Source organism: Mauremys mutica, chromosome 1, assembly GCF_020497125.1.
Source record: "Mauremys mutica isolate MM-2020 ecotype Southern chromosome 1, ASM2049712v1, whole genome shotgun sequence".
Lineage (NCBI taxonomy): Eukaryota > Metazoa > Chordata > Testudines > Geoemydidae > Mauremys > Mauremys mutica.
The window spans coordinates 344,981,404-345,125,582 of record NC_059072.1 but is presented as its reverse complement, the minus strand read 5'-3'; the positions used below and the strand labels follow the sequence as shown (position 1 = coordinate 345,125,582).

The following is a 144,179-nucleotide window of genomic DNA, read 5'->3' as shown; positions in this document are numbered from 1 at the left end:
AGAGGCAACACTTCCCCATCCACAAGCACTGAGTCTGGGTGTAAAAAAAGAAACTTTTAATAAAAAGGAGGCTGGTAACCCAGCATTAACTTGGGAAAATGCTGCAAGCAGAATTCATAAGCATAACACCATGATAAAAACTCCCACCCCAGAGTATGTTAGGCAGGGTCTTTTTGCCTCAGGGTCTTAAGTCCAATGACCAAAAGTTCTTTTAACATGCCCTTCCCTTCTCCCTCTAGTGGAGCAGCGGAATTGCTGGCGGAGCGGTGAGTGGCTGGTGCAACAAGTGGAGTGGCCAGAGGAGCAAGCAAGGTGCCTTCTCCTTCCCCTCCCTCAGGTGAGAAGTGAACTCATGCAAATGCACCTCTGAACTCGGGGTCTGCCACGTGTTGTCAGCAGCAAAGGGGCCAGGTTCATTTATCTAGGGGTCATCCTGAAAACTTAACAACCAACATCGAGTTGGGCCCCAACCCAGGAGCCTGGTACAACTGAATATCCGCTGGGCGCCTTTGGTGGGTGATACTCTCCCCTCGTAGCACTGACTCCATTGTACGAAATAATGGGAACTACTGGCAGTGGGGGAGAAGAGACACAATAAACTTGGGAAAGCCTGTAATTATAAATCAGCAAGATCTGTATATTAAGTAAAACTCCCAGCCCCTCGGGGACCTTGGCAATAGGCTTAAACTCAGTCCTCCACTCGCGGGGTGAGTGACCAATGAGACATTGTTCCTGCAATAGCTGCTTCCATCCCCAGCTGCGCTGCCACGCAATGTTTGTTGCCTGGGATTGGCAGAATCCAGAGTTCAGGCAGGTCAGTCTCATAAGGGAAGTGCTGCCTGGTCAGCTCTGGGGGATCTATCACCTAACTCAGCTGTAGTGATGTCATCTTTATTAACAGCTGGACGGGGGGTCCCTCACCGCTCACCAGAGTTCCTCAGCTGGGCTGCTGCCTTCTGCAGCTTCAGCAATATCCATCTCTGCGCCATCACCTGCCTCGAAGCCTCCCCTGCACCAGCTCAGGAAGTCGCCTCTTTGCAAAGTCTTCAGAGAGGAAGCATTGGCAGGTAGGACCCTGAACAGAGTCCTTGCCACGTAGGAGGCTCTTCCACCAAAAGGCAGGAACCCCTTTCCTCTCTCTTTTCCTCTGGTTTTGTCTAAGCTCTGCTACCCAGTCGTGCCAGCAGCTCTGGGCAACTCTTCTCCCTGTTCTCCAACAGGTGTCAATAACGAGCTCCTTTCTCTCTAGGGCTTCAGGCCACAGGGATTATGCTTCAGTTGGCAGCCCTGCTGGTATCTCTGTTGAGACTGTGGAAGACTGAAGGGGCAAGTTATCCACTAATCCCTGCGGAGCGAGAGGTCTTTTCAAATAAGAGCTGTAGGAACTTCCCCTTCTGCTGACTAGGAGGCTCCTGCTCTGGGGAGAGATGGGGATCTTCAGTCTCCAGTGCTGTCAGTCTGACAGCAAAGTCACACAACGGGGAAATCAAAGGATTAAAATTAAAGAAGTAATTTATTAAATGCTAAGCACGTGGTTTCCAGATTTTCTTGGCTTACACGTGAAGGATCTTTGATATATTCACTTTAACTTGCATTTTAGACAACTGTCATTTTTCTACAGTGAGATGCAGAGAGGACTTTTCATTGCCTCAAGCAATCACTTATGTTTCCTGGCTACATAGCAGAATTGATTGTACAAGATGAATTTCATAGCTTTCTCACTGCACCGCTTAGCTGGTAGAGCACCGAACGGGGACTCAGGAGACCTGGGTTGTAGGCGCTGTCCTTGGGCAAATCATTGCATGTCAGTTTCCCTACCTGTGAAATGGGGCTAATGGCACTGACTTCCTTTGTAGAGTGCTTTGAGATCTACCAATGGATAGTGCTAGATAGCTAGATATTATTATTACCAACATCTTTTTAGGATTTTATCCTGAACCATTGAATTCAATGGCAGTTTTGCCATTGACTCCTATCAAGGCAGGATTTGGTCCTGAATGATTATAAATAAGGCAGTATTTATTAAAGTCAAAGAAGATAACTTAGGTTCCTGCACATAGCACTCCTTTCATTTCACAGTTTACCCCATGAAGGTGGCACAAATAGGCAGTCAGAAAGTGCATGTGTGTGTTTCTACAAAGCACACACTGAAATGTATCCCATCTCATCCATTTCAATAAATGTACAGATCAATGCTGTATTGGAAAGCTGCAGCTATAACTTAGATCCAGAATGAATCTATCAATACAACAAAAAAAAGAGAGAGATTACTTTCCAAATCAGATACCGTTACATCCAGCAGTCAGAAAGGTTCTATTGTCTCCACAAAAACACGTTGTATCCATCCTCATGGGACCTCTGGAAATGGCACTGTAAGATGGAATGTGGATTTCAAAATGCTGAAACCATTCAATGTAATAGGGCAGGGGAGAGGTCCTAATATACAGATAAAGTCATTTTAATTTACTGAAACAAATATGGATGAAGGAGATTTTCAACAGCACATGTGGAAGTAAGGTGTCCATGTGCCCTCCAAGGTGTTCCCAGAAAACAGGACAAACCCTGCCAGAAAAGTTTGGGTACCTATTTCAAGAAGGGTAGGGGTTTTACCAATAGATCTCAGAGAGTTTTTAAAAAGGGGTAAGTATTATCCCCATTATAAAGACAGAAAATCTGAGGCACAGAGAAGTGAGGTGACTTGCCCAAAGTCTCCCAGCAAGCAGATCTTATTCACCAAATATCATTTGAGCATCTATAGTAATGGCTAAATTTGCAAACTATTTATTTGAAGAAAAATGCCAAAATTGGACAGAGAAATTATTTACAATAAACAAATCAACCAACTCTAATATTTTATTGAATGTTTACTTCTCTTCATTGGACCAGCTCCTCAGTTAATATAGACTGAAGTTAGTCAAACTACATCAGTTTCCACCAGCTGAGGAGCCGAATCCATCTTTGTTAATCTGATTACTTTTACAGTAGTAATCCATTTGTCACTTTCACATTTTTTAATTAGCATAAACTATTTGATTGTGTACGTTGTAGCTGTACCCGAACTCTGCGGGGCAGAGGGGGGAGAAATAAATGTATTAAAAAGTTAAGAAAATGAGGGGGGAAACATTTTTAATTAAAAAAATTAAAGTTAAAAAAAAACCAATATTTTCCTTTCTACTGGAGTTCAGTCTGATTTTTATTGTTGTTGTTCACTGCACTTGTTCTAGTAGCATTCAATCACTTGGTATGCTAGTTTTAGGTGCTTACAGTCAGGCTCTTAAACCCATATTTAAAGGACTCAAATAAAAGTTTTGCCCTGATTTTCAAGGTTCTGAATGCTTTCAGCTCCCTAAGGGATGACAATGTCTGAAATTCACAGAAATGTAGAGCTGGAAGGGATCTCGAGAAGACTTATAATCTAGCCCCCTGCACTGAGGTTAGACCAAGTACACCTAGACAATCCCTGATGGATGTTTGTCTAACCTGTACTTGAAAACCGCCAATGACAAAGATTCTGCAGCCTCCCTTAGAAGCCTATTCCAGTGCTTAACTCTCCTTATAGTTAGAAAGCTTTTCCTAGTAATGTCTAACCTAAAACTCCCTTGCTGCAAATAAGGCCATTCCTTCTCATCCTACCTTCAGTGGACATAAAGAACAATAAATCACCATCCTCTTTATAACAGCTTGTGACAGGGCCCTGGTTAGTATCTCCCTCTTCACTGAGCTTACTGCAGCACTGGGAAGAGTGCTGGCTTAACTGAAGCCAATTAGTCCATTTCTGCTGGGGATTACTGACACTTGGGTGGCAATTGCTGGGCCAATGGGGCAATTGGCTCAGTGACTGGGAGGATATACGTGGAAGGAACGGGAAGCAGAGGGAGCCTGGGTGGAGGAGTGTAGGCTGTGTGGAAGTGTCCTCTTGCTGAAAGCCTGCAGTACACAGTCAGGCTTTGTAAGGAAAGAATAAATACACTTGTGATGAAAAGGTAACTGCCTGGGGTGAGTTGGTGACTCAGAGACCACAGGAACCAGTAGAAACTGTGGTGCCCTATGACACAGCTTGTAACATATTTGAATACTATTATCAGGTCCTTCCTCAGCCTTCTTTTCTCAAGTCAAAACATGCCAAGTGTTGTTTTTTAAGCTTTCCCTCAGTGGCCCTGTTTTCTAAACCTTTCATCATTTTTGTTGCTCTCCTCTGGACTCTCTTTAAATTGTCCACATCTTGCTAATAGTGTGGTGCCCAGAACTTCACACACTACTCCAGCTGAGGCCTCACCAGGGCTGACTAGAGTGAGTCAATTACCTCCTGTATCTTATGTACAACACCCCAGAATGATATTAACCCTCTTTCACAACTGCATCACAATGTTGATTCATATTCAATTTGTGATCCACTATAACCCTCCAGATCTTTTTGCAGTACTACTGCCTAGATAGTTATCCCCCATTTTGTAGTTGTGCATTTGATTTTTCCTTCTTGCGTATAGTACTTTGCACTTGTCTTAACTAAATTCATCTTATTGGTTTTAGACCAATTCTCCAATTTATCAATTCTAATCCTGGCCTCTAAAATGTTTGCAACCCCTCTCAGCGTGGTGTCATCCACAAATGTTATAAGCATGTTCCTTCATGCCGTTATCCAAGTAATTAATGAAAATATTGACTAGAACAAGACCTAGAACATACCCTTATAAGACCCCACTAGATAGTATCAGAGGGGTAGCTGTGTTAGGCCTGGTCTACACTAAGGGCGGGGGTCGAACTAGGGTACGCAAGTTCAGCTACGCGAATAGCGTAGCTGAACTCGAAGTACCCTAGTTCGAACTACTTACCCGTCCAGACGCCGCGGGATCGAAGTCTGCGGCTCCAAGGTCAACTCCGCCACTGCCGTTTGCAGTGGTGGAGTTCCGGAGTCGACCAGAGCGCGCGGGGAGTTTGAACTATCGCGTCTAGATTAGACGCGATAGTTCGAACTCCGAGAAGTCGAACTCACCGCGTCAACCCGCACAGTAAGTGTAGACATACCCTTAGTCTGGATCTGTAAAAGCAGCAAAGAGTCCTGTGGCACCTTATAGACTAACAGACGTATTGGAGCATGAGCTTTCGTGGGTGAATACCCACTTCGTCGGATGCCAAGTGGGTATTCACCCATGAAAGCTCATGCTCCAATACGTCTGTTAGTCTATAAGGTGCCACAGGACTCTTTCCCACTAGATAGACACTCCCACTTTGATGGTGAACCATTGATAACTACTCTTTGAGTAAGTCTAATTTCATCTAGACCACAGTTTCCTAGTTTGCCTATGAAAATGACATGGTGGACTGTGTCAAAAGCCTTACTAAAATCAACATATATCACACTGACAGCTCCTCCCCTACCCACTAGGCCAGTAGCCCTAACAAAGAAGGAAATTAAGTTGGTTTGGCAGGATTTGTTCTTGACATATATTATTATTGACTATATTACGTATAGCCCTATTATCCTCTAGGTGCTGGCACAATGATTGTTTAATACTTTCTTCAAGTACCTTTCCAGGTATTAAAGTTAGGCTGACTGGTCAATAATTCCCCACGTTCTCTTTGTTCCCCTTTTTAAAGAGAAAATCTGAGCTCATGTTTGGATGCCTGTAACCGGGCCTCTCCAAACAAAGCATCAGATCCTTTCCCTGTCCCAGGGCCTCCTGCAGCTCTCCCCATTAAGTGAGCTGCTTGTTGGCCCTTTATCTCACAACCCCGCGGGGAGCTGATTAGTCACAGATGTAAGCTAAGCCCAGCTCCCTTAGAGGGCCATTCCACCCTGTGACAGTCCCTAAATATGGACTAAGGAGATGAACCGTAGGAACCCACATTTGCAGATGTTGACCATAAAGCCTAAATTTTTTTATTAGTCCCAAAACGTGACTGGAATGTCTATCTTTGAGGGAGTGGAGATGAAATCTGGGTATAAGGTGACAGATATTTCCTGTAATAGAGGATGGCGTCCATGTTGTTAAATTATCCATTGCAATGATTCTCCTTTGCATTTTTAATATTTTGATTTTGATATGCTATGTGAGCTGAGACATTTGATGGTTTGCAGTTATGCTGGCTTCTGATCTCTCCAGCGACTTTTTTATTTTATTTTATTTTGGTGCCAAGCAACCTCGCAAAATTACACTAATAGGCTCTGACATATGTTGTGTCAATTCTGTCTGGGCCAGCTGGGTCCGCCCCTCTGCCCTACATTTGCTGTTTCAACCTTGAATGCAGATCTACATGACAGTCATCCCAGGAGTATGTCACAGTGCCTTTTGCATGAAGTTTTCAGTAATCCCTTTTCTCCTGATAACACCAGCCTTGGAAGCAAAAGCATTTAGAATCATATGAAGAATAGTTTGTTACAAGCAGACTGATATTTATTACTGAGTGTAATGCATTTAGAAGTAAGGTGCACCATCCTGATAGGGTTATCTTAATGGCCAGATTCTGCTCTTAGGTATGCCAGTTAGGTACACTGGTTCACATTAAAAGTGAGGCTACATCTACACTACTTCATTTACAGTGGTGCAGCTGCACCGATGCAGCTGCGCAGAAGCCTGACGGAAGAGATCTCTCCCATCGGCTTAATAACTCCTGTCTCCATGAGAGGCAGTAGCTATGTCAGTGGGAGAAGCTCTCCCGCCAATATAGCACTGTGTACACCTGCACTTAGGTCGGTATAACTTAAGTCGCTCAGGGGTGTGGACTATTCACACCCCTGAGAGACATAAATTATACTGAAGTATTTTTTAGTGTAGACATAGCCTAAATTCCAGTAGATTTAGACTCATATAAATGAGATCAAAATCTGGACCTAAATCTGATTACTTTTGGCTGAGGCATCATGCAAAGATCATCTGTTTTCTCAGCCATTAGCCTGGGGAAAGATTTGTTGTAGGTGGTAAGATTCTGCTTCAAACTAAGCCTTCTTAGGACTCATGTTGCTCAGCATATCATGTATTTTACATCCGGAAGATCACGCAGCACATCAGATGGATGTAAATTACAAGCTCACTGGCGGAGTTCTTAATACAGAGACAAGGAATGTGCAGTTACAGCATAAACACCACTTGCAGCAGCAGCCTTGAGGGTGGTAAATTCTGCAGCAGTTTAAGAGACATTTCAATTCCTGTTTTATGCTAAGAGCCCAATTCTTCCTCCGTGGTGTCATGCAACTCGCAGTGGCAATTGCACCCATGCAACTGAGATACAATTGGACCTTGAGGTTCATAGAATCATAGAATCATAGAATCTCAGGGTTGGAAGGGACCTCAGGAGGTCATCTAGTCCACCCCCTGCTCAAAGCAGGACCAAACCCAACTAAATCATCCCAGCCAGGGCTTTGTCAAGCCTGACCTTAAAAACCTCTAAGGAAGGAGATTCCACTACCTCCCTAGGTAACCCATTCCAGTTCTTCACCACCCTACTAGTGAAAAAGTTTTTCCTAATATCCAACCTAAACCTCCCCCTCTGCAACTTGAGACCATTACTCCTTGTTCTATCATCTTCTACCACTGAGAACAGTCTAGATCCATCCTCTTTGGAACCCCCTTTCAGGTAGTTGAAAGCAGCTATCAAATCCCCCCTCATTCTTCTCTTCTGCAGACTAAACAATCCCAGTTCCCTCAGCCTCTCCTCATAAGTCATGTGCTCCAGCCCCCTAATCATTTTTGTTGCCCTCCGCTGGACTCTCTCCAATTTATCCACATCCTTCTTGTAGTGTGGGGCCCAAAACTGGACACAGTACTCCAAATGAGGCCTCACCAGTGCTGAGTAGAGGGGGATGATCACATCCCTTGATCTGCTGGAAATGCCCCTACTTATACAACCCAAAATGCCATTAGCCTTCTTGGCAACAAGGGCGCACTGTTGACTCATATTCAGCTTTTCGTCCACCGTAACCCCTAGGTCCTTTTCTGCAGAACTGCTACCCAGCCATTCGGTCCCTAGTCTGTAGCAGTGCATGGGATTCTTCCGTCCTAAGTGCAGGACTCTGCACTTGTCCTTGTTGAACCTCATCATATTTCTTTTGGCCCAATCCTCTAATTTGTCTAGGTCCCTCTGTATCCTATCCCTACCCTCCAGTGTATCAACAACTCCTCCCAGTTTAGTGTCATCTGCAAACTTGCTAAGGGTGCAGTCCACACCATCCTCCAGATCGTTAATGAAGATATTGAACAAAACCGGCCCCAGCACCGACCCTTGGGGCACTCCACTTGATACCGGCTGCCATCTAGACATGGAACCATTGATCACTACCCGTTGAGCCCGACCATCTAGCCAGTTTTCTATCCACCTTACCGTCCATTCATCCAGCCCAGACTTCTTTAACTTGCTGGCAAGAATACTGTGGGAGACTGTATCAAAAGCTTTGCTAAAATCCAGAAATAGTACATCCACTGCTTTCCCCTCATCCACAGAGCCGGTTATCTCGTCATAGAAGGCAATTAGGTTAGTCAGGCATGACTTGCCCTTGGTGAATCCATGCTGACTGTTCCTGATCACTTTCCCCTCCTTTAAGTGGTTCAGGATTGATTCCTTGAGGACCTGTTCCATGATTTTTCCAGGGACTGAGGTGAGACTGACTGGCCTGTAGTTCCCTGGATCTTCCTTCTTCCCTTTTTTAAAGATGGGCACTACATTAGCTTTTTTCCAGTCATCCGGGACCTCCCCCGATCGCCATGATTTTTCAAAGATAATGGCCAATGGCTCTGCAATCTCATCGGCCAACTCCTTTAGCACCCTCGGATGCAGCGCATCCGGCCCCATGGACTTGTGCTCGTCCAGCTTTCCTAAATAGCCCCGAACTACTTCTTTCTCCACAGAGAGCTGGTCACCTCCTCCCCATACCGTGCTGCAGAGTGCAGCTGTCTGGGAGCTGACCTTGTCTGTGAAGACAGAGGCAAAAAAAGCATTGAGTACACTAGCTTTCTCCACATCCTCTGTCACTAGGTTCCCTCCCTCATTCAGCAAGGGGCCCACACTTTCCTTGACTTTCTTCCTGTTGCTAACATACCTAAAGAAACCCTTCTTGTTACTCCTAACATCTCCGGCTAGCTGCAACTCCAAGTGTGATTTGGCCTTCCTGATTTCACACCTGCATGCCTGAACAATACTTTTATACTCCTCCCTGGTTATTTGTCCAATCTTCCACTTCTTGTAAGCTGTTCTTTTGTGTTTAAGACGAGCAAGGATTTCACTGTTAAGCCAAGCTGGTCGCCTGCCATATTTACTTCTCTTCCTACACATCGGGATGGTTTGTTCCTGCAACCTCAATAAGGTTTCTTTGAAATACAGCCAGCTTTCCTCGACTCCTTTCCCCGTCATGTTATTCTCCCAGGGGACCTTGCCCATCAGTTCCCTGAGGGAGTCAAAGTCTGCTTTTCTGAAGTCCAGGGTCTCTGTTCTACTGCTTTCCCTTTTTCCTTGTGTCAGGATCCTGAACTCGACCATCTCATGGTCACTGCCCCCCAGGTTCCCATCCACTATTGCTTCCTCTACTATTTCTTCCCTGTTTGTGAGCAGCAGGTCAAGAAGAGCTTTTCTCCTAGTTGGTTCCTCCAGCACTTGCACCAGGAAATTGTCCCCTACACTTTCCAGAAACTTCCTGGATTGCCTGTGCACTGCTGTATTGCTCTCCCAGCAGATATCAGGGTGATTAAAGTCACCCATGAGAACCAGGGCCTGTGATCTAGCAACTTCTGTTAGTTGCTGGAAGAAAGCCTCGTCCACCTCATCCCCCTGGTCCGGTGGTCTGTAGCAGACTCCCACCACGACATTACCCTTGTTGTTCATACTTCTAAATTTAATCCAGAGACACTCAGGTTTTTCTGCAGTTTCATACTGGAGCTCTGAGCAGTCATACTGCTCTCTTACGTACAACGCAACTCCCCCACCTTTTCTGCCCTGCCTATGCTTCCTGAACAGTTTATATCCATCCATGACAGTACTCCAATCATGTGAGTTATCCCACCAAGTCTCTGTTATTCCAATTACATCATAATTCCCTGACTGTGCCAGGACTTCTAGTTCTCCCTGCTTGTTCCCCAGGCTTCTTGCATTAGTGTATAGGCATTTAAGATAACCCGCTGATTGTCCCGCTTTCTTGGTCTGAGACAGGAGTCCTCCCCTCTTGTAATCTCCTGCTTGTGCTTCCTCCCGGTATCCCACATCCCCACTTACCTCGGGGCTTTGGTCTCCTTCCCCCGGTGAACCTAGTTTAAAGCCCTCCTCACTAGGTTAGCCAGCCTGCTTGCAAAGATGCTCTTCCCTCTCTTCGTGAGGTGGAGCCCGTCTCTGCCTAGCAATCCTTCTTCTTGGAAGACCATCCCATTGTCAAAGAATCCAAACCCTTCTCTCCGACACCATCTGCGAGCCATTCGTTGATTTCCACGATTCGACGGTCTCTACCCTGGCCTTTTCCTGCCACAGGGAGGATAGATGAGAACACCACTTGCGCCTCAAACTCCTTTATCCTTCTTCCCAGAGCCACGTAGTCTGCAGTGATACGCTCAAGGTCATTCTTGGCAGTATCATTTGTGCCCACGTGGAGAAGCAGGAAGGGGTAGCGATCCGAGGGCTGGATGAGTCTCGGCAGTCTCTCCGTCACATCGTGAATCCTAGCCCCTGGCAAGCAGCACACCTCTCGGTTCTCCCGGTCAGGGCGGCAGATAGATGACTCAGTCCCCCTGAGGAGAGAGTCCCCGACCACCACCACCCTCCTCCTCCTCTTGGGAGTGGTGGTCGTGGAACCCCCATCCCTAGGAAGGTGCATCTCATGCCTTCCAATCAGTGGAGTCTCCTTTTGCTCTGTTCCCTCAGGTGCATCATCCACTCCACTCTCTGCACTAATACCTGTGGAGAGAACATGAAAACGGTTGCTCACCTGTATCTGTGTTTCTGGTACATGGATGTTTCTGGTACTCTTTCCCCTTCTGGAAGTCACATGCCGCCACTTATCCTCGCTGGCCTTCTGTCCCCGCTGCGTAGCCTGCTCTGAATCTTCAGAAAGTTGTGCCCGCTGCAGCTGATCCTGACGTCTATCCAGGAAATCCTCATTTTCTTTTATGGAATGCAGGGTTGTTATTCGTTTCTCCAGACCTTGAATCTTCTCTTCCAAGATGGAGATCAGCTTGCACTTGGTACAGACAAAGTCGCTCCTATCCTGTGGAAGGAAGACGAACATGGCGCATCCTGTGCAGGTCACAACGGCGGATTGCTCAGCATCCATGGTCTCTTCCTTCTAAGAGCTCTCTCCAGGCGAACTCCTTCTGTTTGCCTCTCTGCTGTTCGCTGCTCAGCTGGTTCGCAGCTGACTGCCTTTTTATAACAGTCAGGCTCAGGTTGTGCAAGCAGGGGGTGCAAAGACAGTAACTCTCCCCTTAGGCATCGGACCTGTGGAAAAGTATATAAGAAACCCAACAAAGCTGCCTAGTTAGCCTAGCAGCCTAGCCTAGTTAGCCTAGCCTAGAACAACAAAGCCCAGTTCTTCTGAACGCATAGCCATAGTCCTGTGAAGAAGTGACAGAGTACATCAGTGATGAAGCCCAGATGCAGTACACAACCCCTTGGCAGAAGATGGGCAGAAATCTTCATTTGCCAGCCTAACAGGATTTCTGTGTGATCCACTACTAGACCAGAAACACAAGCTGTCGCACAGAGAAGTGGTGTGCAGTGTAAAGGAGGAGGAAGATGTAGAGCAAGCAAGATTAAAATTACTTCTCACTGTGTCCAAAGGAAACAAGTGTGGATTTGAATAGGACAGCCAGTGATAAGATAACGATGAGTTGATAATGCAGGGAGAGAGAGATAGGAGACAATATGACTGCTCACAGAGCTGGGGTTGAGTTGTAAGTCCACTGATGGAAGCACAGTCACCATAACTAAGAGTTAACGGTCAGTGAATGCGTATTTGGTGCCCCTACCACTTTCCAAATTTTGACACCCTTTCTGAAGTGAGGAAACTGGAACTGGACATAGTATTCAGTAATGAGCTCACTAATTCTGTATACAGAGGTATTACCACCTCCCTATTCCTCCTTGATTTTACCTCCCAGGGTCACGTTTGCCCTGTTACTGTGAGCTCATGTTCAGCTGGTTATACAGCAGTATCCCTTTAAGTCCTTTTCAATACCACTGCATTGCAGGATACTGTCTCACATTATCTACAGTCTTTCTTCCAAATGCAGGACCTTGCATTTGGCTGTATTAAAATGCATGTTGTTCACATAAGCCCTCCAGACCAGGACATCCAGATGAGTCTGCACAACTAACTGACTTATCCCCATCATTATTTACCACAGCATCACTTGTGTCATCCTCAAACTTTACCAGCAATGACTTCCATTTTCTTTCAGATCAAAGATATTGATTAGCTTTGGACCAAGAACCCTTCCCTGTGGAAGAATCCCGCAATAAACACCCTGATCAGAAGATGATTCTCTGTTTTCAATTGTGTTTTGAATTCTGTCCATTTAGGTCCTTAGCGCACAGAGCAGAACTGCTTGGGCCGGTCCCCACATTCAAAAACTAGTGCTCCATGTCAGAAAGAGACTGCAGCAACAAGAGCAAAGCACTAGTAATAAATGCAGCAGGTCTCGAGTACCAAAGAGGAGGATGCAGAAAGCAAGGAAGTAGCAGAACACATTACCCACTGTGGTCCACAAAACCATACAACTGTCCTTAGGATTGTATACAGATTTCCATACACAAGATCATCTGCACAGTTCCAGGCCTCCTTGGGGATCCCATAAATATAAATTAAGACAAGACAGCAGTGGGTGAGAAGTGCCCATATCATGAAAAATCCTGAGATCCAGAACATAAGCAATCCCGCTCAACAGTGCAAACAATAAGACACAGCAAAAATGTACAAATCACTCATGAAATTTGACCTTACTCCTTGCCCGACTACTACCACAATAGCACCAATAAAGGAAAAGCCGCCACTCAGTTAAAGCCTAAGGGCAGGTCTACACTAAGGGCGGGGGTCGAACTAGGGTACGCAAGTTCAGCTACGTGAATAGTGTAGCTGAACTTGAAGTACCCTAGTTCGAACTACTTACCCGTCCAGATGCCGCGGGATCGAAGTCCGCGGCTCCAAGGTCGACTCCGCCACCGCCTTTTGCAGTGGTGGAGTACCGGAGTCGACCGCGGCGCTTCCGGAGTTCGAACTATCGCGTCTAGATCAGACGCGATAGTTCGAACTCCGAGAAGTCGAACTCACCGCGTCGACCCGGACGGTAAGTGTAGACTAGCCCTAAGGGTGACTCTCACACAGGAAGCTAAGCTGGGAACCAGGCATTCATGGTGGATAATTGAGGGAATATGATGAGTGCAGTCTGGTCTACTTGGTGGATCTATCTGTAATTAATTTATTTACAATCAGGGCCAGCTCTAACTTTTTTGCCCCCCAAGCAAAAAAGAAGAGCGCTGCCCTGCCATGGGGGGAGGGATAGCTCAGTGGTTTGAGCATTGGCCTGCTAAACCCAGGGTTGTGAGTTCAATCCTTGAGGAGGCTACTTAGGGATCTGGGGCAAAAATTGGTCCTGCTAGTGAAGGCAAGGGGCTGGACTCAATGACCTTTCAAGGTCCCTTCAAGTTCTAGGAGATTGGTATATCTCCAATTATTACCCCCCACCCATGAGCACCACACTGCCAAAACAAAAAAAAACCCCTCCAGCACTGCCCTGATGAACCAAAAAAAAAAACTGAGCACCATTCTGCCCCAATCATGTGCTTGGTCAACTGGTTCCTGGAGCCAGCCCTGCTTACAATCACAGAATTGTAGGACTGGAAGGGACCTTGAGAGGTCATTGAGTCCAGTCCCCTGCACTCATGGCAGGACTAAGTATTATCTAGACCATCCCTGACAAGTGTTTGTCTAACTTGCTCTTAAAAATCTTCAATGATAGAGATTCCACAACCTCCCTGGGCAATTTATTCCAGTGCTTAACCTCCTCAGAGGTTAAGGAGAGCAATTTTTCCCCTTCTCCTTGTAACAAGCTTTTATGTACTTGAAAACTATTATCATGTCCCCTCTCAGGCTTCTCTTCTCTAGAATAAACAAAATCAGTTTTTTCAGTCTTCCCTCATGGGTCATGTTTTCTAAACCTTTAATCATTTTTGTTGCTTTTCTCTGGACTTCCTCCAATTTGTCCACATTTTTCCTGAAATGTGGCATGCAGAAATGGATACAATACTTCAGTTGAGGCCTAATCAGCACAGAATAGAGCGGAAGAATTACATCTCGTGTCTTGCTTACACCACTCCTGCTAATACATCCCAGAATGATGATTGTTTTTTTGGCAACAGTGTTGACTCATCTTTCACTTGTGATCCACTATGACCTTCAGATCTCTTTCTGCAGTAGTCCTTCCTAAGCAGTCATATCCCATTTTGTATGCGTGCAACGGATTGTTCCTTCCTCAGTGGAGTACTTTGCATTTGTCCTTATTGAATTTCATCCTATTCACTTCAGACCATTTCTTCAGTTTGTCCAGATCATTTTGAATTTTAATCCTATTCTCCAAAGCACTTGCAACCCCTCCCAATTTAGGGTATGTCTACACTACGGGATTATTCCAATTTTACAGAAACCGTTTTTTAAAAACAGATTGTATAAAGTCGAGTGCACGTGGCACATTAATTCAGTGGTGTGCGTCCATGTACCGAGGCTAGTGTCGATTTCCGGAGTGTTGCATTGTGGGTAGCTATCCCATAGCTATCCCATAGTTCCCGCAGTCTCCCCCGCCCACTGAAATTCTGGGTTGAGATCCCAGTGCCTGATGGGGCAAAAAACATTGTCACGGGTGGTTCTGGGTACAGCCTTACCCCTCCCTCCATGCAAGTAGCAGACAACTGTTTCACGCCTTTTTTCCTGGGTGAACTGTGCAGACGCCATTCCACGGCAAGCATGGAGCCTGCTCAGCTCAAGACAGCAATCATGGACGTTGTAAACACCTCGTGCATTCTTGTGCAGTCTATGTTGAACCAGGACCTGCAAAACCAGGCGAGGAGAAGGCAGCTACGGCAGCACGGCGACAAGAGTGATGAGGGCATGGGCACAGAATTCTCTCAAACCGCGGGCCCCTGCGCTTTGGAGATCATGCTGGTAATGGGGCAGGTTCCAGCCATTGAATGCTGATTTTGGGCCCGGGAAACAAGCACAGACTGGTGGGACTGCATAGTGTTGCAGGTGTGGGACGATTCCCAGTGGCTGCGAAACTTTCGCATGCGTAAGGGCACTTTCATGGAACTTTGTGACTTGCTTTCCCCTGCCCTGAAACGCCAGAATACCAAGATGAGAGCAGCCCTCACAGTTGAGAAGTGAGTGGCGAAAGCCCTCTGGAAGCTAGCAACGCCAGACAGCTACCGGTCAGTCGGGAATCAGTTTGGAGTGGGCAAATCTACTGTGGGGGCTGCTGGATGCAAGTAGCCAAAGCAATCATTAAGCTGCTGCTACGAAAGGTAGTGACTCTAGGAAATGTGTAGGTCATAGTGGATGGCTTTGCTACAATGGGATTCCCTAACTGTGGGGGGGGCGATAGATGGAACCCATATCCCTATCTTGGCACCGGAGCACCAGGGCACCCACTACATAAACTGAAAGAGGTACTTTTCCATGGTGCTGCAAGCACTGGTGGATCACAAGGGACGTTTCACCAACATCCACGTGGGATGGCCGGGAAGGGTTCATGATGCTCGCGTCTTCAGGAACACTACTCTGTTTAAACGGCTGCAGCAAGGGAATTACTTCCCAGACCAGAAAATAACAGTTGGGGATGTTGAAATGCCTGTAGTTATCCTGGGGGACCCAGCCTACCCCTTGATGCCATGGCTCATGAAGCCATACACAGGCAGCCTGGACAGTAGTCAGGAGTTGTTCAACTACAGCCTGAGCAAGTGCAGAATGGTGGTAGAATGTGCATTTGGCTGTTTAAAGGCATGCTGGCGCACATTACTGACTCGCTCAGACCTCAGCCAAACCAATGTCCCCTTTGTTATTGCTGCTTGCTGTGTGCTCCACAATCTCTGTGAGAGTAAGGGGGAGACCTTTATGGCGGGGTGGGAGGCTGAGGCAAATCACCTGGCCGCTGATTACGTGCAGCCAGACACCAGGGCAATTAGAAGAGCACACCAGGAAGCGGTACGCATCAGAGAAGCTTTGAAAACCAATTTCATCATGGGCCAGGGTATGGTGTGACTGTTATGTTTGTTTCTCCTTGATGAAACACCCCCCTTGATTGACTCATTCCCTGTAAGCCACCCACCCTCCCCCTTCGATTACCGCTTGCTTTCTAAGGAAATAAAGTCACTCTCATTTAAAAATCATGTAGTCTTTATTACTTAATTATAAAAAGAGGGAGAGAACTGACAAGGTAGCCCGGGTGGGGTTTGGGAGGAAGATAGGAGGGAAGGAAAAGGCCACTAAAAAAATTTCAAAATAATGACAGCCTTTTGGTTGGGCTGTCCACTGGGGTGGAGTGGGTGGGTGCACAGAGCCTCCCCCCCACGAGTTCTTACTCGTCTGGTGGGTGAGGAGGCTAAGGAACATGGTGATGGGGGAGGGTGGTTATACAGGGGCTGCAGCAGCACTCTGTGATCCTGCTGCCATTCCTGAAGCTCCACCAGACGCCGGAGCATGTCAGTTTGATCACGCAGCAGCCCCAGAGTTGCATCCCGCCACCGCTGATCTTCCTGCCGACACCTCTGATCTTCCTGCTGCCACCTCTCATCTCGAGCATCTCTCCTCTCCTCACGTTCATCCCTCCTGTCCTCACAGTCACTGGCATCTTTCCTGTACTTTGATACCACGTCCTTCCACTCATTCAGATGAGCTCTTTCATTGCGGGTCACTTCCATGATTTCCGAGAACATTTCATCTCGCGTCTTTTTTTTCCACCGCCTTATCTGAGATAGCCTTCGGAACGGAGGAGGGAAAAATTTGCAGCTGCAGAAGGGAGGGAAAAATGGGAGAGAAGTATTTAAAAAGATACATTTTACAGAACAATGGTTATACTCTTTCACGGTGAACAACACTATTCACATTACATAGCACATGTGATCTCAGTACAAGGTCGCATTTTGCATCTTAATATTGAGTGCCTGTGGCTTTGGTGTTAGAGATCACAGATGCAGGTCCGGGCAGCAGAATTCGGCTTGCATGCGGCCATGGTAAGCCATTGTCTTTCGGCTTCTGCAGCCTTCATATATCCAGCGCCCTCCTTTCCCAAATAGCAAGCAAAGCCCGTTGAGTGCCGCTTCTTTCCTGTTAACATGCAGCACCAGAACTGCCCCCATCCAATTCTCTGGGATGATCGCTTTACCCCTCCCCCCACCGCGTGGCTGGTATCATGGAAGATCGCTGCTAGCCACCCTCCCCCTCACCGCGTGGCTGGTAGCAGGGAAGATCCCAGCTAGCCAAATGCGAAAAAGCTCAGCACCAATCACCCACCCCCCTCCGCCCACTGCTTGGCTAACTGCAGGGAAGGATTTATTTTAAGCCACAGGCAAACAGCCCAACCATCTCTGTCCCCTTAATTAAATTCCTGTATTTCAACCAGGTTACCATGAACGATATCACTCTCCTGAGGATAACACAGCGAGATAAAGAATGGATGTTGCTTGAATGCCAGCAAAACCCGGACCATACGCAGCCAGGCTTTGTCATGCAATGATACCAGATTACTTGCTACATGCATGGCGTGGTCAAGTGTCCTACCATGGAGGACGGAATAAGGCTGCCCTGCCCAGAAATCTTCTGCAAAGGCTTTTGGAGTACCTCCAGGAGAACTTCATGGAAATGTCCCTGGAGGATTTCCGCTCCATCCCCAGACATGTTAACAGACTTTTCCAGTAACTGTACTGGCCGCGAATGCATCCCAAGTCCTCAGGGCAAATTAATCATTAGAAAATGCTTGCTTTTAAACCATGTTTTATATTTACAAAGGTACACTCACCCTTCCATGGATGGTCCCTTCCATGGCTTCATTGTCTGGGATAGTGGCTTGGGAGGGCTGGGAGGGTACTTCTGTCAGGCTGAGAAAAAGCTCCTGGCTGTTGGGGAGAATGGAGTGCTGTGTGCTCTCTGCAAGCTCGTCCTCCTCTTCCTCCTCCTTATCTTCCCCGTCTGCAGAATCCTCAGGCACGGCTAAGATTACCCCCACCTCTGAATCCACGGACAGGGGTGGGGTAGTGGTGGCGGACCCCCTTAGAATTGCATGCAGCTCAGCGCAGAAGCGGCATGTTTGCGGCCCTGCCCTGGACCTTCCGTTTGCTTCTTTAGTTTTCTGGTAGGCTTGTCTGAGCTCCTTAACTTTCACACAGCACTGTACTGAGTCCCTGGTGTGGCCTCTTTCCATCATGGCCTTGGAAATTTTTTCAAATGTTTTTTCATTTCGTCTTTTGGAACGGAGTTCTGTTAGCACGGAATCCTCTCCCCATACAGCGATCAAATCCAGTACCTCCTGTGCGGTCCATGCTGGAGCTCTTTTTCGATTCTCAGACTGCATAGTTACCTGTGCTGATGAGCTCTGCGTGGTCACCTGTGCTGTTCAGCTCTCCACACTGGGCAAACAGGAAATGAAATTCAAAAGTTCGCAGGGCTTTTCCTTCTACCTGGCCAGTGCATCCGACTCCAGATTGCTGTCCAGAGCGGTCACAATGGTGCACTCTGGGATTGCTCCCGGAGGCCAATACCGTCAAATTGCGGCCACACTAACCCTAATCCGAAATGGCAATATCAATTTGAGCACTACTCCCCTTGTCGGGGAGGAGTACAGATATCGATATTAAGAGCCCTTTATATTGAAATAAAGGGCTTCGTTGTGTGGACGGGAGCAGGGTTAATTCGGTTTAACACTGCTAAATTCGGTATAAATGCGTAGTGTAGACCAGGCCTTAGTATCGTTAGCAAACTTTATAAGTGTACTCTCTATGCCATTATCTAAATCATTGATTAAGATATTGAACAGAACTGGACCCAGAACCAATCCCTGCGGGACCCTTCTCGATATGCCCTTCCAGTTTAATGACTCTTATACTTGCTCCATCTAATTTGTATTTCCCTAGTTTATTCATGAGAAAGTCATAAAAGACACTATCAAAAGCCTTACTAAAGTCAAGATATATCACATCTATGGCTTCCCTCCCCCATCCACAAAGCTTGTTCCCTGTCAAAGAAAGCTATTCATTTGGTTTAACACGATTTGTTCTTGACAAATCCATGCTGAGTGTTACTTATTACTTTATTCTCTTCTAGGTGTTTACAACTTGATTGCTAAATTATTTGCTTCATTATCTTTCCAGGTACTGAAGTTAAGCTGACTGGTCTGTAATTCCTCGGGTTGTCCGTATTTCCCTTTTTATAGATGGACACTATATTTGCCCTTTTCAGTCCTCTGGAATCTCTCCAATTTTTATTTGATTTTTTTTTACTTTTCGAAGATAATCGCTAATGGCTCAGATATCTCCTCAGTCAGCTCCTTGAGTATCCTAGGATGTATTTCATCAGGCCCTGACTGAAGACATCTAATTTGTCTAAGTAATTTTTAACTTGTTCTTTCCCTATTTTAGCTTCTGATTCTACCTCATTTTCACTGGCATTCATTAAATTAGATGTCCAATTGCTACAAAACTTTTTGGTGAAAACTGAAACAAAAAAGTCATTTAGCACTTCTGCCATTTCCACATTTCTGCTGTTGTTTTTCCCTCTTCATCGGGTAACAGGCCTACCCTGTCCTTGGTCTTCCCCTTGCTTCTAATATATTTGTAGAATGTTTTCTTGTTACCCTTTATGTCTCTAGCTAGGTTAATCTCATTTTGTGCTTTGGCCTTTCTAATTTTGTCCCTACATACGTGTGTTATTTATTTATATTCATCCTTTGTAATTTGACCTAGTTTTCACTTTTTGTAGGACTCTTTTTCTGCATTTCAGATCCTTAAAGATCTCCTGGTTAAGCCCAGGTGGTCTCTTGCCATACTTCCTATCTTTCCTGCGCAGTGGGATAGTTTGCACTACAATTGCAGAGTTGAGACCCACGTGTCCTACAACAAATTAACCAAACATAAATAACTAAGAGTCAATAGCTAAAAGGAAAGGGGACAGGAGGAAGAATTATTCTGAATGGTCAAACGGAGTGCGGGAATGCATCTAGAAAGGATGGAACAGCCTTAAAAATTGGATATATTTTTTCTCAAACATTCTAAAAAGAAAGGCCAGCAATACAGAATTGTTATTCTCTAGTAAACTACTAACCCCGAAAGCCAAAGTTTCCCCAGCTAGTAATGAAGTCAAGGGGAGTACAGGTGCTCAGCATTTCACAGGATTGGACCCACACATAGGCACAACTTGGCTCCAGAAATGTAATAGCATGACTGTTTCATGGGTAGGCAATGCTTCCAAATCTGAACCCCTAATCCCATGAACGTTCTTATTTACATGCAGTATCACTTGAGAATTGATTTTTGCCACAGTCTGTAGACACTGACATATTTTTTTAAAAAATTACTAAGGATCACTGTCCCATGATGCAGTTTTCTCCATCTCATAATTCCAAAGGCTTCCAGCTGCATTTCGTGCCATTTTTCAACTGCCCCTGTAAAATGTGTGCCCGCCATCTCTACCTGAAAACATGGATCTTACACTGCTCACCTGTCTTGTGATGAGTGTTATGAACACAACGCAGCTGATCCTGCAGTATTTCACAAGCTGCAAATCTGAACAGGAATCTGTGCTGCCTGCCCTGCTGTGTGTCATGGAAAGAAGCAATTCATGATGGATGTTGACATTCACGGAGCAGCTACACACAGTGGACCGTTGCTATTGGGCTCGGGAAACAAGCACCAAGTGGTGGGATCGGATTGTGATGCAGGTATGGGATGATGAGCAGTGACTGCAGAACTTTTGGAGGCACAAAGCCACCTTCCTTGAACTCTGTGTGGAGCTTGCCCCTGCATTGCAGCACAATGACACCAAAATGAGAGCTACCCTAACGGTGGAAAAGTGAGTGGAAATCACTGTGCGGAATCTCGCATCTCCAAACTGCTACCGCTCAGTTGCAAATCAGTTTGGAGTTGGGAAGTCCACAGTGGCAGTTGCGTTCATGCAAGCCCGCAGAGCCATTAATCACCTTCCGCTACGAAGGGCTGTCACTCTGGGCAATGTGTGGGAAATAGTGGATGGCTTTGCAGCAATGGGATTCCCTAACTGTGGCAGGGTGATAGATGGCACCCATGTCCCAATTTTGGGCCCAGACCATCTTGCGATGGAGTACATCAACAGAAATGGCTACTTCTCTATAGTATTGCAGGTGCTGGCAGATCACCAGCTAAGTTCCCTCTAAGCTGCATGGCCGCGCAGCAGGCTTCAAGGACCATGCAGGCAGGGAGAGGTGCCTCTCCCTCGGCCCCCGCCCTGGAGCTCCCACAGCGAGAAAGGACTGTGGGGGTCCTCTCTTTCCGCTGCAGCCCTGGGACAGCCTGCACCTCAAACCCCTCATCCCCAGCCCCACCCCAGAGCCCGCACCCCCAACCAGAGTCCTCACCCCCCACACCCCAACCCTCTGCCCCAGCCCTGAGCTCCCTCCCACACGCTGAACCCCTCGGTCCCACCCTCACCACACATCACCGCCATATCGGTGCACATAACAACATTCATTCCGTACATGGATGTAAAAAATTAGAGGGACTATTGATCACCAGGGTCATTGCATGACACACACATCTTCAGGAACCCTGGCCTGTCTAGAAAGCTGTATGCAGGGACTTTCTTTCCAGACCAGAAGATTCCAATAGGGGATGTGGAAATGCCCACATTGATTCCGGGAGACCCATTCTACCCCTTACTCCGTTGGCTTATGAAGCCATACACTGGAAATCTTGACAGCAGCATGGAGAACTTCAATAACAGGCTCAGCAGATGCAGCATGACTGTAGAATGTGCATTTGGCAGATTAAAGGGTTGTGGTGCTGCCTTTTTGGCAGGTTATACCTCAGTGAGGAAAATATTCCCCTGGTCATAGCAGCCTGCTGTGCTCTGCATAACGTATGTGAAGCCAAGTGAGAAAAGTTTCCCCAGGGATGGAGCGTTGAGGTGAATCACCTGGCAGCTGATTTTAAGCAGCCAGACACCAGGGCTATTTGAGGGGCTCAACAGGGGGCTATTTGAAACAGGGAGGCTTTGAAGCAACGTTTTGACAATGAGCCCCAGTGACATGTCTTTCTGTAATGAACTGAGCCAGGCATTATTTACTTGCCACCCTGAATGACCCCTGTAATGATCCCTGCTTGAGCGGTAATTGTAGTCTGTAAATGTGGTGATTGCCATGGTGTTTGAATTACTGGTGCAACCACCGGGACTTGACAGTGAGCAGCATTCACTGAAGTGAGGATCTCACAGCTACATGTAAGTCCAGCTGTCATTATGAAAAACGTCCCAAGGGGTGGAGTGCAAGGGGTACTGTGACGGGCCGGGAACATGAGAGGAATTGGCGGGGGGAGTTTGGGGACGGCAAGGAAGGCATTTCTGTATGGGCTACAGGGAGAGTCAAGCACACATGTTCCACCTGCAGCCCAATCAGGAACCTCAGCATCTCTGTTGGGTCCTCCATGAGCTTTATTATCCGCTCCTGACCCTGCCTTCTCTCCTAGCTGTCCATTTTTAGTTTCTTGTTTATTGTCTCTCTTCACGCTCTGTGCTTGCTGTCGGCCTGATCTCACAATTGCAGCAATTCCCAAAACATGTCCTCCTTACTCCGCCTTGTTCGCCTCCTTATCTGACAGAGGCACTACACCAGTGTGTAAGGGCACATCTGCAGAAGCAAAAGAGTCAGTATTGTGTGTGCACTCGCAGTCTTAAATCATAAAAGTTATATACACCTCTTTCTCACTTTCCCTTGGCAAGCATGCAGCATGGCCAGAAGACTAAACATGATGAATTCAGCCCAGGGAGCGGGTGCAAGATGAGACAGGATCTCGGTGGTTTAAAAAAGGGCTCCATATAAGTGCCTAGGGATATTACTCTGAATATTGGCACAGTTTTCCACAGGCAGGGGTGATTGAAGCTGAAATCACACTACCGAGGGTAACTGAAGAAGCAAGGGTGCATCTCCTGCATGCATGTGGCTTCAGACTGGGTCCCTATGCTGCTCGTCTGTGTGCTGCTTTGGTTCGTCCAGAAGTAATTGCCGATTGGCATGGCAAAGTTTCCTACAGTGGAGGAAGAAACAAAGCAGCTCTGCCAAGGAAGCTTTGGCAGAGGATTGAGAAGTATCTGCAGGAAAGTTTCCTAGAGATCTCTATGGCGCATTCCTGGAAGATCTTGGATGTGCATTAACAAACTTTTTTGCAAGGTCCCCACTGCATAGCTGCACAGGGGAATGCAAAAAAGATGCAAGTTAATTTTGATCCCTTCTCCCGCATGCACCGTGTAACAAAATAAAGGACCCCTCTACCTGATGTAAGCAGCATGTTTTCAGCACCACACCAGAGCAATGATTGGCCTACCTTGCTTTCTAGTATGCCTGCCTCAGCTCCTTGATCTTAGCACGGCATTTCTGAGTGTCCCTTTCTTGCCCCTTGTCATCCATGCTACAAGCAATCTGCTCATAGGTGTCAAAGTTCATGCAGCTGGATCGGAGCTGCAGCTGCACAGCCTCCTCCCCCACAGACCCAGCAGCTCTGGAGTATTCCATGCGAGAATTGGTTTGCTGCAGAAAGCCGGCATGGTCAGCTGGGTAGGTGTGATGTGAGCTGTCCATGCTGAGCAAACAGGAAGTGGAATTTCAAAAATTCCTGGGGCTTTAAAAGGGGAGGGGTGCATGCCTGTGTACCTGGCTGCAGGGCAGCAGAGTAGAAACTGCTTACCAAAGCGGTCATGATGGGCATTGTGGGACACCTCCTGGAGGCCACGTATGGCAACATAAACAAGTGCCCTGTCTACACTGAGGCTGCATCGCTCTAACTTTGTCACGAAAAGCTCTATGCCAGTCTTTGAGGTGGTTTTATTATGTCGCCATAGCAGGAGAGTTAAATCAGTGGGAGGAGCATTGTTGTGTGTACACCTCCACTATTTTGTCAACGAAACCTGATTTTGTTGACAAAACTATGTAGTGTAGACAAGACCTAAGTTTCAACTTCTAGCCAGGAAAGAGACAACTGAAATATTTCCCTCTAAACAGGATGACACCTCACTTTTTTAATTCAATAATTCAACAGAAACTGAGCAGCAAAGAATGAATGCATCTCCACATACTTGAAGATTTGGCTGCACATACTTGAAGCTTGGTGGGGAAGGGATAGCTCAGTGTTTTGCACACTGGCCTGCTAAACCCAGGGTTGAAGGGGCCACTTAGGGATCTGGGGCAAAATCAGTACTTGGTCCTGCTCATGAAAGCAGGGGGCTGGACTTGATGACCTTCCAGTTCTATGAGATAGGTATATCTCCATTTATTTGTATTTACTTCATGAAATCACTTTGGAGGCAGATCCTCAGCTGGTGTAGATCAGCATAGCTCCATTGAAATCCATTGAGTTACACCAATTTACACCAGCTACACCTCAGGCACTAGTTATTTCTATCTTCATACCACAAATTGGACACAATTTTTTTGAACATCTCATAGCAAAGGTTATTGAAGTTTAAACCCATCCAAATCAAAGAATCATACTGTGTGCTTTTGTAATCTGTTTCTCGGTAATATTAAATAACCCAGAAGGTTCTAAAAGCAGCTCTGAGGCCTCTGGAGCCATGGCTTTTTGATAGGATTTTTGTCAGCCTTGTTAAAAGCTTTCAGTATGACAATTATGCAAGGCTTTAATGCTCCAAGGCAGCTCTGAGATTATCTCAGCAAAAAAATTGGGTGGCTGACCCATCTTCTCTCCCAACACACAGGATTTCTGTAGCAATGTAATAGGTACAAATCTGTGCTACTAACATAATTGTACAGAATATCAATCGCACTCAGGCAAATCTTCAAACTAGTGTTTGTCCTCAACCACAAAGGTTACTGCCTAAGGTCTCCTCAGAGACAATAGTCTTGTGATTAAAATGATACAGCACTGGTCACGAGAGAGTCATCCTTTATTCACAGGCAGAGACTTTTTTGCATAGTAGTATCTCAAACAGTGCAGGAGAAAACATGTCAGATAGGTTTTTATTTAGTCCAAACACTGCTCAGTTATTCAGGACATTATTAAAATAGGAAACAAGATTCACACAGAAAAATATATTTTAATTTTTAAACAGGGAGCAATTTAAACTGAACTTATTTGGCTGGAAGGCGCCATTCCAGTATGGGTTTCTAGCATCAGAATGATCAGAGAGGTACATGTCTTCAAACCCACTGAAGAAAACAGTGGGGATCTAAACGGTGTCTGGTATCAAACCACATCCCTGAATGTGGACGGGGGGAAGAGGCGAGGGGAAGATCCTTAAATAGTTTATTTCATTTTTATTAATTATTGAGAGATTTCTGTGAGCACAATTAACAAGTAAATATTCAACATGGTACAGATTCCCCCACTGCAGCACTCATTCAATATAGGAAATACTTCCAAAAGGGCTATACCAAGGTCTTGGCTTCATTTCCAGTGACCACTGCAATCTGAAAAACTAACTAAGCTAGATCTTCTGCTGTCATTGAGGCACATTTGGAGCAGCTCACAAGGGAGGAGGGCAAAGGTGGCTCTGATTCACGGTGATATTCAAATGAGCCTGGAGCCTGGTCCCCAGCGCAACTTCCAGCAGATTTAGGGTTGCTCAAAATGAAGCTTCTCAGCCCACAAACCCAAGTCTAGAAGCAGGGGACGGCCCCAATCACCGCCCCCTTCTTCCAGAAATGCTCTGTATGCCAGGGGCTGAGAAGGGAGAGCATAGAACTGCTGTCTACGCTGCCCAGAAATCCCCTTCGCACCAGGAGATCTTCAGAGATCCACTTAAGCATGTTTTCTGGCTGCTTTGGGGCTTAGAGCAGCCAGAGCAGACCTTAAAAATCATCCCTGATATATTTAAAGCTAGGTCTGGAGTGAGTGCAAGATACTCAGCCTTCCTAGTGTGTCTTCTTTGTTTCTGTGCCAGGCTGAAAATTTGGGGGCCTGATCCCTCAAAGCCGTACTCACACAATACTCACATGAGTAATAAAGCGTCACTGACCCTCCAAACCCACAGCACTCAACAAAGACAGAGAAACCCAAACCATTCAGCTTGAGACTAATAGGAGAAAAGGCTTTTTTCAGTGCTGGTTCCTGACCAGTGGAACAATCAGACTGGAGGAGCTCAGAATGTGGTCTACAGCCTATCCTGTATCCACTGAGGACAATGGCAAAATCTCTATTAGCTTCAATGGGGGCAGAAGCGAGCTACTAATCTGTCCGCTTTTGAAGACCCATCCAAAACCCACCATTATAGAAAAGAGAAGCCAAGAATATGTCATGCAAGAAATATTTGGAATGTTTTTCCCTCATCCCTACTGTATTTCATATAAACATTTTTGCAAGTGTAAACCTGACTGAACAGTGGATAAAATTTGAATAAATTTGCCCTCTCACAAGCCTGCAATGCCTGATAAAAGTCTGGACATTTCAAGCTTCTTTCAAAATGCATCCCGGTACTAGTCCATGCACTGAATAGCCAAAGAAGTAAAAGGCTACCAACGTGTATTTCAAGCCAGTTTTAAAGCCTTGTTTCTTATAACAATTGCACTAGGAAAAGTTAAAAGACCTGCCTATTTCTTGCTGAGGAGTATGTGCTGCTATCTGTTTGCCTGTGGAGCTACAATTACTGTTAATGAGAGTTATGTTCACTCACTGATGGGAGAATATAAACCAGGATTTTTTTATTTAAGAACAGAAGTGTTGCATATGAGGACTTTAGCTTAGGGCTCAGAGGAAGTGAAGGAGTTCTTCAAGTGTAAAGAAAGAGATCAGTTATGTCCTAATGGGAGATTTCAAAGACAGGGTTTGAAATCTGTCTCTGATGGGGATGATGGTCTGCATATATCAGAAGGAGAGGTGAAGAAATACATGGATCAGATTGAGGTTACAATTCTATTTAAGTCAAAGATGTGATGCCATGAACCCTGCCTATGTCAGAGTCAGGGATAGAAATTTGGCTGTGTGATATATAAGAGTGGAAGTCTGCTTTATTGAAGACAGACCAGTGGGTGAGGCAATATCTTTTATTGGACCAACTTCTGTTGGTGAGGGAGACACCCTCCAGTCATAGGGAGGAAAGGAATGGGTGGGAGGAGCAGCTGGGAGACGGGGGGGATTGTTATGGGTTATAGATCGGTGTAATAAGCCATAAATTCTCTTTAGTCCATGATTTTTAGGGTCTAGCTAAGGGCATGTCTACACTGGCACAGTTACAGCACCGCTCAGAGAGCACTGAAGGGAAACCACTGTCGTATGTTCACACTGTCAGCTGCCTGCGCAATAGCGTGTTCACACTTGCAGCACTTGCAGCGCTATTCAGAGCGGTGCACTCTGGGCAGCTATCCCACAGAGCACCTCTTTCTCTTCTCCCACTAAGAGTTGTGGGAAGGTGGAGGGGGTCGCTGGGCATCCTGGGTCCTGTCCCAATGACCCGTGATGTATTGCTTTGCACCCCAGCAATCCCTGTGCTTTCAACAGTTTGTGTACTGCGCACCCTGCCTCTTCGGGCTGCAGGAATGGATCCTGAACTGTTGATCAGTATGCTGCTTGCTCTGACCAACACGTTGTGACATTGCACTCTATATGATTTTATGAAACTATGCTGATGAGTGTGAATATAATGTAACTAAAATATGCTTCATGCAAAAGGTCTCTTGTAAGGTATCATTACAAAGCTTATAATCTACTGAGTGCAGTCATCCTATTTGTATGGATGTAACACTCTTGTTTCTGAAACTCAAAATATGAAATATAACTCTGAGGGCCTATTGCAATTATGCAAAGTGTGGGCCATTAATGGTGGTTTGGAATCTTGATGGCTCCCATCAACCAGGACAATTGACTGTAGATGGCTCTGTTTTACTTGTAAGTCTTCCTGTATACCTGTGTGCTGGCAAGTGGGTAATGAAGTCTTACAGTGACATGTGATCATGTCACCTGAACTGGAATCCATCTTTAACCTGGTGTTTTTCCATTGAGAAGGAGGGATGGGAACCCAGAGGGACAAAGGATTCCCACCTTAAGCAAAAATATATAAGTGGGTGGAACAGAACAAATGGGGCGGCCCTCATGAGAAATCTCCTAGCTACAATTGCTCCAAGCCGGGGCTCGCCTGGTGCGTGGAGCAGGCCTGGCCACCGGGAAAGATGCGCTGAGACCACTGCACACATCACCGAGAAAACAGAAAGGGGACTTTCAAAATTCCAAAAGAATTTACGAGGTGGGGATGACGCTTGGTCACCTGAGGGTAGGGCAGTAGAATTCAAACCGATGACCAGAGACATGAGAACAGGCATTGTGGGACACCTCCTGGAGGCCAATTGCAGCACTGTATTCAAGCAGGGTGTCTACATTGGCACCGTGGCGCTGTAACCCCGGCACAGAAAGGTGTACGCCTCTCGTTGCGGTGGGGTTTTTTACAGCACTACAACTACGCAGTTTCTGTGCACTAAGTGGCTTGGCCGTGTGTACACCTCGGGAGTTACAGCACAGAAAGCTGCTTTACTGAGCAGAATCTTGCCTGTGTAGACAGGGCCTAAGTGATGAATGGCTCATCTTTTGAAAGTGTTGTGCACGTTTCCTTTGAGAATGAGGACTGATAGGTCAGACATCAGTATTGCCAACTCCAAATATTCAAAAATCATGAGTCAATCTCCCTAAAAATCATGAGATTGGCTTTAGATTATGAGATTATGTAAAAATAATACTTTTGGTGGGGGGGGTTGCCGTCTGTTTTTTGAGTTTTAGGGTGCACTGGAATCACATTTTGAAGCTTTCTCTGCAGTCATGAGGGCTATAAACTTACTTTATCTTTAAGAATGTAGGCTGAAATAATCACATATCCACTTGACTCCAGGAGCTGGGGCTTTAAGGAAAATAATAATAATCATGAGACTCATGACAAAATCATGAGAGTTGGCAACACTGAAAGTGATTACTTTGTGAAAAGTGATCACCCACAGGTGATAGCGTGTTTTTGTCTTTTATCATTGTCCTGTGTGAGTTCATTCGAGAGTGTAGGATTGTCTTGTTTCAACCATATAATTGCTACTGGGGCATTTACTGCACTGGATGAGATACACCATATGTTGTGATAGGCATGTGTAGGACCCATAAAAACAAGCCTGGGAGCTGGATTACTTTGCAAGTTGCATTGTTCCTTAGGTCAGAGAAGGATCCCTCCTCTCATTTGCATCAGTATAAATTAGGAGTAATTCTATTCAAATCACTGGAATTAGTCTAGTAGGAGTCAGTCCTAATTTATACCTGTGCAAGTGAAAGTGAAGAGTCCTTAATTTACTTTTCAATCAAAACAAAGAGAAGCATTTTTGTTTATAATTAATAATAGAGAGTTTGATTGATCTGATATTAAAAACTATGTCTATGTTCAGAAATTTGTTATCAAATTTACATGCTGTTTAAGTCTTGGATGAATACAATTTCTACAGTTAGGATAGAAGGTCATCAAGGCTAAAAAAACCCACAGTTATTAGCACATTGCTTTCACCTAGGAACAGAAAAAAAAAGTTTTTTCTAATAAGATATAATCTATTTCAGACATACACAATTCAAATATCAGGTTTCAGAGTAGTAGCTGTGTTAGTCTGTATCCACAAAAAGAATAGGAATACTTGTGGCACCTTAGAGACTAACAAATTTATTGTAGCAGCTTATGCTACAATAAATTTGTTAGTCTCTAAGGTGCCACAAGTACTCCTGCTCTTTTTACAATTCAAATATGTAAATCAAGTCATTCTGAAAACCAAGTTAAAAGTACTAGAAAGTCATTTCAGCAGACTGATACGATGACTGAAAATTTAGTGCAAGAGCCTCATAACACACCCAGCACCTAAACAAATACAGTAGGAATGAAAAGAGTTCTTGCAGGAAAAATCTTACATGATTTTTTTCCTTTATTGAAGGTCACAGAAGCTGTGGGAAATGGTGAATGATGTCTTAGGTAGAGGTGTGTAGAATTGTTCAAAGCCCGATTTTCAAATGCTGATGTCTAAGCTAGGAGGTCTCGTTTTGCATCTGGGTTTTCAAATTAGCACTTAGGAATTTGAAAAATATATTAAGTCCCTCAGTATTTCATGCACTGAGGAATAAATGAAAAGGGCAAAAAGAATGTAAGACATCCAAAGAAACAAGTTTGAGAATAGGACTCCTAGCCTCCAAACAGAGTGAAATCCAGTTGCATGGCTATTTTTGTGTCTGTGAATTGACCGCACTTGGCATAGTACAGCTAGAGACAGTGAAAGTTTCTCCACAGTATCCTCCAAAACATATAAATCTTTACTATTCTAATCCTGGACCTTCCCTTTCTTCAGCACAGACTGCCAGTCACATCAATTTATGTGCTGTTGTGATGCAACTAAAAAACCCTCTATGTTTGTCAGCAGGTGTAAGAAATACAAGTATAAAATATAATCAGTCACATAGTCTTGCTCATACCTGCCCTACCCTGGATTGCAATCCACTCTTTGAGGAGCTGAATTTGTATCTCTGGTCTGCACAAAGATGGGGTTATTGCTATACAGTCAATAGACCACTCTGTTGGTGGCTAAATGGGACATCGTGACTGTCTGTTGTCCACAACTATCAATACAACAGTTCCTACATCCCCTCTTCATACAGCATCCTCACTCGCTACTCTGGCATACAGATGACCTGCAATGGACGAAATGTCCAGAGGAGGTTGGGGTCAGAGAGGCAGGAAAAAAGACTTATTTGGTACCTGGCTCCCTACCGTGGAACTCATTTCCACAGATCCAAGTGACAGCGAAACTCACGACCTTCAGGACCAATTGAAAAAACTCAATTCTTCCATTTAGAGTTCCCATAACTAGAAAAAGAAGAAGGTCAGAGAAAGAGAGGAGGGGAAAAAGGAGAAGTAGGTGTATTTAAAGTCACTCTCTCCTGGAAGAAGGGAAGGATTTAAGTTAGACCACATCATTCTTCATAACCTTTCTAAATTTTGTTAGGCAGTCAGATGAAGAGCATGGTGTAAATTCACTCACACACACACTCAAATAAATCTATCTTAAGAAATCATCCAAGGGACCAAACACAAATATTTTGTCTCTTAAAGATGGCTTCAACTATAGGTCAAAAAGAAATATATTGGAATTCTTGTGAATACTTTAATGAGTTTACTTAAAGACAGATGCTTGTCTATTAGAAGTAGCCTTGATTGTGTGTATATATAATTAATTGCTAAACACTTTCAGAACATGATGTGCTTCTGTTTGAAGTCAAGATTTATTCTAAGTCTTTGATATCTTTTCTTCTTTCCAAGCCCTTTCTCCCTTTGCTGAGGTAAGTAAACACCTTCAACAAAGGCCTCATCTAAAACAGGATGCTGTTTATAATTAGTTGTGACATGGCATGAGCTGCCTCAGAAGAGTTCAGATACATTATCTCCAAACACAACAGCATGCCTCCAAACTCGGCAAGTCTACCAGGAATGGGCAAAACATGAGCAATCCATAGTTTAGGTTCAGATTTGATAACTGTCCAAAAATTGAGATGTTTATCTGAACCTACCTCTTGAGTCTGCAAATCCTTATTAAAACAGGGACACCCAAGTTATCTCATCTAGCAGTGACAGTGTCAAGCAAGCACACAGCAAATTGCCTCAAGATCAGAGGCCTTGGTATAACCACAGACAATTTAGGAAGCTGATCTGTGGGCTGTCTGTCCATGAAATTCACTTCTTCACCCATGTGCATTTCTTTGTTCCTTCTTGCTCCATATTCTTCATAAGGAACTCAGAGAGTAAAGTGATGGGTCAAAGATAGGTCTTGTAACAATAAGCATGGGGATTACAAACAGCCAGATGACTGAACATCACGCTAATTCTCAAGTGCTGGAACCCATACGCAGCACAGAACACTATGAAACCTTCCAGTGCCATCTCTGCTTCACGGTATCAGCAGAAATATGCAGCATTAATACACCTCAAAGGCTAAGACAATGGTCATTTATCAGCCTGGTGGCAACTTACAACATCAGACTGAAGTGGTGTTTTACACCATGTGTGAGCCAAGCAATCACTATTCTTATATGCATAATGGTGTCTAAATAAATAACATGCACTCAAGCACAGATTTTGCTCTGGCAGCAGGTGTGGTATTGGGGACTGCACCTTTAAGGGCTGAGCTCCCCAGACAGAGAGTCTATGCAGAGCACCACAACGCTCTTGTTGTTAGGCACAGCCAACCACACAGAATAAAGTAGAGCTCTTGCAAGCACCTTAAGTACTGAGTGATCGCGGAGCACCATATGTAATCCAAAACTAAAAGAGATTAAGAAAATCCCGAGTGGAAGAATGGAGCCGTGCTGAAACTCTCTGGAAATGTGAAAGACTGGAGAAAGGTTACACAGCACTTCACTCTGCAATCAGTTGGTGCCAGGAAAAAGAAAGACATTCACAAGAGAGACTTACTAAAAGATTTTTAAAAATTATTAAAGCTAATGTTAAAAAAGAATAGAATACACAGGTTAAGAAATGAGGGTCTGTACATCTGGGTATAGTGCTTAGATTATCCACAAATACAAAGTTTGTTTTAAAAGTCATCCGGTACATATAGTACATAATCAGCAATAACCTAAATTTAGGTGAATAAATTTAACAATACAGTTCAGACATTAGCATCCACTTATTCGGGTACATTACTCATGAAAAGTTATACACAGAGTTGGTTGTGGAAAGCAAATATATGAATGAGTGAAGGTTGTCCCGCAGTAACTGAGAATTTAGGGTAGATTGTCTGTTAGAAAATACACTCCATGAGGGAAGTATTTCAGTGACTTTCCCGAATGCGCTTCTCATTGTCAATCCAGCTCATCCCTCCTGGTATTGCCAATGTCTGGTGATGTGTTCTAGGTAGATGTCCCTCGACCACCTGATGGCATCCGACACCATGAGTTGCTGCATCAGCCGAGCGTAACGTTGACTGATTCCACATTATCTCAACAGTCGCTTGTTACTGGGGTCCCATGCGCCTACTACACCTAAACAGATAGGTGATTGCACATGTCAATTCTCTTTTTGCTAGACATGGCATTCCTGACATAGTAACCTCTAACGATTGGCCACAGTTCAGTAGGCATGTGTTTAAAGAGTTTGCAGTGAAGTGCAGGTTTAGACATGTAACAGCCAGTCTCTATTATCCTGAATCCAACAGGTTGGGGGGAAAGTGTGTCAAAATAATAACACCCCTTCTGAAAAAGCCTCCAGAGTCACACTCCAAATTTACCATGGTTATATTACAGAATGGCACCAATGAAACACGGGATGTCCCCTGCTGATGGTTTCTTCAGCAGAAAACTGAAAACAAGAAATGTCAGAGTCACTGGGGACTTGCACATGTATAAAGAGACAGATCAGGCAAAACAAAACAAGAAACCAGTCTGATTTGGAGTCCCAGGAACTCCCATCACTTCATGAAAATGATGCAGTGGGTCTCTATTATGGGAACTAAGGGTCATGAACAGCACTGATGTCACTAGGGGCTGCTCCATGATAGTATGAGCTTGTAGTACAGCTGGACATCTACTACTGAGGAGAAGGCAATGCCTCCTCCAGGCCCCAGAGGAAGGGAGATAAGGGGAATTGATTCTGCAGCTTAGCCCAAGGAAGTCTTAGACAGGCAACAGCCACCACAAGTTGAGACAACAGAGTCCCAGAACATGGAACAACCAGAAGTGGACTTGCCACCTCCTGACACCAGTAGTGCTGATGTTTGGGGAGCCTGCAGGTCCAAGCAACAATCCAGGGCACCTTAAAGAATAACTGAACACTGTTAGCAAGTTTAGTTATCAGGTTGGTTATAAGTATTTGTAACTGTGTATTAGTTAATTGTATTTTTAAGTGTTACTGTTATTAAATGTTGGCTTAGAAGGGTGATATTGGGGACTGTGACTTTAAGGGCTGAGCTTCCCAGACACAGTCTGCTCTTGTTATGCACAGCCAGTTTGGAACAAGATACAGAATCAACCAGATCTCCTGAAAGCACCTTAAGCAGTGAGTGACCATTAAACACCACAGCAGGAGTGACTGGATGTCCTAATAAAAAGGTCTTTTCCATCCCTAACATGTGTGATTCAATGACCCATGCTTTGCACACTGCTTGAACTTGTTTAATAATGAATTCCTTCAGAGTAAACTTACTATTGAAAATGTTACTATGGCAATATTTTCCATTAAAAATTAGATTTCCTGGGAGATAGAGTTAGATAAGTGCCTTGCAGGGAAAATCAGAGAATCTCATTTGGAATTCAGATGGTGGAAAGGTCCTAGATGAATAAATTCTTAGAGAAATTCAACTTGTACTATTGACTTGACTTATGTTAGCTCCTATTTAAAATGCTATAACAAGGGTTGCTCTTGGTATCAATATATATTTTGCTGTTATACTGAAAGGGCATTATAGTCACGTGTGTCAGCATCATTTAACATCTGGACTTAGAACAGCCTAAGCGATGCACATTCTGCCAGAGGCCAATTTTTCTTTCTTCTTTTTACGTTTGTGTGCAAGAAGTCATGCTGGGTGGTATTATATTAAAGCTAGCTCTTTCTTCCCACCATTGTGGTTAGACACTGGTTCACTCAGGACTGTAGCTACTCAGTGATGTTTAAACTGCAGTTATATTTAGAGCCCTGCGTGGATACAAAAATGTGAATCCGCATCCAATCTGCATTCGCCATGCTCCACTATCTGTCTTTTACCTGTATCCGCATCCGCACCCGCATCAGCAAGCCGTCTCACAGCGACGGGGGGAGGGAAGGGAGCGAGTGGGGGCGGGGTCTTGCAGGAAAGAGGCAGCGCAAGGGTGGGGACTGGTGCAAGGGGTAGAGCGGGGGTGAGGTCTCGAGCCAAAGAGGAAGTGTGGAGGCGGGGCTGAGGGGAAGAGGCATCACATTGAGGGCTTGCTCCCAGGGCTCGTGAGCAACGGCACACGGCAGCAGCAATGCATGTTGCATCACAGTGGGGCGGAGGGGTGGGGCACCGGAGCCGTGCCCACTCTAATCTCCGTGGCCAGGGGTGGGCCCTGCTGTCCAGGAGCCGGTGGGCCAGGCCCAGGACTGGGAGCGCGGCCAGCGCTGCTGGGCCAGGCCTCAGTGGTGATGCTGGCGCTGGCCGAGGAGCCCGAGCTGCTGGACAGAATGCAGCCTGGCAAGCGGTTGCTGAACAGCCCCGAACACGACCTACTGCCCAGCCCCAGCCACTGGCTGCTGCTGCTGGCCCCGAGCACACTGCGCCCCCCAGCTGCCTAAACCAGACCCTGCGGGGCCAGGCGCCACTGGTGAGTAGAGCCCTGCGCAATTGTATCTGCATCCGATCCACTACCCAAAAAAATGGTGCGTGGATTTGCAGGGCTCTCGTTATATTGTGTTTGCATTCATCTCTTCTGGAGAAGAGCACCGTCGCTGTTTAACATAATACTTCAATGCTACACAGCAGTCTCAGGCAAGAAGAATACTATAGCCAGTAGAGTATGCAAATTAGATCAGCAAAAGGTAATCGTTCAAGTTGGAATTTGTCCAAGACAATGATCAAACTTCCATATGCTGAATTAAAATGCCCTGGAGACTTCGACTACAAAGGGTCAAAGACTTTAGTTTTAAATCTGATCCAAAAAGAGCACACTCCAGCAGCTAATTTGATTCCAAAATCTGGGGCAGTACTGACTCAAAAGAAAGCGTCATCTCCTGTATCTTTCGAGGTCTCTCACCTAAACATTGGCCAAACTCAGCCCTGCATAACGTGTAAGTTAAAGGAGGCCTGGCTATCAGTCTGCACATCCAGCTGGGAAAAAATACTAATAGAACTAAAGAAGACACTACTGCAATCACAGTGATATAAACCAGTTCTCAATGAGGGTCTGCAGCCCCCGAGGGGGCCACAAGCTGGTTCAGGGGGGTCTGTGAAGCAGGGCCAGCGTTAGACTGGCTGTGCCCCAGGGCAGAAGCCCCCCCACACACACACCCCACAAGGCTAAAGCCACACGAAGCAGAGGCTCTGAGCCCCACTACCCAGAGCCTTCTTCCTCACCTTCCGCTGGGTCCTGGAGTTTTTATAGCCTGTTGGAGGGGAGGTCTTACAGAGTAAAAGTTGGAGAACTCCTGGTGTAGATTATGGTTTCCCAGCAACCAAAACTATACCCTGTGGTATATCAATAGCTCAGTGGTTTGAGCACTGGCCTCCTAAACCCAGGGTTGTGAGTTCAATCCTTGAGAAGGCCACTCAGGAATCTGAGCCAAAAATTGGTTCTGTTAGTGAAAGCAGGGGACTGGACTTGATGACCTTTCGAGGTCCCTTCCAGTTCTAGGAGATTGGTATATCTCCAATTATTACCTTATATCAAACCAAAAACACTCAGAAACTATGTTCATGAAGGAAGTGTATTGAGTTCTCTGTGCCAATCCACAGAGGCCATGAGTTGTTACAGCCCTCAGCAACAGAGCCTTGGTTCTTTATCTCGAGCTACAGCTGCTCATGCTTCCAGCTCTGGATGTCCCCGATTCATCCCTGGTGTGTCGGCCAAGAGGGCAGCTTTGGGGGGTTATTTTCCTGAGCCATTAGTTTAGAGCCTCCTGAGCGGTGTCTTCTTCCAATCCAATTCAAAGCAATGGAAACAAAGAAGAAAGTTTAACACCTGTTAAGCTAAAGCTACACAAATTCACACAAGGAAAAAAAATTGCACTAATGTTTTAAACAGTGAGCGTAATCAACCATTCAAACAATTTACTAGGGATGTGGTGGATTCTCCAGCATTAGATGTCTTTAAATCAAGAGTGGATATTTTTCTAAAAGCTATGTGCTATCTCAACCAGAATTTGTGTGGTAGATGCAGGAATTACTTAATGAAAGTTTATGGCCGGTATTACACAGGTCAGACTAGATCAGCATTTCTCAACCAGGGGTCCGCAAAGCAGAGTTGGCATTAGACTGGCTGGGGCCCAGGGCAGAAATCTCAGAGTCCGAAGCCCCAGTGCCCTGCAGGATAGAAGCCACGAGTCCCCCCACCCCCGCAGGGCTAAAGCCCCAAGCATTGAGCCCCAGCATCCCAAAGGGCAGAAGACCTAAATCCTCCTCTACCCGTGGGGCTAAAGCCTGCCACTCCGCAGGGCAGAAGCCCCGAGCCCCCGCCTGGCAGCTGAAGCAAGGAGTCCTAAGCCCACCCACCCCCCAGCTGAAGGGTAGGATTAAAATTCAAAATGGTCTGGACAAGCTGGAGAAATGGTCTGAAAAAAATAGGATGAAATTCAATAAGAACAAATGCAAATCACTCCACTTAGGAAGGAACAATCCGTTTTGCTCATACAAAATGGGAAATGACTACCTAGGAAGGAGCACTGCAGAAAGGGATCTGGGGGTTGTAGAGGATCACAAGCTAAAGAGGAGTCAATAGTGTAACACTGTTGCAAAATAAGCAAACATCATTCTGGGATGTATTAGCAGGAGTGTTGTAAGCAAGACACGAGAAGTAATTCTTCTGCTCTACTCCATGCTGATTAGGCCTCAGCTGGAGTATTGTGTCCAGTTCTGGGCACCATCTTTCAGGAAAGATGTGGACAAATTGGAGAAAGTGCAGAGAAGAGCAACAAAAATGATTAAAGGGAACTAACCTATACCGACTTGTCCTGAGGGGATAGGAGAGCTGTTAGTACACCCAGATCATAGAACTCCAGTTTCAGGCCCTAAAAGCAGAGTCCGCAGTGTGTATTTAACCCCAACCTCCTCCCTGAGGTTCTTCCCCAATCCCAACCTCTCATTATATGCATTGTGTATCCCACTGGAAGGTTTCCAAACACAAATCCTAGAACAGAGTGGTCTGGCCTAGGAAGAGTCCCCTGACAAGTCGTAGTGAGCTAGTATGCCTCTTTACACATACTCTGTAAACTTCAGCTCTTAACCAAAGGTGAAGTTTAGAAAGTAAGGAGCCTTTAAGGAAACCAGAATTATCTGCAGTCCACTGCATCTCAATGGACAGCCCAACACTGCATGTCTCCCTCTAGCAAATAAACCATGCCAAAGACTGGGTATTCAAAATATTTCACAATCAGCTGCTGTGATCTGACAGAGCTCCACTCAGAGATCAGAATCTTCAGCCTTACCATTAGATAGAGAATGACCAGGTGAGGCTTGACCCTGAAGTTTTGCTTCATTGGTAGAAACACTTTCAAAGCAGTCTTCAAACGCTGTTGCAAAGGTACAGGTGAGTACTTGGTCTGTTACCCAGGGTTTTCAGAGCAGTGGTAACTTAACCGTTTCATTCCAGGCGGTGTCAATGGGAACACAGAAATTCTGTCTGATGAAAGATTAATACAAGTAAGCGTGCTCTTATCTAAAAACAACAATTTATTAGATTTAAGCACACAGAGACATAATCAATAGGTTTAGTAGCAGAGGGGTAGCCGTGTTAGTCTGTATCCACAAAAACAACGAGGGGTCTAGTCACTTAAAGACTAACAGATTTATTTGGGCATAAACTTTCGTGGCTTATGCCCAAATATATCTGTTAATCTTTAAGGTGCCACTGGACTCCTCGTTGTTTCAATAGGTTTAGAACATCTCAAATAATTACCTAGAATCTGGAATGGTATTGAGCAATTTACAGCAGGCCCATGATGGCCTGTCACTTCCACGCTGGGGCGTAAGGTGTCAGGAAAAAGATCTCTCAGGATAGCTTCAGAGGACTGCTCCAAATTACACTCTATCTAGTCTTTTTATTACACTTGACTAATAGGAAAATTACATTAAATAGGCCAGATGAATGGCTGGACCTTCAGTCCTATACTGTAGAAGATGATGGGCTGAGGTTATTTTCTTTTCTGGGAGATACATCTCTATATACACACTGTATATATGAAACACACAGTAAGTTTACATTTAATGAGGGGGAAGTACTGGGTTTTTAACTCACGGTAGCAGAATCCGGGATGTCACCAAGAATCAGCCTCTCTGATTTCAGTGGCTGTCTTTGCATCATTTTGGTCAATGCCCTTAAAAAATGACACCCTCCTTACCTGCATCATTAAGAAAACTTCACCAAAATAACAGGCACATGCAAAAAAGTTCTTGACCTTCCATGCAAATGTAAAATATAGCATCACAGAGTGAAAAATGTGCTGATCTGCCTACTATTAAGCAGAGTGAAAGAAAGCACAGGGCACATCTCTGCATAGTCTAGAAATACCTTTAGAAGATATAGGGCCAAATGCAGCACTGGCCTGTACGTTCCCACTAAAGTTGATGGAGTTGTGCCTCCATACTTACACGTGCTCCATAGATCATAACAATAGATTATGTTCCTTTACGTTTTTGGCTATCAGACTGGAAAGATAATTACATACAGCTGGCTCTAGTGCTGACTGGCCAGCAGTAAACTGAGATAAATTCATATTATATTATGGTATTAGTGCTTCCCTTTTTCTGTAGATGGAAAAGAACTATGGCCATTTAAGACTTCTTTGATATATTCCCGTCTTCCTTTTAGTTATCCTGAAGATATAAGGCCAGATTCTCTCCTACAATTAGCCCCTTTTGTGCCACTCAGGTGACATGAAGCAACCAGATTCTGGCTATATTTGACCAGCTGATCATTCTCCTTACAGGGGAAGATCTCAGATAGCATAAAGTCGGCATAGACAGTGCCTATGGCACACCTTCCCCCACTGCCAATCACAATGTAGGAGGCATCAGTGGGAGAGATGTGGCCAGAGCACTAATGCTGTCTGTCACTTCTTAGCTGATAGATCATCCCTTGAGGATTTCTGGCAGCTGGCAGGAGTCAGAGCGGACCACGAGGCTGTTTTAAATTATGCCGGGGCTAGAGTTTGAGCTGTGGAAGGTGGAGAATAAGGGAGCTAGAGCCAGTTTCGATAGCCCTCCCTCCCACTTCTCCTGCACTGAACAGATATCAGCATGAGAGAAATTAGCCCATCATTCTGATTAGGTATTTCCTGAAAGTACTATTTATTTGCCCAATTAAAACTGGATGCATTTGAATGAATACTTTGCCTAAGCGAGTCCAACAGTAAAAATGTGAAGGCTCTCAGATATTAGGACGATGAGTATGGTATAAACAGACAAATAGTATTCTATTGATGCAGAGGACCTGCATTTACCACTATCTCAGTTACTAGCAACCAAAATCAAGAAAAGAGATGAAGAAAGTAAAAGTTTTTAAAATATATAATAATAGATCTTCATACATACAATGTAATTACTGTTGTACTTTTCAATGTCATTCCAGGACTCTCTTCTGTTTAAAAAAATAGATTCCAGTAAACTTTAAAAACAGTGAACAAACTCATAGCAATATAAAGAGATTGCGGGAAGCATTCTAGCACTCCTTGAGTTGGGCAATTTTTTTTCCTTGCAAATTCTCATTGTGGACACCAATTGACTCATGGGTCCCTTTCAAGCCAAGATTTCCAGGCGTGACTAGCAACTGGGGATGACTCAATTTCTGGGTGTGCAGCCAGAGACTAGGTTTCAGATTGGGCCACTACACAGGGGTACAATACACTGGTACCTCTCTGCAGCAGCTATCATGTTCTCCAGAACCACAGTTTTCATGTTAAATGGAAAAAAGTCTCTAGCTATTATGGTTGTGAAGAAAATTTCAGAAATGTGAACTGATGTAATCGATGCAACCATGTCTACAGGCGTCTGCAGAGTGCCTGGAACAAACAGCTCTGAGAACTGTGAACTACTTCATTCTTCTCAGTCAGGGGCTAACTCGGATGCCTAGTGATTAGATTTTAAATGTCATCATGGTTAACTATTGCATTCCTCATGTTAGAAAGGAAAAGGAAGATCACAGATCCGCACACAACTTTCTGTGAACAGCATCTTGTTTTGGTGCCACAGGAGGGTGGCATTTAGAAGATAACACCATTTTCCCCCTCAATCAAGCAGACAATGCCACAGTGCCTGGCAGACCTTGAGTCCAGCAGAGCTCAGAAAGCACACCTCATCATACTTTGAACATCTGCACAATCTACCTTGAGCAGTGTCTCATTTTAGTGACTTGCTTATTTTGTGGGCGGAGCTTAGAAAAGTACCACCACCTTCCTTGTCCCCTCTCTCAGTTTGACTTCTGCTTGAAAGACCTTAAAGACAAAAGATTTTCAAAGGGTGAGTGATCAGCATTTTCTAAAACTTAGGCCCCTTTACGATGCTACAGGTTGGGCAGCCAAAACTTCCTAGTCACTTTTGAAAATCTTTGTTATGACTTTTCAAAGTCCTTTGAAGACAAAAATATTTAGCATTTATAACAGTTTTTATATTACACCTCATGCCTTTATTTCCAGGCCAGGAGCCACAGAGAAAAGGGATTCTCCATTGCATAAAAGCAAAAGCACAAATTCTAATTCCAGTTCACAAAGTAGTAAACCAACCAACTAGATTCATATTTATGATTGGAACTGGAGTTTCTCTCCCATTGTGGCATATCTGAGCAATCACAATCCTGACTTATACAGAAGTCTGACTAACTTCCACTGGAGGTTTGCTCAAGTCCTCCAGGACTGGCTTGATAATAATAGTAAACAGACCTCCCAGCCCTACAATTCATTGCATGCAGGCAGACTGCTGCACCTACATAGAATATCAGGGTTGGAAGGGACCTCAGGAGGTCATCTAGTCCAACCCCCTGCTCAAAGCAGGACCAATCCCCAGACAGATTTTTGCCCTGTTCCCTAAGTGGCCCCCTCAAGGATGGCACTCACAACCCTGCGTTTAGCAGGCTAATGCTCAAACCACTGAGCTATCCCTCCCCCTATAAAGTAAAGTGGAATAGTTTCAACAGGCAAACTAGATGGAGCTTCCTCTTCAAAGAGTAACTCAGCACTCATGGGACAGCCACACTACTAGGAACACAAGGTGGGATTTGAACCAGCTTTGTAAACACCCCAGGCCAACACCCAAGCCACCAGGCTAGAAAGGCACTTATGAAAGGCCCAAGGAAGGGAGATAGGCTTTGCAGCACCTCAGGGCTTGTTCCCTGCCTTATTCTGTCCTCCCTGCAGGTGCTGAGGAGCCAGAGAGACTGGGCTGGGGTGACAAGCTGGAGTCCAAACTTGATGCCTGAATTCTGGTGAAAAGCCTCGTCAGCGTCCAGAAGTTAGGGGAGTCCTACTGAAGTCAACGGGGCTCTGCGCAGGTGCAATGAATTACAGATCAGGATCATATGAAGTAAATTTGGTTTGAGGAGCTGCCAACGCTCGACAAAACATAAAGAGCCTGTTGCAAAGTCCACTGAAGTCCATGAGTGTCTTTCCATTGACGTTAATGGGCTTTGGATCAGGCCATAACTGAAGAAAGAAATGGAACTGTGTTAAGAACATTGATTACATGCTGAAGTGATACATTGCAAAGAGAGAAATACTGGACCCCATCCTCCAGTCCTTCTACAAACCACTTTCTCACAAACTTCAGTGGGAGTAAGAAGAGGAGGAGGAGAAGGGAGGGAGCCTTTTGTATACAGCAAACAGGTTAAAATGAAAATGATCAATAGCCGCCTAATGTCCAGTACTATACTGAGTGCCTCCTGCTAGGTGTGGAACACCTTCTGTTCCTATTGAATTCAGTGGGAATAAATAGGGGTTATGGGTGCCCAGAACCTTGCAAGATTAGGCCCATTGACAGTGTAACTCAAGAGAAACAAGTGTTAAGTACATTCAGCAGAATACTAAACAGAAAAGAATAGCTGGAGCTTCCTCATTATGAACCATTTACAAATTCATTTGTTCTACCGATTTTATAAACTGAACCACAGAATGACATTTCTGAATGTTTAAGACTGAGAGAAGGATGTATATAAATATATTTCACAGACATAAAAAATACCCCCCACACGGGGATTTCAGGTCTTCCCAGGACAAGTAAAACAAATTAAACTATATATTTCAAGTATCAGGTTTCTTTCTCTTTCCCAGCAGCTCTTCGCTATCTCCTGTTAAACATGCCTATTTGGATTAGCTTAGACATTACTAGAAATTGAAAGGCAAAGGCCAGGCATCCTACTGTGTTACTTGAAACCAATGTTGAAGGCCTCAAGCTGTGATATAAAGTGAACTGTCTAGCTCCTAAATATCCCATAAATTCTCCCAACCATTGAACCTGGGATGGGAGATTATCTATTTTTCTGCTTGAAATCATTCCTTCACTTTTCCCTCTTTATGCTGGATAGCTCAGCTAGTTTGATAACAATAGGAGTTCCAGCTCTCTCTTTTCCCCAGTATTATAAGCACAACTCTGGTCATTATTTGTCAAAATAACAGGGCTTCCCATCCATCTTGCCATTTCTTCCATGCAAATTCTCTGGCTTCTTCAATGTACACACTTTTCTCAAAGAAAAACTATTTAAGGGAGTAGGGAAAGGGGGTTGTAACAATGTTCACACTTCTGGGGATGCTGCATGGATGTAACCTCTAGAAACGCCAAACTGAATGTTGCAATGGCCTCTTCCGAGGAAGCATTCAGAAAGCGTTCAAGGGTCACAAGTGAGACATCAATTCGTTTGTCACAGCTTTGTTTTACAATAATCGTATTGATTTGTAAAAATGCCCATAAATTCGTGATTAAGAACATTTGATATTGGAAAAACTGTCATGGCCTTTCAAACTACATGGTAACCCCATAATCGCCCTCCTCAGACACGAACCTAAGAGAAAAGATGGGCCTCATTCCATACCCTGAAGGCTACTCTAGTTCTTCAAGACCAGTGTGGGAGGCAAGGTCCAGAGCCAAGGGCTGTCTCTAGAGAATACCCAGGCTCCTGCCCCACTCTTACAGATCCAGAGACTAGATCTGCCCTGGTGGCATACAGAAAAAGATGAAGTCTTTCCAGTAGCCAGGATCCCAGGCACAGATCAGCCATCACTTTGAATCTGAGCCAGAAGGAAACGGCAAGCCAAGGTACTTTGGAGAATTGCAATAGGCTCCTTGTAGTTCATTTACAAAGCCAGTCACATTCTACACTAATTTCTGAGTAACCTTCAAGGTTAGCCCCATGCAGAGCACATTGTGATGCTCTAAACTGGAAGTAACAAAGGACCATATGAGACAGCAATGATTGTAATTGTCTTATAAAGCACAGATGTTCGACTCATCCCTAAGCCTGGATGATCAGGCTGCGTCAGTGGGGAAAAAAGCCTTTGGCCATCTGCAGCTTGTTAGGAAACTCTGTCCCTTCCTCCCAGCTGAGGATCGTGCCGTGCATTCATCAGCTCTAGGACAAGATCACTGTACGTTGGTATGTGGATGCAATTGGGGCTTTAGGACTTTTACAGAAGAGAAGTGCAACTGAACCCGCTCAGTAGTCAACTGAGACTTGAGCCTCACACCACACCCTCTGTAGGCTTCCCTCGGTGTCACCTCTGACTTGAGCTTCAGCTAATTCACCCTCAGTCAAGTCCCAACCTCAGCCACACCCTGTCCCCTGTCTATAATCCTGTGACAGACAAAATAACCAGCTAGAGCCATCAGCCTCGATGGTTCTAAAAAAGGGAACTGATTTAAGGAGGAAAACAGAAAGTAGAAATAAAACCATTATGACCAGGCTGCCTGACCGCTCTGCAAGTGTGCAAGGGGCCAGGGGGAGAAATCTCACTATTCTCACGGCCGGGCACAATTGCAATCCTTGTACTTCCCTGTGTTGTAACTATTGGTAAAATAGCAGCAATGTTTGGTTAAAAGTAACTGGAGCAGACTAAACCCTTTCCTTTTCCTATCAGAGAAACTAAACTGATTCCCCTAATCCCACCTCAATCATAGAAATGAGAAGCAGCCCTGCATCTCACACACGTCCCTTCTGTCTCCGCAAAGTAAGGCCAACTTCCATTAATGTTGCTAGGATAATTTATATCCCCTTCTGTTGTGATGTGTATACAATAGTTATGATATTTCTGGTCCCTAATACAGGACCCCTATGGGCTTTTGATTGCGGACATATGCTAATCCATTAACTTTGGTATCTTCCAAGACTATTGGCTTTCCACCCCACCCATACTTCAAAAGGCTTTGACAGCATACAGTTCCCATGGCGTCACTGATAGGAACACGCACACACCCCAGTAACCAAGTTATTTCTGAACTCCTCACTCACCAAGGGTTTTTTATTCTAAGTCAGATGTGTTTTGACTGCATATTTCAGCAGTTTGTTTTCTAACCGCAACCGGGAAATTGACTCCTCCTTTACTAACCAGAATGACATAAGGACCTCAGCATTAATGGACATGCAAATACTTGGCTGCAGAAGAGGAGGTAACTCTGGTGGTTTTAACAAGTGCTGGATTGTAGACGTCCATGGCTTTATCTGAACACAGCCGTGACTGGCAGGAAATGGGTGTAACTGTTCTGCTGCTGACCCCTAAAGGGTATGTCTTCACCGCAGAGTTAGCCTGGGTGTTGCCTCTAATCCCCCACTTGTCCACCTACACAACCTTCTCTCCTGAGTTCAGTGGTGCTTTCAGGCCCCTGGTATGGCAGGGGATGTGGGTTAGAGCCCAGATTCCAATTTCATTTGGGCTGTAACCTGCCCATTTTGCAGTGAGGACTCAGGCTAAATCGCTCAAGTGCTGCTTATTCTCCAATGCTTTCCCACAATTCTCCCTATGTGCCTGGACACAGAAATTCTTCCACAATTCACTGGGAAAGAATCATAGGGCTCAGCTGGCTGCAGCACAAAGAACCATGGGATATGCCCCCAGAAGTCCTAGTGACACACCCAGGGGAGTGCAGAGTGGCTACTCACACCTCAGCTAGGCTAACCCGAGCTAGCTAACCCCAGGTGCCAATCACCAGCCTAATTCTGCAGTGAAGACCTACCCTAAATGTAGACAAGGATATGCAGAGGTTCACGCTGATGAAGCTAATCAAGGCTCAGTTCTCCCTGTAATCAGGATCAATCCCAATTAGCTCAATCAGTGCAAGCCTCAGCTTACTCTTGTCTACATTTAGGGATCAGCACCAGTGCAGCTACATAGGTGAGTGGCTACCACAGACAGAGTCAGGGCTATTCCCTAGTGTGACACTGTATGGAATCTGGGAGACACTTTATGACATTGTTGACACCAATATTATAAAATTACAAGGAATCTGACCGGGTATGCCATGTGAGGTATCTGCAAAAACATTACAATTTGCCAAGTATGACAATCTTGTTTATATGTTTGTATCATCTTTGTATTATGAGTTATAGATATGTAGGGTATGTATGTATTTCAAACTTGTGCTGTGCATCTGAGTCACATCCCCAGACATATTGGCATCAGCACTGCCTAGCCTGCTTAATGGCCCATCAAGGGACATCAACTGTACAATGAACCCATTGAAAGGATCAGAGACTACGCCTTATGACTCAGCGAGGCATGCCTATGGACAGAACTCTAAGGTTCCCTGTGCTGGGCAGCTTCTGTTTGGAACAAAGGAAACACAAGCTGCATGGCAAAAAACTATAAAAGGCAGCTGCATCCTCTCCATTTTGTCTTCAATCCTGCTTCTTACCTCTGGAGGAACTCTGATACAAACTGAAGCTCTGAACAAAAGACTGAATGACCCATCCAAGCTGTGGATGTATTCCAGAGGGACTTTCAAGCCAGCAAACTCACCAATACTGCTAGGAACCTGATATATGGATTTTGAAGTCTTTGAATGTATGTGACTGTTTTACCATCTCTTCTTCTTTCTTTAGAATCATAGAATCATCAAATATTAGGATTGAAAGAGACCTCAGGAGGCATCTAGTCCAATCCCCTGCTCAAAGCAGGACCAACACCAACTAAATCATTGCAGCCAAGGTTTATAATAAACCTTTTGTTTTAGACACTAAAGGATTGGCTAGCGGCATGGTATTTTGGGTAAGATCCAACCTAATATTAGCCCAGTAATGTATCTGGCTCTTTGGGGTTCAGAAGAACATTTTGTATAGAGAGCAGAGTTTCAAAATAGCTTCTTACTGTATGGTCCTAGATGCTGTTTGGGAAGCAGAGAACTGGAATGCAATAAGGGAGCTGTGTGATTTATTTTTTAATTTATTTTTTAATTTGCTTCTTGATAACTAGTGTGGGGCTCAGAAGCACAGTTTGTGACTGGTTGGGGAATTTAACTTCAATGTTACCCACCAGTCTTGGGAGTATTTGCTTGGGTTTTTAAAAACAGGCTAGACAAACACCTGTCAGGGATGGACTAGGTATACTTAATCCAACCTCAGTTCAGGAGGGATGGACTGAATGACCTCTTGAGGGCCTCTCCAGGCCTACATTTCTATGATTCTAGAACATCTAGAAAAAGTCCACTGCTCTCTTTCTTGTCTCTAAGTGCTCCCACCTCAAGTGCACCCACTTTGCCCTTATGGGTCTCAGAGGAGAAGCTTGCAATTCTTCCACTCTTAGAACAGGTCTCAGGCTCACTAACTCATGTGTACTAATCACTTATCACTCTGCTGGCAAACACCTGCATTTCTTCCTTTTGGGACCCTATGATCAATGATATTGGCTAGAGCTGGTTGGGAATTTTCCACTGAAATGATATTTCAACAGAAAATGCAGTTGCTCCCACGCGCAAAAAAAAAAAATCAACCTATTGCTGGGAAAACCCAAACACAATATTTTGTTTCAGGTCAGCTTGATGCAAATTGAAATCATTTGGTTTGTTGAACTGACCCAAAATGCTTTTTTTTCCCCTGCTCCTCCAGCCCCTTTTCAGCAAAGTTCCTGATGGGCTCCCCAAGAGAAAAAGCCTGTATGATTCACTGCAGTGACAAGCTCTGGTTTGTCCCATGGGTTTGGAGAGACATGGGGTTGTAGGAGTGTGGAGAGGAGTGCCACACCCAGCAGCCATCCCCATTCTCCCCTCGCCTGTCCCCTCTCTGAACCTCCAGATAGGGAAACCTGTGGAGGGGCTCAGAGGAGGGAAATGGGAGCAGAGCCAGCCCTCTCCCCTTCCATGTCTCTATTGGCCAAATCCATGGGACTCTGCTCACCTCTGCTGTTATTCTTCTGGAGGGCTTCACTGCAGAGCAGAGGCAGTGGAAGTCTGAACCCACCCCAGTGAACTCAGGGAGAGCTTGGCCACCAATTTCAGTGGGCGTAGAAGCAAGCTCTTGCTGAAGAGCAGCTGAAAGCACTATCCAAGGCCTTCTCAGCATCCTTACCTACACTTCACTCCTAAATTGTGCCAGTCACAGAGCCAGTAAATGGGAGTGAATTCCTCAGGCACTTCTCTTTAGAGTTCAGCACGGAGGGAACATGTAGAATGCTGGCTGAAGGTGCAAAGCTAGGGCCCTATCCTCAAATTGTGGAAACTGGTGTAGCTCCATTGACAATGGAGTTATTCTGACTGACACCAGAATTCACTTTTTAAAAGTGAGTGGGCATTTGGGATAGAAATCCAAGCACACTTTTGTGTTTGGTCGTTATGCACCTTGAATCAGAAGGGAAAACACTCCTGAGATCTAAACGCCTCAAGAATGCCAGAGGCAAGTGCCGTTACATTTCTCTTTTTTACAATTATTAATGAAGAATATTCATTATTCTGGATACCCTAGAAGCCCTTTCTCAGAGATCACCAACTAAGCCAGACATTTATTTTGTCTGACCTAAGAGCAATTCTGTGTTCTTCAGCCTTTTCAAAGAGAAGCTGTTTTGTGTTTGCAATCTAAACTCACACACCATAATACTTCTTTTCATTGTATGTCCATGAAAAAAGAAAAACATCATTTCAGTCACTCCACATTAATCTGCATTTATTCAGTACAGGGTCCAGAAAGTGAAAAATTGATGCCCGCATGAACCAGGTTTAAAATTCAATGCTGGTGCATTCACAAGAGGATGTTACTAGTACCAGTGAGAATTCGGAAACCCATCTGCTTAAAGCACAGTAATTTATTTGAGAAAGAATCACACAAGTAGTTATGGTTACACAGTACACGTCTTTTCCTATAAGCCTTAACTCCCCAAGCATAAACCCTCAGTAACTATGTTGGCCTTACACAGTATCCTGAGTAGCAAACAAGGCAGATATATCTACCAATTCTAGATGTAGACTTCTTTTCTTCTCTTCTTTCCCCTTTTAGGCACTGGGTCTGTTAAATGTTCCATCTCACGGTCTTGAACCTCTTCAGATGTTAATTGGGGAACTCAATTAATTTACTTTGTTTAGCATTTATAACTTTTGTTCTCAAATGAGTCACATGTCCCAGAAATATGCCTTGAGGGCGTTCATTACTGGTATACTCTAATATTTTGGAAGAAGGGGCTGCAGAACAGACCCAGACCGAAGCTCAATCAACATTTACCCTGTTATCAATTATTCACTTAAGCTCTTAGCATGATGTCATCCAGAAAGGGTCATTTTGACCCATGTCAGCTCACACCAAGCCCACTGATTGCACAGAATCACAGAAGAATCATAAAAAATTAGGGTTGGAAGAGACCTCAGGAGGTCATCTAGTCCAACCCCTTGTTCAAAGCAGGACCAACACCAACCAAATCATCCCAGCCAGGACTTTGTCAAGCCAGGCCTTAAAAGCCTCTAAGGATGGAGATTCCACTCCTCCCTAGGTAACCCATTCCAGTGCTTCACCACCCTCTTAATGAAAGAGTTTTTCCTAATATTCAACCTAGACCTCCCCCACTGCAACTTGAGACCACTGCTCCTTGTTCTGTCATCTGCCATCACTGAGAACAGCCTAGCTCCATCCTCTTTGGAACCCCCCTTCAGATAGTTGAAGGCTGCTATCAAATCCCCCCTCACTCTTCTCTTCTGCAGATTAAATAAACCCACTTCCCTCAGCCTCTCCTCATAAGTCATGTGCCCCAGCCCCCTAATCATTTTCGTTGTCCTCCGCTGGACTCTCTCCAATTTGTCCACATCCTTCCTGTAGTGGGGGGCCCAAAACTGGATGCCATACTCCAGATGTGGCCTCACCAGGCCAAATAGAGAGGGATAATCACTTCCCTCAATCTGCTGGCAATGTTCCTACTCATGCAGCCCAATATGCTGTTAGCCTTCTTGGCAACAAGGGCACACTGTTGACTCATATCCAGCTTCTCATCCACTGTAATCCCCAGGTCCTTTTCTGCAAAATTGCTGCTAAGCCAGTTGGTCCCCAGCCTGTAGCAGTGCATGGGATTCTTCCATCCTAAGTGCAGGACTCTGCACTTATCCTTGTTGAACCTCATCAGATTTATTTTAGCCCAATCTTCCAATTTATCTAGGTCACTCTGGACCCTAACCCTACCCTCCAGCATATCTACTTCTCCCCCTATCTTAGCATCATCCGCAAACTTGCTGAGGGTGCAATCCACCCCATCATCCAGATCATTAATGAAGATGTTGAACAAAACTGGCCCCAGGACCGACCCCTGGGACACTCCACTTGATAAAAGTTGCCTATTAGGCATCAAGCCATTGATCACTATCCATTGAGCCCGACGATCTAGCCAGCTTTCTATCCACCTTATTGTTCATTCATCCAAGCCATACTTTTTTAACTTGCTGGCAAGAATACTGTGGAAGACCGTATCAAAAGCTTTGCTAAAGTCAAGATATATCACGTCCACCACTTTCCCCATATCCACAGAGCCAGTTATCTCATCATAGAAGGCAATCAGGTTGGTCAGGCGTGACTTGCCCTTTGTGAATCCAGGTTGACTGTTCCTGATCACCTTCCTCTCCTCCAAGTGCTTCAAAATGGATTACTGCTCCATGATTTTCCCAGGGACTGAGGTGAGGCTGACCAGTCTGTAGTTCCCTGGATTCTCCATCTTCCCTTTATTAAAAAGGGCAGTATTTTTGCCTTTTTCCTATTGTCCGGGACCTCCCACAATCGCCACGAGTTTTCAAAGATAATCGCCAACTGCTCTGCAATCACATCAGCCAACTCCCTCAGCACCCTCGGATGCATTAGATCCAGCCCCATAGACTTATGCATGTCCAGTTTTCCTAAATAGTCCTTAACCTGTTCTTTCACCACTGTTTTTACATCTTCTTTACCTTGTGGGCTGGTTCCCCTGCTGATATTCCAAAGTTTGATGTCGAAACATCCACGCATACCAAGATTATTTTAACCATTCCAGTGCAGTTCCAGTACCTTCGGTAGTTTTCCACATCATTTATATAATGCTAAGAGAATCCTACTCCCAAAATCCTCTAGCAAGTTCAGACATACCAAGCCATACCAAAATCATGCTTACCACATTTATTCGTATCAGTCACAGCAATTCATAATAATTTGGCACCATCTCAACAAGGTAATATCTTCAATTGGACAAACTTCTGCTGGCGGAAGAGACAAGCTTTCAAGCTTCACAGAGGTCTTCTTCTGATCTGATTTTTGAATCTCGAAATTGTGTCTCTTCAACCAACAGAAGTTGGCCCAATAGAACACATTACTTCACCTACCCTATATCTCATATCCTTGGACCAACCTGGCTACAAAAAGCACTGCATACTAAAAAAGGTTACTCATATGAGTAAGCACTCAACAGGATGAGGGCTCCATAGTCTGAGCCAGTGTGAGCAGGCACAGACCTATGATGTTGGCAAGATATTTAAATGTCCAAGATATGGAATTTAAGCCAAAGGGGCCTTTCATGGAGTCAGCTACCACGCAGCATGCCTAAAGGTATCAGAATCTGGTCCTAAATAATTAATTGGATTTTTTTAATCTTCCCACAATGGAAGCACTAGGCCCACAGCAAATTTGTGACTTTAAATATTTTTTTCCGGATTGGTCAGTTAAAACATATACGTAAAAGGGCAATAGTAAATGGAAGAAAAAAAGCCATTTTTTTAAATGTCTTTCGGACATCAATGGGGTTTTGTTCTGTATTTAAATTAATGGCTTAAAATTATTTAGGAATGCTTAAATAATTCAACATATCAAATCAATTCTAAAATATGCATTTTTCCCTATGTTGCAAATTATTCCTAGCTGTAATTTATGATGGGCAAGTGTTAATTTACTTAACCAATATTTTATGAATATGTATTGACTAATAATACGTCCACAGTTGAGGGTAAATAAATATGTGATTTATATTCAACCAAGTCACACAATCAATTTTCAGTCGACTGCCTCAAACACAATATCTGTGTGAGACAGGTTTATTGGCATTGACATTAGATGTCACAGTTTTGTGAACTGCTGAATGTAAATCTGAAACATTATTCATTAGCCTGCAGTGGATTGAGCTACACAGCAAAACCTAAGAACATCAAAGAGACTATGGGTGGTGCTGCTGCTGAGCTGTAGCCAGCTTGCTTTGATCAGAGTTCAATTCAAACCCTGCTTAGGGATTAGGGTTATGACGTTGGTTCTGTTACCATAACATGTGGAGGGTTAACCCCAAATTCTGCCCTTGCTCCTCTGATCCAGATAAAGAGGTACAGTGGATGACCGAAAGGGCCTTCAGCCATTCTTTCTGCACAGGGCAAAATGGTTTGGGGAAGCCAAGATCCCGCCCATTCACCAGCACTCATTACTACAGCTCGGTAAGTGGACTACCCTAACCATCTGGCTGACCCTCGACAGCAGCATGCACTCAGCGATGCGCTGGACCTGGCTACGCCCTTAGTCCTGCTGATCTTTCCCCTTTGGAGCACAGATCATTGCTAAGTGCACTTAGCCAGGCATTGTACTCCTGGCTAAGTCAGGGCCCAATCCCAAAGCCTACTGAAGTCAGTGGAATGACTTCCATTGATTTCAATGGGCTTTAGGTCAGACCCTACTTGCACCAAGGCCAGGGCACAGATGGCAGAATTTTGCCCCAAATTTACATTTTCCTAGTTCAGCCATTTAAGTTTTCCTTATGAAAAAAAAAAGAAGCAAGAAGATTTTGACAGTGAGAGTTTGTGTTTAGCTTGTTGCTTGTGGCTTAAGAAGTGGAAGGCATTTTGCTCAAGCTTTAAAATAAATACGATTGAACTTCAAACCAGGATAATCTCTACCTCTTACATAGTGCTTTTCGCCAGTAGATCTCAAAGCACATCACAATCTTTAATGCATTTATACACATGTACAAGGCCTGTGGGAGACAGGAACATGCCATTTTTACACATGAGTAACAGATGCACAGAGAAGCTAAGTGATTTTCCCAGGGTCACACAGGAAGTCTTTAGCAGAGCAAGGAACTAAACACAGGTCTCCTGCGGCCTAGTGGAGTGCCCTAGCTGCTAAACCATCCTTCCTCTCAAGATCAAATAAGGACATGGTTCCTGAAAATTTAAGGCATGTAAAAATGGTGGATTTAAATGGAAACTGATTTGCAACTTTAATTATAGTGGGTGAGACCAAGTGGAGGGTGCATAGAGAGAGACGGGTTAATTTTGACAAATAAATTATTCAAGGCAAATAGTTCACCCAGCTGTAGTGGAAAACTTATCTCACATGATGGCTACAATGATTCACTCAATATGTATGTTATTATTAGATGTTTTAGAGCTATTTAATGAGCTCACAGTACCCGCAAAGCCCTATGTTAAAGAAGGGAGCACACAATGAAAGCAATGAAGTGGTGGAATGAGAATAGTGCAGGCACAGTCATTAGAGATACAGGAAAGATGACTGGCATTCTAGGAAGTAACGAATAGGACGGGATCCTTGTTAAAAGTTACGTAGTCTCCTGAAAGAACTAGTTAACAAAAAGTTGGGTGGGGTTGAAAAAGTTTGACAATTTCACTCATCATTTAATTGTAATTTAGATTAACCAAAATACAGACCAAAGATTAAACCATGGTTTTAATCTATGCAAAGAAAAGGCTCATTGAAAAAAGCTTCCAGTTTTATTTCTCCAGACATTGCAGTCTTTGGTTAACAATTTGAATGGAGTCTGCAGGCTGGAGTTAATGATTTGCATTAGCATTTCAGAAGGGTTTCAGTGTAAATATCAACTCTTTGATGTGTTCTGGACATAGACAAAAGTTAGTTAAATGTTTGATCTCCTTTACAGAATCCAGGATTATATCATTTAATAGGTAGCCAATAGCTTAGTTACTGAATGATACCAGCCTTTGAAAACAACTCCAGGATGTAATTAATTGGGACACATTATTCAGAGTCATTTGGCATTAAGAAACTTAGATGTATTTATGGTGGAATCTCCTGAAATAAATTAAGACTTGATCAGAAAGAGAGAAGAAAAGACAATAAGAGTTGTCTGAAAGGGACAGAAAGAAAGACATTTTTTCTTGTTGGTCTTTAAAGGCCTGGTTCAAAGCCAACTAAAGTTCATGAGAGTCTTACTATTGAACCAGCTTTAATCATGTCCTGTATCGTCATTATATATGTAACACTGCAAACATTCTGTACACCATGGAGCTGCACAATAAATAGGTTAACAATGTCAAATGGTTAGCAAGCCCCTACCACATAGATCTCAAAGTCGTTTTAAAGGCTTGATCTTACAAGTTGCTGAGTATTTCCTACAAATATTGGAATGCTCTCAGCTCACTCTGATATCAATGGGAGCTAAGAGTGATCAGCACAGGTGATGTACGTAAATGTGAGCTTTAAATTCAGCCAATGTAATTTGAAGTCAATTACACCGATCAAGAGTTCTCAGCACTTCACAGGGGGTGCTTAGGGCTTCACAGAAACACATGTACATGCAATAATCCACATGCAAAGCTATTGGCAAACATGCACTTGAACCTTTAAGTAGTTTATTTTTACCCTAATCCTATCCCTTTTGTGTTTGCTTTCCACAAATATTCTATCAAACACATTTCCCAGCAGTGGGTCAAATCATCTGGTGGTCTAACTCCAATGATGTTGATGGAGTCACTCCAGCAAAGATTTGGCTCAGAGATCTTCATGAATACAGAAAATGTTAACCAAAAATTTCAGAATATTCACAGAAAGAGAACTCTGAATTTGTGCTCAGGAGCATTCACATCAGACAATTCCATTCATCCCATTAGCAAATGGATGTACATGACCTCTTCCAGTCCCCCATCTCTGGATGGGTGCTAGTCTGTTGTGAGTGGCTTCCCACATGCTGCTTATCCCTGGGTCTGGGTAGGGATTTGTCACCATTCCAAGCTCTGGGTCTCTCAAGCACACTCCCAGTGCAGACATCATGTCTGGCACTCTTCTTGGCCAGTTGGACCCTACAGTTCAGCCACCTTAGACCCCGAAGCCAGTGTCTCAACCCTCCCAAGGCCCCAGTTTCCAATAAACAGTCCCTCAGAGTTCCGCTGAACCATGGGAACTCTGAATTGCTTGATTAATCCCTTCAGGAAGAATGTGGATATAGGTTTAGCCTGTATCCACATTTCTGAACCACCGGCAATTTACTCTTGAAAGCACTAGAGAGTTACAGATCTTTGAAAAAACAAAATCTTGACTGCAACCCCTCTTAGCCTGACTCCACTCCTTCCTGTGAGTTCTGGGTTTGGTCAGCATCCAGATCCAGAGTCTAGGCAACCCTTCCTGCCTCCTCAATTTAATCTTCTTCGATGTGGTCGCTTTCTACTCAGAGCAGCAGACACCTTTTAAAATACTCTTTTCCTTTTGCCCAGGTTCTTCCCCAATTAGTTCCAGGCTGGCTCTAGCCCCACTGCCCAATCAGCTTATGTGAAGGAAGTCATTATTTTTATGAATGGGCCAGTAGTTGAGAGATGGAATGGATAGCCTTAGATTGCTCTGTGCCATCCTCAAAGTCATACAATGAGTTGTCAAGCCCCTACCACAAAATGGATGCTTTAATCCAGTGGTTCTCAACCAGGGGTCCGGGGCCCCTGGGGGGCTGCGAGAAGGTTTCAGGGGGTCCACCAAGCAGGGCCAGTGTTAGACCTACTGGAGCCTAGGGCAGAAAGCCAAAGCCCCACCTTATGGGGCTGAAGCTTGGGGCCCTGAGTCCCACCACCTGCAGCTGAAGGCAAAGCCTGAGCAACTTAATTTCGCAGGGCCCCCTATGGCATGTGGACCCCCACAATTGCCTTGCTTGCTACCCCTAATGCCAGCCCTGGCATTTATATGCAGAAAACTAGTTGTTGTGGCACAGGTGGGCTGTGGAGTTTTTATAGCATGTTGGGGAGACCTCAGAAAGAAAAAGGTTGAGAACCCCTGCTTTAATCCACAATGGAGGTTACAATACAAATGAAGGTCACACTCCAAATTGAAGCTTACAATACAGAGTAGACAAACTGGCATTCGCAAAACAAAATGGAATTTACACTTCGACACAGACTTACTCCAGTCTGTCACTAGAGCTGTGCAAATAACCAATTTTTTGGTTTGGTGGCGAACTGAAAAAAAATGCAACAAAAATTGTTTTCGGTCAACCCAAAACAAAACTGTTTCAAAAATTTTTATAAATAGAAATGTTGAAAAGTTTTGTTGTGGGTCAACCAAAACATTTTGTTTGACCAGAAACAACATGGTTTGTTTCAGTTTTGAGGGTTTTTAAACAGTTTTAAGTAGGTTATTTTTAGTTAAAATGAGGGAAATTCCAAAACAAAAATGCAAGATTTATTTTGGAAATGCCAAATGAATTTTTGACATTTCAGAATTTTGTCTCCTACAAAACAATTCACTTAAATCAACCCAAGTTGGTGAATTATTTCAGTTGACCAGAATCTGCACTTTTCAATGAAAGGTTTTGTACACAAAAATTTGCTCAGCTATAATCACAACCTTCCAAATGGATTGGTTGAATGTGGATTTTTAATTGCAAATATCTAATATATGAAGCAAAGCACATGTCATTTACTAGCCACAACCACATGCTGAAATATCTGTAAACATATATGGAATATTTTAAACAAATTCCCATGAATTGTCTTATGTTCAGGAATAATTCACAACAATTAGAAAAAAGGCTAAAAACTCAACAAATAAATTATTCACTACAAACAGCTTGCCCAGTTGTACCAGAACCCTTAGCTCACAGATTCATATTTCTGAATTGCACAGTGCTAGTTGATTACACAAAGGCATTAAGACAGATTATTCCCTATCCTTGGAAATGTACCTGTACAAGCAGAATTCTTTCAAGAAAAATATTACTTTGCACAAGTATATACACCTTTCATCTGAGGAGCTCAAAGTACTTTTATAAACATGAACTAATTCTCACAAGACTTCCGTAACGTAGATAAGCAAAGCTGAAAACCAAGGCCCTGATTAACAAATAGCTGAGTGTGATACAATCTTTAATGTACCTCACAACATCACTGTGAGGTAGGGAACTTTCTTTCTTTATTCCCACCCCCACCGCCCTCAGGTGCACAGGGCATCCAGCAGTTTCCACCATTTACTTCAGTCTTGTGTTGATCTGTTCAGGCTTCTGAGTGTCATATTGATGGATTTGGCTTCTTTCTCTATTGTTCTGTGTAATGTTTCTCCGGATGGCATCCATATTATCCCTTGATGTGGAAGTAGTGTTGGTGCCATCCTTAAGGCATGTCCTAAATATGTCCATTGTTTTCTTCTACCCATGTTTGTTGCTTTAGATTGGTTTGCTCTCCTTTGAATTTTGATGTTGCAAGAAATTCTTTCCAATGGATTCTAAAGATCTTCTGCAGGCATTTACTTTGGAATGGGTTGATTTTCTTATCAATTTCTGTTGTAGATTTCCATGACTCTTATCCATAATGGAGGACAGACATGATGCCAATGCTAACATATTGTGTTTTTGTATCAGTGCCAGTCATGCTACTTTTCCAAATCTTCTCAAATGTATGAAAGTTATTTGATGCTTTTGATATTCATTGCTTGACATCTTATTCCCTGGCTAGATAAAACAACTTACTTCTTCTAATGTTTCTCCATCTACTCTGATGGTTGCTTTAAGGATATTGATAGACACATATACCTTTTTCTTCCCCTTATTGTCTTCCCCTTGTTGATAAACAAATCAACTTGTTTTGCTGTGTCTGACAAATATCCCCATTTTACAGGGGGGAGGGATAGCTCAGTGGTTTGAGCATTGGCCTGCTAAACCCAGGGTTATAAGCTCAATCCTTATGGGGGTTACTTAGGGATCTGGGGCACAATCAGTACTTGGTCCTGCTAGTGAAGGTAGGGGGCTGGACTCAATGCCGTTCTAGGAGATAGGTATATCTCCATTATTTAAAAGGAAAAAAAAACAGGGAACTGGCACAGAGAGACTAAGCAACTAGCTCAAGGTCACCTAGGAAATCTGTGATGGATCAGGGAATTCAACCTGGGTCTCTTGAATCCCAAGGCCAATGGCCTCACTACTTCCTTATAGAATATCAGGGTTGGAAGAGACCTCAGGAGGTCATCTAGTCCAACCCCTGCTCAAAGCAGGACCAACACCAACTAAATCATCCCAGCCAGGGCTTTCTCAAGCCAGGCTTTAAAAACCTCTAAGGAACAAGATTCCACCACCTCCCTAGGTAACCCATTCCAGTGCTTCACCACCCTCCTAGTGAAATAGTGTTTCCTAATATCCAACCTAGACCTCTCCCTCTGCAATTTGAGACCATTGCTCAAATGAGCCTGCTGAAGTTTGACCTGCCAAGTGCCAGTCCTTATGTTGCTAAGGCCACTCCTACAGAAAGATGGACATACAGGATGTAATTTGTGAGAAGGTTTTTTTTATTATTCTAAACTATTTAGTTTTTCAGAAAAAAGAATATTCCAAAAGATGATTTAACAGTAAGCTTCATTAAGAAATGTTATGGGGCATATTGTTAGAAATGTAGTACCGGTGTAGTGATTTCCCTTGAGTACAATTATAGTAGCTAAGTTAGTTAATGCCAATTAGTTGTCAGTACTTTTGCCAAGTAAGAGCTATTTCAGAGCTATTAGGGTACCATCACATTGTTTAAATATATTTTTATTTTTTTCTAGACAGTTAAAATATATATTCATTGTACCTTAATTCCTCCAGTCAGTGCTTTGGAATATTAAAACTAAACAAATCATAACTGGATTACTCTTTTCAGATAAGAGGTGCACAGAATACACTAAAACCAGTTAATTTTGTTTCTTAAAAACCTCAGATTCACATTATTGCCATGCTTCATGTCTCATGATCTCTTTAAATGCCAGCCTGAATATTCTGATCAAACAAAACATTATTCACCTTTTTGATAAAATTGTTAAATATCATGGAGTTAGTACTGTTCACTTGTTAAAAGCTAGTGTGTCTTTCCCTGCAAAATGATGTGTTTTAATAGACATTGATTGATATTAATTAGAGCCGTGCAAGAATTTTCCAATTACACTTTTTTGGGGTCATAAAATGATGATTCATCACTGAAAGCGTTCATGGGAAAGAACCAGTTTTTACAAAACCTTCACCAGGGAGGTTTCTCAGGTCTGGGATAAACTGGCTGAAGTAGGGATTTGAATCAAGGTCTCCTATACATCAGGGAAGTGCTCTAAACACAAGGCTACTGTCTCATTGTGTCTCAATGTCTCCTGTTGGAGCTGTTCCACTTTGCATAACTAATTAAAGATTCATTGGGCTTGAGAAAGACTGCCATGGTCAGTGGTGATGGCAGCCACACTCACAGTATAGTAAAAACATTGCCTTATCGGAGTGCTAGTTTGGTCCCCTATTCTTGTCTATGGGTCAGGATCTCTGGAGGATACATCTCCCATAATTCAATGTGGATTTTCCTCTGAGTGAGCAGTGTGGTACATCCTAGGAGTCACGTGACTCCAGGTACATCATGGGAGATATAGTCCAGCCTGGGAACCTGGCCCACTGAGGTAAAGATAGACATGAGAATGTCAAACTACAGCTCCCATGAGGCAATGTGTCACTCTACAAAAATGTAGTTTAATATTGAATGGTCTCAAAGCTAAGTGTATCAAGTCAGTTCAATAAACCAAAACAACTTTTCAATTTTACTTTTGTTTAAATCAAAAATATTGAAATGAAATATCTCAAAATTTCCAAATAGAAATGTTTCAGCATTTCCTTTCTGCAAATTAGAAATTTCAGCAAATGTTGAAATTTCTTGCAGGATGGAAATTCTGAATTTCACTCCGCTCTACCCCCTAATGTGGATTTAGATACAGTGGTATAACTATTTCAGTAAAAATATCACACCACTAACCAGCATAGTAACATGGGTACATGAAACTGTACAGACCAGCCCTCACTGGGTTTCCTTTTATAAATGCCAGGGTGGATGGATGGATGCTATTTTATTTCAAGTTCCCTTCTCTTGGTCCAAAAAATATTTATTCTGAAAAAGGGCTGTTTTTCATTAGCCAATAGACTCTTTTTGTAACCAATAATATTCAGAAAATTCTTCCTGCAACCTCCAACAACCAGAACTCCTCATGAAGACTGAGGGCAGGTCTACACTATGGGGGAAAATCGATATAAGATACGCAACTTCAGCTACATGAATAACGTAGCTGAAGTCGAAGTATCTTATATCGAATTACCTACCGTCCTCATGGCGCAGGATCGATGTCCGCGGCTCTCCATGTCGACTCCACTACCGCCGTTCGGGTTGGTGGAGTTACGGAGTCAACAGGAGCGCGTTCGGGGATCGATATATCGCGTCTAGATGAGACGCGATATATCGATCCCCAGAAATCGATTGCTACCCGCCGATACGGCGGGTAGTGAAGACGTACCATGAATGTCCTTGCCTGGATGTGCTAGACTTACCTGTCAATCAGCTGCCCGCATCAATGCTATACCAAGTGTTCGTCATCTGGTAACTGACAGCTGAGGTTAATGACTAACATCGTCTTGGTTCCAAACCACATGTGATGAATTTATTTAGAGTCAATTATTATTTGTTTATAATATGTGGGGACCCCAGATCCTGAAAATAGCTCTCTGTACGCAGACAGATCTCTGTCCCCAAGTGGAGCACTACTTGAACCATGGACTGTTTATACTGCATCAAGTGCCTGGACCAGGAACTGTGGTTTGAAGTAGTTACTTATCTATATTTTAATGTATGGGAGAGACAGAGAATATGTATTAAATCAGAGATGGGTTCAAGTGCACCAAAAATTTCACAACCTCTGTTCTTCTTATCATGAATTATTTGCATTTCCGTAGTACATAGGAGCCCTAGTCATGGATCAGGCCCTCTTTGTGTTTGGTGCTGTACGAACACAGAACAAAAAAAGGTCTATTATTTTTAGGTTCTTATACCACAGCCATCATCATGGTATCTAATCACCAGTATGATTGAGTCCTTGCGCTCTGTCTCTTGCAGTAATCCCTCTTCCAGTCCTCTCAGTAATTCTATAAACACGGTGAGCTTTTGCCTTTTTTCCAACTATCCCTCATTTCCGTTGTTTCCTAAGGGTCTCATCACCTTTGTTAACTTTACAAAATATTAATTGTATTTCTAAGTCTCTGGACAAGATTTGAAAATAACATTAAAGTTTTAATCAATTTGCAGACATTTTGAAGAAGTTTCTTAGACAGCAATTATTGCATTAGGCTTTTTTAGCTCCTTTGGACCAAATCCTTTGAAATAGATAGATTAGGAGGAAGAAAGGGATGGATCTGACATTTCAGTCTGAAAGCAGTGAGACTCATGGATGGTCTAATGGAAGTGAATTTTGCAGTCGTGGGTCAGGCATCAGGAAAGCTGTCTTCAACATGCATAAGTCTCACTCTCAAAGCTGGCAGTTCCATTGTTCCTGCAGAACACCACAGCTGTCACAAGAAGTCATGATCACACAGAGTGAGGTGGTCTCTCTGATAGCTTGGGCCAGGCCCATGCAGGGCTCTGAGAACAAGTTGCTATAACTGAGCTACCCCTAGGCATGTTCCGAGTGTCACATTTTGGGGGGTCCCCATGAGGCAAGAGCTCATCCCCAGAAGGCCCCCTTTCTTTAAATATGCAATTTTCAGATCTGTGCATTTTGTGCTGCACTACAGAAGCTGACGAAAGGGATCTACTGTAAATATAGGAGCATATCTTCACACAGCATTAAATTATGCCAGCTGAGAATCTGTCCCATCGTATTTTGACAGTCTTGTTCAGTTCTGTAACGAGTACGTTATTTTTAAATTCCAGTGATGCTTTATTTTGACACAGTGTATTTCTGCATTAAAGCCTTTTGGTATGGGGCACTAAAAACAACCTGTAACTTCAGTTTAATGTGTAGCTCCACATCGCTCAGGCCTGGCAGACACTGTGGAACATACCTGTGGTAGGAGTGAGGTGTGAATAGATGCCTGATGTCTCTTCCCTATTTTACCAGCTAGCAAAGTTTTCTTTTTCCTACTCCAAAGAGAAACTGCTGAACTTCAATTCATTTGCAAATTTGACACCATCAACTCAGGATTAAACAAAGACTGTGAATGGCTACCCAACTACAAAAGCAGTTTCTCCTCCCTTGGTGTTCACACCTCAACTGCTAGAAGGGGGCCTCCTCCTCCCAGACTGAACTAACCTCATTATCTCTAGACTGATTCTTGCCTGCATATTTATACCTGCCCCTGGAAATTTCCACCACATGCATGTGACAAAGTGGGTATTCACTCACGAAAGCTTATGCTCCAATAGGTCTGTTCGTCTATAAGGTGCCACAGGACTCTTTGTCGCTTTTTACAGATCCAGACTAACATGGCTTCCCCTTTGATACTTTTTCCTACTGTTTATCATGTAGCTAAGGGCTTGGCTACACTCTAAACTCCAAAGCGCTGCCGCAGGAGCGCTCCCGCAGCAGCACTTTGAAGTGCGAGTGTGGTCGCGGCGCCAGCGCTGGGAGAGAGCTCTCCCAGCACTGCAGGTACTCCACCTCCCTGAGGGGATTAGTTTACAGCGCTGGGAGCTGTGCTCTGTTTACACTGGCGCTTTATAGCACTGTATCTTGCTGCGCTCGGGGGGGTGTTTTTTCACACCCCTGAGCGAGAAAGTTGCAGCGCTGTAGAGCGCCAGTGTAGCCAAGGCCTAAGGCTACTGGTGGATCCAAGGGAACAAAACTGCTTCTTTTCTCTGGAACTACTCTGTGAAGGGGGTAATGTGCATAAGGACAAATGCAGTCACTCCGATCTAAAGGGAAACTGCAGTCATGGAGGTAGCTCTGTCTCAACCCTCCACCAATCTAGGCTCTGTAAAATGATCATAGAATCATAGCACTGGAAAGGACCTCAGGAGGTCTAGTCCAGTCCTCTGCACTCATGGCAGGACTAAGTATTATCTAGACCATCCCTGACCGGTATTTGTCTAACCTGCTCTTAAAAATCTCCAATGATGGAGATTCCACAACCTCCCTACGCAATTCATTCCAGTGCTTAACCACCCCGACAGTTAGGAAGTTTTTCCTAATGTTCAATCTAAACGTCCCTTGGTGCAGTTTAAGCCCATTGCTTCTTGCCCTATCCTCAGAGGTTAGAAAGAACAATTTTTCTCCCTCCTCCTTGTAACAACCTTTTATTACTTGAAAACTGTTATGTCCCCTCTCAGACTTCCCTTTTCGAGACTGAACAAACCCATTTTTTTCAATCTTCCCTCATAGGTCATGTTTAATCATTTTCTTTGCTCTTCTCTGGACTTTCTCCAATTTGTCTACATCTTTCCTGAGATGTGGCACCCAGAACTGGACACAATACTCCAGCTGAGGCCTATTCAGCATGGAGTAGAGCTGAAGAATTACTTCTCATGTCTCACTTACAACACTCTTGCTGATACATCCCAGAATGATGTTCACTTTTTTTGCAACAGTGTTACACTGTTGACTCATATTTAGTTTGTGGTCCACGATGACCCCCAGATCCCTTTCCGCAGTACTCCTTCCTAGGCAGTCATTTCCCATTTTATATGTGTGCACCTGATAATTTCATCCTATTTACTTCAGACCATTTCTCCAGTTTGTCCAGATCATTTTGAATTTTAATCCTATCCTCCAAAGCACTTGCAACTCCTCCCATCTTGGTATCGTCTGTAAACTTTATAAATGTACTCTTTATGCCATTATCTAAATCACTGATGAAGATATTGAACAGAACTGGACCCAGAACCGATCCCTGTGGGACCCCACTCAATATGCCCAACCAGCATGACTGTGAACCACTGATAACTACTCTCTGGGAATGATTTTCCAACCAGTTATGCACCCACCTTATAATAGCGCCATCTAGGCTGCATTTCCCTAGTTTGTTGTGATACATTTCATCTTTTCCAGGTGAGTAAATCACATTCTGTAAAATGGCAGCCAACATGATTTCTTAATTAAGGAGAAAAATCTAGATCCAACTGATATACATTTTAAAATCATGGACACAGTACAGCATAAATATGAATCTGACTTAAATCTGAGGAGATGCATTGGTTGTTACATTCAGTGGAGATGGGCCAACGAGATAGTGTTCAGATCTGGATGTGGTTCAGATTTGGGGTAACACTTTCAAAAGCATGAATGTGTCGTGGGAGCCTAAGTCCTAGTTTCAAAAGAGACTTAGGTACCAATGGGACTTAGACTCCCAATTAACTTTTGAAAATTGGACCTAGGCTCCTAAGTCACTGTGTCATTTTGACAATTTTACTGTTAGGCAAAAGTTTGGATTCACAACTGGATCAGAGCAGGGGTGATGGGGGTGAGGGTTAGGAACACAGAGTTCTCAATGATACCTACTAATTTTTCCACAAAACTCTTGTCTAATGCAGTGCACAAGAGGGCCCTGCTCTGGAGATAAATCAGGGTTGGGTAGTGAAGGAGGCTTTTGTCTGTAGGACTTCTGCCTTCATTTGTTGCAGAAGTTGGAAGGTGGGTAGTGAAGAGAAAGGAGGGTCTGATTGTTAAGACCGTTGAATGCTGCACTGGATTCTATCCCTGCCTCTTATGTGTGATGCTAAGCAAGTCACTTAAACCTAACCTTTTTCACAGGTGGTCACTGTGTGTGCCTCATTTTCTGGGTGCCCAATGTGAGTTCTTTGCACTCACCGCCACCACTGAAGTCAATGGAACCTGTGCTTTCAACATAGAAAGTGCTATGTAATGCTAAGTAATCTGAAAAATCAGGTCCTAGGCATCTCAAAGTGGGCAACCAAACTTAGCGGATGCTTTTGACCTAAATCTCTCTGTGCCTTAGTTCCAACAGTACAACAGTAAGCGGTCATGTAATTAAAGACTGCATTATAATGTATATGCACAAGGAGACAGAATTAAGGTTCCACAGGTAACCTCTATTCTGACATTTCCTAACCTGAGTGCTGGACTTTGTGACCTTAACAATGCTCTTTTAATGTATTTTGTGTGTGCGTGCGTGCACATCTGCGGTTATATATATGTTTACCGCAGCACCCACAAGAGGCAAAGCCAAAATAAGACATGGTCCTTGGCCCAAAAAGCCTACATTGAGGACCCAGTGCCAGAATTTTAATCCTTTACTTGCTACACACTAGTCACAACCAGATCAATATGGTTTTAGGTACCATATCGGTGCCTACAATGTCTCTGAAATGGCTTAGCATGTAGTGAACCTACCTCTCTCGGGTTATACAAATGCCACTCGGTTTGGAGCCTGGCAGTACATTATAGGGTACCCAAGGAGTTAAATCAAAAGAAAATGCTTATTTTAAAAAATGCATTGCTTGCTACAATGGACTACCGTGAGCACCGTAATTCTTAGAAGAAATGTTGACTCTCTCTCCCTCTCTCTCTCTCTTTCACTCACCTTCTTTAGGTCTCTTCACATAGATTTGTTAATTTTCTTTGGCTTGTCAAACACATGAAGGCTTGATTATTAATAAATATTCTAATGTGACAGGTGCGTGTGTGTGGGATGGTGTTGGTTTTAAGTGACAGATGAACCTTTTGTTGAAATGTAAGGTTTGCTCCGAGGAGGAAGTGATCTTATCACTTTTTCGGGGCATCGTACACGGTATGATGCAGGATGTTAATATTAGAAATGGAACAGATGGCTCAAATTGAGACCGGGGCCACAGCTACAACTCAGAGTTGGGGAAAGATTAAAAAAGGAGCCGAGAAGAGCCGAAAATTCAATTACAAGGTTCATTTTGAGGAAGCAGGTGTGTAGCATTTGCCATGGGGAGCTCCACATTCTCGTTTAAAGTAATCCCTTTATGAGACTTGTTATGAGCTTGTCTAACCCTGTTCCTGACACTTCATTATCCCTACAGGTGATGCCTATTTTGAGGGAATCTGAAACATCATTTGAGTCGCTCACTCTCATTTTGGTTACACCTGAGAAACTGACAGTGCCATTAGATCCTTCTGCATGGGAGGCACTTTAGAAATTCAATCTGTTATTGTTATTATTGCTAGGTATTTGAAATGCCAACCCTGTAGCATAGCAGATTTTAAATGGCATTGCAAAGTGGCACGACCAACATTTTACAAAAGAAATGTCAGATCAATAATACATTTACATGGCTCCACATCTCCTTCCTGACCTCCATGGCCTCACAATGTTCTTGTCTTGCCAACACTGGCTACTCCCCCGCTTGTGCATTGTTAACTCCACTTCCTCACTCCTCTTTTGTATAAACACCTCTCACGAGCACTCCCATGTTTCCTCCCATGCTGTCCCTACAGCTGAAGCCTCTTCCCTGATCCTAACAAAACAAACAGCGTGACCAAACATGGAAAAAAATCTCCCCAATCCCATCCCAGCCTTCCATCCCCAGCCACTCAGTCTCCCACCTCTAGAGGAAGAACTTGGGAAGACAAATTGGTCTTGCAACATGTCTCGAACATCACGAGATATGAACTCCAGTGGACCATAAGGAGAGAAACAAGTTCCTAGGCCAACGACCCCTCATTCAGAATTCCTTGCAGCCAGGCCCCTTCTCTTCATATGAAAAATGGGATGTCATAGCATGAGCACCTCAGATGATAGCTTGGTAAGTGGTTAGAGGCTTCCACACCTCACTTACTACATTGAATTATCATTCTGGAATGTGCACAAAAAAAATCAGAGGGGAGTCTCTGTTTTTTCTGTCAGTGGATGAAGCAACAGTCTGGACCTGGTCATTCAGTTCTTACTCAGGCAAGATTCCCATTGAACTCAGGCTCATAGTTATTGGGCTGCATTCTCCAGTACAATCCAGCTGCTTTAGGCCACTCTGGTGACAAACAACTGCAGACCTGCCTTTCTCTTTCGCCACATCGCTAGATAGTGCAAAGTAGCTTGAACAAACCAGGCAGTTGGCCCATATAACTGTGTCATGAGTAGACCTCATTTTGCTGGATGGATTAGAATATGAACAAGTACTTTGCCTGATGAAATTTACATCTTAAACGTGATCCACAAAGGAAAAAAAGAAAAGGGGGTCACAATTGTATTCCTCGAAGATAACTTTCTCAGGAATTTGGTGACAATTCAATTTCCTGGCCAAGTTTAAGTGCATCCAAACTCATCTAAACTCCCTGTTCCATTTGTTGCAAAAATAACATCAACTGTTGTTTCAAATTGGTATATTAATATTAAAAAATACAAGACCACAAGCTATATTCTGGGACCTTAACAAAGGATTCCACAACCTTCAACGCTACTTGTCTGCCTGCCTGTTAAACCAAAGGTATAAATATGAGTCCCTGGCACAAGGTATGTTCATGTCATTCCATAGTGTCACATGATGATGGCAGCTTACAAGCTGCTAAGACAAAGTGATTGACACAGCACCTTAACTATTCTCTTAGGTACTTTTTTCTAGACAATCAATTTGGTTGTTCTATCTCATTAAATTTCACTATTTTGGTACCTCATATTAGTTGAAAGAGACAGTCTACGGAGTCCTTGAACTGAAGGCATTTAAAGATCATTCTCACAGACAGGAATCTTCGTCAGTTAGAGGGAGACCTGGTGCATCTGTCAAGGGGAGGGTTGGGGGATGAACAGAGAAAATTATCAATCCACATTACTGACAGAGGGACATCAAGATCATCAAAAGGGTGCTGAATCCTATCTTTTTATCAGGTTAGGCAGAACACAGCAGTAGCTTGTAGTGTCAGTGTAAGGAATTTATTGAATCTCTGTGTAAAAAACCTAAGTGCACTGGAATGCTACATTGCAGCAATAAAGCCAGGTTTATTGCTCTGCTGCAGCTTTACTTGATGCTAATAAATTACTGCATTAATAACCCATTATATGTATTGTATTAGAGACTATATAATTACCAATAAAAGTGTTAACTATATTAGCAACACTGCACTAATTGCATTAAGTGGCAATTTAAAGTTAACGTATTCGAAATATACTGTCCTTGACACAATAAATTACAGCACATCACGTTAAGATTGATAGTGCCAGAATAACGTCATTCTGTTTTCTCCAACAGGTATTATCTGATAATGGTTTTCAGGATCCAATGAGCCCTTTGGCAGGGGTAGATGCAAACTATAAAATGAGGTTCTGGGGCTGAGATCCTCAGCTGGTGTAACTCAGCATAGCTAACTGAGCTAGGCCAATTTACACCAGATGAGGCTCTTGCCCTAGAATTGACTGTTCCAATGAAAATCTTCCAACAGACTTAAAAGGACAGGGTGGAATCAGGTGTTTGGACAGCAAACTAAGTCACAATTCCCAGTCCCTATTCCCAGCTGTGTGTGACCATGGACAAGTAGTATAACCTCACTTCCCTCTCTGACTTACTGGATGACCTTGGTCAAGTCAAGTCACATACTGAAAGGAAACTGAGGTGGGACCAAAACTATTATTTTTTCCCAAAAATAATTGAGTACCAAGTTTATTGGCATAAATACACCACCCTCAATCCAGCTCTTAGCAGGAGAAAATCGTGTCAAATGGAGAGGAAAGATGGTCCAGCAGTTGGATCAGGACTCAAGTCCTTGCTGCCCCCACAGACTTCCTGTGTGACCTTGGGCAAATCATTTAGTCTGTCGGTGCCTTCATTCGCCATTGATAAAATGAAGGTAATAGCACTTCCCTGGCTTACAGGGGTGTTGTGAGAATAACTATATTAAAGATTGTCAGATGCTCACAGACTAGCATGATGGGGGGCATAGAAGTACCTGAGAGAAAGAGCGATTCCATAGCCTTTTGGTTCCACAGAAGATGTTTATATTTCTAGCTGAACACACCCCTTTTCATATATATATATATGTATTGTGACAAAGTTCCTCCTCTACCTTGGTGGGTCCTGCGCTTATTGGCAGATTTTGCTAGCCTCAGAGATCTTCCTGTGTTGGATCAGGAGTTGAGAGGTTTTGGGTGGAACCCGGGCCCGCCCTCTACCCGGGTTCCAGCCCAGGGCCCTGTGGACTGCCACTGTCTAGAGTGCCTTCCTAAACAGCTACACGACAGCTACAATTCCCTGGGCTACTTCCCCATGGCCTCCTCCCAACACCTTCTTTGTCCTCACCACAGGACCTTCCTCCTGATGTCTGTTAACGCTTGTACTCCTCAGTCCTCCAGCAGCACGTCCTCTCACTCCCAGCTCCTTACGCACACCTCACTAACTGCGCTGAGAGCCTTTTTATACCAGGTGTCCTGATTAGCCTTAATTAATTCTAGTAACTTCCCAATTGGCTACAGGTATCCTAATTAGCCTGCCTGCCTTAATTAGTTCTAGAAAGTTCCTGAGTGTTCTGGAATAGTCTCTGTTATCTTACCCAGGGAAAAGGGACCTGCTTAACCTGGAGCTAATGTATCTACCTTCGACCACTCTCTTGTAGCCATCTGGCCTGACCCTGTCAATATATATATATATATATATTTATTTATTTATTTTATGGCCTTTGTTGCTCTCCTAATGGCTACACTAAGAAGTGAAATTCCTTTCAGTCTAGACCTGAATGGTTCAAAATTAAAATAAAAGATTTATTCATTTTACAGTTACCATAATTAGATATATAATCAGCATTAAGATAAATATAAGTCTGTACTCAACAAGTCTGGACTTTGCCCCAAAGCTCAAGCCTCTGGGGGCCAAAATGGTATTTGACATTTAATTTAAAAAGCCACGTAGCATGATGGGAAAACATCTCTGTATAGATAGTAAAAAAGCAGTGGTGCATTTTATTTAACATGGTGGATTGGCTTGGCTTTATTTTCATATTTTAATAAGCTCATCTCATAAATGAAAATAGAAAGATCATCTATCATCAGAATGGATGAATGATTTTTTTTTATCCTTGTTTAGAAAAAAGCAGTTCCCTTCCTCCTGCTAAAAATAAATGTAAATTAAACAGTATGAAATTGCCTAAAAACATCACAGATTCCTAAAGGGACATCATGATGTTTAAATGTCAATACCAGATTCATCAAGAGGGCTGATTTTTCATGAAGAGAAATCTCATTCTAAGATAGCTTTCCATTTTATAGAAATACATGGAGATAACATCATTTTCAATTTACAATATTAAATATTGATGTGGTGCTTTGACAAACAAGAGGCAGGGATTTTACTCCCTGGGTGGAAGGTCTTGTCTACTTTTACAAGGGCCCGGACGGCCCCTGACGGTAGAACCAATGTAGAACCATTAGCATGGTAGGGGACATGGACACTGAAATAGGGGTGCACATCTTTTGTAATGAGATGGCACAGAATATTAGTCTGTGTAGAATTGTCTTAGGTACTTACAGGGCCCCATTACTGCAGCATGCAAGCGCCTCACAATCTTTAGTGTATTTATCCTCAAAACATCCCTGTGAGGGAGGGCAGCGCCCCATTGTGCGGGTGGAGAACTGATGCACAGATCGAGTATGGGACTTGCTCAAGGCCACACAGGCAGTTTGTGGCTGAGCAGGAAACTGCGCCCTGATCTCCTAAGCCCCAAGCTAGTACCATAATCACGGGGCCGTCCTTTCCTCTGTTCAGTCACTCGCTGCCTCTGTGCTCTGTATGGAGAACCCGGCAGGGTGTGGTCCTTGGTAAACAAGGGAGACAAATCCATGACAAACCGTGGCAGCTTGTTTGTTTGGGTCTGTAGTTTGTAGCTGTTTTCCTTAATTAAGTATTATTTGTATTTCAGCGGCCCCTGGACCCTCCAGGCAAAGTTAGGGCTTGCCGCTGTACAAATGTAGTGAGCGAGTCTGTCCTAACGAGCTAAATTGGCAAGACACAAAGGATGGGAGAGGAAACCGAAGAAGAGATGCTCAAGGTCACACCACCGGTTCAGGGACAGAGCTGTCAATGGAGCCCAGGTCAGTCTCCTGACTCCCAGTCCAATATGCTGTGCAAGATCGCCTCCTGCTTAAGAAAAACAGCAATCCCAGATATCACGACACCATATCTGGGCAACATAGACCTCTGTGCAGAGATGCCTGCAAGCCATAACAAAGGAATCAGATAGTGGCTGGGAGCAGATAGGAGAGGGAGGAACAGGATCAGGGCTGACCATGAGGCAAACTGAGGCGGCTGCCTCAGGTGCCAGATTGGGGGGGGGGCGCGCCAGTAGGACCCAGAGTGTAGGAAATTATGTCTGCTGCTGGTGCATATGTATTCTCTCTGCTCTAGATGCACAGAGATGGTGGAGTGCTGTGCTGGAGGAAGGGGGGCACAAGAGACATAACAGGCAGGCAGGAGAAAAGGTGAGAGGGAATAACAGAAAGCAGCAGGAGCTGCAGGGAGAGAGAGGAGGAAGAGGAGTCTCTTATGTAGCTCTCTAGCACCCCCAGGATTAAACCAGCTTCTCAGGGAGCTTCCTGTTTCCTGCTGCTTCCTTGAACCCACTTGAGGAGAACAGGCAGTCAACTGACGTAGTAGGAGCCAGTTAGGCCCTTAAGACGCTGATATCTTCCCTCACTCAGGCCCTGCTACCAGCCTGCTTTTCTGTCCCCTTCAACTGAGTGTTGAGAGCCACTATAGCTGCCACAGAACAGCAGTCATGAGTGAAAGAAGAAAACACCCCTCTGGGGCAGCATTCAGAAAAAGAAAGAAAGCAAAGGAAGCTTTTCTATCTAAGCAGGAAGGAGCTCTCCTGAGATACATAGACACAAATGTTCACAGTGAGCCTTCCAGCCCCAGTGAGGATGTGAGTGGAGAGGAGATGCCTGATCTTCCAGTTAGTCAGAGTGCAGGTGACCTGGCAGCTACTGCAGCACCCACATCTCCATCTCAAAAGGATGTAACCATGCACATTACTGAAGAAAAGTGTAGATCAGAGAAGACTGTGGTGGAGGTGCAAGAAACAGCTGCTGCTGAGTTTAGTCCCTTAAGTCTAGATGATCCAGGACTGTGGACCCACTTGAGCAGTAGCCTGAGGGACTTCCTTGTACTGCATGGGCCACAGAAAGTGAAAAACTTCATGTTCCCCAAAGACAATGAAAATAGAAGGCTCCATCCAACACATGACTGCCGTGAAATCCCCAATGGTGACAAAGCGGAGAAGCCATGGCTTATGTATTCAAAAACCCAGAATGCTGCATACTGTTTTTATTGCAAACTCTTCCAGCCTAATGTTCCAGCCACATTGGGTTCTACAAGAACAAAGGACTGGACATATCTGGCTAGAAATCTGGCATGCCATGAGAAGGCAGCAAATCACCAGAGAGCATTTCATAGGTGGAAAGAGCTTGAGATGAGACTAAGGTTAAAGGCCACCATAGATGGCCAACAGAAGATTGCATCAGAGTCTCTTTACTTGCAAAATGTTCTGAAAAGGCTCATTGCCATTGTGAGAATGCTTGCTACCCAAAACCTAGCACTGCGTGGCACTTCAGATCAGCTGTATGTGCCAAACAATGGAGACTTCCTTAAAATTGTGAAGCTGATGGCTGAGTTTGATGCTGTACTCCAAGAGCATCTAAGAAGAGTCACCATCCAAGAAATGTACACACACCACTACCTTGGAAAAACAATTCAAAAATAAGATCATACAGTTACTGGCAACAAAAGTCAAACAGAAAATTGTGGCAAGTGTGAAATCAGCAAGATATTACTCTGTTATTCTGGATTGCACACCTGACATCAGCCATATGAAACAAATTACTTTAATGGTGCATTTTCTAACAACAACAACAACAGAACCTAGTGAAAATGTCCCTGCAATGGTGACTGTCAAAGAGCATTTTCTAGAATTTATTGACATTGATGATGCTACAGGGCTGGTATGACAAATATGCTTCTTAAAAAGCTGGAAGATACGGGAATTGCGATAGCTGATGTGAGAAGTTAGGGCTACGATAATGGTGCCAACATGAGAGGAAAGAACAGAGGAGTGCAGACACAGATCCGAGAGTTAAACCCTCGAGCTTTTTTTGTCCCATGCAGTTCTCATTCATTGAACTGGGTGGTCAGTGATGCAGCATCAGCTTCTAGTGAGGCTGCTGAATTTCTTAATGTAATTCAAATAATCTATGTATTTTTCTCTGCATCAACTCATCGATGGCAAATTTTGAAGCAACCTCTGGGAACATCCTCTCTGACACTGAAACCATTGAGTGCCACACAATGGAAAAGTCGAGTGGAGGTGATAAAGCCTATCAAACACCAGATTGAGAAGATAGATGATGCCATATTTGCCATTATGGAGGATAATGCTATGACAGGAACAGTTTGTGGGAGAACAGTGGCAGAGAGAAATGGAATCACCAGAAACATACATCACTTCAAATTTCTGTGCAGCTTAGTGTTGTGGCATAACACACTGTTTGAAATAAATGTTGTAAGCAAGAGACTCCAAGGTGTTGACCTTGATATATCTGGAGCAATGGAACAACTGGACAAAGCAAAGTCATACCTATAGTCTTACCGATCAGAAGAGGGATTTCAAAATGTTCTGAAGAGTGCACAGAAGTTGGCAGAGGAACTTCACAATGAAGCTATTTTCCCACCCATTCAAGAATACAAGAGTTACTGAAGAAGACAACATTTTGATTATGAGGCATGGGATAATCCCATAAGAGACCCCAAACAACAATTCAAAGTTGAATTCTTTAACCAGGTGCTATATTGTGCAATACAGTCAGCTGAAGAACATTTCATGCAGCTCAAGGGATACAGCAGTATATTTGGGATGTTGTATGATATTCCAAAACTCCTCACTATACCTGAAGAAGACCTACACCAGCAATGCAGGGCACTAGAGACAGCATTAACACATGATGACATGCGCGATATTGATGCGCGTGATTTAGGTGATGAACTGAAAGCCCTTTCAAGATACATTTCAGCAGGATCAACTCCAAAGGCTGTTCTGGAATATATTTGCACAAATAAGATGACCACCCTCTTTCCAAATGCTTTTGTTGCTCTGCACATATTTCTAACACTTCCTGTAACAGTTGTCAGTGAGGAATGCAGCTTCTCCAAGCTGAAGTTAATAAAAACACATCTATGCTCCACAATGACACAGGAGAGGCTGGTCGGCCTTGCAACCATCTCAATAGAGCATGAGCTGGCCCAGACTGTGGACTTTCAGGAAGCAGTTCAAATCTTTGCAACCAAGAAGGCACGGAAAGCACCACTTTGATTATTCAAACAGATAAAAATGCCAGTGTTTACTATGCAGACAAGAAAAGTTACATTTGCTGTTCAGGCATTTGAAAGTTAAGTGTTACTTAACATTTTTCAACAAGGCATTTTAAGTTGTTAGTTCTCCTTTACTGGGGTAGGTAGCAGAGCAGTACCATGAGAGGAGTAGAACTGGAAGAAGGCAGAATTGAGACCTTTCAAAGTTTTGGCCCAAGCAAGGGGATATGGGGGCATAATTTTGAGCTCCACGCCTCAGGTGCCAAAATGTTGTGAGCCAGCCCTGAACAGAATATCCTCAACATTTCCCCACCCTTTACAGAAGCAGTGCGCTAGAGAGGAGGTGAAAACAATGAGGAGTTGTGGCACCTTAGAGACTAACAAATTTATTTGGATGGTAGCTCCACAGCCAATTCACAGCCTACCATGGGGGAATTCCTTTCCCATGCCCATCCCGGAGCCACTCAGCTATCCAGGCAGGTGCTGGGCTATGGATTAGAGCCCCAGGAGCTACATCCTGACACACACAAATCCCTCAGCTGGCACACAAGCTGCAAAGCACAACCCCTCTGCAGACAGAGGAGCTGGCATTTTTCTCTGGCAAACTTCTCCCCTGGCCTATCTCAGGGATGACAGTGATACATTGGGGGCAGGACAGTGGGAGTGACATGACCACTGGGTCCACCAATTGTATAGATCCTCTGGCACAAACCCTGCTTATTTATGGGAGTGTGAAGACACCTTGTTTACTACAACAGTCCATGAGCCATAGGGTAGAAGTGGCAGCCATGGCCTGCATGCACCAACCCTTCATTGTCATCTGTACAAAGCCTGTGTCTATGTGCACTTTGCACCAGTGTTGTGAATTGCACTCCAGAAGAGACGGCTCAAAAATCCTACTCAAATGGGATGTTTCTTAGTTTATATTCATGTTGTGTTCTTGTGTCCTACAGATTAACAACATTTATCATTTTTTGTCCAGTGAAGGAGGAATATAAACTAGGACACTTACAGAAACCACCCAGGGAAGATCGAATAACTTTTATTGCTGTTAATCAAGCAGGAAGGAAGTAGTTCCATGGTTGTCTGATTGGGAGATGTCTCCCTATTTTGAACGATGACTGAAAGTTCCTAATCTTTCAGGTGTGCATTCTATGTTAGCTAAGGAAATAACCGAGTAACTTGAAATTTAAAAAAAAGTTGCTTGGATTTATTGTATTCTGTCACTATATGAAAATAAAAGAACTATGTATTTGTTTGAATTTTACTCTGATTGTGCCACCCTTGCTCACATTAATGAGCTCTTACACAAACAGACCCTTGATTTCAATGGCATAATTTGCATCAGGAAGTGCTCATCAACACAAGGGTCAGGCAAGTTGGCATATGATGTAATGTGATATATTGTACCTATTCCTTACCATGAGCCCTGTTCACTACTACTGTCTACTGGATAGAAAGTCACACCTGCTCAGGAGTGAGTGTTCACGTCACCCTCTAGAGGCTAGGCCACCAACAAGCTATAAGTCTCAATACTACTCACTGGGGTGGACAAAGGTGACCTTTAGATACACATTTGGGAATCTGCAATATGCAAGCCCTGGTTGGTGTGGGTGGATTGGGATGGGGTGCAATTCAGCCTATTCACCCATCTCTACCCCACCGCTGGAAAGAAGGGGCTCAGATACCAGTGACTAGAAAGGTAGAAATCCCCAAGTGAACAGAAATTACTTCATCATTCTAAGTTTCAGAAGAAGAAGCACAGAAATGTAGAAAGAGGTTTTTTATGGTTTCAGAGACAGAAAACTCTAAGGCCTGTACTCCCAAACAAAGACTAACTGAAACTTCAAGTAATGTATCGGTGCTGCCATTTTTTTTCAAGCCAAGCTGTCCTCAGACATTCTGCACCAGCTTCTAATTACTTTCTGTGAATTTCTTCCTAGTTGCTGTTTCCATCTCTCCTGGGATTTCACCAAGGATGACAACACAATTTGCACATCTGAGGTGACTCCAAGCACTCACTGTTAACCTTTTGTGCACTTCCCTTCCCCGTGAGACTCCTGAAGTTTGTTATTGAGCCAAGCTTTGAAATTATCTCAGAAAAATAACATCTCTTTAACAAGGTCCATGTTTCATATGTTGCCCTCTAGATGGAAGAGTGGGATACATGGGCACAGAAAATTGCCTGAGAAGAGACAAACATTTGTATACAGTAACTTCCTTAACTTCCACAGCCAGGCTTTTCTTTCTGTTCAGAGCTGTTCTAAATCTTCCTTTGCCCTGAGCTCCTCCTTTGGACTGGGTTTCTCTGACTGTCCAATGGCTGACACAGAAAAGGAGTAAGTCCCAGCCCCTGTGTCTTGCTCCTTTTCTTCCTTCTCAGACCCAACTTTCCTATCTCCACCCACTCTCTTACTTCCTAGAATGGGGCTGCTGGTCAGCCAGATGGGAGCCATAATGATCAGCTCTTCTCAACACGCCAGCTGGCAACTTTTCTGTCCATTTTAACATTCCATTTAAGCAAAAGCCTCCATTTAACATTGTTTTAACATGCTTTCAGGATTCGTCTGTTACAGGAGTGCTGCATGTCTGCATAGATGTAAATACACCTCTACCTCGATTTAACGCAGTCCTTGGGAGCCAAAAAATCTTACAGCGTTATAGGTGAAACTGGGTTATATCAAACTTGCTTTGGCCTCAAGCATTTCCATTATTAATAGTCAGCAAATCATTTTTGTTAGAACTAACACGGTGTATGCAGTAAATAAATCTGTTCTACAATGGTTAAATTGCATCTCCTGTCTTTAGTTACAACAATCATTTTGCATGTCAAGTATCAGGGGGTAGCCATGTTAGTCTGTATTGCATCTGAAGTGAGGTTTTTTACCCATGAAAGCTTATGCCCAAATAAATCTGTTAGTCTTTAAGGTGCCACGGGACTCCTTGTTGTTTTAACAATTATTTTATAAGCTTACTTAAAAGATACTGTGTATTAACAAACATGGGTACTAAACACTGCTAAATGCAACCATGTGGGCTAAGTTTCATCATACATCAATTGTTTGCTTAGGAAAATGCAAAATTCACATAAAATATCAGAAAATGCTTTTAATTACACATCCTTACAAATTGTTGTAAAAAAGGATTTTGGTATTTTAGCAAATAGGAGCATGAGCCACTTTGTCATTTAGCCAACCATGTTATACATAGATTGTTAAGTAATATGAACTGTTAACTATTAAATAGTTTGAAAACATTTTAGAGATGGAAGTTTTTACTTATAGAAAAGGTTAAAATGAAGTTAAAAAAGATAAAGTAATCAAGTTTTAGAGACATTGAATGGTAAATACCTTTTTTTGGTGTACAAGATGCTTTAAGATGCACCCCTTAAAAATGTTTTAATTTTTAAAAAAACTTGTTATACTTTGTGGCTTCATGTTACTGCGAGCCTTCTTCTTCGCCAGGTCAGTTATGGATTTTAACTGCAGTCTATCCACATCCACATCCTGGCTTTGTAGCCACTTAAGACCAATCTCTAATCCTACAACCGCATCAGCAGCTTTGGGAAGTGGCTCTGAGGGTTCTTCGACACTATCCTCAGGGTTAGACACATTTTTCTGAGGCACCAGGTGGTTGAGGGGCAACATTATGAATTATATCTACATCTGTAAGTCATTCATAGGTTGGACACATAGCATCCACCTCCATCCACTCTTGAACATCAGCTATCCCACTTTGAGCCATAAGTTCCCTGTAGAACTTATGGCTCAATGGCCTCTTCTTCCGTAAAGCCTTCAAAGTTCTCATCTTCGTCTTCTTCCTCATCTTGGTTGTCATCGCTTTCAGTTACAAAAGCACTTTTGAGACCACAATGCCAACATTTCTCTATCATTGACAGAGTAATTCCTAGCCAGGCTATCTCGCCTGAGTTAAATACATCCAGCAAATTCAATTTCTTGATTACATCCATTATGCTACTGTTGTCCTCAACAATTTTCTTTACTAAGGCTTTACGATAGTTCATTTTAAATGTGGTTATAATGCCTTGATCGAGGGGCTGTATTTTGGACGTTGTGTTCTTAGGAAGGTAGCTCACCTTTATCTTCCCATCTTTGCTGGTTAAGGTCTCAACTGGGGAGTGAGTGGGACAGTTGTCAAGTAGGAGCAATGCCTTTGGCTCCAGGTTTTGTCTGCATAGGTGGCTCCGGACAGCTGGTACAAAATATTTATTAAACCATTCCTCAAAAATAGGCAATGTCATCCAGGCATTTTTTGACTGGTGATAAATGAATGAAAGCAAATCCATGTTCTTATGGTGGAAAGCCCTAGATGACTTGGATTTGCCTATGCACAGAGGTTTAAGTTTATGTGAACTGTTTTTATTCACACAGAAAAGTATTGTCACTCTCTCTTTTATCACCTTAAAACCTTCGGCCTTTTGTTCTTTGGTCCTAGAAGCAAGTGTTCTATCCGGCAGCATACGGTAACATAGGCCGGTTTCATCAGCTTTATAGATTTGCTCCGGAGCATAGTCACCCTCGATGATGATCTCTTGTAACTTTAGTGGGTATTTGTTGCAAGCTTTTACATCTGCAGAGCATGTCTCTCCTGAAATTGTGACTTGCCGAATGTCATGATGTTTTTTAAAACGATTAAGCCATCCACTGCCAGCTTTAAATTCATTACCTTGATGTGCAGAAGCATCCTCACCCGAGCGTCTAAAATCGAGATCCTTCTTCAATTTTTCCACTTGTTTCCTTATAATGTCACCAGAAATTGGCATGCCATAGGAGCGTTCTTGGGTAAACCACGTAAATACTGCTCTATCTAGTTGGTTATACTGGACAGTTTAGGCACTTCCTTTCTAGGCCTTCACTTTCATCCAGTTCAACTAGCTTCTTCTTCTTCTTCTTCTTCTTATTCACTCCCTGTGGAGCATAAGGCGCCAACCACTCTCCTCCATTCATTTTGTTCTTGAGCGAGACAGCAGATTTCATCCCACTTCATTCCCATACCTTTCATTTCCTCTTCAATGGTCCTTCGCCACGTCCCCAATGGTCTACCTCTCCTCCTTCTTCCTTGTGGTGTCCATCATAGGGCAATACGAGGGTGTCTGTCAGCATCCATTCTCAACACATGCCCCAGCCACCTCCATCTTCGTTGTTTGGCTTCATCCACTATATTGTTGATGCCCGTTAATCGGCTCACTTCAACATTGGTGATACGCTGCGGCCAATGTATGTTAAGAATTCGCCTAAGACACCTTCCTTCAAAGCCCCAAAGCCGACTTTCTATCTTCTTGTTGGTCCTCCATGTTTCCGCCGCATAGAGCAACACAGAGCGGACGGTCAACCTGTAGATCTCTACCTTGGTTTTCATTTGCAAGATGGTTGACCTCCAAATATTCTGAAGTCTATAGAATGCATTTGCTGCAAGACCGATTCTGGTAGATATCTCCTTCTGAATATTACCATCAGCCGATATGTAACTACCAAGATATTTGAAGTCGTTCACCTCCTCCAATTCTACGTCACATAACACTGTCTTCATCGAGCTGGCTGTTTTTACTTTCATTATTTTGCTCTTACCAGCATGGATATTAAGTCCTACGCACCTTGCTACTCTACCTACTCTATCAGTCTTCTCTTGGAGATCCGTCTGAGAGCTTGAAATCAGGGCGATGTCATCCGCAAAGTCACAGTCTTCAATATGACCAGAGGGTCCCCATGCGATCCCTCTTGGCCTATCTTCAGTGGCTTTCCGCATCACCCAATCTATGACCACAAGAAATAGAATGGGCGAAATAACGCACCCTTGTCTAACTCCCGTTCTCACATGGAACCACTCGCTCTGCTGTCCTCCATGACGAACACAACACTTATTGCCGGCATACATATCTTTGAAGATGTTAATCACTTTCGAAGGGAATCCATATATTTTAAGATATTCCAGAGAGATGGATGGTGGACACTATCAAATGCCTTCTCGAAATTGAGATAATTAATGAACAGTGGCGAGTTCCATTCAAGAGATTGTTCCATTATCGTATGTATACAAATATCTGATCAACGCATCCTCTCCCACTCCTAAATCCTGTTTGTTCTTCCCTTAGGATCTCTTCTACTGCTTGTCTTATTCTCTGTAACAGAACTCTGCAGAAAACCTTCCCGAGCACTGATAGCAAGTTTATACCTCTCCAATTACCACATAAAGACAAATCACCCTTCTTTGGTAATTTCACGATGATACCTTTCTTCCATGCTTCAGGTACCTTCTCTTCTTCCCACACCTTGTTGAATAGCTTCTTTAGAATCCCGGCACTCGTATTCAGGTCGGCTTTTAGCATTTCTGCGGTTATTCTATCTTCACCTGGTGCCCTGTTTGCTTTTGTCTGTCTAATAGCCTCTTCTATCTCTCGCTCTATGATAGGCCCACATTCTACCTCCATCTGAAAACTCGTTTCCTCTATTTCAACTACCTCTTCAGGATTTGATCTATTTAAAGTCTCTCTAAAATGCTCTGCCCAACGTCAACCAAATCTTCAGTTCAACTAGCGTTGATCATAATTTTTCCTCATCTTTGATCCACCCTCTTAATTTTGATTCCCCCACTCCTAGTTCTTTTGAGACCTTTGCTTGGTTCATTCCTGATTTCAGTCTGTCCAAAGCTTCCAATTTTTCTTTGACTTTCCATGCCTTTCGTTTCCGTGGTTGTGAACTACTTGCCATCATGTTAATGGATTTTAATATTAATGCTAACAATTTTTTTTAATTGTTTAGAAAATGTCAGTGCAGAGTTACAGTGTTTCCAAAATACAACTAGTGAGACAACTTAAGCTTAGTCTATACTGCACACAATTTAGAAACAAGATTGAAATAGGCGAGAGAGATGAAAACACCTAATGGGACCATGGGCAGGCAACATACATTTACTCCTGCCTTCTCATTGTTGCACATTCTTTCCACCACTTTGATACATGCACATTTGTACAAACAATGTACCATATGTATGTAATTTGATACAAGCCACATTTTAAGAGCCGAGGCACCAACCACGGATGGTTTTGTAACAACTTTAAACTGGCAAGGTGGCAGCAGGTTAGTCAACGACAAAGTGAGACTGAACTCTCCTTTTTGATAAATTAGACATGGCTATAAATACAAAGGCCATTTTTATTATAATGGCCGCTGAAAATTAGCTACCACCGCACACATGTTTTTGTTGTCCACAAAACGAATTTAAACTTTCAATGGTTTTAAACTATCAACGGATTTAAACTGTCAACGTTATAACTTTAATTAAGACTTGCAGACAAGACTGTTTTTTATGCAATGAAGATCAGAGTGAAAGTTTAAAAATGCTGTAAATGCGCTCGGCTTTGTGTTTCGACTTTCGATCCAAGGCAGGCTTGTAAAAATATACATACTGAATATGTATGCGGTAATCATTAAATGTATAAACTGGGATTAAACAGAATAAAAGTATGTTGTAGACATATCATTTTTGCTTTACCACGTTATATCCGAATTCGTGTTACATCAGCTCGCATTATATCAGGGTAGAGATGTAGTTATTTAACAGATACAGTGCCAGTAGGTGGTGCTCAGGAGTATGTAGTATAGTTTCTGGGGTTTGAAGAACCAATAAAACTACCACTTCTTGTGCACTGCAAACAGCTTCCTTTCTGCAGCTCGTAACAACTACCACTACACCCTACACAAACACCAAGACCAAAAACATGGCCTCATTCTTTCATGGTCCTAGCTAGACATGGTACCTACTCTCTCCCTTCTCAGCTTAAATTGTTACTATACAGTGACATAAATTAGAAACAGGGCACAGCTGTAAATTCAAATCTGGTTTCAAATTTTGACCACCCAAAGTTCAGACCAAGGATTGTTTGCTCATCTCACCCTGGAACAAGGATCCACATTGAAATTTGGATCAGGGTTGAGATTCTGACCTCACCTCTCCTCCCTCCTCCACATCCCAGACACTCACACACGTAGTCTCATCAATTTGGCCTTTAGGTTGTAAGCAATTTGGGACAGGGCCCCTGTCTTCCTTGGTGTTTGTACAGCACCTAGAACAATGGGGCCAACATTCCAAACAGCCCAGAAGAATCCATACAGTCACCACATGGCCACCCACACTGATCTCTTGTGCTGAGGGCAGGAGGAAACAGATTTCCTATGGCTCAGTACACAGAAGGCCTGAAAAGCAGTTTGGGGAGATAGCTAGGCTTACAACACAGTTTTCTCTGCAAAGATCACTTCATAGCTGAGGATTTGGGCTGTAAATGGAGCCCAGACACAGGATTTAGCCCTATCTGATTAATATGTGGTCATTTCTACATTTGATGAGTAAACAGCCAATGTAGGTTGAAAGGTTGTTTTGAGGTAGGCCATTTCTTATTGTGTTTTGCTCACCTTAGATTAGATTGTCACAAGTAAAGGACAGGGATGGACAGCAGGATAGGACTGATTAAACTGTCACACACCAGTAACAAATTGACCTGTTTTGGCAGGACAATAAAAGCACATTTGACATGTTGCTGCCACTGGTGATGTTTCACTATGCATGGTCACAACTGGAGCCCCTGAGGAAGGCAGGGAATAAAATAACAATATATAAAATCAGAGGTACATGTATTGTGCATCACCAAGTGGGCGATGCTAGTGATTAGCAGGACCTTCAGTGGTGTAGGGCCAGATCTCTTCCCAACAGGGGACCTGATTCTCCACTATCTTGTTCCTTGTGCAGGCATTTACACCTATGCAGAATGGGTGTAAAACATTACTTGTATGAGTAAAGGATCCACTGTCAGACCCACAGACTCCACCTTTAAAATCTCATTCATATTAGTTCTGTTGAACAGTGCAGGACAAGGAAACAGGACAAAGTGCTAATGAAACAGCCCCTCTTCCTTCACTTGAAATATAAAGCAGAGATGAGCAAAGCACAAAAGGCTTAGAGTTCAGGTTCTATTTGGATAAGCATCTAGAAACTCAAATGCTTATCAGAATCACCTCACCTCTGGAGATCGTAAAAATCATGCTGGAATGCTGTTGAAAGAATCCAAGTGCTTCTGAATCTGGTCACATCCAGAAGAACTGAAAGCACATGCATTTTTCATAGCATTTCAGCATTCCAGTTCTGATCTTAACTAGATGCAAAAGCAACATGGACTTAACAAAATCATTATCCCACAACCAAGGAAGAAAGCTGTATTGGTTAAAAATGGATAGAGTTAAGAGAAGAAGTGAAGGCAGCTAGAAAAAGTTAAAAAAAAATAATATATTAACAAATGGAAGAATGGGAAAGTTGATAATGAATATAAATCAGAAGGTAGGAATTATAGAAAATTGATAAGGGAAGCAAAGGGACACAGAGAAATATATGGCCAGCAGACTTAAGGACAATAAGGAGTTTTTTAACTGTATTGGGAACAAAAAGAACTATAGCATAGGTATTGGGCCGTTACTAGATGGAAATGATTGAACTATCAACAAACATGCAGAAAAGCAGAAGTGTTCAAAAATATTTCTGTTCTGTATTGGGGGAAAAACAGATGCAGTCATATCATATAACAACACTTTCCATTCTCCCCATATCTCAGGAGCATGGTAAGCAGCAGCTACTAAAGTTAGACTTTGTTAAATCAGCAGGTCTGATTAACTTGCCTCCAAAAGTTTTTAAAGAGCTGGCTGAGGATATCACTGGACTGGTAATGTTGATTTTCAGTAAGTCTTGGAACACTGGGGAAGTTTCAGAAGATTGGAAGAAAGCTAATCTTGTTCCAATATTTTAAAAGGATTAAGAAGATGACCCAGGTAATTATAGGCCTGTCAGTCTGATATAGATCACAGGCAAGATAACTGAGTCCTGTATCAGCCATTCCATTAATTATATTACCCTCCTTTAATTCATTATTAATGTCAATCCACATGAGTTTATGGAAAATAGATACTGTCAAACCAACTTGATTTTTAACAAGATTATAAATTTGGTTGATAAAGATAATAATGTTGATGTAATATACTTAGACTTCTGTAAGACATTTGACTTGGTATCATGTGATACTTTGATTACAAACTTTACAATAAAAATTAACATTGCACACATTGAATGGATAAAAACTGGCTAACTGATAGGTCTCTAAATGTAATTGTAAAGAGGAAATCAACATCGACCACGTGTGTTTTTAGTGGGGTCCTGCAGGGATCAGTTCTTGGCCCTATGCTATTTAACATTTTTATCAATGACCTAGAAGAAAACAAAATCATCACTGAAAGTTTCCAGGTGACACAAATTGGCAGAGGAGTAAATAATGATGAGGGCAGATCACTGATACAGAGCGATCTGATCACTTGGTAAACTGGGTGAAAGCAAACAATATAGGTTTTAATGCAGCTAAATGTAAATGTATAAATCTAGGAACAAAAAACATAGGTGATACTTACAGGATGATGAACTCTATCGTGAAGAGCAGTGACTTTGAAAAAGATTTGGGGGTCATGATGGATAATCAGCATAAACAGGGGAATCTTGAGTAAGAGTAGAAAGATTTGTTTACCTTTGTATTTAGCACTGGTATAATCACTGCTAGAATACTGAGTCCAGTTCTGGTGCCCACAGTTCAAGAAGGATGTTGATAAATTGGAGAGGGTTCAGAGAAGAGCCACAAGAATGATTAAAGAACTGGAAAACCTTCCTTATAGTGATAGATTCAAGGAGCTCAAATAAATTTACCTTAACAGAGAAGGTTAAAGGATGACCTATTTATAGTCTATAAGTACCTACATGTGGAATAAACATTTAATAATGGGGCTCTTCAGTCTAGCAGAGAAAGGTGTAACGTGATCCAATGGCTGGAAGTTAAAGCTGAACACATTCAGATTGGAAATAAGTTGTGTAAATTTTTAACAGTGAGAGTAATTAACTATTGGATTACCAGCAATTTTAAAATCAAGACTGGATTTTTTTTCTAAAAGATCTCCTCTAGGAATTATTTTGGGGGACGTTCTGTGGCCTGTGTGATATAGGAGTCAGACTAGATGATAACAAAGGTCCTTTCTGGCCTTGAAGTCTGTGAATCTATGAAAATACTTGTGGAACATCTCTCCTCAACTACTTCACTTCTAAGGTTCATCCTACGTCTGTTTCTTTTTCTGGTTATATGGTAAGATCTTTAGGACAGAGAGCTTGAATCTAATTCTCCTCTCATTTAAACTAGGGTTTGAGTTACAATGGTGTTAATTGAGAGTAAATCCATTTATATGTAAGGAGAATCAGACCTATTGACTTTGAGTTAGTCCTTGTGAACACTGCGAAAGGAGAAACAGGCCCATAACTTATCTCTAAAATACCTAGTACAGTTTGGGTAATATATATAAATAATGAACAATAAAAAGTAACTAATTCAGCTTTTTTTCGGAAGCTTTTAAAGTTTCATTTTCAGTTTGACTCAAGAAATGGGGCAGGGTGTCAATTTGTTCCCCAAACCAGAGACCCATGATATAAAGTGAAATTTATATCAATATTTTCAGACTTGTGAGACCAAATTTAGGCACCTAAAAAGTGGGAACCACAGGTGCTCAGTACCTTTTAAAACAAGACCACTTACTTCACTGCCTAAATATGGATTTAAGTGACTAGCTTTTAACATCCAAGTTTGGAAATGAAGCCCTGATTCTCATGATAGATGCATGTGTAACCTTTGGGTGGGCTAGAGTTCACTTCATTTCCCATCTCCAGTGCCTTCAAAAAAACCACCCCAACTCCAATAGAAAGTAGCTGGAGACCCAGAGTTCAATCTCTAAGGATTTTCAGGAAGGATTGATTGCACAGGGTCAACCTCCCCACATTCAAGTCTCAAAAGGAACTGAAGAAATGAATTTAATTAAATAACTTTATACAATCTTATGATAAAGAAGCAAATAATAATCTAATTTTTACAGCATGACATGGCTATTTTATAATCCACAGACATTACCTTCACAGTTATACATAAACACAAATAAAGAAAACAAATTAAAATCTGAACAGTTCAGTCCCCACAGAAATACAGTGAGAAGAAAATGAAAGTTCCCAAAAGCTTAGGTTTAGTTCACCTAAGTCTCAGTTAGTGTCTTTGATCACCAAATCTATACAGCCTGCTCAGTCTAAACAACATCTTCCCTCCACTTGCTTGTAGGACTCTTCAGTGGAATCCATGCAGACTAACCAACCACTCAGTTAAGTGTACAGATTTAAAGAAAACCCTGCTGCAAAATGCTTCAGAGTTAGGGACAACAGCCTGCTTCCTGCTCCTGGGCTCAGCTTCTCCCAACTCACACAGAGCACGTGGTCTTCTGCAAAGCAGCTGCCCTGACCGCTTGCTCTCATGGAGTCTGACCCCAGCAACAGGGAACCTACTGGAGCAGACCCAAAACTACCACACCCAATTCCAGAAGCTTCTGAAGAAGAGCTCTGTGTAAGCTCGAAAGCTTGTCTCTCTAACCAGCAGAAGTAGTAGGTCTGATAAAAGATATTACCTCACCCACCTTTTCTCTCATTTATTGTTATATCATTCACATTTCCCTTTTTTCAAAGTTTAAACAACCTTAACATGGGGGGGGTGTTTTCCAAGAGGTGGGGGTGTAGTGGGAAGAAGAATCTCAGGAAAACAGAAAGAAAGGAAAGCTAAGGGAGGAGAGTTGTAATTTGATTATTATCCTCTGTGTATATCCTTGACTATCTCACAAGTATAGAATTACCATATCCAGATCAAAGCATCTCAGTGACTTCAGTGGTATTGTTTTACTGTGCAAAGTGTACTATTACATTTAGCCTTTTTTTTTTGGTGCATATATGCATGCATGAGAGAGAGAATTTGTCTGGCACTGTTCTCATAAAATTTGAGAAGTGTTCCCTTATTAGATATTTTATTAATAGTTTTTCCCCACAGTGATCTCCAGTAGGAATCATTGCATGGGTCCACAAGGTTAAGATTGCTTTTTTGTGTTATAAAGACCAAGAATAGGAGTAGCTTCCTTATTCCCTGTTTGAATCTTTTTAACAGGATGGCTCCCAATACACATCTCTTTACATCCTGTTTGAGTTCTCTATTTCTTTCCGAATGGTTTTCCCAAAAAACCTCCCATTGACTTCACTGGGTTTTGGATCAGGTGCATATAGTATTCAAACACACTAGAGTTTTTCTCTTCAGAGTCTTTTACTACTGGGAATGTTGAGATTTTGGTTTACGTTATTTTTGCAACTTCGGAGAATAGAAAATGCAGTAAGCTAATCTGACTTGCAAAGCATCAAGAAAATAGCACTCTGACAAACTCCCACCCATCAATACTGATTCTTGGAGCTCAATGTCTAGAAGTTATTATAAAGCCAAAACTTTTGAATTAGTTTGGGACTGAAGGTTAAAACCCTTGAATCTATAATCATTTTGGTTGTAAATCTGACCTGCCATCTCCTATATTTTTATTTTATATCACAGGGCCATTAAGCTTTCTCCAGGCACATCCCACAAAGAAACAACTCCAATATGGGAAATAGCTTCCTGAGGTGTCAGAAGAGACAAGACCCTGTTATCTGATGACAGGCAGGAAGATAATGTGCATCAACCCTGAGCAACACAACACAGCACAATCCAATTAGGCTCAAAGTTTTAGCCACCCAACTAACAGCAACTGGATATTTGTGTTGCTTACAATGGACAATAACAATTTACATCCCCCATCCATCCATCAGCTTTCCATTGTTAGAAGTAAAGTTGCACTCTCTTCTGAGTTAGGAAACAAAATCGGGCAACAAAGGACACCTGCTTATACCAAGCTATAATTTACTTCCATATTTTGGAGGTGTACTGGCCGGGAGGGGAAAGGGGCCAGTAATTGATATGGAAGAAAAACAGCTGACTCACTATTTCAGATAAGTTTTCAGCAATCAGTTAATTGCTTGATCAATTCAACATGATCTAGGCAGCTTAAATTTAAGAGAATTAGCACTTAAGAAGCTCAAATCTCCAGAGGGGGACCAATGCCAGCAAAATTAACAGCCTTTAGAAATGCAGCTGCCTCATTTGATTCGGGAACAAAACCAGTGTGAAATCAGATACAAGGACATCACAGATAATGACATCCAGAGTGATACCATTCAACAGGAAGGCTTCAGACTGAGATTTCACTGACGCCCATGAGAGAGTATGCCAACATATATATGTTCACATTGAGAACCTAACAGCGGGAAGGTATGAATTTTTCATCGTACCATCACACTGTCAAAGCTGATTCTCCCTGAAAGGAATTGTGCCCTTTTACAGAATAAAGGCAAATATCCCTGCAGTTCTTTTTAATTATGCTCTTGCTGTAGTTACTTGTCAGCCGCAGTAGAAAACTAGTTATATTAACTATTGTTTATATTCAGCATAAGGGCGCAGAGAATTGAGACATCCTCATTTCAGAGATAATTATGAAAATCTCATTTTCCTCACATAGGTACCAAACTACTGCTGTATACTTGGGAAGGAATAAGATAACTGTCTTTGAATCTTAGCCAGCCAGCCAGCCGCATATCTGATTACTGTTGGTAAGGAATACACTTCAGATCTGATTTTCAGAGGAGCAGAACACAAGTCATTGACTTCACTGTAAGTCTGAGTGCACAGCACATCTGAAGGAGCATGGCTAAGGAATCAGAGCAGACATTCCACTCCCAGTTCTGTCACCAACTTGCTGTGTGATTTTGGCCAGTCCCATTTTACCACTTTGTGCTTGAGTTTACCCTCTGTTAAAGGGGTAAAAATGTTCACCTGCCTCACAGGTGTGTTGTGAAGCTGCATCAACTACTTGGGGTCCACAGATGAAAAATGCTATACACCATAGCAATAATTTACAGGGAAACTTAATATTCCAGTCCCCTGAAGGGTGAGAGTGTCTTTTATACAGGAATCCAGTCATTGTCAGTGGCACTCCTCATGTCGGGAAGGAAATCTACCATATCTGACTGCAAAATAATAATGTATGTTGCTGGAGAAAAAGTGTATTCATTCTAAAATAGTCCTGGAAATAGGCAATCCACACTGGCATCCTAGTCTCAAGAGTCTCACACTCTAGGAGATGTTAATAAATTATGCTAGCCACAACTTCACAGCCAAGGGACATACCTCAGTCATCATTACTTCTGTACCACTTCCCTGGTTTGGTTAGGGCCCAGGAGCCAGACATGCTGGTATGGCAGAATAGAGATATTTTTTCCTTTCAGTTGGTCACTCATTTATTTCACTCTGCCTTCACGTCACCTCCAGGGGTGGCTCCAGGCCCCAGCACGCCAAGCGCGTGCTTGGAGCGGCATGCCGCGGGGGGGCACTCTGCCGGTCCCCGGGAGGGCGGCTGGTGGCTGTGGCGGACCTCCCGCAGGCGTCCCTGCAGAGAGTCCGCTGGTCCCGCGGGTTTGGTGGAGCATCCGCAGGCACGCCTGCGGGAGGTCCACCGGAACCGCGGGACCAGCGGACCCTCCGCAGGCACGTCTGCGGGAGGTCCACCAGAACCGCGGGACCAGCGACTGGCAGAGCGCCCCCCGCGGCGTGCTGCCGTGCCTGGGGCGGCAAAATGGCTAGAGCCGCCCCTGGTCACCTCAGGGTGCTCAGCAACAGATGGCAAGCTACAATGATGTGGCAGGACATGTCATCTTCAGGATAACGTGGAAATGCAGGTCAAAACACAGAGGCTGGAGCATGGGGAGGCTCCATGAAAAATGCCAGAGAGCCAAGATGTCATTGTTTCCTCATCTGTTATTCCCAGCTTGTGCTTCTGGTTGTCTTTGGGTTTCCTCTCAGCTGCAGCCAAGGTTGGCAAAATCTTTGTTTTCATCTTTTTTTAAAAAGGTCATAAAATCCATTGTGTTTTCATTCTCAGTTCATAAAGCATGTGGCAGGGCCCCATGTGGAAAATCAGTGGGCCTATATCTACCCTGTCAATTTAAGGCAGTCAATATTCTTCAGAAGCATCCAGCATTGGCAACTACAGAACACTGGTCTAGATCAGTGACTCTCAACCTTTCCAGACTACTGTAGCCAAGCTTCACCTCAGTTAAGAACTTGCTTGCAAAATCAGACATAAAAGTACAAAAGTGCCACAGCACAATTTCTGACTTTTTCATTTTTTACCATATAACTCAATTGGAATATAAATATAGTACTTACATTTCAGTGTATAGTATACAGAACAGTATAAACAAATCATTGTTTATGTAATTTTGGTTTGTACCAACTTTGCTAGTGCTTTTTATGTAGCCTGTTGTAAAATTAGGCAAATATCTAGATCAGTTGATGTACCCCCGGAAGACTTCTGGTACTTCCAGGGGTATGTGTACCCCTGGTTGAGAAACACTGGTCTAGATGATCACCATTCATTTCCAGTATGGCAATTATGCAATTCCTCTGTTCTTATAGAGGATCTGTGCCCTTATATGTTGCAGATCACCATCCCATCTCATGGACTAACTGAGAAAGTGAGGCAACACTGAAAGTCAGACCATGTATGGATAAGAGGATATGCGTGATTTTAATTATGTACCTGATATGTTCCATTGTCATGCAAGGACTTGACATGCAAGGAGGAGGAGAAGGAGGTCTGTAGTGAAAAAAAGATTGAGTAGCTCCAAGATCTAAACATCCTCCAACTTTCTTCCTTTTGATTCACTTACAAACACTGGTCTGGACTCTCTAAACACTTATATTTAACTTTGCATGTACAAGTACTCCCGGTGATAGGGCCATTGTAAACATTTAAGAACAGTGAGCTAATGAGGGGAGATTTTCAAAGGCACAAAGGCTGCTTAGGCCATTGCATGCCAGTGGAAGCTGGGTGCCTTTGAGAATCTCTCTTTGTTGCAGTTTTTCACTTAGGACCTGACCCTGCAGCTTTATGAATGGAAAACTTTCTGGGCTTCAGGGAGTTTTGCCTGTGTAAGGAAAGTAGGGCCAGACCCCAGCTCAGAAGGGTTATCCAGACATTCTGGATGTTCACGTTGTACTCACAGCATGCTGAGTCACCCTCAACACACAGGCTATAGGTGTGTGCTGAGCAACTGTGGGGTGTGGAGAATGGATTAAGTGCATACGCGGCTGGGCATATAAATTAACTCTGTCCAGGGGATGCGCTGCGAATGCCTCCCTTCCCTTTGGCTCTTCTGCTCCCTTCTGGTTACCAACTCCCCACTCCTGCCCTTCCCCCTGAGCACACCCCTCTCCACCATTCGAAAGCACACAAAAAATCCCAGCACCAAAACATGTAATGAAGAAAACTGTCAGCGCTGTGTTCGTTTCCTTGTTGACATCACCAACCCTCTGATTGTCTCTCTCCGTGTTTGTTCAGTGCCTAGCAGGGTCCCAATCCCGACTGGAGCCTTCGGGCGCTATCCAAGTATATGTATTCATACTTCTGCCAAGGCTCCATGCAGAGGGGGGAGTGCGCTCCAATCCCTCACTGCAGCCTCACCTAAGGGCTAGACTGAAACAAGCTCTAATTAAATTTTAAAGTTAGATGCATATATCTGGCCCCCATCATGGTAGCATCTAAGCACCTCATGTCATTAGGTATTTATCCTCACAAGAGCCCTGGGAGGCAGGGCAGCGCTAATACCCCCATTTGACAGATGGGAAACTGAGCCACAGAGAGAATGTAACTTACCCAAGGTCAACCAGACGTCAATGGCAGAGGAGGGACTTGAACCCAAGTCTCCCAGGCGAGTTCTCTAACCACTGCACCATCTGTCCTCTCTATAATTAAATCATTTCCTAAAGTATGTAAAGGGAAGACTACAGCTAATGAGGGAACCATATCTCTGTATCTGAGGTAAACTGGCAAGTGTCCAAAGAACATCCAGCTGTTTCTCTCTTCACTCCTTTGGCCCCTGTCTACTTTCCTTCTGTTTTTTCACCAGACAGATGTACTGGAAGTTCAAAGTGGTTACTAGGGCAGCTAGTAAAGTAGTAATAAATACATTCCCGAAAGCAGTGGCTATAATGACTCGGTTGTCTATAAAGTCTATTGTAAATTCTGCATTGCTGTTTAATATCCTTGATATCTTTAGTAAGTGCAATAAAACCCCTTTATAGAGTTAGAAAGAACTGTGTCAGCTCAAAAGAAAAAGAAAAACCAATTGTTTTATTGGCAACAGAATTCTCTAGATTACTAGTGAAATACAGAAACCTTTTTCCTGTCTTCTCAACAGCATCACATCCCTGAAAGGTTCCGTATTTCATTCAGCCAGCCATTAGATTAGGAAATAAAGTGGAGAAGGGAAGGGTGAAGAAATTCTCAGCAGTTTTCCCTTCATTTGCTAGATTCAAAGCAATGGAATTGGTTTTGCTACTGTTTTAACAGTAGGAGGACATTTTCTCATTTGGTAAGCAACTGTAGGCCACGTCCTCAGCTGGTATGAAATCAGCAGTTCCACAGAAGTCAATAATGCCATGCCAATTTATACCAGACAATGATCTGACCCAGTGACTTTTCTTCACACAATTCCAGCATTTACAATTAGATTTATTTTTAATAGCAGGACAAATTTATGGTCACACACAAGCTTTGATCAGATGTTACAAGCCTGTGAGCACACAAACACAATCCTCAGATTTAGGTGATATCGGCACATTTAGCTATATTCTGATTTCCCGCTAGCTGATCACAGTCTAAAGAACCAAGGCTAGTTTCCTGTTCAGTGTTAGTGCAAGGTTCCTGAAAAGCAGCTTCTCTTTTTATAGGGGAACTCTGAGGCTGCAGGTTCGCAGCTGCAGCTGAATTACAAACTGAAATCTGAGTCCTTCACTTCTAACTAGAGCTGGTTGGAACATCTTTGGCAAAAAGAAATTTCACCAAAATATGCTGTTTCCTCACTGCTGAGCCATTAGATAAAGCTTTCATGGAGGAAACAAGAGAGTGGTTTGGGATGTAGGAAACCCAGGTTCAAGACCCTGATTCAGGGTGAGCTGGGATGAAAAGTTCTGTTCTGAACCTGGGTCTACAACTTATTTATTCATTTTTCTGAAGCCTTGAAAGTTGCCACAAAACAAAACTGTTGTCCTCCAGTCAGCTCTACCTTTAACTACCTGACAATGAAAGCAAAGCAAAGCAGGCAGTTGGAAATGTAAGTTTTTGCATCACTTCCTAGCTAGGTTCTTATATGACCCCTTGGCCATGGTATCTGGATTTCCACCTGCAATTCACTCCGATGGTGCGGGGGAAAGTGCTAATTTTGAAGCTGGCCCTTAGCGCCTCTGAAAATGTGTCCCTTAGGTCTCCTTTCCTCTGTATTTGGAGTCTGGACTGAAGAGATGTGCCTGCCTCTTCATTCACGTCTTTCGGCGTTTGCAGTCCTTATGGGCCACTTCTCGCTTGTGATCACATTCTGGCTTTGGAGAATATACTCTTTCGGTCAGTCTAGAGACAATGGGATCTATTCAATACCCTAAGTCTTGGTCCATTTTTATACTGCTATTTCGTGGTAATGAAATTTGCCACAGAGTTTTTCCCTGACGCAGAACTCTGCTTCAGTGTTGAAGTTTCCTCCCTCCCTGCCCCAAATTATATGATTTCTCCCCCATATAGTTGCAAAGTAAATCTGCCAAATATGAACCAACTGTAACAAATGTAGTGTTGTCTTCCTGAGTCTGCAGGCAGCCTGAAACAATGGACCTCTGTTACAGCACTTTTATGCCTGTATGCCTCCTCTGCCAACCTGGACACAATTAATTCAAAACATTAAGCATGATGGTGATGTCTAACAAACCTTTAACCTCCCTAAATCTCACTCAGGGCAGGGCACTTATTGGAAGGTCCTTTATCTACTCACAATATATTTGTTTTGTGATTGTGAGAGAACATTATCATAAAAGGCCTTCCTGACCATTCACTCAAAGAGCAATACCAGGGCAACAGAATTCCAACTTTAAATAGCAAGTGTCTTAAAGCAATATGCCACCAGACAATCAATGAAGCCTCCAGCAGACCAGAAAATCAGTATAAAACACGCTACATCAAGAGAATCCATTCCAAATGTATCGTCATTACACAGCCTAATGTCTGCATTGTTAAAATAATGTGATGTGGATTTGGACTAACTGGCAAAATAAGGCATTGAGGAAGCCAAACTAATTACCTCAAAGTCTATGGATGCATTTTAATCTACAACTTCCCCTGCTTTTAGCATAGTATGCCTCTCTGGCAGGGGTGTGAACTATCACTTCAGACATATAAAGATGGGAAAGAATAACGCATAGCATTTGCTTCAATAGCATTTCTGAAGGTTCACAGGCATCACTCTCAAAGGGTAAAATTCACCTCTGTGCAAAGGCTGTAACAAAGACATCCCACTTAAGAGCTCTTTTGAAGGCATGAACATATTAAGTTGATTAAATTGACTCCAGTGGGGACCTCAATGCAAGTATCTGCTGATTAAGATAAGAGATTCACACAATATGGCTCCAAGGATGTAGATGAAGAAATATATGTGATTGAGACCCAAGTCCATGCATGAGTCATGTGGTGTAAATTAAGATACCTCTGCTGACTTCAGTGGAACTACAGTGATTTAGAATTGAGATCTGATCCCATGTTGACATACAGATACACCTGTAATCATCTGCAATAAAGGAGGCAGGGGTGAGACCCTGATTAATTGGTGTGGACCACCAATATTTCAGCTGTTTTCTTACTTTCTCCATTGGGTATGAGATGTATGTTTTATTCAGGGCACAGCCATGTTATTTTTAGTGCGTTACCAGTATCTGCACTTAGTTAAAGTAGTGATGACAGAAACGCTAATACCAGACCTAGAAACAATGCTAGAAATAACTGCCTTAGCCAGGCTCAAAGCCAAAGTAGTGTCATCATCAACTACCATTAATAAAACATAGCTTTGCCCTTAACCTGAGCACACATTCCCTATATGACTATCTATATGGTGGGAGAAATAAAATTGGCTTGGAAGGAAACAGCATGGTTTGATATAATCCACAAGCTTTTGGCTTCAAATATCCCCCACAGTGGATCAAGGAAAATCTGTTCCACCTCATCTTCCAGGTTAGATCTGGTGTTACTATGATTACTGTAAAACCTGTAAAAGAGATCACACTTCCTAGATGATTATCTGTCTTCAGAGACCTTCCTCAAAATGTCTTTGCACATACCACGTACAATTTATCTTTACATTTATCAGAAGACCACCATTGCCAAATAACCTACCGTACCTTTCTCAGTCCATTGGATGACCACCAAGACAGCTCTCATAATAGATAACTCTGTACAACACAAATAGAAAGTTAGCACCCACTCAGTTGTCCAGGGGGCTCAGATCTAGGGCCCTAGAGGGATCAGCAGCATAGGCTCCTGGAGGGTGTGGATCCTAGATTATCATGGTTGGAAGGGACCTCAGGAGGGCATCTAGTCCAACCCCCTTCTTGAAGAGAGGACCAATCCCCAGACAGATTTTTGCCCTATATCCCTGAATGGCCCCCTCAAGGATGGAACTCACAACCCTGGGTTTAGCAAGCCAGTGCTCAATCCACTGAGCTATCCCCTCCTCTGTGTTCCCCTTCCTGGGTTGCTTCCTTCCACCACTCTCTCTGCTTCTGGTCCCAGATAAGGAAAAAGAAATGACAAGGAAATCAAACAAGCAGCCCCAACCAGGGTCAACATGCAGTCCTGAGGTTTCAGGGGGGCATCACTAGCCCCTTTTGCATTCCTCCCCAGCCTCCCTCCTTCTGAGCTGGGTTTCTCCCTTTTCAACCCTGAATCCAATTGGAGCATGCTCTGCAGAGTTGGAGGGGGATGGGGCTAGCTGGGCCCAGTATTGTCCTTCCATCCCAGTGTGGGGTTTGTATACCCCATCACAGACCTATTCTAGAGGTCTGTAGAAGCACGCTCTCACCTCTAGAGTGCCTCCGTGCATCCAGGCGTAGCGCTACAGTGGGTCCTTTCAGTCTAACCCCTCCTCTAGCCTTTCTGGAGTCAAGATAGTCTGTCATCTTACGTGGCCTTGCCCTTCAGCTAAATCACTGCTCAATCTATCCCCTTTCATGGGGAAAAAGTCCCAAAAGAGAATTCCGTCTAGCACGCGTAGTCCTCAGCCATTTGCGCTCTCCCTCGTTACTCTGGCGAAGAGGTAAGGGAACCCAGCCTGCTGACTCCACTGGGTTCCAGCTTAGGGCCCTTGTCAGAGGAGCTAGAGTTAATCCTTCTTACGTCCCTGGCTGTTCCTTGAGCTGCTTCCTACCCCTGTGGGCTTTCCAGCCTCTTGTTCCACTTTTCTCTCTCTGGAACATTGGCTTCCCTGGCAGCTTCTCACCAGTCTCTCTGGTAGTCACCCCATCCTCCTGCCTTACTGCCCTTTTAACCCCACAGCTGCTGCAGGGCTGCTAAACAATTCTGACTGAGCAGGCAGGCCATTTCTGCATTACCCCTTAGCTTGCTTTTGGGCTGTGCAGACCCCAGGACAAGGTTTTTTCCATAAAGTACTTGTGTGCATTCTGCAATGAACAACAACTCATGGCATTAATCATCGGGGTTTGGTAAACCTGATTCCTATTAGTTATTGCCTCTTTTGGGGAGAGAGCTATAAAAATATTACATGAAATGTAGGCCTCTTGAGCCATCCTATAGACCTGAATAGAGAATTCTATCCCTGCTACAGAATTTGACAGGATGTCACACAAGCTATAGAAGTGATCTCATTCTCTATTAAATTCTATGCACTTTCAGTAGAATTTCTGGTGAACGCTATTGGTTTCACTCTTATTAAATCCTATAGGTCTTTTCTATAAGGGCACTATTTGTTTGCAAGGACCACTACCTCTCTCACACACACTACCAGAACTGCTACAATATACTGTACTGAAGTGGCTGCTTAAATCTAGATTGGCCCCTTGTCTTACTTGGCCAAGTAGGGCAGGGAGGGGGAGTAAGTCCTACATATGCCTCCTTATTCAGCCTACCCAGATCTAGGGTTCAATTCCAATGCGGAGTGCACCCCGTTCCAAATACTTTTCTCCACTCACTCAAGAGCAGAGGAAGGAGAGAGACTGGCTCCATCTCCTATTCGTTGGCCAGAGTGTCTGGCTAAGCACATGGCAGGGCATAAGCTGCACCCTATCAAGGGATGCAGTACCTTAGATGGAAGCAAACTCAGTCACCATTCACTCTTGGGCAGGAGCAGTTATGTGCCATCCCATTAAAGTAGTAATAAATTCATAATTATTTCCCCAATTGTGTATATCTGACTGCAGTGCCAGGATTCTAGAGCACTAGCAGAATCCCCCACAAAATCAATTTCCCTTAACGGCCCGAACAAAGATCTGACCTGAATCCAATTGAAAAAAAATCTATGGGACTTCTGAGAAATAAAAAGGAATGACCTCATGTCAAGGTGCAGAGCAACTCAGAAATTGATTACTCAAGTGCAGAATGACATGCCATCTGCTGTTGTCCAATGATTTCTATATTCAGTGTCCCCAAGCCAAGCGACATGGACTATTATGTCCTGAGAAAGAGGGAAATTATACATTGACAAAAATATGTCAGTGACAGTGATACCGTTGATGATCTTTTGGAAGAGGCTTGTGTAGATGGATCATTTCTATTCATTCTTTCCTTTAAAAATAGCACAGTACTGCCTCAATTATCCAAAGAATTTTCAGTGTCATTAAGAGACATCAGGGGACATGACACTGTTTCAGATGGAGAGTTTGGGATAACTGAGGTTGTATTTGTACTGAACACTTAGGACTAGAGTCTCCTGCCCTTCACAGACACACTGAATAGTAACTTGCTCCTGAAATAATTTAACTGAAACTACTTGTCAAGCAAGGTGCTATGCTTAACATGAGTAAGAATAGCAGAATGAGGCCCTCTTTAATTCAGTTTAGCATCTCCCTGCAAAGGAGTATTGTTTCCATTTTAGAGATAGGGAAATGAAGTCAGGGGTGTGAGATGATCTGCTTAAAGACAATCAGCAAGCTGCTGTCAGAGCAAGGATTAGAACCCAGGCATTTCTTCTGCCTAATGTAATAATTAATCCACCAGTCCCTACTGCCACTCAACCATTTAAAATGATTCCATCCCTTTTTCTTTTTTGCTCACTTGCCCAGCTGATTTTAAATGATTCCCAATTATTTAAAACAAAGTCCACTCATTTTTTTCCATTACTGCTCTAGAAAAAAATGACACCAACTTGTTGGGATACAAAGCTGCAGCCTGCTGATGGTGCTCTTTTTTATTTCTTGCTCAACTTGTGTTCTTTAGCTGAAAAGGCTAGTGCTGCCCTGTCTTGGTCTCAGATAGCAAAGGAATTCTATTCTGCCTGCCTGAATTTCCCCCTTGTTTCAGTTGCCTAAGCAGGATGCATTTTACTGCTGAGTACGATGATTTCTGCACCCATATTAATATGTTACACGTACCCATCACCCTCTGTATCAGATTTAAACTCTTAGGTCCCTCCTTGCCCTACTGTACCCAGCCCCTCCCCCACCTACCCTTCCTGCTCCCATCCCTCTTCTGTCTGTTCTCCATGCTGACCAAGCTATGCGATTAATCATGGGGGAGATTTTCAAAGGCATAAAGGGGAGTTATTAAAAGTCTCTGGCTTCAGACTTTCTTCCACATTACTCAATACTCCTGGAAACCACTCCCTGCCTGATCTTCCATGTTTCCATCTCTCCACCAACTATGCTTCCTAAAAGGGGCCTGCCCACATCATTCCATGTGCAGGATCAGGGCCTTAGCCCTCTCCTCAGATGGGTCTGATCAAAGAAAGATACTCACATAGGTTTCAAGTATTATTTGTATTACAGGTATTACAGTAACGCCAAAAAATCCAAACCTTTCCATCCAGAGTCCACCAATTATAATAGTTACAAGAGAGGAGTTTCCACACCACCGAGAAGAAACTTTCCACTAGATATTGTTCAATGGAGCTACAGCCATCTGAGGGTTTGCTCCATCCATGTTAGATTACTGGCAATGCCAATTCTGAAGAAGCCACATTTTAAGATGTTGGCCTTACCTTCCTGCTGCCTCAGTTTGCCCATCTGCAAGACGAGAACAACAGCTATTATATCTACTGTTCTTCCCTGGGAAATTGCCAAGATGGGTTCATTATTTTTGGTAAAAAAAATCTGTGAGCTTATTGGCCAGCAGGTGCTATAGAAGTCAAAACTAGCATTATTATCTAAAGATCATTGGCAAGACAGGTGCCTCAGGTTCAGCCCCGCTACTGAAGTTTCTTTGGTCTAGTATTGTCAACAGACATGAGGAAGTGCAGCAATCACAATCCTAGGCAGCAGCAGGGATGGCTTAAGCATCTGAATGCTTGCCACTCATGCAAGCTCTTGACCCTTAGGAGGGGGGTCAAAGATCTTCCTCCAGCACAGCCGCATGGGCTCACACATCAAGTTTTCTCACCATGCTTGCCCTGTGCTAGAAGCTCATGTCAGAATTTTTCTCTTTCTTCTTGATGAGTTTCTGCCCCTCCCATAGTTTAACTCAGGAAGCAAAATGCTCCTTTCTTCCTTGGCCCATTGTTCCTTCAAAGAAAATGTGGAATGTGGAACCCCCAATAGCAGTTCTTAACACTGCCCCGGTTTGGTCTTGCACAGAAGCCCAGTCGTCATTATTTGTATTAAGGTACTGCCTCGGGGCCCCGCTCAGGGATTGGATGCCAGGTGCTGGTACAAATATTTCTTGAAAATAGCTTCATATATTCCACAGCCAGAAGGGACCATTGTGATCATCTCATCTGACCTCCTGCATAACACAGGCCATACAGTTTCCCCAACATAATTCCTAGAGCATCTCTTTTAGAATGAGGTAACCGGAAAACAACTGTATTGTGGAAAGATGGGCATTAGTCCTGGCTTGGGACCTGCCTGGCTGCTAGCAATGTCTTCTAGGCATCATGGCAGAGGTGAGTTTTAAAGAGGGATGTAAAAGTAGATGAGGTGATAGGTAGATGGATTTTGCTGGGGACCTGAAGGAATGTGAAACATATAGTAAGTAGTGAGCTCAAAGGTTCAATTGTTCTGATTGTTACGAAAAAGAAAAAGGGGAAAGGTCACAAAGATCTGTGACCTGAAGTGACCCAGGCCAACTAATTGTATTCCCTTAGTTAGATTTGACTGTTAGGATCTGAAATAGCCGAACATAAATACTGTGCTTGGAGAATTCTGATCCAACCATCAGCTGAATGCTCACTTGTGTAACATTAAAATGCCTAACAGGAAATAATGGTAATGTCCAAGGCATGGCTATAGTGCCTTTCGTCTCAAAGCTCTTTGCAAACGTAGGGCCCAACTGGGCAGCTCTTGCTCATGCTGGTGAGCACTTTCTTCTGCAAGCAGTCTCTCTTGCAGCCAATAGGACTATATGACAAGTCATTGCTCACCAATATGAGCAGGCATTTCGCAATCAGGCCTTTAAATGAACACCCCCTCTAGCAGAAAAGTACCCCCTAGCTGGCAGGGAGAATACTTCTGTCCAAAAGCCAGCTTACAAATCCCCTACTCACTAAGAAGAGCACGCCCTCACACCCACTGAAGTCCCATTGAAGTTAATAGAACTACTCATGTGAGTAACGCCTCCTCAGAGGGAGCAAGGGGTTTGCAGCCTGGACTGGAATTCAAGCAGTGGCCCAGCTTAACCCTGCGCTTTGTGCAAAGGGGAAAATAACATAGTAAATTCATCACTATTCACATCTAGTGGCACATTTCAGCAGAATGGTTAATTACACATGAAATCCAAAAGGAAATCGCACACTACAAGCAGAGAAAACATTTGTACACTAAGGCAGCCCTTTTCTATCATTATTTATCCCTTGCTAAACTGCTGCACTTTATAATATAGTTATACGTTACTGAGCATGAGTCACAGGGAAGACAAAACCAGTGAATTGATTGTACAATAATCAGATCTATACTGTGTAACTGAGAATTGAACACTTAGTCTTTGCTTTTCCCCCAAGTACACAGGATACTTTGCCTAGAGATTCCAGTTCCATGGGTTGTAATACATGACTACAGTTTGTTACTCATGAAAGAAAATTATTTTCACAAAGAAAACACTGAAGCAACATCCACAAAGGTGAAGTTTCAGTTTTAGTAAGGTTAGCTTGCTCAGGGCAAAGTCACAAGACAATCTTCTCTGGCGTTTGTAGGAGAAAATCTCAACAACATATCAGTGATGTGCATAAAAAACAGAGTTACAGTTTATGTGCTGGAGGGAGATAATTTAGCGAAATCCCCATTGGCAAAACAAAAATGATAATAGCTGCACTCTGCACAAAGCCTACATAACTTGCCTGCTTTTCAGAGTTCCATAAAATTAGCAGAACAACAAGACCCTGTGTCTGGGGAAAGAACAAAACACAGTGAGAGTAGGTCTTCACCCGCCAGCAAAGATCAAGTAAAGCATCTAGATATATAGAATTTAAGAACACATTCATTTCTGTGAATAGAGGGGTGAGCTGGGGCGGGGAGTTCCCCTGCGTGCCGCCCCCCGCCCTTACTTGCTGCAGGCGGCCCTCCCAGCACATCCCCTGCCCCAGCTCCCTCCGCCTAAATGCCGGCGGCGACTGGGGAGGCCGAAGATCCGGCCACCACGGTCACTGCCGAAGAAAATGGCGCCCCTCAAATCCCAGCGCCCTAGGCGACCACCTAGGTCGCCTAAATGGTTGCACCAGCCTTGTTAGAAGGACACCATCCTTCTACTCTAGCTTCAGAGGCACCTTTAGGTTTGGTTTTAGGATCAGGAGCAGGGAAAAAATGTTCTATTGGTTTCAGGCCTGTCAAACTTTAGCTCACAGAGGGGCACGATAATACCAATGGTCTACATCACAGGATCCCCAGCTGTTTTATGAATACTGAGGTAAAACCAAGCCAAAAGCCAGAGACACTGAACCCTGTGATAATGTTCTATTACAGGAGCTTTATTTCCATTATACCCAATGACTGATGTAGAGGTAATCAATTTGTCTTCTGGATATATATGTATTAGACTGCACTGTTATTTAAGTCTGCACTCTGATTGGCTCAGAGAACAAGCTTCTTACAGCATGTGCCTCAGACCATTAGAAAGCAGATTTATTTGTACAAGTATTTTGCAGGTACACTGAGATTATTTCAATATGTCCCTTCCACAGTCCCATGCCTTCCCCCACAACGCCACCACCATCCTTCTGACACCAGCTTGTAGAGGAGCACAAGCTACACCCTTAAAAGGATGGCACAGTAAAACTGAATTTGCCAGGAGACAATGGGTGGGATTCACAAAGGTTCTTAAGCACCTAATTCCAATTAAATCTATGGGAGTTAGACTCCTAAATACCTTTGGGAGTCCCATCCAGTGTGGCTGCCTAGTTATCTACGTGCTTCAACGGACCCAACTGAGAGCTTCAAATGCTAATGATTTATCCTGACAACACCCTTGTAAGGTAGAGAGCATTATTATCTCCTCACTTCACAGCAGTCCCACTGAGTAATGCAGCAGACTCTGGCCCTGGGTGATTTTCCTAAGGTCACACAAGAAAAGCCTGTGATAGAGCTGGGCAGAAGACTTAGATATCCTCATTCCCAGTCTATTGCCATAACCACAATATAGGGTGTTTCCTACCACCTCCCAATGTCTTACACAGCTGTGCCCTGCCCCTCTGCCACAGACTGATCCCTCAAGGCACAGTCAAGCCCTATGTTTACAGTAGCTACATTGCAAGGTAGACAGCAGCCACACAACACCTTAGGGAACAATCCTGCTGTGCAGCTCTGGTCACTCGTGATGGAGTCCACTCACCACAGATGGCACCTCCTGCTGGCCAATCTGGGGATTAGCTTTTATCAGGTCTGAGGCCTTTTTCGGCTGCTTACTGCACACCTTGCTGCCACTGTCTGTGTCCCCTCTCTTATTCCAGGACCTGCTGCCTCCTCTTTGTGACTCATCCCACTGGCAATGGTCACTAACCGTGTTTCTCCCTTCTGAGGTAGAGTCAGAGACTCTTCTCACCAGCAGTCTCACGCAGTCTTCCCCGGGTGCCACTCTGTCTGTGGCTGGTAGGGGAAGGCAGACCAGCCTTCTACTCCGGGTTCCAGCTCAGGGATCCTCAAGTCAGCAGCCAAGGTCTATTCCCTCCTAGACCTTGCTGCCTTTCCCTGAGCCTCTTCTGGCTCTCCCTACTCCTCTGGGTTTGCAAGCCCAAACTCCCTCCTCCCAGGGAGTGACCATAGGCTACCTGCCTCTGTCACCCCAAACACACCTCCCTTCACCCAGGAAGAGACTTCCCTGCAACCCCCCTCTGCTTCTGATTTCTTGGCTTTATAAATCCAGCCCAGCTCATGCCACCTCAGCTGGGCTCCCTCCCTGAATCAGGGGATTGCTTAGCCACCTTATTCCCCTCAGCTGTGGTCTGTTGGGTTAATTAGCTCCCTTCTCAGTCTGCATTAACTCTTTCAGGGCAAGTGGGGGATAAACACCCCATCACATCACTCTATCTCAAAACAGCTATATTAGAATTGGAAACGGTACAGAGAAGAGCAACAAAAATGATTAGGGGTATGGAACAGCTTCCATATGAGGAGAGATTAGAGACTGGGACTTTTCAGCTTGGAAAAGAGAAGACTAAGGGGCGATATGATAGAGGTGGCGAGAAAGTGCATAAGGAAGTGTTATTTATTCCTTCATGTAACACAAGAACCAGGGGTCACTATGAAATGAATAGGCAACAGGTTTAAAACAAACAAAAGGATGAACATCTTCACGCAATGCACAGTGAACCTGTAGAGCTCGTTGCCAGAGGATGTTGCAAAGGCCACAACTATAATGGGGTTCAAAAAAGAATTAGGTAAGTTCATGGAGGATAGGTCCGTCAATGGCTATTAGCCGCCAAGATGGTCAGGGATGCAACCCCATGGTCTGGATGTTTCTGGCCTCTGATTCCCAGAAGCTGGATCACTTGATAATTGCCTTTTCTGTGCATTCCTTCTGAAGCACCTGGCACTGGCCACTGCCAGGAGACAGGATACGCGGTATGGCTATTCTTATATTGGAAGGGACACACCTGAGATGGACTAGTGAACAGACATGATTCCCGGGCTGGGTTGATTTGCAATTTTAATATTCACTCATTGCACTCAGTACATCAGGTGCTACTTAAGCTGGTATGTAAAAAATGAACAGTGGTTATATCTGCTTTGCTCACCTTTAGCATAGCCATGGTTTCAAAAAATGTCCTCTTTTATTTCTAAACAGTACTTTGATTGCAGAACAGCACAGAATGTTCTGCACAGATAAAGTGTAGAAGATTGCTCCGGACATCTCTTTATATTCAAAGGCAATATTTTCCTTTAATTTGGCTTTATGAACGGCCTCCAGCCACTTGAAGACCTTGAAAAATCCCCTCAAATGTGAAGAACTACAGCATTTGCTTTAACCATGGAACCAATTAACTCTCCACCAGTGTGGAAAACAGCTTTTGAGCTGTATTTATTGATGCATAGATTTCACAGTAGTGTGATATTTGAAGATAAATTGCTGTGCCCACAATTAAGACCATTGAGGAATTGGCAAGTGAAATCCAATGATGAAAGACCAACAGAAAGGGCAAGTGAGTTAGATTGGTCAGGATGCTACAATCTATATGACCTCCATGCCCTATTCCTACTCATTGATTTCCCAATTAAATATAACTTTTTATTCAATCAGTTAGAATATACTGCAGGTTACTGATGTACTGCTCTTAGGAAAAAGCATTGAACTAAAGATAAACCGGTGGGTGAGCACTGTCTCATTTTAACATTTTATTAACATTACTGGTGATGTTATTCACTTGGGTCTCTTTTTAATTTATTTAAAGAGAACTTGTTCTGTGCAAGGACGGGCACTTGGGTACCAACCCTGTGAGATGCTGAGCATCCTTGCTTATCTTTTATTTTAATGAGTGCTAAGGTTCTTAATAGCTATCATGGCTGGACCCATAACTGACCCTATACAGATAAAACACTTAGTACTGAGAAGGAAGCAGATTAACAGAATTAAACTGTGAGCAGTAGGAGTGGGGAAAATGTCTGAGATACTTACCAGATAGAAAAGACAGGGATGTAGCTACCAGTAGCAAAATGGCTACATTAGGGTCAACCCCACTCAGGCATATTGGGGAGGGGAAAGTTCCTATAAATGGGAGCCTTCCACTTGACAGAGAGTAGATAGAAGGATAGATAAAAAGGAATTACTGCTGAGTTTATCTCAGCTATATTCCTCTGTTGAATGAGACACTCATTTTATCATCACGATTCAGTCTAAGATCCTATCTGGGCCAGTCCAATTTTGGCCTTATTTTTTACCAGCTATTTTTTCCTTTTGGCAAGATGGATGCTTCCCTCTGACCCTTCATCCTAGTTACGTGAAATGCCTTAGCTCTGTTTAATTGTTGTGACATGAGTCCAACAGATACACTATGAGCGATGCTACATTATGCTTATTCTTCATCAGAATTTGAGTAATGCATTAAGAGGCTAATAAAATAGCCACCCAGCTAACTTTCTCATTTCCCTCTCACTACAGCATCTCACATGCACAGCTCAAATGGCCTCCAATTGACTGAAAAGCAATTTTAGCTGAGCACTGCTGACTGGTTCGCCTGTATGTGTTCCTGTTTCCAGGTGAGAATGTGCCTTCTTTGCAGACACATAAAATAATTCCTCTGAATGCAGATCTGCCAAGTCCTAGGGTAGTGCTCTAACCACTGAACCATCCTTCCCATATGCAGTTGGCTCTGGGTGCACCTTAGAAGCATGCTACGTGCCATTATTTCCCGACGTGCTGCATTAATACACAAATGGCAGAAGGTCTGTATATGGTATCTCTCTGGAGTTCAATATTAAGCCTCCTACCAATGAAAGATTTAGATCCTGCTTGTAGCGTTTGAATTGTGGGTGGGAAGAGATGTGGGCCTTGGATGTTTGATGCAGGGACAGAGAGGAGCACTGAACTAATGGGAAATGGATGTTTAGCACTGTAGACAGATAACCATAGAAATACTGCCTAGCCTGGCTTCAGAACATTCTTATATTTCATCAGAATTTTCATGTCAAGCTTCTGATGATATATTATTCTTATATGCAGCATGTTTTTCTCTATGGCCAGCTCATGAAAACCGAAGCATTTCTCACCTTACCTCATTAAACGATATATAATCAAATCCCAACCTCACAAATATTTAATTTAGTGAAAAATAATTGTCATCCCCCCTTGGTTAACAATATTTCTTCCCACTTATCTTTGGGTTCCTTCATTGTCTGTTATTGTCTGTGGATTCCAAGACACATCTCTATTTTTCCCCTCCCTGTTAACAGACTTTCAAAACTCACATTTGAGCTAGTTTCCCAACATCAACAATGAACTTAACTTGGTAAACAACTCCACTGTTTCATTAAAATGTTCTCATTGGGAGCTACTTCACTACATTTTCATGGAACGCCTTTTATGTAATCTCTGCATAAAAGACACTGAAATTCCCTAATTAATAAAACCCCAGGGAGGGATGATTTTTTTTCCTAATGGTTTTTATTACAAATGGGTTCAAATAAAAACCCTAAACTTTGGGATATTTCACAACCTGACCCTGATCCAGAAGGAAAATTTGCAGCTGATCCCTCCTAGGGCAAACTTTAGAGCAATCAAAATTCAGGGGGACAGATTCTCAATTAGCTGAAACTGGCATTGCTTCATGGAGCTCAACTTTGCTATGCCACTTTGTATCAGGTGAGGATATAACCGCAGATCTCTATCTGAATTTTGCAGTTTGTTCCCTTCTCTCATTTTTCCCCACTGTTCCCTGAGTACATGGTGAGAAACTGGCAGGAAATCCATAGATTGAAATCAAGTGGAGCAGGCCCAGGGGCATGGAACCATGGGGACTACGGGGGATTAAAGCACAAGACTGAGATTTGGAAGGTTTGGGTTCATTTCCCAGCTGTGGCCAGGCTTCCCGTGTGGCTATAGACAAGCCACTTAGGGCCTGATCCAAAGCCCCCAAGTCAATAGGTTTGTCTCAGTTCCCCACCTGTAAAAGAGGGGAGAGAGCGCTTGTCTACTTCACAAATGTCTTATGAGAATAAAATCATTAACTATCATGAGGTGCTTAGATACTACAGCAACGAGCATCAGAGAATATCTGATACATACATCAAATACATTCATTCTAGAGAGTTTTGTAATTAAATAATTCAATAGCTGCAATGAATCTCAAGCTAGGCACAGGTAGGACCTTTTTCCACACCAGAGAGAAAAAATATATCAGGGTCTGCTAAATTAATTGAACAAGTTACAGTAACTTTTCATATATGAATGTTCATAAGACACAATTGCATAAACCCTCTTATCAAAATAATGCTGCAACTGGCTATACAAGTTTCTAACTGAAAATACATCTGCTATATCAGATCCACAAGGACATTGGAAAGACAGCAGAGAAGCTGAAATGAATAACTTAATTTCCTGCTATAATGTATTGGACATAGGCAACTGAGTCAATGGATCTCCAAAATTAATTTATGATGTCCTTGAAATAAAGAAACTCCACTTGAAATACTGTCAGAGTTTTGTTATTTTTCATCCAAGAAAACGACAAAATGTTTTCAGGGCTCATTAGAACATGCTGGTGGGGATAGGACAAGATATCAGTGAGTTCTGTCCAAGATCTTCTCTCGATCTAAAGTCCATCCCTCTAGTAGAGTAGATTCTCCATGTCTATTCCCATTTCAGCCCTCACTGAGGTTCATGAATAAAATGTGCCTGTAGTCAGTTGTTGAAGATGAAATACTTATACTGTGGGATAAAATAAGAACTGATGAAGAGATTCTTTAGCTTCATGACATTTATTACATGTATTATGGCAACACCTAGAGGTGCTAGTTGAAATAAAGGCTCTACTGTGGTCAACATATTGTAAGAGATAGTCCTTGCCATGAAGAATATTATCATCTCTATTTTACAGCAGCACAGAGAGATTAAGTAACTTGCCCAAAACACACAGGAAGTCTGTGACAGAACTGAGGATTTAACTCAGTCTCAGTCAGATGCCTTAACCACAAGACCATCCTTCTGGCAATATCATTTCTACCTTTACTAACTTCAAACGGGCAAACAACAACAAAGACTCCCATGATGACATCCCCAGGATATCCTAGAGTCTACCCCTTCTACTAGAGGGATATAACGCTGCACCTCTACCCTACTTCCTTCATGAAACATTTAAACAGTCTAACAAATAGAAAAGAACACAGAAGGAAAGAGATCTCCTTTGAGAGGCCATTCCAGAGCTTCCAGGCTGTATAATACCATCAGTGTATTCATCCAGTTCTTATGTCAGGTTAAGACGGCACACCAGGTATAGCAGAAGACCCAGCACTTCAGCACTTTGCCACACTCACAAAGAGAAACTTCAGCACTGGACTCTCCTTCCTGTCTGCTAGTGATGTAAATTTCCCAACTACGTTGATGGGGATGAAGAGGGGGACTCATTTCAGACTCTCCAAAAGATCGAGTTATGCCATACTGAAAATAGACAACTAAGGCCTGATTGTCAGAGCTGCTGTACACCCATAATTCCCACTGACTTCAATGAGGTGCTTAATGTCTCTGAAAATCAGGCAATAAGAATGGCTTGGAATAAAACAACATGCTTGCCTTGAAATTAATAGTTTTCCTGTGCTCTAGGTCTGTATTGAAGGGGTTCCCTGTCTGTGGGCCATGCTAATGAGGTCAGCATTTCAGTTATAGATATATTTTCTTTAAGTTATCATGTCTTTTTGAGGCTCCATCCTCAAGTTGGATGCAGCCATTCCTAATAATATAACAGTGTAATGGCAATACCATGTGCTTTTTTGTTTCTGTTTGAATGTATTACATTCAGTACACAGATTTTAAAGCCAGAAGGGACCATTGTAAGCATCTAGTTTGACCTCCTGCATAACAGAGGCTATAGGAGTAAATGAGTTCCTTCTACAAGTCCAATACTGGTAGTTGAACTAGAGCACTTCTTTTAGAAAAACATCCAATCTTCATTAAAGATTTCCAGGGATGAAAAATCCACCATAACCCTAGGTAAACTGTTCCTATGGTTAATTAGCCGCACTGTTTAAAACATTGTACCTTGTTTCTTATGTCTGTAAAATTGCTTGTATTCAGCATTTGACAGTATTTGATATATACTACGGTGTAGGCACAGAAAAAATGAGTATTACATTACTACATGTTGTTCTGGCTTTCACTACAGAAGTTTCCTCACACCAATATCAATTTTCCCCCCAACTCTCCTGTATCAGCATTCCTAGAATTGGCTTACATTTCCCCTCCCCTCACCTGACTATAAATAGCTACATCTCATAGATCATTTAAGGAGCATAAAAGTTGTTCCTTGCAGTCATTTATTTGATTTTACAGCCTTTCTTGTATGTTAATCCATCGCATAAAGTGCTGAGGTGCATAGGTGGCAAGAAAAAGTCAATATTTTACCATGAACCTCATTTATCTACATTAGCCTGAAACAAGGTAGATCTGTAAATTTGGGCTTTATTGGATTTAATGACAAAGATCAATTACAGGACCTTTGACATGGCAGGGATTTGTCTGGTGGGGAAAAAAAATCATCACTGTATCCTAAAGGGGATTATAAATGCTAGCTGGTAGGACCTGTCCTTTGCTTCTAGTGGCATGTGCTGGCATTTAAACACTACTAATTGTATTTGAACTATAGACATGCATTTTAAAAAGAGTTAAAAATCATTGAGGACTAAGTTGTGGTTGGCCCTTTGTGGACACAGTAGTGGGACTGGTGGGAGTACAGGGAAAAAAGCATAGTGATTCTTCAGAGGTGGCATCCATGATTTGGCAGCAATACTGTACCCACATCTGGGCTTGGACTGTCCTTTTCTGTCTGGCAAAATAGATCCTCCCCCCCAATTTATGACTGGGGTCTTTGGGCACACTTCCAGCTCTACATGGTCATTAGCGCAAGATTTCACTGTATTTCTCATGTACTTAAGGCTGCTATTGGAGGGTGACCACATAAGGCAAGAAAGCAATAGCATGGTCTCATGGACAGAGATCTGACTGAGATTTAGGAGACCTGGGTTCCATTCCTGATTCTGCCACAGGCCTGCTATGCAAACGTTAGCATGTACTTTCATTTCCCTGTGCTTCTGTGTCCCATCCCACCCTTTATCTGTCTGAACCGTCAGACTGTAAGGTCTTCAGCACAGGGACTGTCTCTTCCTATGTGTTTGTACAGCTGCTGGCACAGTTGTGGCTTCTGTACGCTACCATATTGTAAATGATAATGAGGCCAAATGCTAGGCTCAGTTACATCTCACTTTGAAGAAGTTCCTCTGATGTAGATGAAAAGAGAACTCAGCCCATTAATTCCATCTGTGTGCACTTTGGCTCATACCAGAAAGTGGCTAGTAAGATGCAACTGGGCAAAATGTGCCCATCCTATTTGGAAATATAAACGAAGCTTGAAAATGTCCAGGTTGGCTCCAAGATGGAAAGTAATGGCTGCAGTAATGAATGAAGACAGGTAATCAGTGATTGACAGAATGTCTGAAATGTCTGGCAGCTCTGGATACACAAAACAAGTGGACTGAGAGAGCGGAGTGGCCCTTTACATCTGAAGTCATGGACTCAAGCCAGCATGGTAACAACACTATCAGCATGGGGAAATTGGCCTTTTAATGTATTGTGAAGTGTCAATGCAGCTCCCAAGGCCAGGTTTTAGCAACATATACTGTTCTATCCATGCCTGAAATGCTAGCCATCTGGCACATTGACAATGTCTTAGCACATCCCATACATAGTTCCACATGCTTCGTTGTTACTGACCAAATGAACCAAGTTCAGAAAATGATGAATGTCTCACTTGTACAGCAAATTAATCCTAACAATTTTCCTTCAATATCTGTTTGTTGTTTTCTGTTTACTCCTGTATAAAGGAAGGAGGAAGTGACAATTAAATTGAAACAGACTGGAACTGATTTTAACAACTTTGGGGAAGCCAAATTTGGCCATTTGAAGTCTTCACAGACAATGAAGCTTAAAGAGACACTCTCAAAAAATGTATGTCTCACTTTTGGGTTTTGTTACCCGATAGGGTTTTATGAGAGAGGAACAGAAATTTCTTTATTCAATGGAACTAGTTCACTAAAAAAAAAGGAATTTCACTGTGAAATTGATATTAAAGTGTAAAGGGAAGTGAAAAGTTAGACACTCAGATACAATAGTAATAAGTATCAGAGGACAGACAACAGAGAAAGAGAGAGAGAGAGAGAGAGAGAGATTTCACTGTCCTAGCTGAGTGAAATACAAAAAGTAAACAAACTTATATCATCAAATGTTAATGAGATTTTAAAACTGTTTCAGCTTTGATGCTTGTTCTTAATAGCCCTATTAAGAGATTTTGTTTAATACTGTTCAAGAGTTTTATTCTATCATTTTCTTGGGAGCCTTCAGGGGTTGATGTTACATTAATTAACATGTGAAGATCTTGGAAGTTTTTGTCATTGTTTGCTTCTTGGCTTGGCTAAAATCAAGTATCTGTTCTTATCAGTTTAATATCTGATACTTCCCTAATCTGGGCACTGTGTATTAAATGGAGTGTTGGAACTGAAACCTTGATTTAAGTCATTGATGTTAATCATGTTTTCATTTATACTTTATAGCATATTTTTAAAGAAAGGCTGATTCTCATTGGTAGGTAACCATTAAAATGTGATGATTTGCAACTAAATATATCCTGTAGACTAAACGTGGTGCTTCTTTCTGCTAACCAGAAGCATACACTACATCGATACGCATATATTTAAGCAATCGCATAGCTTAACTTAACATTTATTTGGCTTTTAATTTTTCTGGTCTTTATTATGTTAGAAAATGCTGAATGATGCAGTTCTTATTTACTAGATGATTAAGTTTTTACTTGGTATTTTTGTCAAGCTCTGTCTAGATGAAAATTAAAATTCAGTTAAAAATGACCAAAAACAGATTTTTACCCTATTAAATAAAACTCCCTTAAATGTGCTGGATATACAAGAAAAAAAGTTTATAAAAAGGTTTATCAGAACATGTTTTGCATGACTTATTAGACAAAGGAAGTATTATCTGTCGTTAGGTTTCAGAGTAGCAGCCATGTTAGTCTGTATCCGCAAAAAGAACAGGAGTACTTGTGGCACCTTAGAGACTAACGAATTTAGCCAATGAAAGCTTATGCTCAAATAAATTTGTTAGTCTCTAAGGTGCCACAGGTACTCCTGTTCTTTTTATCTGTCGTTAGTGAGTTGAACTGATTATTTCTGATCACTATGTCCTTCAAGATTTTAAAACTAATAGCTCTCATCCTGTCACACCGAATGCTTATTTATAGATTGGAAGAGGAAACCAAGCTTTCCTGCTTTTTCAACTCCCAACTGGTTTCTTAACTTTGAAAGAACTAAACGAACTAGTCACTGAACTGAACCAATTGAATAACCTGAAATGAAGAAAATATTTTCACTGCCCCTGCAGAGGAGGCTACTTCTGTCAAAAGCTGGTTTAGCACTTCAGCAAACAGGGATTTAAGGTGGTTAGCCAGTGACTATTGCCAGTTCAGCAGTATGACCTTCTTTAAAGCTTGGAGGCAAATATGTACTGCTTAATATTATTGTTTGTATTTAATTGAAATGATTTTAATAGATTATAAATTTAGGCTATCAAATTCAAATGTCATTGTAAATAGCTTTTGTTAAATAAATAAACCTGTTTCTCATTTAAATAAAAAGTCCAATTTAAATTTTAAAAATCTGATTTTTTAATAAAATTAAATGCTGATATTTTTATCCACCCTGGTGCTCGGCAGAGAGTGGCTCCACTACCATTCTTTGATCTGGATAAGAAGATTCTCCGTCTTCCACTGGGAGCGTTCCCTGGTACTCAGCTGAGCTAGTCAGGTTGGGTGCGGTAATAATTGCCAATGGAATCAGTGACTCGGATCAGGTTGTAAAGTCTGTGTCTCCAATGGCAGAATTGGATCATGTGACTGGGCTCAATACTTCTGACATGTCATATGGATCAGACTCCTCTGACTGTTTTTACAAGCACTGGGGAAAGGATTCTGACCTAACAGACAAAGGATTATCCCAGGACTGGAAGTCAGAAGCCTGGCCCAAAACTTCCTATGTGATCGTGGATAACTTTCCATGCTTTGCTTTCCACACCTGTAGAAAGGGAGATGAGACATTGTTACAATCTCTCTGGCACATTGTGTGGTTAAGTAAGTTCCTGTTTGTGAGGAACTTTGGGATGTCCAGATGGAAGATGCTGTAGAATTGCAAAATATTGTTGATATTGAAGAGTATGAGTGGCTGACCTGACATGCACATCTGTGAAAATATCTTAGAATAATATTATATGTAACCAGGACCATATAACTAGGGTATCCACTGAAAAGAAGTGGCACTATTCTGTTCTCATACTTAATTTTACTGTGTTCTAGCAAAGCCTTGTGCAACTCTTATTTGATAGGCACAATACTAAGATTTTAGCACCATCTGCTGGAGATAGGATATAATGGCCACTTTAAAAAAAACAAATTACTTTTTGTAAAACACATATTTTATGCTGTTGCCTTCGTCAAATCTTCGGCATCTCCTGGAGGGACAGAGTCACCAGCACTGAGGTGCTCAAGCGGGCCAGTATACCAACACTCTGCAAACAGAAATGCCTCTGCTGGCTTGGGCATGTGTGCCGAATGAATGATGGGTGCCTCCCAAAGGACATTCTCTACAGAGAACTGGCATCTGGAAAAAGACCCAAAGGGCACCCAAAATTGCATTTCAAGGATGTGTGCAAGCATTGGGAGAAAAAATGATTTTGTGTTTAAGGTACTAGACTGGGATGCAGTGGATCTACGTTCAGTTCCTACCTTTACAACGTTGAGTAAATCACTTCACATCCAAATCACTTCACATCTGTAAAATGGGGGTGTAGCAGGGTGGTCCCCTGCTCCTGCCCTGAAGGGCTAGAAACAGCCCAGGAGAAGGCTGTGGCTGGGGCAAGAAGCCTGGGCTGATTGGGGAAAGGAGGCTCAGCTGTGGCCATGCCCCAATCAGGCCCAGCTGGCCCCTCTAAGAGGCTGGGAGCCAGAGGCCCAAACAGTCTCCGTAGAGGGAGAAGGGCCTGGCTGCAGGGAGCTAGACACAGGGTACCTGAGTGGAGCAGGGCTGGGGGAAGGCAAGAGGAGCTGGGGAGCTCCTGCCTGGAAAGCCCCAGGCTGCAGCCTAGCACAAGGCCAACAGGTACTGGGGGTTGCAGGTGGCAGCCCAAGGGGTAGGCAAAGGCAGCAGGTCCAAACCCGTTTGCCTATGATGAGTGGCTGATACTGCAGTCTGCCCCAGTGAACGGGGCTAGATGGAGACTGGGCAGTAGCCAAACTGAGGCAAAGTGGGGATAGTGGGTTGGGGGTTCCCCAGGGAGGGGAGACCCAGATCAGAGGGGTACTGCCAGGGGCAGCACCCCAGTTAAAAGGGCACCGGGGTCCAGGGAGGGACACGGGGGCCAAGAGGACAGGCGGATCACCGGCCTACAGAGGGTGCTCCGGAGCTGGAATGAGCTAATTCCCGGAACAGACCAGCAGGAGGCACCGCAGGGGTGAGTCCACACGTCTACAGGGGGCAATACTACTTCTTTTCCCAACCCTTTGTCTGCCTTGTCTATTTAGACCATGAGCCCTTTGGGGGCATGGACTATCTCCTACTGCAGGCACGTACAGAACCTAGCACCACGAGTCATAGTCTCATTTGGGGCTTTTAGGTGCTATGGTAATACCAGTAATAAATAAAAGTGGGTCAGAAAAGTATCTAAGTGTCAACTGTGTATAGTTATGTGATATCTGGGTTCTTTTTTTCTGCATTGCCTGCATCTGTTACAAGCTTGAATACAGAGACAAGCAATTGCTCTTACATTTTGTTTTACATAAGGTTAGAAGAATAGACAGTCAAGGTAATATATGAAATGGAAAATAACGTACACCATATTTTTCTGGATAAAAATTAGTGCAGGAATATTGCCAAACTGTTTCCTTAAGGAGCAGTTCAGTGTATCAAGGAATGTGTTTATTATGCTGAAAGAGAAGGGATTGCAAAAGGAGGCTGCCCTCTTCCAATAGCTGTGAGAGGAGGACAGCGCTGTTCATCTGAGCATTTTCACTGTTGCTGAACTTGGACAAGAGGCCATTTCTGGCCGTACGTCATGGGCAGGGCAAGAATGAGCCAAAGAAAAGAAAGATGGGTCACTGACTATGTTAATAAACGTCTGTGGGAAGTTATGTACAGATGTCACGCAGCCTGTGGCTCCTACCAAATTGCCATTGTAGCCCTTAGCTATCTAGTCTTCTGGATATCCCTCTACTGGAGCAAAGAAAAGGCCTGTGTGCAGCAGGAGCACAGTATGCGGAAAACTCTGCAGAGAGCCTGGTCTGAGAGGCGTGAATTGTCTCATTTATCCCTAAGTGTTAAGTCTGATGCCCACTGATGATGATTTAAATTGTTAACTATTCCATTCCTCAGGTAAGAGTGGAGAGGGATGCTCAGAAAGAGGAGTGGTGAAAGCTGCCTAAAAGTGTGTGTGTGTGGGACTGGTGTCTGAAATGTGGCCCCACCCCCACACCACTCCTTCCCCCGAGGCCCCGCCCCTGCACCACCCCTACCCCCGGGGGGTGCAGGGACTGGGAGTTCAGGTGGGGGGCAGACTGGAACTGGCTGGGCAAGGAGACTGGGGAAAAGGAGGCAGTGGAGGGGAGGGAACTGAGAATGGCTGGGTAGAAACTGGGACTGCGAAGATAAACATGAGGATTGAAGACTTGGATTGGCTAGGTGAGGAGAAAAGGGCTGGGACAAAGAACCAGGAGTGGGGAAGAGGCAGGATTGAAACAGGGACAGATTGGAGGTGACAAGGCAGCAGGGGTCAGAAGAGTTTGTGCCTACTAGAGTACACTCCCCTCCAGAGCTTGGAATGGAACCCAAGATTCTTGAGTCTTATGTTTCCTCTGTCCTCAGCAAATGTCTGTGAAACCCACTGGCAAAGTGTGTCTTATCTCCCTATACAGCTGATCCACATAGAGGATGACAGCCTACTGCTGCTATCAGTTACTCTGTTGGCTGCCTTGGAAAATTGGATTCTATCTCTGTGTTGGCCAAAGAGTCCCTGTAGGGTGCTAGGCAAGTCACTTAAACCAAACTTTTTAGAGGTGGTCATTAATTGTGTGTTCCTCATTGCCTGGCTGCCTGATGGAAGACCCTAGGGCCTGATTTGCAGAAGTGATGAGTGCTCCCAACTGCAACTGAAATCAATGGGAGCTGTGCTTTAAACATATCTGTACTCCGCAGGTCCTAGATGTCTCAGATTGGGCACCCACAATTAGTGGACACTTTTGACCTTACTCTCCCTGTGTCTCAGTTCCTCATCTGTAAAATGGAGATAATACCACTCCCCTCACCTCACGGGGGAGTTATGAATATAAACCAATTAATGGTAGTGAATTACTCAGATATTAGCGTGATGAACGCCATAGGACAGTCAATGAGGAAATTACGAATTCTGTCTTCAGAGCAGAGATTGAACAGTTGGGCAGTAAATATGGTTGATGGGCACACATTGAACAGTGAGGATAAAAGCAAATACTGAATAGTTGCTCATTAAGTAAGTCATCATCCATTCCACGGACTGAATGAGGCAGGAGGAGTCCTATTAAAAAAGTAGTATGTGAGCATGTAATAAAAAGATTGCATCATAATGCGCATGCACAAGGGGGTGAATTAAGGTTGCACAGACAACCTGAATTCTGGCATTTCCTAACTTTTCAGTGTTCAACTCTGCAACCTTAGTAATGTTCTTTTAACATAGTTTTTGTGTGTAATATATAGGTATGTGGTACCCATTAAGCCTGGGGCTTTAACAAATGCTGTTCATCTGCAGATATTTTACATACAATTTCTTCACTGTCCGAGGCATACATACATTTGCAATTTCCTGCCTACCATTTTTTTTAACGTTATTTTGACTCAAATTTGAATGAATGTTGTGGTGTTCATTGTTATGAAATTTGGGTGATTGTACAATGTGTGGAAATTGTTAGCCTGAATATGTAGCTCTGTTGTGTAGTAAGAAATCAGAAGCAGAATTATTTGGTATTAATAGATTCTACATAGTGTGTCATAGTTATTTTATGTTGAAAAGTTACTGATATGAGAGGTGCATTTCAAGTTTTTCTTCTGTGTTGATAAGTGTGCAATTTTTTGCAGTTTTGAGGGTGTAGAGTTAAGATCGAGTGGGCATTGTAAATCAGTTGGAGAGAATGATCGGTGGTTGTGTGGCAGTGGGAAACTGACTGGCTGAGTATCCTAGTTTGATCTTCTCTTTCAGGTGATGTACAAAAGTCAGGTGACTGTACTGACTTTTTTAGGTCTGCCCCCCGTCTTTGATACTGCTGGCCATGAGGTATTGCTGGTACAGGATAGCATCTGAATATGCCTCAGTTAGATTCACCTACAGCTAAACAAACTTATTGTCTGTCTGTCTCATTAAGGTTCTTCTTCTTCTCACAACCTCCTCTTTTTGTAACCTGTGTTGTGTTATTCAGGTCTGACTAGGTGTTCCCTTCTGTCTTTAACATCTATGAATCATTGGTAGGTATGCATCCTGCAGTCTCGAGGGGCCATGGGTATGCACCCCTGAGTGGTAAAGAATTTACTCAGTTGGTTTGATGGCAGCCACGCCTGTGGCTGAACAGACCCACTCGAGAGAGACAATCTCTGCCGCAGCTGACACATTTGAAGGGGATGTTTTGCCACTTTGGGCTCTGCCTTCTGCAAGTTCTTTTCTCCTCTGCTAGGCTGGACGGCTTTCTCTCGTAACTCCAGAGACCTTTGTTTAGCTCTGATTTCCAAAGCCTGCGGTCCTGAGTGTGATCATCCCAGTTATCCACATCCAGGTCTGTTTCTTTGAGGTCTCACCCGATTGCCACAATGTCTTTTTTTCCTGTCCAATCTATCCCTAATTCCACTGCCAAAATATTACCCTTAAATGTATAGACTGTGTTCATTGCCTTCCCTTCATCCCTATAAAGACTGAAGTTCTCTTTACCTTCAAGCGACATCATCACATATTCTAATAGCTCTTCTTATGCAGCGTCTTTCAGAGAGACATGTAAGTGGGAGATGGCTTCATGGTACGTTTTGCCCCCTGTTTCTATAAGCTGCCACATAAACATTCTGGAAAGAGACATTCAGAGCTGAAGGCTCTGGGCACTCAAGCTGTGCTTGCCTGAGAGCTCATGAGCACACAAAAAAAATCCCTAACTTATACCGCACAAGATCATAAACATCCCACTCTCACTTGAATGGACACCACTAAAATGAGACTGGGAAGACACCAGAATTCAAGCCACCGCCAGGATACTAATGTGCGTCTATGGTGGTACACACGGGTGCCATGCCACCATTGGAGTGTGAGGGCTCACGCTCATGACAGTAGGAGCTTAGAAAAGATTCTTACAAATTTCCAAACAGTCTAGTCACTTTGGGCAGTAGCTGCATTGGAGAGAAACTCCATTTGTGCATATGTGATTTTATTTTTCAGCAGTTACACAAAACATTATGAATATGGTAATGGCCACCATCTGGCTCAGTAAATATTACCCGCCAAAAAGAAAATGCAAGCATTAGCAAAGTAAGGACAATTCATAATCAGCAGTTGGCCTGAGTCTCCCAATGTTGCACATACCAATTACGGGAAGTAATTAGGCTTTAGCTAAATCCCAGTGGAATTTATTAGAAGAAATCCTTGTAAAACATTTTATCCTGGCACATGTATTTTGATAATACTGAAGAAAATTGTAATTAAGAAGTAAAAAAGAAAAGCCAGTTTAAGCATATTCCATAATAGAATTGCTTCCATCAAATCTGCGTCTAGATCTCTCCCCCAGCTTGCCATAAATTAAAGGCAGACACATAGGAACAGTTGTAATAGAGTAGTAGCCACTTCTAACTAGATAAACGCCTGTGTTGGAGCTGGTATGGATGAAAACAGTCTGTGAGATGGGTAAAAGTTTGATTAAGTGGAAGCTCCTAATCAGTTTGACCCTAGCTGGATCTGCAGGTAAAGTCCTACCTCTCTCTATGAAGGGGATGAGATAAAGAACTGCTCCTGTTCACCAGGCTCACCAAGAATGACTATATTCAAAGGGACAGGGAGCACCATGTGAGACAGACCTACCTCTCAACTGCATAAGTACAAACCTCTAGCTCCACTCCCACATGGAGCTGTGGAACGTTAGAGTAACAGAAACATCCCTGGGACACGTTTCTGCTTTTAAAAAAAGCTCCGCGACCTATATTAGCACAAAAACAGACACAGAAATAGCAGTCTCCTAGCAGCCTCTGGTAAAGAACCAAATAGCAACAACAGCATGGCCCCAGACCAGAAAAGCTCTAAAGCACATGCTTAACTTTACACACATGAGTAGCTCCATTGAAATCAATGGGGCTTAGCCAATTGCCATTAAAGCCACTGGAAAGTCTCCCACTGACTTCAATCAGTTAGATCAGGCCCATGGGACTTCTTTCATGCGTAATGCTAAGCATGTGCTGAAGTGCTTTGCTGGCTCAGTGCCCATGTCCTGAGTAGTATTTACATCCCCTTTGCATAAAGTATAAATGACTACACAAAGCAGGACAGTGAAGAATCAGGCCAGGGAGTACAAAGTGGGTGCAGAATGTTACCATTCTAATTGGGTAGAATTTTACACACAACTTTGCACAAGCATAAATGACTGTACAAGATGCATGGGAGAGTCACCGTAACCTCTAAACTCTTGTAGAAAGTAACTCGGACTAAAAATGAACTGGACCTTTTATCAACTGAAAAAGCTAATACATATAAAAGGGACAGGAACAACAATTAATATTATTGTTAATATTGAATAGTAGCTAGACACCACAGCCAGGGATCAAGGCCCGATTGTGCGAGGCACTGCACAAATAAATACTGTAACACAGAGAGAGTCTCTGCCCCAGTCAGCACACAATCTAGACAATGTGCAACAGGTGAATAAACAGACAGTCGGGAGGCGGGAGGACAAGATTAGGGACAGGTGTGCATGCATAAATTAGTCATAACAGCGGTCTCAAGTGGTCACCAGCCTAACCAGTGCCAGGTGGCAGTGAATTGCAAGCATCACAGCAAAGGGAAAATTTAAAGAGAAACTTAAAAGAGGATAAGGTAATGGCTCTGAGAATTTTGCTGGGGGGCATTCCCAAGTAAAAGCAGTGGCATGGGAGAAAGCCCAACAGTGTTTACAGGAAATGTGGACAAATGGACAATATAGTCCTAACTGACATCAAAAAGTTCCTACAGAAGTTAAAATTCCCCATATTGACAGAAAAATATAAAGTGACAGTACATCATAAAGTTTAAAGGGGCATTACTCTCAGCAGAATCCAAGAAGCTATTAAATCACTCCAAGGCCCTGATTCAGAAAAGCATTAAGCCAGTAGGATTTAAGCATATACTTAAAGATAAGCATTTGCTAATTTCAAGCTGGTAAAGCAGGTCTTGATGTACAATCTTTTTGAAAACCCTTGGATCTACTGTTAACACAACTGCAATCATAGTATTTTCCCTCCTGTACTCTGCTAACCACCCTGGTGTCTGGCTGTGCGTAATCAGCAGCCAGGTGATTTGCCTCAGCCTTCCACCACACCATAAACATCTCCCCCTTACTCTCACAGATATTGTGGAGCGCACAGCAAGCGGTAATAACAATGGGAATATTGGACATTCTACCACAATTATGCACTTGCTCAGCCTATTGTTGAACAGCTCCTGACTACTGTCCAGGCTGCCTGTGTACAGCTTCATGACCCATGGCATTAAGGGGTAGGCTGGGTCCCCAAGGATAACTATAGGCATTTCAACATCCCCAACGGTTATTTTCTGGTCTGAGAAGAAAGTCCCTTCCTGCAGCTTTTGAAACAGACCAGAGTTCCTGAAGAAGTGAGCGTCATGTACCTTTCCTGGCCATCCCACATTGATGTTGGTGAAACGTCCCTTGTGATCCACCAGTGCTTGCAGCACCATTGAAAAGTACCCCTTTCGGTTTATGTACTCACTGGCTTGGTGCTCCGGTGCCAAGATAGGGATATGGGTTCTGTCTATCGCCCCACCACAGTTAGGGAATCCCATTGCATGAAAGCCATCCACTATGACCTGCACATTTCCCAGCGTGTCTACCCTTGATAGCAGCAGCTCTTTGATTGCGTTGGCTACTTGGATCACAGCAGCCCCCACAGTAGATTTGCCCACTCCAAATTGACGCCCGACTGACCGGTAGCGAGTTAATGGTCTTAATGGTCTTAAGTGGGGACACACACAACAGACTGTATGAAATCAATTTCTAAAAAATCGACTTCTATAAATTCGACCTAATTTCATAGTGTAGACATACCCTCAGTTTTCATGGCTAATTTTGAACTGAACATTCGAAGTAAATAGTTAGGCTGTAGCATTCAAAGCAAACCACTTGAGGGCTCTAGAGGACTTCTGTCAGCCGCTTTTGCCTATTCATCAGACTAACAGATTAGGGAGATTAGATCAAACCCAGGCAATGCTAGTGGGAAGAATTTGCTACCTCTATAACATGACCCTTCACTGAGGGTATCTGTCCTCAGATGATTAGGCTAGTCCACAGCCTTGGAGTTCACCTGGGTGTCTTCCTGCTTCTGGATACCTAAATAGCCTTGGTTGCAAAAAAACAAAAAACAAAAAAACAGTTTGCTTCTATGACTGGAGAGGATGCTGCATTCCCTCCTCTCCAATTCAAACTTAAGCACAGTGCCCGGTGCATTCATAACTCCCCAATATAAGTTCTGTAGTTCTCCACACCTCAGTCTGAAGCCACTGACCTTAAAAACTCAGCTATTGGTTCAGAACACAGCAGCTCATCCTGCTCAGCAGTGCAGCTTGCTGAGAGCACCTCAGCCCCAGCACTCCGCTCTCTCCACTGGCTCCCTGTGGAAAACCAGGTCAAAGTCAAGGGTTTGACCCTCATCTTCAAAGCCCTGCATAAGATTAACCCAAATTACCTGAAGGACCTTCTCATTTTCACAGAATCATAGAATGGGAAAGGACCTCAGGACGTCATCTAGTCCAGCCCCCTGCACTCATGGCAGGACTAAGTATTATCTAGACCATCCCTGACAGCTGTTTGTCCAACCTGCTCTTAAAAATCCCCAATGATGGAGATTCCACAACCTCCCTAGGCAATTTATTCCAGTGCTTAACCACTCTGACAGAAAGGAAGCTTTTCCTAATGTCCAGCCTAAACCACCCTTGCTGCAATTTAAGCCTATTGCTTTTTGTCCTATCCTCAGAGGTTAAGGAGAACAATTTTTCTCCCTCGTCCTTGTAACAACCTTTTTGTACTTGAAAACTGTTATCACGTCCCCTCTCAGTCTTCTCTTCTCCGGACTAAACAAAAGCAATTTTTTCAACCATCCCTCATAGGTCATGTTTTCTAGACCTTTAATCATTTTTTGTTCTTCTCTGGACTTTCTCCAATTTGTCCAGGGGCAGCTCCAGGCACCAGCACACCAAGCGCGTGCCTGGGGCGGCAAGCCACAGGGGGCACTCTGCCGGTCGCCGTGAGGGCGGCAGGCAGGTTGCCTTTGGCGGCATGTCTGCGGAGGGTCCGCTGGTCCCACAGCTTCGGCGGACCTCCCACAGGCGTGCCGCCGAATCCGCGGGACCGGGGACCTCCTGCAGGCAAGCCGCCGAAGGCAGCCTGCCTGCCGTGCTTGGGGCGGCAAAATACTTAGAGCCACCCCTGAATTTGTCCACATCTTTCCTGAAATGTGGCTCCCAGAACTGGACACAATACTCCAGTTGAGGCCTAATCAGCAAGGAGTAGAGCCGAAGAATTACTTCTTGTGTCTTGCTTACAATACTTTGTGTACTCACAACTTCCCACGATAGCTACATTCCAGTGGAACTGCAGCCAGGATAAGCACAAACCTTAGCACCTTCTGAGCAAGAGAAACCCACTTCTTTGATCAGCCTTCCCATAGTAACACCATGCAATCTCTTTGATTCATATCTAGTTGTATTTGCTTTTTTTTAAAAAAAAATGTATTTTGGCTGCTTGGAGCCTATGGTGATGACTGTGGTATCAATCCCTAAATAGATCTTGGTTTTCATATCACATACTCTCATAGATTTGCAGACTTTAAGACCAATGCGGACCACTGGATCATCTAGTAAAACACAGACCATAGAATTTCACCGTCTCGCCCCTGAATTGCACCCAATAACTTGGGCTTGGCTAAAGCCTAACTTCCAGAAAGGCATCCAGTCTTAATCTGAAATCATGAAGGAATTGAGAATTCACCACTTCCCTTGGTAGTTTGTTCCAATGGTTAATTACCCTCCCTGATACAAATCTATGCCTGTTTTCTAATTTAATCTTGTCTGGCTTCAGCTTCCAGCCACTGGTTCTTGCCCAAGCTGGGCAGCCCCTGGGCCAGCAGCAGCAGTTTGGGTGTGTGGGAAGGGGCTCAAGGCTAGGGGCAGGGGTGGAGCAGGGTGCAGGGGCCGCTTACCTTAGGGTTGGAGACTCCCCAGCTCCCACTGGCATGGCCCTGCAGCTCCTAGGCAACGGAGGGGCCAGGGGGCTCCGTGCATTGCCCGCCCCCACAGGCCCCGCTCCCACAGCTACCATTGGCTGAGGTTCCTGGCCAATGGGAGTTGTGCAGCTGGAGCTTGTGGCACAGTGGCAGGAGCAGTGTGTGGAGCCCCCTGGCCCCTCCACCACCTAGGAGCTGCAGGGACATGTGAAGCCGGGTAAGGAGCCCCTGCCAGCCCTGCCAATCCACCCCCAACACCAACAGGGGTCCCAGGTCCCTCCCCACTGCATCAGCGGGGGTGCTGGGCCATGCACCCTGCCCACCTCCCCCCCAGCACCAGAGGGGGTCCTGGGCCATGCACCGCTGCCCACCCCACCCCCCAGCACCGGCAGCACCCCCGGACACCCCCCAAGAGCACCCACGGCTCCCTGTTCAAGTTTTGGTTAGGGGTATATAGTAAAAGTCATGGACAGGTCATGGGCCATGAATTTTTGTTTACTGCCCGAGACCTGTCCGTGACTTTTACTAAAAATACTCGTGACTAAAATGTAGCCTTAATTATAGAGCACTTTAGTACCTGGTGTTTTCTCCCTGTGAAGGTACTTATACACTGTAATCAATTTACCTCTTGATCTTGATAAACTAATAGATTGAGCTTTTTAAGTCTCTCACTATAAGGCATTTTTTCCAGCTCTTGAATCATTGTTGTAGCTCTTCTCTGCACACTTTCTATTTTTTCCATATCCTCTACAATCAGTGACACACAGCCCACATACCTGTGGCAAGCTGAACCTAAATTCGGTGGCAAGGCCCTGGGTTCTGGTGATGCAGCAAAATGAAAATTCTGTGGCAGACACAGATGAATTCAAAATAGAGATTTCTATTAAATCAAATATGAAGATGAATAACAGACCCGTTGACTCAGCCATTGTGCTATACTTATTTTGCTATGAAAATCAATGTCTTATGCTGCTCCAAGTTTCAATGGGCCACAGATTTTTCTTTTGACAATCCCTAACTACATTGGAAAAGCTTCAAGAAGGGAGCTCGAGGTTTCGGCAGCTGCGTAGAGAACAACTGGGGCTTTTGGGACCCAGAAGGCTTAGGAAGCAATTTAGGATATTTGGTACTCAAGAGGTGGCAGCTCTTTTTTGGAGGTACTATATGGTCTGGCCTTAACAAAAGGTTCGACATAACAGTAAAGTCATTCCATTGTCAGGAAGCACTCCACCCCAGCTGGCTAGAGGAAGTGCCAATTCCCTTGCCAGCTCTTCCAGAACATCCCAATTACCAAACTGTTGCAGACAGGTGCTGTCTCTTGCTATGCATCTGTACAGTGCCTAGCACAATGGGGCCCTGATAGCGGGAAGGGGCCTCTGAGCAGTACCGCAACATAAACAATAATAATAAATTATATCAGCCCTGGAGCTCAGATGTGTGTTCAGTGCACAATGCACCACTTCAAGCAGTGGGGAAATTTTTTCTACCAGTTCCTCCAAATGACTCCTCTCCTATTCAAATCACTTACAGAGGCTGCTTAGTCACGGTCCTCAACTTACTGTGCAAACCTGTGACATTTGTTTTGCTAGCACTTCAAGGGCACAGTGACCTTTTGGTGCTGAAAAGGAAATCTAGATAAAATCACTAATTAATGACGGACTTTGAATCACTCCTCCCAGGCACATGAATAGACAAAGAAGCTAAAGGTCTGGCTATCAAACTGAAGAGTGGGTTGTCTTCATAGAGCAAGCATGGTAGTTGAAACTGCCCCAAATGCTGGTAACCGCTTTATATCCCTTTATTAAAGTGTTTAGAAGCAATGATATCTAATCGGTAAAGTGGGGTTCCACTATGAAAAGTCACTATGTAAAAATGGCACCTTACTACTTAGCCTCCAGTGAGAAAACAGGAAGGGGGGGGCGGTCTCATGAAAATGTTCATTTCTGTTTTTCATTGAAATTTCATTTTTTGCCTAAAATTTCCAACCAGCCCTTCTTCTCAGATCTGCCCATTGCGTAGATTCAGAGCCATGTCCTTTCAGCGCTACACAGCGCACACAGCTAAAAGAAAGAGCATGGTTCCATTGCTTGCTGGGTATCGACAACAGGATGGTGTACTAAGAATCGAATGAGTTTCACCTGCCAAACCCCCTGAAGGCAATGGGACAGTGCAGCTGCAACTCAAGGCAGAATTTGGCCGGTAGAACTTTATTACTTGCCGGTGATAGTCCAGAAATCCAATAGTCCCATAACGGGGTGCAGCTGGGCCCCTCTAGCTTCTGTCCCTGCTGCGCCCACAAACCAGCCAGAGACCTCTGCACTGGTGCAATCACCCGTGCCCTTTATTTCATTTACTGTCCCACCATCTTTTAGCTACAAATAGCCTCAGTCTTACAGAGATGCGCTACCACGCTCTCTAACTCCCTGGCTTCTCCCTTTCCTCTCTCCCCCAGGCTTCTTTCCTACCAGCCTTTCTGTAGCCCCTGGCTAACAAGGCCCACAACTGTTCCCTGTTTGCCAATCAGGCCTGGGCTTACTCAGCCAGCTCCAATTCCCCTTCCTTGATTGGAGCTGATGTGACAGAGGAACTGGCTCAGTTTTCCTTAGCCAGCACCCTGTCACACACCTCCCCCATTATGAACCACCAGGTTTCTCCTTCCTCATCCTCTCCACCCTCTGCTGGTGGGGTTTGTCCAGGGGAGTATCTCCCCTTCTTTCGGGTGATCCCTGGCATTTCGGGGGGGTTCCTTCATCCCACCAGCCACAAAAAGTATACTGTGCAGAGGTGGATGCCCCCATAGCTCTACCGCCACCCACAGGTCCTCACATGAGTCGCACTCCTGTGGGCATTCCTTCTCCTTTATCCCTGTTTCTTCCAGTAGGGGGTCGGGGTCAATCCCAACCTTCTGCAGGACACCACGAGCCTCAGGTTCTCCCAAGCACCAAGCAGGGTCCGTGTCTCCTCTCCTGGGAGCTGCATTGTGGGGAGCTCCAGTTGCCCCTTTTCTCCTTCTAAGAGGCTTGGGCTGGCCAGCTCCATCTAAGCTGTCATGGGATAAGAGGGAAGCTCCTCTGATGGATTGGTAACAGGTTAAAAGATAGGAGACAAAGGGTAGGAATCAATGGTCAGTTTTCAGAATGGAGAGAGGTAAATAGTGGTGTCCCCCAGGGGTCTGTACTGGGCCCAGTCCTATTCAACATATTTATAAATGATCTGGAAAAAAGGGTAAACAGTGAAGTGGCAATTTGCAGATGAAACAAAACTACTCAAGATAGTTAAGTCCCAGGCAGACTGTGAAGAGCTACAAAAAGATCTCTCAAAACTGGGTGACTGGGCAACAAAATGACAGATGAAATTCAATGTTGAAAAATGCAGAGTAATGCACATGGGAAAACATAATCCCAACGATACATATAAAATGATGGGGTCTAAATTAGCCGTTACCACTCAAGAAAGAGATCTTGGAGTCATTGTGGATAGTTCTCTGAAAACATCCACTCAATGTGCAGCAGCAGTCAAAAACACTAACAGAATTTTGGGCATCATTAAGAAAGGGATAGATAAGACAGAAAATATCATATTGCCTCTATATAAATCCATAGTATGCCCACATCTTGAATACTGTGTGCAGATGTAGTCACCTCATCTCAAAAAAGATATATTGAAATTGGAAAAGGTTCAGAAAAGGGCAACAAAAATGATTAGAGGTATGGAACGGCTCCCATATGAGGAGAGATTAATAAGACTGTGACTTTTCAGCTTGGAAAAGAGATGACTAAGGGGGGATATGACTGAGGCCTATAAAATCATGACTCGTGTGGAGAAAGTAAATAAGGAAGTGTTATTTACTCCTTCTCATAACACAAGAACTAGGGATCACCAAATGAAACTAATAGGCAACAGGTTTAAAACAAACAAAAGAGAGTATTTTTTCAAACAACGCACAGTCAACCTGTGGAACTCCTTGCCAGAGGATGTCGTGAAGACCAAGACTATAACAGGGTTCAAAAAAGAACTAGATAAGTTCATGGAGGACAGGTCCATCAATGGCTTTTAACTGGGATGGTGTCCCTAGCCTCTGTTTGCCAAAAGTTAGGAATGGGCGACAGGGGATGGATTACTTGATTGCCTGTTCTGTTCATTCCCTCTGGGGTGCATGGCATTGGCCACTTTCGGAAGACAGGACACTGGACTAGATGGACCTTTGTTCTGACTCAATATGGCCGTTTTATGTTCTCCCCCACACCCCTCTTTCTATCCTATCTGGGCTCTGTTGCCTAGGGTTTCCGTGTTTGCTTCCCCGAGGACCCTGCTCTTCTTCCCTACCAGGGCTTCTCAGTCTAGGGGTCCCCACCCCCTTCTTCAGGGAATCTTTCCTTTTCCTTCCAGGGAGAGGGCCCCAGTCCATACCCAACACAACGGGGTATGGTAACTCCTCTACTACCCGACCCATTTCCATTTAAATATGCCCTGCACTTCTAGGGGCACCTGGGTCATCGGGCAGTATTTCCTGTCCCTGTGGATACACTCCAGGGCCATCTGTGCACCTGGAATTATCCACTGCTGTTTTACCGGCCCCCTCTGGACAAGCGAGCAGGCTGAAGCTGTATCCACCAGGCTCCTCTGGGGTTTCCCTCCCACCCTCACTGGGATGGTGGACAGCCTCTGCTCCCCTTTCCCTCCCTCCAGCATTAGTCCAACCGCAAAATTCGGCCCACCCACATTCCATGTCTGGGCAATCTCCGTTTTTATGTCCTGGCCGCCTGAACTGCCAGCAAACGATCACACCGGCTCTGTTGGGAGCTTCTCAGAGTTCCGCCTTCTTCCTCTCCAGGCCTTTCCCAGGGAGGGGTTCTCTCTTTTTTTTTCCCCACTCTGTGTCCTTATATGGTTGGCCCTCCCTTCAGGGGATGTCTACCTCCGTGTATTCCTCGGTCAGCTTGACCGCTGCATCGACTGTACTTGGCTGATGTTGCCTGACCCAGACTCGGATAGAATCAGGGAGGCCCTGTAGCAATTGTTCTAGGACTAGGGCGTCCGTTATTTCCCCCACCATTTGCATCTCAGGCCTCAGCCAGTGGGTGGCCCAGTCCATCAGTCCCTGGGTGAATGCCCGGGGCTGCACAGCCCCCGTCCAACAGGCCGACTGGAATTTTTGGCGGTATTTCTCTGCCGACAGCCCACCCGGTCTAGGACAGCCACCCTCACCGCCTCATGGTTCCAGGCCTGTTTGTCACTCAATGCCACATAGACCACTTGAGCTTTGCCCGCTAGGTAGTGAGCCAGACATAGGGCCCAGGTACCCGTGGCTGTCCGCTGGAACATACCAAGGAAGGCATCCAGGTCATCTGCTGGCCCCATTTTACAGAGTCCCAAGCCTGGCGGCCGGGTGCCATCCCCTACTGCGGGACTCACCATTCGTTGCAGGAGTTGCTGCTGCACGCTGGCCTGATCTCTTATAAAATCCTGTAGGCTTTTCTGCTGTTCTTCCTGCCAGGTTAGCCAGGCCTGTCTCTTGGCCTGGTGGGACTATTTGCAAATAGTGACAATTAAAGGCTTTCTTCTTAGCAGGACGACAGCTTTTTTTTTCAGAGGTCTAAAAGAAGCTTTGGAGTCCAAGGGATGGAAGTTTAAAATACCAGCAAGCAGCATCATGAAACGTAGCCTTTCCATGTCAATGGTTATACTACAGAAAATGTCACCAGATAGCTTGAACAGGACCCTACTTCCTAATCTGGAGGCCAAGATCAGGCTGTTAGTGTTTGCTTCCCCTGGAGATCCTAACTTCCTCACCAAATAAAGTATGTCACCACCACAGATTTTTTCAAAGGAAAAGAGGAAAAGACCCACACACCGCCCCTTCTAAATTTAGTAGAAATGTTGCTCAGATCGATCCTCATATTCTTCTTTTAGGGACACATCTTGCTCTTCTTACTCAAGCTTTAGTGGGGCAGAGAGGATGGTCTAGTGCGCAGTGTTTCTCCACCAGTGGGTCATAAATCCCAAGTTGGTGGGGGAAGGCGGCAGGAGTTCAAACTGAAAATGTTGTTATGATCTAAAGCAAAAAAAATCTTGCTCCCCCACTCCCCGCACACCCTTACTCTTCAAGGTTAAGTAGTCTCTGTCAAGCTCTCGAAACCCACACACAAATAAATTACTTGGACTTATCATTAACACAATTTCATAGTAAATGAAAGGTGGTGAAGTTTGACTTTGAATAAGGGGTTGCCCACCTGCCATAGATGAAAAATATTGGTCTGGTGGATAGGGCACAAATCAGCACTCAGGACGCTTTACTTGAGCTGGTAGGACATGATCGTCTGGGATGCTGAAAATTCCCAAATCACACCAATCCCTGAGACATGCAGGATCGGACCCCTGATATTTCCAACATGTTTGCTTACATGTCACTAAATTTTTATCCATCTCATATTCTTTAAAGAATCAGCCAACATATTATTATTCCTGTTGCCAATAACTGCAGGATTACCTTCCATTTGTGCATTGTTGCCAAAAGCAGTTTATTCACAGTCAAAATGAACTTTTTACAATTATTTTTTCTGCACCTTTTTTCCCCTAACATTATATGGATGACGCATTATTAAATTAATAATTAGAATACATCAGAGCAATTTCAGCCTCAGGTCTTCAAGACATTAGGGAGCCTGATCCAAAAAAGCCCATTGAAGTCAGTGGAAAGATTCCCTTTGCTTTCAATGTGCTTTGAAAAGGCGCAGGCTTTTTAAATCATGGGATATCAAAAATACTAGATATTAGTTGTGATCCCTTTGATAGTCTCATCAGTCAATCACCATTATAGAAAAATATGTTTCCACCGTTTAAAAATAAAGGGCTTCTTATTATTAACAGATTTGTATATTCATTTCCAGAGAAGATTTTGATCAAACAGTACAATATGCATAAAATATTTCAGCCACAAAACAGAACTTTGTAAATTTGATGTATTACCTGGGCCATTTTTTAAAGTAGCTATTTTGATGATTTAATAATAGATCCTCATAAGTAAACAGATATATTTCAGTGAAGAATGCACCAGCTGGAAAATGCATCTCTATCTATCTGTATTGAAAGGAACACAATACACGTCTTTTAAAAAAAAAAGGATCAATTTTAGTTCTCAAAAAAGAAGACAGTGACTTCTTGTAAAAGCACATTGGACACAATATCCTGCTCAGTTATAAAAAATTTTATTCGGAAAAACACTCAGTATTGGGCTTTTAAATAGTTTAAGTAATTTCCCAACAGTATTTAAGAGTAAATGGGACTTCTGTATGGTATTTACGTTATGACTATATTATTAAACTTGTGCAAACCTGCAAAAATAAAAGCCCACATAAACACAGAGAACATAACACAGCCTTTCAGCGGCAGTAGATGGTGCTATTCAATCTGGAAATGATCCAATCACCTTCACTTCAAGGCATGCAGTGTGGTACACAATTCCTTTTTAAGGTTGCATAGAAGTCCTTTGTTTGGTATTTGTCAGGGGGAAACAATTGTTTAGATCAACTCAACCATTGTTAGCTGCTTTAGTGTTGTCAGCCACTCAGTTTGCTCTGCAATAACTGTTGTGCAGATTACCCCTAAAATACTTCTATACCAGAAACACACTTGCACTATAAGTGAAGACTAATTTTAAAATATATTCAGAAATCCCAGAGTTCTTCAGTAAGATTCTCATTTAAGGCAATGGGAGTTTTGCCTGAGGAAGGACTGAGTAAAAGGTGAGAAAAGGGTTTCCAGCTGTGGCTCAGTGAGCCTGATTCTTCTCTCACTCAGAGCCTGATCCAACTCTTGTTGAAGTCCACAGAAAGAGTCCTTCTATAACATCAGTGGAAGTGAGATCAGGCTGCTACATTGGTTTTATACCAGAGTAACTGCACTCATTTCAACAGAGCTGCTTCTCACACTGATGTGAGAGGAGCATCAGACCCAGTGAGACTGATTTTCCATCTCTCTGCATTTTGATTAGTCATTTACACCAGGGCAAAGAGTGCAAAATGAGTGTAAAATGCTACCAAGTCAGCATTTTACGCCCTCTTTGAACAGATGTCAATGCCCACAGAAGGTGCAGGGCAATGGACAATCAGAGTCAGTACCTTCACAACTGATATATTGCAATTCCTCTCTTCCAGAGTCGATTCCTGAAGACCTCGGTTAGTCCTTACTTGGGAAAAACTCCCATTGATGTCAGTGGGAACTTTGCCTGAAATAGAATGGCATAAGGACTCCAGTGATTATAAATTTTCACATGCAGGATTTGCATAGCCTGAGAGACAAATAAAAATGCTCAATAAAAAATTCAGGTGAAAACATATCCCTTCTCAACATATGAAAGTCAATTGGCCATCCCTGCCTTCCTTGTACACCCAAAATTTCCCTTAAGTCGCTGGGAGTGTTGAGTGTGCAAAGGATTCAGGACCATGCCTCAAGTCAGAAAGTTTAGTGACAAAGTAATATTATGCTAAATATATCAGTGCAAGGCCATTCGATCTGAAATGTCCCAAGAGGAAACATAATGGTCCAAAACTGCTACACAATCACACGCAGAGAATAGAACAAAACCATTCATTACCAGACAGCAGAAAAATTACCAACTCAAATGAGATTGAAATCAATCTTGTCCTGACAATCTAAAATTGAATTACATGATGCTACACTGGCTCTGATGCTACACTCTGTAAAAAAAGCAAAACTCCCACACTTTTCAGTAGATTTGCCTAAGTAAAGAATACAGAATGGAGCAAACATAGTATGATGCTATTCTGTACTATAACTGACCAAGGAGTCAGGGTTCTCTTATTTACCTACATAGGCTGGACTGGCTGTCCATTGTTTTTATACATTCTTTTAAGCTTAGTGAAATAAACTATAGTAAAATCAATATTTTAAAAGTGCATTGAATTTACAGTGTACAATACAGCACTGTGCAGTTATTAAACAGATGCCTCATATCAGCCCAGTGTGCCTGCTTTCCAGTGAAGTGATTCCTGTATACATAGGTAGGTTATTTGTAAATCTTGGATGAAAGGTGCTGTATAAATATCAGCTATTATTTTTGTTGTTGAAAAGTAAAATCAAGCCCATTACTGAAACAGTTAGCTGAAAGACTAATCATTTATTTCCAAAGTATTATTTAAAGTCATGCTTCCCCTTGCATACATCTTAATGTTCTTGACCATAAATCTCTGTTCAAAATATTTGCACTTGTTACTGAAAGAGGCATTTTATTCTTAATTCCCTTCAATGTCCTAGGGTAAAATGATTTGCCATCTCTGGGAGTACTAGTTGGTTCACCATACCTCACACTTCTTATCCATTTGACTCCCAGTTTAAAAACAAACAATCCAATTCTAACTGACCCAAAGCCAAAATCCAGGGCTGCCTTTTAAGATTGGCATCGCAACCAACTCCCCCAAAAGGAAACTTAACATTCTGTTGAACTAGTTTCCTGAAAGTAAGTATTTGGATCCTTTGGCTTTATAATAATTTGCTACCATTCCTGTCATTCCAGTATCTTACTGAAACACTCAGTAGAGAACACAAAACAGGAACAGGTTGTTGAGGGTAAAGTACAGCATTTCAGAGGATTTAGGAAAGACAAAAGTGACCGCTAGGCTGTCTTAAATTCCACCAGCCAAATCTAGTGAATGAACTTTACCAAAAATGAAGACGTGGGAGAGAGACTAGTGTATTTCATTCCAACAGTAGTAACAGCCACAGGTCTTTAAGCCACTGTGCAGCTTTATTTTTATAGGACTTATCATAGACTCTTTTACATAATTTAAATGATTATCAAATAATCTCCTGTACACAATAGAACGGATCTGCGTCACTTTCAATGCTTTGACACATTCCTGAAAGAAATCCAACACAGTTTGTGGGAATCACGTTGCTACAGTACGTTTTGGCCAGAACACATGCCATCAATTAACTTATTTATTATAGAATTGCTGTTTGCAATATTCTGCAACACGTTGTTAAATTTCAGGACACTAAGATTTGGTAACAGCGTTGATAGTTATTTTTGTTGTTCTCTTGATTTTTTTTAAATTATTTTTTGCACTTGTTTGTGTCCTCTGTTGAAAATCTGCCAGCACTTATGACGCACACAAGTGTGGGACAAGATTTTAAATACACTGTAAGAGCCAACTGAGTTTTACTTTTAAACTCAAGTCACTTACAATTGGTCACGGCTGCTTTAAAGAAAAAGTAGCCCCCGTTGCAATGTAACATAAGACATGTAAATCAATTGCATTTGCCTATAGTAAAATAAAAACATATCTCTAATAAATGCTAACATGTAGTTACTGTGCGCTATAAAAACACCTGAAAGAATAAAATAGCTTACATTTTTATTATGTGCAGTGATAGAACCCAAACAAGGAGAGGGGAGACTGTTCAGAATGTGAAGGCAAATAAAAACCTAAAGGCCAGATTCTGCCACTCTTACAAAACAGTCGCATTATTTTCAGTGGGACTACTAGCAGAGTCAGGTATTATGCTCTATGGCAAAATCTGGCCCTAAATTTACTGCAGCTAAAGAGCTTGACCTTTTTCTCTGTGGCACTAGTGTCTGGCCCAAAGCCCCCTGAAGTTAGTGAAAAGACTCCCATTGACTTTGGATCAGGCCCTTGACTGTACTGACATCAATGGAGTCACATTGGTGTATAGGAGAGAAGAATCAGGACTAGTAACCAAACCAAAACACTCTGGCTATGGACAGAAACCCCTCAGGCTGGCAATCATCAGGTCTAACCCAGCCCCAGGATTAAGGGCTAAGTGGGAACGATCCCCATTCCACAGCGCCCCCCTCCTCCCCTCCTGTTTTCTTTCTGAGTTTATTGTCCTAAGTCAAACAGTGTAAAGGGAGGGGAATTAAAGTGATCTGGGCTTTTTGCCAGCTGGTCCGTTACAAGCAGCCTACGGCCCTGCCTTCCACCCCAAGCCTCCCCTAGAGGCCGGAATAGGCCACCCTGTTGTACGCGGCGCTGTACTCGTAAGGCATGGGGGGAGGAGGCGGGAGGGGGCAGTCAGGGAAGTAGGGCGCGAAGGCGGCGGCCAGCTGGGCTGGGCTCTCCTCGCCTCCCGCGGGGGCCGGGTCCGAGCTGGCCGGGTAGATGGGCGCTCCCGGGGCCCCCAGGGCAGGCAAGCTCAAGCTGCTGCAGGAAGCCGCCGCCGCCGGGGGGCTCTTCTTGGCGGGGGGGCTCCAGGCGGGCTCGGGGTAGAGCAGCCCCCCGAGCAGGTGCGGGGGCAGCGGCGGGAGGTGGGGCTCGTATAGGGCGGGCTCCAGGCCCAGCTCCGGGGCCAGGCGGGCCGGGAAACCCTCCGGCGCGGGGGGCTGCTCCGGGAGGAGGCCGCCGTAGTCGGGCCCCAGCAGCTCGAAGAAGTCCGCCGCCTCCGGGCTGCCGCCGCCGCCCCGCTCCGGCGCCTGGGGGCTGGCGCTGAGCGGCGGGGCGCGGGGCGGCGGCGCCACCGGCTCGGTGAAGAACGAAGGCGGCAGGTTGCGGTTCCGCAGCGGCACCTTGCGGGGGCCGCCCCCGCCGCTGCCGCCCCCGCCGGCCGGGCCCTTCTCGCCCGCCCGGCCCTGGTGCAGGGAGTCGAAGAGGGCGGCCAGGCTCTTGCTCTGCAGGCTGCTGGCCGCCTGCGAGGCCTCCCGCTTGGCAGGGGGCTTGCAATGGCCGGCGGGGCCGGGCGGGCAGGAGGGCTGGGGCGAGGCGGCCCCTGCCGGCGGGGCCGGCCGCTTGGGCAGCTCCTGGCCCCCGGCCGGGGCTGGCGCTGCAGGGGCGGAGGCGAGGATGCCCGTGCAGCGCTTGATCTGCTTCTGCAGGTACTTCCTGTGGTTCACTTTCCTCTTGGACTTGACCGGCTTGTCCAGCGCCAGCTTGATGTTGCTGGACGCCGAGTCTATGAAGCTCAGCAGGTCCCTGGTGGCTTCTTTAAAATCCCCTGGGTCTTCTCCTCCCCCCACGCCTCCTCCTCCCAGGAGAGCGGCTCCCCGGTCCTCGTAGCTCTTCTCAAGGTCAACATAGTCCGCCAGGCCCCCGGAGCCAGGGAAGCAGAAGGGGATGAAGTGATGGGGGTTGAGGATAGCAGCTTGCACGGCCATCGCCTCCCTTCTCCTCTGCCCCTGGCTGCTGCTGCTGCAGCTGCTGGTGCGTTCAGCGCCTGGGCAGGGAAGCTACTTTTTGCCCCTGGTGAAAGGTTGTCCGCTGTGGCCCCAGTGTGTGTGTGTCATGGTCCTGCCAGGGTGCTCTGCAAACCCTTGGTCCTGCTGCTGCCTAGGAGGGGACACCAAGGCAAACTACAGATCGCTACACCAGCTCCTGTTCTACTTGCTTTCCCCTCCCCAAGGGAGTTCATTAGTTCTTGGAAGAGGAGGGGGCTAATGATGCCGTGTTTATAAAAAAAAAAAAAGGAGGGACCTGGAGTTGAGCTGATTGTTAACCCTTTGTTTTCATTCTCGTGTGGCAACTGTAATTTAGGGCACATCCAGAGCTAATTTTTATTGTTTGTGTGGTGCTTGGACATCACAGTGAGGGGTGCTTTAGGCCCTGTGTGGACTAGGAAACAGGTTGAGTTTATAAACATATTAGCTAACATGCTTTTAAACGCCACTAAAGCAACGTTACCTATGTATTTACTGGTAACCCTTGCTTACAAGGGTCTACTCAGTGTGAAGAGTGACAACAAGGATGGGGGGGGAGCTGCACTACTCTATGCTAGTGTTTTAAAGCATAAAGTGTGTTTGTAAACATGTTTTTAAATGTGACTAGGCAGGTCTTGGGAAAACTCTAAGGCCTCCATCCTGCAGAAACTTTAATTGGACTAGTCACATGTTAAGCATGTGTGTAAATTCATGCACGATTGGAACTAAAATAGGCTAGATTTTTAAAAAATAGATAAAATAGAATAATTTCAAAGGTCTGTTCAAGTACAAAAGGATCTGCCTTGAAACCTTTATTTTTAAAATTTTATTTCATTTTCCAGTAAAAGAAAACTGTTAAAGACATATTATTTAAGACATTTTTTAAAAGTGGGAAATCTTGTATATCCTGAGAGAGTCAAAGGGACTAAACTAAATTCACTGCAAAATCAGTCTCAATTCTCTCAGTCTTTCTCAAGCAATTGCAGTAGAGCCTGCTCACAGTGAATTTTAGATCAAGTTTGTAGAGTAAAATGAAAATCTTGAATTGTTTAAATGCATTACAATGTCCAAATTTCATATCCTAATTATAGGGAAGTTTGGTTTATACTAAAGTATTTCTGCAGAAAACAATGACTTCACCAACAGAGAGTTCACGTGTCAGCATTTCCAAAGAAAAGTTAAACTGGTAAATTTGGTTTGGTTTTAGAACATAAGAATGGCCATACTGGGTCAGACCAATGGTCCATTTAGCCCAGTATCCGACAGTGGCCAATGCCAGGTGCTTCAGAAGGAATTAACAGAACAGGTAATTATCAAGTGATCCATCCCCTGTCGCCCATTCCTAGCTTCTGGCAAACACAAGCTAGGGACACTTCAGAGCATGGTTTTACATCCTTGCTCATCCTGGCTAATAGCCATTGATGGACCTATCCTCCATGAATGTATCTAGTTCTTTTTTGAACCCTGTTATAGTGTTGGCATTTACAACATCCTCTGGCAAGGACTTCCACAGGTTGACTGTGTTGTGTGAAGAAGTACTTCCTTTGTTTGTTTTAAACCTGCTGCCTATTAACTTCATTTGGTGACCCCTAGTTCTTGTGTTATGAGAAGGAGTGAATGCCACTTCCTTATTTACTTTCTCCACACCAGTCATGATTTTATAGACCTCAATCATATCCGCCCTTAGTTGTCTCTTTTCCAAGATGAAAAATCCCAGTCTTATTAATCTCTCCTCATATGGGAGCTGTTCCATATCCCAAACATTTTTGTTGCCCTTTTCTGTACCTTGTCCAATTCCAGTATGTCTTTTTTGAGATGGGGCAACCAGATCTGCATGCTGTATTCAAAATGTGAGCATACCATGGATTTATATAGAGGCAATATGATCTTTGCTGTCTTAATGTCTAACCCTTTCCTAATGATTCCCAGCATTCTGTTTGCTTTTTTGACTGCTGATGCACATTGAGTGGATGTTTTCAGGGAACTATCCACAATGACTCCAAAATCTCTTTCTTGAGTGGTAACAGCTAATTTAGACCCCATCATTTTATATGTATAATTGGGATTATGTTTTCCAATGTGCATTACTTTGCATTTATCAACATTGAATTTCATCTGCCATTTTGTTGTGAATTTGTTGAAGTTGCCATTTAGTTGAATGTGCAGTAATTTAACTGTGAGAGCTAGGGAAACACCCAATTTGGGGAGCCAACTCACTCCTCCTAGTCTCAGGTTCTTGTGCCTAGAGAGATGTTGTTTAAAGTTAGTAGAGGAAGCTTCATGGTTTAAAAACTAATCAAGCCTTTAAATATCCTGGACCAAATTCCGACTTGGTGTAAGAAGGTGCAACTCATCTGAGATCAGTGGACCAAACCCATGTTCACCAAATCTGAATTTAGCCTTCTATGTTTGCTCTGAATCCTCAGAAAACTCTCCTGCTGAACAGTCTCATCCTTAGATAAATCATACGAATCTGTGAAGCTTTCAGTGATATTCTAGTAGGTACAATGCTAAATGGAGTGCTAAATTCTAGAGTGCTTTTCCATCCAGCCTATACAGTGACTTTCAGGCATCCTGACTATTGCAGACAGTTACTGCTGCTTATTGTATTTGTCTTTCTACATTTGCTGTTTCTCCACAATGATTTTTCTGAAATTATCTCCATAGGTGCGTGAACTAGGGGTGCGGGTGGTGCTGCAGCACCCCCAGGTTTTGCCTGGGGTCCCAGCTGCCAGCCCCTTGCCTGGGGTCCTAGCTGCCGGCCTGGCTGCCCAGGATCCCGGCTGCCAGCCCTACACCCGGCTACTGGCCCCACGCTCAGGGTCCCAGCTACCGGCCCCGGAACCCAGCCTGGGGCTCCGCCCCCACAACCCAGCTGTGAGCCCAGTCATGGAATGGCTCCCGGCCCTAGCTCTAGGGGGCGGTGAGGGGCAGCTCAGCAGGCCCCCCCAAAAAACTGTTCCAGCGCCACTGATTACCCCCATTCTGAAACTTCCCACTGAAATTAGCCCTCTGCCTACTGCCGCTAAGAGGCAACCCAGACTGATATAATTTAAATGCCAGTAGGATGTAAACAATGATTTTATATACAATTCAGGGAATTCCACATGGTCAGCATGGCTGAATTCTGTGATTTCTGTTCAGGCTGAAATGGAAAGAGAACAGTTTCAGAAACCCAGCTCCATGAAATGCACACAAACAAGCTTGTTACATAAGCAAACCACATAAATCATGATGTGTAAGGGTACGTCTTCACTACCGTCCGTATCGGCGGGTAGCAATCGATTTCTCGGGGATCGCTATATTGTGTCTCATCTAGACACGATATATAGATCCCCGAACGCGCTCCTGTCGACTCCGGAACTCCACCAACGCGAACGGCGGTAGCGGAGTCGACGGGGGAGCCGCGGACGTCGATCCCGCGCCGTGAGGATGGTAGGTAACTCGATCTAAGATACTTCGACTTCAGCTACACTATTCACGTAGCTGAAGTTGCATATCTTAGATCGATCCCCCCCCCCAGTGTAGACCAGCCCTAAATTAGGGCTAAATCCTGTAGTCCTTGCTCCACTAAACTCTCATTAACTTTATTACTATTAATATTATTTCTCTGTATTGTGGGTAGCAATTAGAAGCGCCTCTCGTGAACCAGGATGCTGTTGTGATAGATGCAGTACAAACACAGAACAAAAAGACCATCCCTGCTCTAAAGAGCTTCCAGTCTCATGTCGACAGGCATTTTGTCAGAATACGGAGTGAGAGTGAAATCCTGGTCTCTCACACAAAACCTGAGCAGAAGATTTTTTTATGTAAGGGTTCTGCATGGGGGTAAAGTCCTCCATCCAGCCTGCGGGCAACAGCACACGGCTCCTGTATGCCCATGCCACAGCTGTGGCTAAAGCCCATGGGTTAGACTCACAGACATGGGATCTGGTACCAACTGATCCACTTTGTCATGGAGCTACTGGCCCCACGACAGCCCCTTTGCAGCCCCATCATTCCCCAGGTCCTCTCACAAAACCCTGTTCCATGTTCTGCCTGAGCTCCCACAGCGAGCTAGGGCTGGGAAAATACTCTGGAATCTCACTGATGTAACTGGTTGCAGAAATTTGGCCCAGGGTGTTATGGTGGTAATGTCCCTTCTTTTAGGAAATACATCTCTCTGTGTGTATCTTGCTATCTACTGGCCTTCTTTAACAAGTCCTCTATGTTTTATTCCTGTCTCCGGGCCTCATTGGCGAGCACTGCCAACTGATTACTAATCTACCTATTTTCATAGGCTTGCAAATTCTTCACTCTGGCAGCCCCAGTCCTCCCATCCCTTGGAACCTGCAGAATTCCTTCAGCTGGACTCCATGCAGAAGGGGCTCAGAGGCTGGGGCTCGGTGGGGGTGAAGCTGGAGACTGCTCAGCCTGTAGATATCCTAGATCCTAGCCATAATTATTAACTTTGCAGTAAAAGTCAGTCGGACTTCCATTGACTCTGATGAGAGCTAAGAGCTGGGCAATTTGCAACACTATCCCCTCAACTGTAGGACTGTTCATCTCTCAGGGTGGGCTGTCCCATCTCTACTTTCTGAGGACTGCAAAAACCAATCAAAACTTTCAACCACGAAAGAACCATCGGCCGTGTCACACTCATGCACTGAGACTGTAAGTCCACACGCCCCTTCAGTTTACTTGGTGGAGAGGAACAGAAAGCGAGGGCTCTGGTGGGGTTTGGCAGAGAGAAGAGCTGGCTCCCATGTGTGCTCTTTCTCCCGCCTGCTCTCAGGAAACCCGTCCATGGGTTTCATGTGACACTTTCCGCAAAACAGGAAAAGAATGATATGAGGCCCGAGTCTCCACTATCTTTCACTAACAGTGCACTGCACAGGGCACAAGACAGTGGAAAATTTACGGCCATGATCTTTTGCATGGACTATGTCCAGTTTGGGACAATTTCCTTTAAGACAGACATGAGACAATTCAGAAATAGTGAGAATGATGTTATCATGTGATAAGCAGCTGCTTCCGCATTATCCGAGCAATATTTCATAGCCCCCCTAAAGTGGGTTTTTAATGAGTTTGGGTGGCATTGTATGTAGAGTGGCTGAATATCCGGTACCTGAGAAAGAAAGGCTGAAAGCCTGAGATTCGATTCTATAAGGCTGAATTCATTCAATTAAACAGCTTTACTAATACAGATACAGTTTAGTAGAAGACTTTATTACATCCTAAAAATTGCAGAGCATTAAAACAATGACCCTGTCTGTGAACCAAAGTTTGCTTTCACTTGTGCTAAGCAGCAGAATTTACATATTACAGGCAAGATTTGGAGGTTAAAACCCCCTCATAATTGCATTAAACATGCTTATTCTTTCTGTTCTTTGAAGCAGAGCTGATTACCTCAAGTAGAGCAATGCCAGGAGGGAAATTTGCTAAACGACATGATGTCAACAACTTGCAAAGAAACGATGTTTCAGGGAAGGAAATAGTCGTTTGGTTATTCCTGCAAAATGCCTCTCTTTAATAACAATTATGCAAGCCAATGCTTGTTTCATGTTTCTCGCTTTTCCCATGTTACTCTGGGTTGATCAAGTCCTGTACTCTGATTCAAATATTCACCCCAGAATCCAGCCAGATATTTCAGCTGGGTGCAGGAAACTGCTCTGAGGGAAGCTGGTGAGAGGAACGCTTTCCCCTTTGGCTCTTCAGGAGGAGAGCCACAAAACAACAACTCCAAGCTAATGGCTGGACTAACTGCCACCATCCTCCGAGTCCTCTCTTCTGACCTCCAGAAGAACTGGGTTTGGAGAGGGAGGACAAGGACCAGAGACTCCATGTAGCAGAACATCTTCTGGCTCTGGCCCTTCCCCATTTCACAGCATTCAAAGCCCCTTATGTGAGCTGGGCTCTGTGCAAGGGGTATGCAACCTATGTGAGGCCTCCCAAATATTGCATCTTTCCTGTGCAAGGAACCCAACCGGGTATGGGGGGGGGGGGTTGCTTGTTTTATTTGGGTTTTTGGGTGGGTGGTTTTTTGTTTGTTTGTTTTGTTTATTTTTTTGCTAAAACATGTTAAGAAGATGAACTCATAAAAACGGCCATACTGGGTCAGACCAATGGTCCATCAGGCCAACTATCCTGTATTCTGACAGTGGCCAATGCCAGGGGCTTCAGAGGGAATGAACAGAACAGGTAATCATCAAGTGATCCATCCCCTGTCGCCCATTCCCAACTTTTGGCAAACAGAGGCTAGGGACATCATCCTGGTTAATAGCCATTGATGGACCTATCCTCCATGAACTTATCTAGTTCTTTTTAGAACCCTGCTATAGTTTTGGCCTTCACAACAGCCTCTGGCAAGGAGTTCCACAGGTTGACTGTGTGTTGTGTGAAGAAATACTTCCTTTTGTTTATTTTAAACCTGCTACCTGTTAATTTCATTGGGTGACCCCTAGTTCTTGTGTTATGAGGAATAAATAACACTTCCTTATTTACTTTCTCCACACAAGTTGATTGTATAGACCTCTATCATATCCTCCATTAGTCGTCTCCACATGTGCATTTGTGATGGCTTAGCCAGTGCCGGGGACTGAAGCGGGGAAACCTCTGGAGCTAAAAGCATGAGTGTCTGCAGCTTTGTAACAGGGCAACATCCTCTGTGAATTGAGCACTGATGGGGATAAGTAACTCAGTGACCAGTGGCGCAGGGTACAGCAGCTCGGAGATGTAATTCCCACCTTGAGTAGATGTAGCTACTTCTCAAGCTAGCAACTAAAAATAGCAGCATGGTCATGGCAGCATAGGCAGTAGCTCAGGTTAGCCACCCAAGTACAGTCCCGCCTGCCCTATTGGGTACATGCCCGAGCCGCAGCCCACACTGCTGCAGCTACACTTCTATTTTTAGCTGCTGGCTCAACCAGAGCTAGTGCAGATATGTCTATCCGAGCTGGGAATTTTATCTCCCAGCCGCTGTGTAGCTGTACTCTTACGTAATCCATAAATCCAGCCCTTAGTATAAGCGCAATGTTATCCTTAAAAACTGAGCATTGAGTTTAGCAGAGCAGACAGCAGATATTATCATTTGCTTCAGAGGTGTCAGCAAATGAGCAATAATGCCTTGCAGTGCCAGATTCTGGTACCATTACTCATGCTGAGTAGCACCTTCCTTCATGGGTAGCCCCACTGAAACTATACAGCAGGGGTAGGCAACCTATGGCATGCATGCCGAAGGCAGCACGTGAGCTGATTTTCAATGGCACTCACACTGCCTGGGTCCTGGCCACCAGTCTGGGGGTCGCTGCATTTTAATTTAATTTAAAATGAAGTTTCTTGAACTTCTTTTTAAAAACCTTATTTACTTTACAAACAACAATAGTTCAGTTATATATTATAGACTTATAGAAAGATAGTCTCTAAAAACTTTAAAATGTATTACTGCCACACAAACCCTTAAATTAAAGTGAATAAATGAAGACTCGGCACACCACTTCTGAAAGGTTGCCAACCCCCACTATAGAGTAAGGACTTGTAAGCAGAGTCAGAATGAGCTCTATCCTGACATCTGGTCGTGAGCTGCGGAAAAGGACTTCAGGGGCTGATCTCATTTGCATGGGCACACCCACCCTGCCTAGCATGATGCTAACCCAAATAGTCACTTTGGCTGCTGTGGGATCCCTAGTCTCTTTGTTATTGGGGCAGGAGTAATAAAGTGTTGTTATCTTGGTTATGTGAATCAAGGACAGTAGAACTGTACTTGGCATTTTATGACTGAGGGACTTGC

General features: G+C 43.7%; 1 protein-coding gene, 1 long non-coding RNA gene and 1 other non-coding gene across 4 annotated transcripts; 1 reads left to right on the top strand and 2 right to left on the bottom strand.

The window, feature by feature from the left end:
• Nucleotides 1-36,588: 36,588 nt before the first annotated feature.
• Nucleotides 36,589-124,266, bottom strand: LOC123361959. 2 transcript variants are annotated; one of them, XR_006576301.1, is made up of 6 exons: nt 124,219-124,266; nt 122,253-122,360; nt 67,830-67,936; nt 42,178-42,502; nt 38,297-38,490; nt 36,589-36,786 (listed from the first exon to the last, which is right to left on the bottom strand). It is a non-coding gene; the product is annotated as an uncharacterized LOC123361959 (long non-coding RNA). The 2 variants fall into 2 exon arrangements; XR_006576300.1 differs by lacking the exon at nt 42,178-42,502.
• Nucleotides 112,099-112,282, top strand: LOC123362317. Its single transcript, XR_006576420.1, has one exon. It is a non-coding gene; the product is annotated as a U2 spliceosomal RNA (small nuclear RNA).
• Nucleotides 124,267-134,314: 10,048 nt separating the features above from the next.
• On the bottom strand, nt 134,315-136,626 carry FAM181B (family with sequence similarity 181 member B). The gene has a single exon (XM_045020821.1). It carries the CDS (start codon nt 136,370-136,372, stop codon nt 135,218-135,220), a length of 1,155 nt encoding a protein of 384 aa, XP_044876756.1. The 5' UTR covers nt 136,373-136,626; the 3' UTR covers nt 134,315-135,217.
• Nucleotides 136,627-144,179: the final 7,553 nt, after the last annotated feature.

Coding starts and splice junctions, on each gene's coding strand:
- FAM181B (XM_045020821.1), bottom strand. CDS start 136,372: ATGGCCGTGCAAGCTGCTATCCTCAACCCCCATCACTTCATCCCCTTC.